Source organism: Neopsephotus bourkii, unplaced genomic scaffold (assembly GCF_033783945.1).
Source record: "Neopsephotus bourkii isolate Nb327-2 ecotype Australia unplaced genomic scaffold, CSIRO-AGI_Nbou_v1 NB_1293, whole genome shotgun sequence".
Lineage (NCBI taxonomy): Eukaryota > Metazoa > Chordata > Aves > Psittaciformes > Psittacidae > Neopsephotus > Neopsephotus bourkii.
In genome coordinates, this window is record NW_026901777.1 from 750,557 (window position 1) to 894,735 (window position 144,179).

Below are 144,179 nucleotides of genomic sequence, written 5' to 3' on the forward strand. Positions count from 1 at the left end.
ACAGGAACCTTAGCCCAAGCCCCACACTTGATAAACACTAACACAGCAAATACCGGCTCTAAGTCAGTTACAACATTCTGAAGCTGTGAGATCAAGAGGAACAACTCTGAGAGCCAATAAATCAGCATTGTGACAAGTGACTGCTAATCCGGTCAGATCTGTTGTTATCTCAACCCCTTGTGCCCCACGTTGGGCGCCAAAAAGAACTGTCGTGGTTTAACCCCAACCAGACAGCTTGTTAATCAACTCCCCCCCTTCTTGCCCTCCCCTTACTCCTGGAGGGACAGAGAGAAGAATCTGAAAGAATGCAACTCCCACGGGTTGAGATAAGAACAGTTTAGTAACTAAGGTATAACACAAATCACTACTCCTACCAATAATAATAATGATAAAGGAAATAACAAGGGAAGAGAATACAACACCCCATCACCAGCCGACCGATAACTCGTCCCCCCCAGCCTGACCAGGCACCGACCAATACCTCCTCCAACCCTGCAGTCCACTATAGCCCTTCCGGCTCACTCCCAGTTCCCTCCTGGGCATGACGTGCTGTGGTATGGAATACCTCTTTGGTCAGTTTGGGTCAGGTGTCCTGTCTCTGCTTCCTCCCAGCTTCCCTCCTCCCTGGCAGAGCATGAGGCTCACAAAGTCCTTGGACAAACCAAAACATCATTGTTTTTCAGCTCTGTTCCCAGGCCAAAAGTCAAAACACTGCACTGCACCAGCTACCAAGAAGGAGAAAAATGACTGCTGCTGCTAAACCCAGGACAACTTATCTCCAGACTGGGATATAAATCTCCAGAATTTATTGACCTCCTTTAAAGACAAGTAAAGCTATACTTACATTAATTTATCCTATATATTGAAAGCTCTAAACAAACTGAGTTAAAAATTCCGGTTCAGTTTTCATCTTTGTAGAATGAGGTCACCAAAAGCAAGTACACAAAACTGTAAAAATCTGACAAGGGGAGGAACAGTTCAGACAATGCATTTGTTCTGAAATGCTTCAAATAATTTTATTAAACAATCATGTTTTACATATAATCAGGCCTAACCCCTGAAGTGTAAAAATGTTTCTGAGGTATTAAGACTGGAGCAAAACAGGCACAGTGCTGGTCATAAGGGATACCACAGCACAGTGGACTTTGTGAACAACAGGCATTTGCAGGATCAGAGAAAATTGAAAACAAGTCTGCATTTATCTTTAGCCTGGAGAGACAAAATTCCTGATTGATAACCAGTAGCATCACATCAATGAAATTACAGACATGGTTAACACAGAATGATAAATGTCAATGAGGTGTTCCTAGGCACATATGTACCGTATGTGAAAAACGAAATTGAACTGCTGTATGTGTAGCCAAAATCCCAGTCATCTAGACAGTCCATCTTAATATATGTTGTGTTTACAGCAGCCTCTAAGACCAGCATTTTTGTCTATTCTACATAGAACTGCCTGCCCTGTTCTCCTGTTTGAGGGCACCTGGTCATTCACACTCCAGTTAAGTGTGCTTTTGATTAGATAAACTAGAGTCAATAGTACAGTACTGCTTATGACTTATCCCTCTAGTTGCCCTCTCCCCCTCACCCATGCAGTGAAGAAGTCTAATTCATGCAGGAAATCTGCTAAAGAAATAAGCACTGATTTACACCTCTACATGTAGAAATCAAAGCCTTATCCAAAAACTGCAAAGCTTATGGGGCAAAAGTGGCCCTTACAGATTAGGATATTAATGAGACTTTTTCATTTCACAACAACTGCCAAGTTGTGCTCCAAAAATAGTTACGTATGAGGAAAGTACAGGCATTACTTGCTTGTATTAACTTGCCTACTCAAGGAGTTGCGGAGGGGAAGGAATACTTCCCCTTGAAGCAGTTCCTCAAGTTAGAATTTGACTGAAGGCTGTAGATGTGGCAGTTCTGTGCAGAAGTAACTTACTCCTAAGCATCATTTAAAGTCCTCACTGATTCTCGCTCAATGATTTTGCTGGGAAAAGATTTTTTCACCTCAAGAACTGTAGCATTGTTCCCTGGGACCAACTGCAGTTTGTCTCAAACTATGTGACTTAAAGATACTCAACCAAATTATGTCCTTCATATGATATCATCACAATTCAGTGGAAGATACATCTAAGAAAACATTTCTAACTGAACAATAAGCAAAAATCACTTATTCTAAGTCTCTCTTGAGATATTTTTAGCCAAGATAAAATAAAACAAAGTCCTCTGGAGACATAGGTGTTTTCAGATCTGTGAAAAATACCATGACAAAATAAAAGTTATCCTTTTAGTAGGTCTGTGTGGACTTACGAATGTTTCTGAATGTGTCAGCTTTATTGCAAGCATGGCATGCTTGGAAAGGTTCTCACCTTGAGTATTTTCAGCTTTGAGACGTCACTTGGAAGCTGGTGACACAAGCTTTATTGTCAGCACACCCATGGGAATGATGTTAGACAGTCTGATCACAAACACAATTGAGATTCTCAATAATTTTCTAGGATTGTTACCAATGTCACTGCTGCTTACCTACACAACATCATCTAGCAAAACAAAAATACAGAATAGCTGGAATAGAATCTGGATACAGCTGGAGTATTGCCTTAATATTTTTTTGAATGTAATCATATTTCATGGACAAGAAAGGCAGCCCCAAAGAAAAAGTGCAAGTAAATCATCAGTTTCAGTTGAAAACTGGGTTTCGGATGCCAGTCAAGACTGAACGGTTGGGCCACATTCTCTGCAGAAGGGTTACGGAGCATACAAAAAAGAAAACGCTTGTGATTCCTAGAATGGCAATGCCTGAAATCAGTGCAGTGGTGATAGAGTTCAGCTGGAAAGGAAGTCCATCTGGATGAGCTGCAAGGAGAACAGAAAGGCACAGGTAAGTTCTGGTTACAATCTCTCAGCAGTGCCAAACACTCCTGTCTCTCCATCACCACACCCTATATACAGAATAATTACAATGAAGGGAATAAAACTGTACTTCAGAATGAGGAAATGTTGAAAATAGTTATTAGTTCTTTCAATATCCATGATATTGAGGCATAACGAGAGTAAGGATACTTCTAAGACATAATCCTTGGTATGCTATTGACTGACCTTGATCTGTGCTATTTAAGACGAGACTACTGGTGTCCAAGAACTATCAAGGCAGAAGTATAAGGATTTGTGGCCTAATCGAGTTAATGAAAGGGTTTCTTCCCTGATTATCAGTATTCACATCTCAATTCAAAGTTTATATAAACCTTAAGCAATCATATGTAGCAGCAAATAGCTGAGATACTTCAAGCTGATCTGTATACCTTCACAGAAGGCTTCTAAACACATTTATCAATTCTCAGAAGAGGTAACATATTTACTATTCAGCATAGCTCAACAGGCTATGAACCAATCCCTGGATGCTGGAACACACTCATTCAGCCTGTACCATCCTTTCCAGCAGGAGGGGAAAAACACACCCACATTTGAGTGGTAGGTGCTACCCGAAGCACCAATGTGCATTTGCCTAAAAGAGCAATTACCAGTACTGGACAGTGAGAAGAAACAACAACACAGCTTCTCCATGGGAAACCAGACTGCTTCTACCAGAAACATCCACTTGTCCTCAACGTCATCAAGGATGATGGTAAGGAAAGGTAGCAGCCATTAACATAGCAAGGTGTGCGCAGCAAATGAAGAGTTTGGGTTTTATTATTTTAATGATATCCATGGGTAGGAACACATCATGTAGCAACTCATTATAGGGAGAATTTTGTTTCTATGCCAGGAAAGAGAGGTAGCTGCTTTTATGCAGTCTAACTTGAGAAAAGGAGAATAAATAGTATTGCAGTTCACAGGACAGGATAGGTTGGTTGTACCAGTCCTGTTATGAACAAGTGAAAGATGGAATGGTCCAATGGACCACTTGATTACCTTGACTATCTTTTCTTGTCATCACCTACTCCTTGTTACAAGCAGAGAACAGCAAGAGGCTGAAACAAGTCCTCAAAGTGCCCAAAGGAAAAGCAACCTAAAACTTAAAAGACCTGATCTCCCCTACAGCCTATTTCCTTCATTGCCCTAGCAAACCACAAGTTGCAAACAAGCTTCTCCATAGGCTCTTTGTGTGGTTAAATGCTAGGAAAACAGGAGCTGAAACAGAGCTTTTCTTACTTTGAACTCTAAACTGAGCTGGACTGAACCAGTTTGCTGCTCTACTCCTGCATGACATGAGCAGATTTTACTGTTTAAGTATGATATTCCACCTGGCAGTTGCAATGTACCCTCACCCTGATATGTCCTAGCAGGAGATTTTCAATTCAATTCCATCATAAGAATTACAAATTTCTATGTTGGTGGGGCTAGGTACACAAATCAAACTGAGCATTCTAGATTCACCAATTGATTTCTTTACAGCATGTCATTATTGACTCATTAAACTGAAGAAAAAAAATACAGAAAGAAAATCATTCCAGCTAAGTACACAGAGCTCAATCAAAATGTTTTCTCTCCTCAGTTCTGTTTCACTCATAAACCCTCTTAAAACATTCCAGCTAAGTACATAGAGCTCAGTCAAAATGGTTCATTTCCTCAGTTCTTTTTCACACATAAACCCTCTTTTATGTTTCTTGAAGTTTGGTTAACTTACCAAGCTGTGAACTGTTGGTTGTTGTCTCATCTACAGAAAACAAAAACGGGATGCATTATATTTTACAAATACCTCTGCCTACTGCTCCCTTCCTTACAACACAAAAGCCAATAGTCCTAGCTATACTTGCAACATTGACTAGTGGCTTTTAGCATCTCTGGTAGAGTAAGGGCAACTCCACCAGATACATGATATTGCTTTGTTTGTAATGTGAGCACACACATGTGAAGTTACTTAATAGTCTGTTGAGGGAAAAAAACCCAAATTAGCAGCCACCAAAGAAAATTCACCTGGCTAAGCTGAGGTGCCTCTGCAGATGCTGATATGCATGGCACCATCCCCAGACAGATGGAACACCAGGCTATGAGGGAAGTGAAAAGTCCATGCAACTGCAGACTTAACACTGGCACACATACCATAGTGAGTGAGGTGCAGTAGCCTTGACGGGCTCTATACAAATGTATCTGTACTAAAGTTGGACCAGAGCTGGCCTTGAAAATAATATAAGCATCTCCATGCAGCACTGCACCAGAGTAAGCCAGCACTCCTCATTCAAAATCAGATCATCCTGTTCAAGATGTCTCATGATCTTTCCTCTTTTCTTTTCTTGACTATAGTATTCATGAACCTCACATTGTCTTCAAAATGGGAAGGGAAAATGTGGAGAAATATTAATTACCTCTTTCTGCTCCAGAAGGAAAAGTGAAGTACAAGTCAGATTAAGGGACTTCCACAGTGCCACTCAGGAAATTTGTGATAGAGTTCAGAACCAAATCCCATTTTTTAAAGATTTCTTCCCATCAAACCATCTTCCTGACACCAGTAGTGGGATGCTCCAAGAGCATAATACGGAGATGCAGAAATATGTTTAACCTAAAAAGCTTTAGCCACATACCTCAAGTAGATGACACCTAAAAAAATTATTATTTTCCTTTTCCAGCCTTATTCATGTTTTCATTTTAAAAAACCTCAACAGTTGTAATTAAATAATTTACCCTTTCTTTGGGTAATTAAAGAGCCACAGACAGATTTTTGCTTGAAGTTATGCAGAATTTTAAAGTGATTGATAAATACCCTTTTTTTTTTTTCCAATTGTAAAAATAGAATTCACAGCCTTTGAACCATAAGATATATTACCTAATAAGGCTGCTCATATAACACGCTTTATCTGGTTTCCATTCCTCACCCAAGGCAACATTTCTCTAGCATACATGTTTGAGCAAATCTCTCATTCATTTCCCATAAGTAGTCATGCACGCAACTCTGAAGTTAGTCCTTTTCACTTTTTCCTTCACTAGTCAGATGGCAGCAACTCAATTGGAGCTACATATAATGCAGAAAACCCCTCACTTTTTTCATTGCAGAAATGTTGCTTATAGCAAAGGGTATTTGTTCTAAAAATGGTCTTTTGCTAAGATGGTTCCCTGTTCTGAAAGGTCAGTTGTTCTCTTTGTATATGTGGGCAAATCACTTTGCGTGTAAAGAAGGATTTTATTTCTCAGGTGTTCAAATTGTTTCCATGTAATTATCTCACATGAAATTCAGTCCTTCTCTCAGCTTCCTCAATCTAAGACTGCTGAAATCAGTTGCTTAACTGCAAATACTTACAAATATCTGTAAACATAATTTTTTTAAATTTTTCAAATACTTGATTATTTTCTCAACAGCAACCTCAAATCCTTTTCAGAGACTGCAGGTTGCATTTAAAGCTGCCTTTTTAAACCAAACAATGCTTTGGCAATAAAAATGGAAGTAATGGGATTTAAAAGAGTAGATTTTGGCTGACTCTGTTTAGAATTTACAATGTGTTTGTCCTGTTTCTGCCTTATACCTAAAGGCGAAGCAAAGCGTGTATTAATTTTCTGCAACACTTAGGTAAAAACCCAGACGTGAAGCTGGAAGAAACAGTGAATAGAAAGTGACAGTGACTACTCATTAGCTGTCCAAATTAAATTGCAACACCAAACACAGTACCTTAAATTCCATTATTGGCAGTGAAATCTGACCAGAAAAAAAAAAAAAAAGAGTCATCAACCCACTGAGTTTGGGCTTTTATAATGGCCTTATGCACATAATGATATCCCACAGTGATTTGACTGGACACATGTGAGAGACAAACAGAAATATTGGCTCAAATTTTCTACCAAAGACTGCAACAATAAGGGAAAAAAATAGCGCAGCAATCTCATGGAGAATCCACCCTTTCCTTAAGTCACTGAAAATTTATATTAAACTTTAAAATATTTCTCCAGGTTTCTCGAATTTCTGCAGTCTATAGGAAAAGTTTGTTCATTCCTACCACTCCTTGTAATGATGGGGCCAGCAGAGATTACAGCATTGCCAGAGGTGCTCTGAGGGCTCCAAGTTGTCCTCCCACCAGTGTCTCTTCTTTCTCTGTTACTGCAAATCTGAGCGGTTAATCAAAACAATCATAATTTCAGAGTGGAGTGGAATTATTGCCTTTCTGTGCTTCATGCTTTAATGCAAACTCTTTTCTAAGCAATACTACAACTCTGGTTTTATTTCTTAGCATGCAGTATATAATTTTGCAATAAAAATACCTACAATATTCCCTGGAAGTGTATCTTATAAATGCCTCGCTTAATGTTGATTTTTTCCTTTCTTTATTTACAGAGCTACACTGCTGTTGTGTACAAGATCCATCCTATAGTATATTAAATTGTCAATAGGTAATTCCTCAAAGCTTTGTTTACAGACAGTTTTTCCCAAGAAACATGTTTTTCTTGACTAGGGATAGACAACATGCTACAATCCTTATCCCAGAAAGCTTCTTGAGTTAAAGTTTACACATTTTCCATAGAGTTCTATATAGCAATGACATATTAAAACAATCCCCAGTATTCTCTCATCTGGAATCCACCTTTAACATCTCTAACTTATCTACCATTGTCTTAGGTATTCAAGTATGCTTCAACCAAGAGTATTTCTTTAATTTCAACTTCATGTGAAGGAACTTGGACAAACTCAGCATATCAATTCGATAGAAACGATTATTTTAAAGTGTAACATAAAAGTATAAACATTGTACAAAACGTCAGAAGTATAGTGAACTGATAGCATTTTAAAATTCTAAATGGGAAGTCATTTGGTAGGAAATGATACTGCATTCTGAAGACACCACAGAATATTCTGTGTTTATATGTTTATTTAGATGTTTCAGTTTCCAAAATATATTTATTGTTCCTAACACTCCTAAACTGAAATAATTTTTAACTGTCTCAACTCCATGAACTTCAACAAACAGCAGTTTCCAAACTATAAGGAGTGTGGTGATTAACTATAGGGAATGTATTCCTCACACACACACAGCCCCCAACAGAAACTTTCAAATTTTCCTTGACAGTATAATGGCACTTTACTTCTCTGTAAGTTTTCAGTAAGTTCCATTCTAAGACATTTCTGTTCATCCACTGCAATTGTGGATATTTTTTTTCTTAGATGCTGTACTAAGAATATCAGCTCTGAAGCTGTTTTTAACTTTTACAAATGAATTAAGGACCAAAAGGCAAACAGGTAATTTCTCATGTGTTCAACAACCTGCATTTTGCAGTTCTAGCAGTATTCTATGTCTGGATGACAATATTCATTGCTCTGTTCATCAATTTTATGTTTCTTCAGACACAAAAAGACATTCTTCAGATTACCAGTCACCTTAATTCTATGCCATGGAAACTTCCATAGCATTTGTATGCAGAATAACTCCAGTGTGCCTAGCTTAATTAACAACAGCTTCCCTTCACTGAAACTTACTGGCACAAGAAAGGGACAGTCATCTGCTCTGCACAGCTTTGTCACGCAGTGAAGGAAGACCGTAGACATCTTCTGGTTCTTGTGCTTCACAAAGCGAAACACCTCAAAGGAAAACCGGCCCATTTGGCTCTTGCCATTTTCAATTATAGTTGTCTGTGGGTCCTTGTCACAGCTAGTTTTTGTAGAGAAGATTGAAAATAGGATAAGCAGCTGTATTAGCATTCTGAAGCTCTAAACTGAGAATAAGGTCACTTAGTAAGTTCAATGTTTCAGCTCCTTGGAAGAGAGCACAGCAACATAATGTGAAACATGGGAAGCCACAATCTGCCTGTTAGGCTGCAGAGTCCTGTGCTGAAATACATTTCTACAAAAAACAATATGTTTTGTTTTGCAACACCACAGCTATAACCAAGGTACTATTTAATTCAAGTGCCCAGAGAAACCTGAGACCTGAAGCAAAAAGTAATCAGATATGCTAACCAGTATAGACAGGCAACTCAAAAACATCTACAATATCCCTCTAGCAACTGTCACAGCTAAGATTTAGTTTGAGATATGCCAAGACGTTTTTCAAAGTTCCAATTCAAATAAATGTTACTGCTAGGAGTAGAAGCAGAAGCATTTATTTGTCTTTAATCAATTGCTTAACTGCCTTTCCTGTTTGTGATGTTTTATATCACTGTCATTCACCACAATGGTACCTTTAGTAAAATAAACGCTAGTTTAGCTATTCCGTTTGTGTGTTTACGGTATCTCTAGTAGAGCCATTTTGGATGTATGCTTCTCTACCTTCATAATTCTTATGACTTTGCTCTAGCTTCTGTATTTATGTTCACCAACCATGCATGTCCTGACATGTTATCTGTAAGCATAGCCTTTGGTCCTTCCTGCTATTATTGCTTAGACTTTCCAGGTAGTTTGGAGCACTGCTATTGGAAAGATTTATAACTGTATTTTAAAGAAAAGACCCACGAAATACTGAACGTGCACAGGACCTACCTGAAAAAAAGATCATATCGGAGATCATCGCTAGGATTACCAGATGGTGTGGTGTAACAATAGTCCATCAAAACATTCCACCTGCACAGGAAGCAAAGTGATAAACAAGGTGAACTGGCAACATTAAGAGTAGGGTTAGAGAGCAAATGAGGTAAAATTAAGAGCAGTAAGGCAAGCATACAAACTGATAATGCAGGCTGTTACACTTAAGCTGAGCCACTGTACTTAACAGATCACATAGAAGTGATCCTGCGTTCCCAATATATTACCTGTTTCTTCTCACTACTTAAAAAGTTAAACAGCACAGTATAGCGGCAGAATTGCATAAATCAAATAATTTGGTTTCATGCAAATCAGCTGCCACACCAACACAAATTGAGTACTTCCCCTCAGAAGTCATGGTCATATAGGATTAGAAATCAAAACCATCCCACTTTTAAAAACCCTAGAATTTCTCACTTGATCAAGTCCCTTTCTTAAATAAGAGCAATATACAATTTAAATTACTATTCAGGAGAACTTTTATCATGAGAACAGCAGCAAGACATGCATTCAATTTGCAATCAAGGACCTGATACCCCAGAGCTGAGGGCAGTGATTACCAAAAAACAACCAATATTTTGACATATTAAAGTCTGTGAGGAAAGATAGCTGCTTCTAAATCAGAAAAAATTTGCAACACCAAGAGCTAAATAGCAAGCAAGACAAGAAATAACACCCTTCGTGGTACCTGCCATCAAGGTTGGTTGCTCTTACAGCTGCATATATTTTGGTTTTCAAAGGTAAACCTGTACTTGGAATAAGGAGCTGATGGCTGTAGGTTGAATCCTGAAAAACAAACATTGCCTCAGTGTACCAGAAGTTCTACTGTAACAACCCACCTGCAGCCACAGACTGAACTTCCATCTAATTTTTCTGACTGAAAAATGTGTGACAGTCATTTACTTTGTCCTCCTTAAAGGGAAGAAGTAAAAAGCAGTGCCAGAGCATTTGGCTATCAGTTTGTAAAGAATGGAAATACTTAACTGGCCTTATCTTATGCAGCTATTTTGAGCAACACTTAACTGGCCTTATCCTATGCAACTGATTTAGGGAAACTGCTTATGATTTTATGAAGTGGTTGGATTCTTGATTAAAGAAAATGTATCAATCGTTAACATCTCTAAGCCTCGTAGCACCTACAGGCAAATATATCAGCTACTGTAGTTTTCTAAGAGAGGAGTTTGACTAGGTTGTAACAGTGCCCCAGGAGATAGCTTTTATATATCTTAAGCTGTAGTCTGGAGAAACAGACACATTCTATTGTGCAAAGTGTAATTTTGATGGAAGTTGGCTTGTTGAAAACTACAAGTAAACATTTTCATTTAAATTCCAGTATTTAAAAAAGCTGTTTCAAGAAAGCTGTATATAACATAAAAGTTGGGAGTGCCCCATATACTGCTACATAGATATGGCAGTTTTATTGGTTTCTTGTTCAAAGGCTGAGCCATTCATGTCAGCAGAGCAACAAAGCTACAAAGCAGATGTGAGTGACAGATGTTAATTCAGCATATCAAAATGCATATACTGGTAACATCACCTACGTAAAATTGGTTACTAACCCAGAAAGCACAGGGGCTCAGCATTTTGAGACCTAGTCAAGGTCAAAACAATACATAGAAGTTTTGTTATAAGCAGGATTTTGACCAGGTTCAGTGTGGTAGGCAAGATCAAGACCAGCAGCTGACAGCAACAAGGATTAAGCACAAAATCACCTATGTTTTCCAAAGAGAACAATGATAAAATTCAGAGCATGCCCGATATTAAATCTCTGCAGCTTCAGGGCCCTTGGGAAGTGTACATGCACACACAGACCAGCTCTGTGACATACTCAAGCAAGTCCTTGACAAACCATTTAAGTAAGTTCAGGTAAGTTTCCTTTCTTTAAAATTAATTTTACATTTCTCTAATAGGCAGCTCTGTCACATTTTGCAACTGGTTAAAAAGTTCTTTTTTTTCTCAAAGAGTAGGTTTTATTCAGTTAGACAGATATTTACAGGAAAGCCTAAAAGCACACAACCACTTGGGATCTGTGAAAGCCCAATAAATATTTTGCTATTAAACTCTTGAGTCTATCATGTCTCTTCTTGTCTTTCCTAACAACAACATGCTAACAACATAAATGTAAACATCACCTTGTGAGGGAATATGGAAGTGAGCTGAAAGATGAAGAATCTATGTTAGGAAATAACATTACAACTAAAGTTTAAAAGTATGGCTGCTTTCAGTCAAGAGCCAAATCTGTACACAACCCCTCACCAATGCCAAGGGTGAACACAAGAGCCTAGAGGTCCCTCCCAGGTCCAGAGCTGCCTAACAGGGACCAAGTGAGGCTGCAGAATAAGAGCTCACAAGACCATGGCTGTCCCAAGAAACACTCCCAACCAGACAGGCTGTAAGCAATGTGTGACTGTCTGTGAGTACACCGAGCCCTAGGATGTGAACCAGAAAGGGACATCCATCACTTGAATCTGACACCCTAAACAGTATTATTCATGCTAGTGCTACTCACTAGACTATTATGATGGAAACCAGAAGGATAAGACAGCACTGCTCATGATCAACTTGTAAACTCACTGGCTTAGGGGGATGAAAGCCCTTCTTGGCATGTGGCATTTGAGGAAAAAATGTGCTCAATATGAGCATCAATAGCACCTACATCTCAGTATTTGCAGAATTAGGCCCTGAAATGCAGCAAATATCAGGGGGTCAATGCTTACCCTGAAAAATTTAGCTACCCTTACCCTGCCTTATCTTTTTGGTCACAGGTTTATTTAAAAATGAGAGAACTATAATCTTCACTTTAATGGATTATATGTTATTTGTAGCTCTGTTCTGTCAAACAACATTTTTTAAGCATGCCTTTGGAAAACATCCTGTTAGAATATTTATAGCTCATTATGTTCAAAGCATAAAACACTGACTTTTAAAACAGTTGCATAGCTTATAACTCAGCATCATGATGGCACGAATAATAATGCAAAAAACCCACATTCATAATTTACAAAATGATGTCTGAAAGATTGAAAAATTGATATTTAAATCAGGTATATAAATGGATGAATAAAAATTTTAATCAACATAAAAATATCATTTTGGGGATGTTAAGTACAGGTACAAGTATTTTTCATCTTTTACTGTCACCATCCACATTTATGTAGTAAAAGCTTTTACAATAATGCATATCAAAGTTAAATTACCTAAAACATATGGGAGTAGTATTAGAAAATGTTAAAATTATTAACCCTTAAAATCTTGAAAGTCCATGCAATGAGGTCACAAGTGCAGTGGGCTTTTCTCAACAAATTCCACAGCCTTCAGTTCAACTACAGGTGACCAAAATATTCTGATGAAGCATGAACATAAAAATACCCTAGCAAGAGTGCTATAGGTTATTACTAAGGAAACAGGTCTGGAATATTTTTACAGAATTTTACAGCTCACTCTCTGTGTCAGTACAATATACACATACACAAACAAACATATATAGTAACACAATAAATGCAAATAAATACACTTTGGAGTATGATCATTATTACTACAACTGATTAGTCATGTGGCACTACAACCTGAAAGCCAGAGCTCTAAATTGGGGAACTGTATAAATACAGCACAAAGAGACTCTCTCTGTCCTCAAAGACCTGCCATATAAATACAGGACAACAGGTACATGCAAACAAAAAGGACAAGGGAACTCAGAGATGAAAGGTGCCTGGATGAAAGTCCTGGTTCATGGGAGCAGTGGGAAGGGAATAGCAAATAATAAGGAGGAGTCTATACTTTGTTCTGCTAATCTACCTTGTACCCACATAGTGCGCAGCGATGGTTTTAATTCAGGTCATGTTACTGTGTTTTTACTCACATTGTAAAGCAACAAATTCAAAGTGCTGATAAATGTACCATTATTCTCTCTTACAGAAATAGCAGCTGATGACCTACAAAAGAAGCAGAAACCAAAAAATAACTTAAAGATATCTTTGTGTGTGTTTACGTACTTCATTGGGTTTTATCATTAAAAAAAGCCAATGAGTCATATCGCAAGAAGTTAATTTATATATTTGAGTTATAAACTTCAGAAATAGGAATTTACAGTTGGAGCATTGACAGAACCTTAACTATGAACAAAATAATGGATACTGTTGAAAACACAAATCAGAAAAATAATTAGTAGAAAGGCAAAGTGACAAAAGGGTCATGATATACAAGGTATGGTCATGGAAATATTTTATTTTGAACTCTATATTCAAATGCTTTCAAACTTTCATCAAGAATTTTAATTATTCTGCTGCCTCCATTTTGTCATCAGACAACCTGAGTTTTAAAGGAAGCTCTACATTATTTAAGGCTCTATTCAGGAAGGCATCTCCTCATAAAATGTTATCTCATACAGTGATGTAATAGCATTTTCTTTTCCTTTGCATCACCTCTTCTTTCAGTGCTTTTTCCTTCCTCTTTACTCTTGCACAGCTAAAAATTACTATGTTGACAATACTGCTATGGTATGCATATGCATAGGTGTACGTGCATGTGTGTGCATACACATGGGCTTACACAAACATGGGAATGAAACATATAGAAATAAAAAGCACACTTACGAAGCAAGCTGGGTATTGTTAACCAAGTACTCCAGTGGATAGCTACAGCTAAATTTGTACAGCAGCCCAGGCAAATAGCTGATAATCGTTGGTGGGTCTGGTGTATCAATATAGCCTGAAACATTACCTATCTGTACCACTGAGGTATTTCCATAAGCATTGATACCTCGAACTGAGGATACCTATTGAGGGAGATAAAAAATTCCTATTATCAGAGAGTTAACTATGGAACAAAAATTACCTAAGGACACTGATGCTTTGGCCCATAATTCAGCCAGAGATACCTTCAGAAAATCTTTCAAAAATTAATTGAGCTCAATATGTTCCCTGTGTTTTTTCACTTACCCAAAATAATGCATATACACTTCATAAGAAATATCCCTGTTCTTAAAACAGACTTGAGCAATGCTAAAAAAAAAAATCTCACTGACTTACTGAGAAAAAAGCTAAGCAAACATTTTGAGTACAGTTAAAATATGTTTGCTTAAAATGAATTTCCATATGCAATAAAGCCAATACACAAGAAATTTCGTTCATAGAAACAATACTCTGTCACTCTTGAGCTTTGTTTTTGATGTATCAAAACCAGTGTACTTTGTAAGCAAATACAAGCCAAACAGCTGAACTTCAAGTCTGGTTTTGTTTACTTTCTACACCTCTAAATTTAAATTATAAACTATGTGCAAAGAAACACTGTCAGAAATGCCAGAGCTGAAAAGTAATACAATCTTAATGCCAACACAACCTTAATTCTTTCCCTGAATGCCTGCTATCCTGTACTGCTCAGGCTCACAGACTGAGCTGAGCCAGAAATAACATGCAATCCTCTCAGTAGGGCCCTGTCTCAGTAGGCACGTACACAATAATGCAGAATAACAGGGCACTGGACATCCACTGTAGCATTCCTTTTGCATAACAGTATTAGCAAAAGAGATGCTTTCAATAGTTTTAGCATTTGCAGACATTTCATTATGGAGGAATCATCCTGAGAAACACATGTATTTCAACATCTTGCATAAAGTAGCACAGGAGCTATTTTGATTTCTTTGGCTACAAAAGAAATGACTACAAGACAGATGCAGTCTTACACTTTGCCAGTTGTATACCTAGTTATTTGCTAAATGGCAGGAAAGTGATGAAAATCAAATTTCCTAGGAGTTGTTCGTTCACTAAAAAACATAGGCTAGAGCATTAAGGTAGTACAGCCAACTACAGCTTCCTTACCTTCCCACCTCCCAAATTTAAAAAGTTGCATCTGACGTATTACAGACAGACCTGGGGTTTACTCGAGTTCTGCCTCAACTGTTGTATATCCTTCTACAAAAAATAAGTTTCATTACTGTGAAACACAGACAAGAAGGGCATAGGATTGTATCACTCCACTGTGGGGAACACGGTAGGAAATGCTCCTAGCTCCTTTAGCCTCTTTCTTTGTGGCATAGTATGCATAAGCTTAGAGGATGAAAGGAGTTTCTGGTTACATTTTTAGCAGCTACTACTTTGTGTCTTGTGCACCCTGGTTGTGGGGCTTCATGGAAAAATCCGATTAGAATCATAAAAACATAGAATAGTTAGGGTTGGATAGGACCTTAAGTTAATCTAGTTCCAACCCCCCTACCTTGGGCAGACACATCTCGCACTAAACCATGTCACCCAAGAACTCCATCCAACCTGCCCTTGAATGCTGCCAGGGATGGAGCATTCAGAACTTCCTTGGGCAGCCTGTTCTCGTGCCTCACAGTGAAGAACTTATTCTTTATATCTAACCTTATATCTAACCTCAACTTCCCCTGTTTAAATTTGAACCCATTATCCCTTAACCTATCGCTACAGTCTCAAACGGAGAGTCCCTCCCCAGCATTCTTGTAGGCACCCTTCAGACACTGGAAGGCTGCTATGGGGTCTCTACACAGATTGTCTTCTCCAGGATGAACAGCCCCAGCTTACTCAGCCTGTCAAATTTTTTTGCTGTGCTCCCCTTGGCATGCTTTTGGCAGCATCAATATCCCTGCAGCATCAATATCCTTGCAGCTGTAGGCTTTGTGGCTCCCTAAACCATAAACACATCCCTAATCAGACCGCTAATTTGTATGGCATCTTCAAGCTGAGGCTTACATCCTCCAGCCGAGTAGGTGTCCCAGATGAAAAAGGTGTTGATGGAACAATGCTGGTGCAAGTGCCATGCTCCCCTTGGCATGCTTTTTTCAGCCCTAGTATCCTGAGAGCTGTAGGGTTTGTGGCTCTCCGAACACTAACCCTAACCCCAGTTTGCCTGGCATCATGGATCTGAGGCTGACATCCTCCAGTTGAGTGGGTGTCCCAGGTGAGAGCGGTGTTGAAGAAGCAATGCTGGTGCAGTGCCATGCTCCACTTGGCATGCATTTGGCAACCCAATTTATTTGGACTCCGAATACTGGAACCAGTGTTTGGTTCTGTTTGTTTGGGGGTTGTGGTGTTTTGTTTGTTTCAATTTTTCCTTCCCTTAAAACATCAGGCTTTTGCAGTTAGACTCAAATAGGAAGTTCAGGGAATTTACGGTGTGATCAACTCTATGGGAAGAGCAAGATGTTTTTTCCTGTCAAATTCTTCATGGAGTCATGGAGATGCTTGTTTTTTAGGGAAAATGGTAAAAGATAATCTTGAACCTGGTGAACAGTTCTTGTTGAAATATTAAAATCTGAGGCAAATAGGTCACAGAGCATATTGGACATTTCAGCCCAGTTTTGCAAAAGTTATTAGCAACAAAAGAGGGGGTTTGTTATAAAAACTGACAGATATCATCAAATACAAGTATGAATTCCAGATACAATATAAGCCTTAAAAATAATACATTTTTACATTTGCTTTTCTAAATTATTCATAGAGAGTTTAATACAAGTCATCACTGCTTGTACAGTGTGATATACACAACTGGTACAACTCTTCTCCCTCCGTTTAGAAGGTTTGAGACCTCATGGGTCCTACTCTCCCTGTTCCAAGTGAGATAGCTTTACTGAATAAATTGAAACTACAGTGGTACAAAATAGACTTCCAAGTCAGCTCCTGGTTCCAATTCTGGTTCCAGAAACTCACCCACAGCTAAAGATCAGTCATTAGCTGCACAAAGATGAACTAAGATGGCTAAACCAGCATCCACCATATTTGAGAAATTGCGGCAGTCCAGTGAAATTTCCACTGAATGGAAAAGGGGAAATATAGTCCCCATGTTTAAAAAGGGTAAAAAAAGTAAGACCAGGGGAACTACAGGCTGCTTATTCTCACTTCTGTGCCCTGCAAGATAATGAAGCAGGTCCTCCTAGAAACTATGCTAAGGCACAGAGAACATGAGGAGGTGATTGGTGACAGCCAGCATGGCTTCACAAAGGGCAAATCATGCCTGACTAATCTGGTGGCCTTCTACAGCAGGGTTAAGGATTTGGAGAAGGAAGAGCAACTGGCATCATCTACATGGACTTCTACAAAGCATTTGACAATGCCTTGCACAGCTTCCTTGTCTCTAAACTGACGAGGCATGGATTTGACAGATGGACCACTCAATGGATAAGGAATTGGCTGGATAGTTGCCTTCAGGTATACTTTCTAATCAGGAGACAAACATGCGTCCCAACACATTTTCTTTTTACTAATGATTACAAATTACCAAATTTTTTCTAGATTTTTTTTTTATGTATGCAATATTTTACTAACTGGGTAAGACAAAGTAAACATCATGTTTAAGAGACAGAATGCTGTTAAGGCTATTCACTTGATTCTATTCATAAACAGCCATGCTACAATTTCACTTTGACTTTGTCTTACCACTAGAGAGTTTCCACAGGATTCTAAAGTACTCAGATTGATGATGAAAATGACCACTGCTGGAAAGGTGTTGTTATTGATGAAACCCCTGCAGTGGGCATCACCATGTTTCCCATTCAGCGCCAGATCTGTCTCAGAATAGCCAGAGAAAAGAACTGTGCAAAAATTTATCTTCATAGTAATTGTCTGTACTCCACAGAAAACATTGATATCTCGTTCAGCTGTGATAAAAATACAGGAAAAGGCATTGTAACATGATGTATTTCAAGTAATCACCATATAATTATTGTAGCAGTTAGTTTACTGGTGTAACTTCTGATCAAATAAATTTTTAGACCCCAGTTAAGGCAAAATATTGGAATATAAAGGTCAGAATAGCATTATTGTAAAAAACAGATATGACTCTACAACTTCAGTAAAGAAAACACAAGAATTAATATAGTAAAATAGTCTACCACACGAAACAGAATTTCAAATTTCCCTGGCAAATCATTTAGTAGCATATTCGTAAGCCAGAGCACTGCAGTGTAGTGGGAAACAGCAAGTGAATAAATATTTGGAGTTCAGTTAAATTCTGGAACAGAAATTCCCAGTGATATTGAGAAACTGAGGAGGCTAAGCTCTGCATTCTAACCCACCTGGCGTGGAAATCAGATGCATTTGTCTGAGGCTGTCTGGAGGCCATTTTGTATGATATCACTGTCTCAGGGTGTGCAGACTTTGAGGTATAATCAACACTGTATCAGAGGAATTTATGATGACATCTTTAAAGCTGGGGGCTTTTTTAAGAACCATCAAGTTTAGCTTTACTGAAAAAGCAGTTGACTTTTGAAAGACAATGATCAATACTACAACACATCTTGTAATCTTTCATTCTGTACATTATGACAATACAAAAGACCTAGAAAATAGCCATTGTTACAATTGATCAATATTTTAACAGCAAAATACCCTCTTGGATGAACCTGACCTTTTTTTTTTAAAAAACATTCTTGTGTACTTGAATGGAAAAGCATGAGTTTAGGATACAGGCACAAAAAATAGTTCATTTTGCTTTAGAGCTATAACAGTTTTTCTATAAGCTCTTCTCTGCCTGTAGATGACTGGGAGAGGCTATTTCTTTTTTTTCCCCTAGTGCTTTACAAGAAGTCATACTGCATCGTGTTAAACACAAACATTACTCCTTTATATAACAATTCATTTATTACATCTGTTTAAAGATTAAGTGCTATTAAAAATTGCAGAACAACTTCAGTCAATACTATACCATAAAGCCTGTGGAAATGAGTTGTTTCACTGCACTGTCACAACACAGAGGAAACAAAATCTTAATTATAATCAGCTAGCTCTTCCCTCACGGTACAAGAGAATAAGCAGTTTAATTTAGACAGCTTTAATGGTGGCTTTAAAGCCAAAATGATCAAGCGCAGGAAACAACAGACTGAACTCAGTCCTGAGCTAATGTGGTGATAAATGTTACTCACTGGGTGTAAATGAGGGTAGAAAAGGTAACGGAGGCAAGGTGATGGAGGCTGAAGTGATTTGGCATGAAAATCTACTTGTTTGTACGTATACATAATTACACCAATATAACATATATAGGTAAAGTAGAAGCACTCCTTGGTTTTCACTACATGGGGATTGTTATGATCCATTTAATAGGTATCCTAAGACAGAGGGTACAGTACAAAAAGGCAAATGGCAAAGTGTGCTGCTACACTTACTTGAACCAATGAAAACAGTCAGATTGTAATAAATTGCAGGATGCAATTATAAATAGCTCTGTTAATTTTATAACTCACTTCAACCCTTTTAAAAAGCTGGATATTACTTTACCTGAAAAGGTACCATTACTGTTTGTAAAATTCTTGTTTGACATGAAAGGGAACAAGACCATACACAGTACAAAAACAAAATTTGTGCTATACAGGAGGATAAACAGCCTTTTCAGACAGAACCTTTTCTGTCCACTACTTTGTAAGGAAGTATTGTTGTCAAATTAGTCCATTCTGGAATTACCACAACAGTATTTGTTCAGAAATTAATTTGAAACCAGGTTCAAACAGATCCAGTGTCTCTTTCAATATTGAATATCTATCTTATTTCTCATCAAATTAGAAAGGTAAATATTACCCCTATATATCACAGAATGGTTTGGCTCAGAAGGGACCTTAAAGATATCTAGTTTCAAACCCCTGAGATGGACAGTGACACCCTCCCTAGAGCAGGTTGCTCAAAGCCCCGTCCATCCTGGCCTCGAACACTGCTGGGGATGGGGCAGCCACAACTCTGGGCAACCTGTGCCAGCACCTCACCACTCTTACAGTGAAGAATTTTTTCCTAATATCTATATCTACCCTCTTTTGGTTTGAAGCCATTCCCCTTGCCCTGTCAGTACACACCCTTGTAAAAAGCACCTCTCCAGATTTCTTGTAGGTCCCCTTTAAGTACTGCAAAGGCTGTTATCAGGTCTCCCCAGAGCCTTCTCCAGGCTGAACATCCCTCTGATCATCTTCATGGCCCTCTTCTGTACGTATGGATAAGTTTACATAAAAAACTAATTGCATTCATGCACTAAAAGCTTCTGGTTTTCAGAGTAAGGCAGGAGCAATGGCTTTGGAATGTTAGATCACCCAGGTGATGGAACTTTAAATGTAACAACCTCTTTTTTATAGAGTTTGCATGCAGGCAAACCACTTTTTACTCAAATGACACAAGATAACTATAGTCAACAGTACCCACAGGGGTGTCTCATTCAAAACAGAGTAAAGTTCAAGAGTTGCAGATACTACTGTAACAGAACTGACCTTGAATCAATGACATGAGAACACAAGCTAAATGCTGAAAGCTGCACTGCCTACTTCTGCTCTGGTACTCTTCTACATATTGCCAAGACTCACCCCAGAGTAGGCAGTGAAAAACCTGCACACAGCAAAAATATCCCACAAACACTCTTGTCAGCAAGTCATTCCACCAGAAGAGGTGTGCAAAGACACTTACAGTTCAAACTGCGTGAGCCTCATCTTTGATCAAATTGCTGCTTTGATACTGAATTAAAATGCAGTGTACATGAAAAAGCTGCAGTATTTTCTTAGCTTCTACTAGGTTCTCAGCCTGTACTTACAGCAAGAGCTCCCTGCACCAAAACTGTGCTTCCCATCTGAATTCAGCCAGGCTGCTATGGTTCTCTCCTCCAAAAGCCTTTTTAAAAAGCTATGCTTTACTGCAATGAAGAACTAAAGCATTTTTCTCCAAGTAATTCCCTGAAGGATGACAATATCTAACCTTATTAAATAGTCTCTAGAACATATCTAGCTTTTGATATAAAAAACCCACAGAATTTTCAATCTACCCAACACAGGTTTTTTTCTTCATCCCTGCTGATTATATCATACGGACATTCTCAAAACAAACCTGCAAACTGCAGGAACAGAAGTCCTGCTTGCGAATTTATCTTCCTATTTATGAAGCATCACCCCCAAGCAAGAAGTGACCTCAACAATGAATGATAAACACACAAACAAATGAAAAACAGATGAGCTCCAAGGTTCCTTTAGGAAGGCTTAGTTTCTCATCATTGCTAAAGACAACTTCTGTTCTCCACAAAAAAAGCGCAGAAAACTTAAAAATCCAATGGCTTCCCTGGTATCTCCATACCACAGACCTTAGTAAGAAAGCCGTTCTCATGCCATGCTTGAAATTTCAGCTGACAACAATGAAAAATCTTAGTGTGAAAAAAATACAGACCAAGAAGAAAGTTTACCCATAACCAGGCTCTGTGAGCAGTAGCTTAGCATGGAGAGACACTTGGTTTGAAATGTTCTCATGTTTTACTTCTGCCACTATTTCCCTTATATTTGAATTCTGAAGACAGTGAATGTAGCACCCACAAAGCCACAAATTTGAGGCTGAGTCAAGCACTGGGGAAGCAAACATAACAAAAATGAGTCCCTTCTCCCTGAAGAGGGCCTCTCACCTGTGTTTTGGAGTTCTTCAACCCAGGAAACAGAGCTGCAGCAGCTTCACTCAGCTCCAGAGCCCTAGCCCATTACATGGCATTCCCTTTTGCATACTGAGAATAATGCCTGTCAAATTTTGTGACAAAAGGTTTTCATTTTTTTTACCTCTATTTATCTCAAATGCAGAATTACTTTTCTTTCCTAGCTCTCAAAATCAGCCCTAAGACTTGATTAAATTCCAAGCATTGAATCTTCACTGCCTGAGGTCACAAGCAAGAAAGAGCAGGACTCTACTCTCAGCAACTATGGGCAGTGTGGGGTGATTAGCATGCACTTGTAACCTGATTTTCTCCCAGGTCCCTGAGATTTGGCAGACATGGAATCTGATATGACCTTTTTTTTTTTTTTTTTTGGGGGGGGGGGCAGAACTGCAGGAAACCCCTAAACACCCACAGAAAGAGCTGTATTCAATTCATTGGTATCACATTGCAACTATAAAACTATGACACAGGGCTGGTACAAAAAAATGACCAGAGAAAAACTGAAAAAGAACAGAAAGAGGAATCTAAATTTCCTTCCAGTTGTTACAATCCTCTTAAGAACAGAAAAACAATTACATGAAAAGCTACAAAAGCTAGATCTGAGAAGAGTGGGCACTATTCATACAAACATTTGAAGCAAGCCTGTCTAACTCTTAAGAAGGGGAATATATAAGCAGTTTGTGAAATACTCAGTTAAACAGAGATTTTGTCAAGGTTGGGGACAATGTGTTTGATCTTTTTTGCATGTCTTATTTCTCTGCTCTTCATATTCACGTTATGTGATAAGGATCAAATCCACTGCCAACAAAGTACCTAACGCTATGGTGGCAACACAGGATGCAATAAACAGACTGTAGGCTTTCTGCTGAATTAAGTTTAATAAGAAAGCTGCCCCTTCCTAGAAAAAATGAAACAAAACAAAACAATAAAAAGTGAAAACTATTCTTATCCAGAAAGCAACTACATTGAATGGTATTACAGGGTAATCCTATACTGAGAGTTCATCACTATACTGCTCAGTTCAATTGCTATCTCAGAATACAAGATGTGAGCAAGCCAGTATTCACAGCCATTATTATTATTGCTCTGCCTAAGAAACAACTGAGGCAGGAAGGATAAGCAATGTAACAGCGAGTAAAAATTCTCTTTAGCTGAGTGAACCCTGAGACATGTTACTAAAACTGACAGTTATTTTCTATTTCTCACTGTATTAACAGGTCTGGACACCTAGTGTCCCCAAAACATCACTCCTATTTTCTCAGAGGCATGAGTGTACATCATACATAGATATATGCCATTTAATATTGAAATGCAGCACTAAATTCTGCCATCAACTTCATTTTGCTCAAAAATAGATATTTCTTTATTTCAATAAAAGGACATTAAAATATTCTCTTACCCAGATAAAACATGAAAGAAATCCCAACTAGATGTTTCTGACTAAAATCTATAGAAAATATTTACAATAACATGATTTTCTGGTGAATTTCTTGGACATGAAAGAGAGTGGCAAAAGCAGGTAAAACTCCACTGATATCAGGGGAGTTGTTCTGATTACTACTAGTCTGAATTTGAACCATTGTGCAAGTAAGAAGTAAAGCAAAACACAATATTATAGGAGTTTCGTTGTGACCAAGATAGTTAATCCTCACTTAATGTGGAGTCCTACCCCCAGGCTTCAGACAGATTTAAAGCTCTGCATTTAAAAACAAGCACTGCTTTGAACCAAGGCAATAAATAAGCCATTAGTAAAAAAGGGCTAATAAACACTTACCAGGAAACCTGCTATGGAGGTTAGCATCACAGTTGTATCCATTGAATTGAGCAGCCACTGAAAGCACTTTAATCGTCAGCAGGAGCACTAACCATATCTGTTCCATTGCAAAACCTAGCAAAACATTAGGTGGTTACCACATACATCTGTTCATTGCATTAAAGATGCTTACTACAAGCATTTAATCACCTGAGAGGTGATGGCCTCCAGCAAAGGGACTGAGGATAAAGCTCAAAAGCTTATGGGAAAGAGGCTATGGGCAGCAGGGCCCATTTCTCTACTTCTGAGTAATGTACAATTTCTATTCAGTTGTACATCTTCTAATCATAACTTGTGGCAATAAAAGCACTTAATGATGATATAAAAGGAAAAAAAAAATCTGTAAAAGATACCAATAGATTAGGATAGCTTAAACTCCAACAGCTTTTTTTTTTATTATTTTTTTTTTTTTATCATTTCAGTGTAAAAATTCTTTGAGAAAGGCAGCTTGGAACATTAGATTTGTTGTAGCCAAGTCCTTGAAAACCATACAGATAAACGGCTTGCTGACAAATTCTCAGGCTCAAGGTCCTAGAATAAAAATCAGTTCATAAATACTTGCCAAAAATATGTTCTTTTAAGCATGCATGCAATTGCAGTGAACTTATGTACAGAGTCTGCATGTACTTGAATTGTATCTGGCAAATGAGCCATGACATCAGAACACTACTTGCTAGCGTCTTGAGTAAGTATTCCTCCTGGAAGGAAAACTCCAAGGTGTAATACTTGTGGTACTTAGTGCAATCAAAAAACAAAATGTAATTCATGCTTTTGTGAAAAACATCCCTAAATATTGAGATTTTTGTCCATGAATCGAAGTGTCTATTAATTATTATTAAAGACTTTGGAATCTTACGAAATATTTTTGCTAATGTAGACCTCAAATGCAGCAATGCATTTGCCTAGACAGAAACTGAGCAATTCTAAGATTTGGGAGTCTTGCTTTCTCTAAGACTACAGACACAGATAATGATCACCACCTTTCTCCAAATGGGCAAAAACCAGTCATAAACTCCATAAATGCAGCACAGCTAACACAGCCATATCTCACATTGCAGAGAAGAGCTGACAGCAGCACACTCTTAACTGTACCTTTCGTAGCTACACAGCAGTCTGAACTCATCTGCTCAAATTAATAGAAAGGCCTACACTAGTTTTCAAAACAGGCTCAGAGTTCACAAACCTGGAATTTAAAGGCTTGTGTCGAAAGACTGACCCATAGAAGACACTCCCAAGTGCTTCTTGTCAGCAAACAAGCCAACTACAGAAAAAAAGTCAAAGGCATGTACAATGTCTGGCCATTTACTCCTGCATAATTCTGCTTGGAAGTACACAGAATAAAAATAAGAAAATTGGCAATGCCAGCTTCCTGTTAAACCTGCATGTTTTCTAAGTCAGGTATAATTTCCAATACCATATTCAAAAGATGTTTTGCAACCAAGTTCTGCACAACTTCCTCAAATTGTGATCTATGGCAACAATGCAACCTCCTTTCAGCTTCAGGTGGACACAAAACTCTAAATGAAAGCACTCTCTGACCCTCTAATCCTTTTCCATTAGACTCTTGTGGCATTTGATAGCACTTACAGCTAATGCTGGTGAAGAATTGAGGAGACAAAAGAAAATAAATTTTCTAAGTAGGTTGCTATGAAACTTCTATATTTTCATGATCTCCCCACCTTCTCAAGTAAGGTGGTGTTTTGTTTACTATGAAAATTCATACTTTATTTTGAAATAAACATTTTTTCATTTGGAAAACTGGCATTTCTCCAGTGTACTGGATCCTTATCTCTGCTTGTACAACAGTTATATTGATAAAGTGGCTGTTATTGTTCTGTTGTATATGAGCTGGCTCCTGATGGCCATCACAATGGTATAAATAAAGAGGAATTTACCAAGATCTAACCTGACTTCAATTTTCTAACTGCCACAGTAATATTTGCTATCAAACAAACACTGTTTGAAAAAATATTAATGAAAGATGACACTGAGAAAGCTGTAGCCATTATTTTAAATGAAAAACAGAACTTAAATTCTAAAATTTTAATTATTAAACAACTTCTGCTTCTGTGTTTCAGAGAAAGAAGAGATGACTATGAAGATACAAAGCTGAATTAAAACATTAAGTATGTATAAGATTAGTTCTCTAGCTGTATTCTGAACAAGACCGATTTTAACACAACCAGTAATGCCGTACTTGCTTCCTGTCTGTTGACACATGGGTCAACATGACCAGGTGAGCAGAATACTGCTGATTTCAGTTAAATAAGTTAGGAACATGCGTTATTTTTCATTTCTCAAGAGAATTACAGGGCTAGAAAGCACTATGAGAGGCCAGTCTCACCTATCTGCCCACCCCAGCAGGAATCAAGGCAGGCATTCCTGTTTTTCCAGCCTGTTCTTAAAGGCCTCTGGCAATCTATTTCTCAATGGAAATTTCTAAAACTTCAGTTCCCCAAACATAAAAGGCATCTTAACCAAAAGGTTTATACTGTATTGATATTGCTGAAAATTTCAACTGAGCAGCATAAAAGTCTTATCAAACTAGTGACAGAAACATCATAATCTTATTGTCTGTATATGAATATGAAATTAAAATTCCATATTAAAAAAAAAGGAAGATAATATACAAATGTCAGGAATAGGGTGATTTATAATCCATGAGTCAAAATCGTATGGAAGAATTACCTATGTATTCAGCACTGAATGGCCCCTGCACATCTTACTGTTCTGTGCAGTGTATTATTGAAGAGTACAAAGGCTCGAGTTGCATCACAGTCTTTAAACTTAATCGTTACAATTTTACAAAGCCATGACCCCTGTTTTCACAAACTTCACTATGTCAGAGAACCCCCACAAAATTTCAAAGATGCTTATGATTTAAACAAAAGCCATTTTTCAGTCTATTTAGGAATTTATTTTCTTGAAGAAGCAGTGGTTTGGCCTATCTAGATTCCTTGTTCCTTCCTCTCTCACCACCCATTAATTTCTCTTCTTTACCCACCCTCTTTAAAAAGATCTTAAAAAATTTTCCATTGTAAAAAGCATTCACTGATTCCATTATACATTTTTATTGAAATTCATTTGTGAGACAGTTTTAAGTATTATATCAAATATTCATCCTGTTATCATGATTATAGGATGTTTTGTGAGAACATCCTGTAATCCTCTGCTGCTTCTTATTTTTCATTCACAGGGTGTGGCAGTTAAAAAAAAAACAACAAAACACCCCCCCAAAAAAACATTTAATAGTAAAAAATGAAAACTTCTGAAAGAAAATTATATATGCAAGAAGCACGTAACAAAGCTAGTGAAAAATGTGTTTTCATACATGTAATTTACATGTCTAAAATAGTTTCTTGTGTTGTTGATTTACATTTGTCTTACTGCCACACGTGCTTTGGTACCTGCACTCAAGTTGTGAATAGTTGTGAAGTACACTAAATGTACTGCTGTCAGGTCTTCTAGAACCTCTTGTTTCTAGATGCATATTAGATCATTTGCTATCACTTAAAAGTAACTTGGTGAACAAAACCAGAAGACTACCTCTCTCTACCTCAAGTTCTGCTGTGGAACTTTTTTTTAACTTGTACATGCGAAATATTCAGATAACATTTTCGCTATTGCCTTCTGCTTCATCACCTTGGCTCTTCTGAAACAGATAAAATAGGACTTGGAACTTTACAGTATCTGTCTTGAAGACAAGCTTACCAAATGGTGATAATTGGTTGTTTTCAAAAGGATAGTTACAGAAAAAAGGGCACCCGAGATAAGAAGAATTTGAAGACACTTTTCAATTATAATGTTTCCCTCTGGTTGTGGATTATCTTCGGAACTGAGACTTTGAAACATAGCTTTCCTCTTCTTACACATTTCAGATTTCAGACTCTATAGTGGTATCCCATTTCTGACACCAAGCAAAACCTGCAAAGCTGAAAAAAATACATGCAGACAAGCATACGCATGTATATACATGACATATATACATGACACAGAGACACACATATGTATCTTGAAGGTTAGCCATTTCCTAAGCAGAGGACTAAAGCTGATGACAGAAGAAAGCTATGAACAGACTGCATGTTCCCAAAATTACAGCATTTGAGGGTACACAAAACAGACATATACATGTTGCATTATTACATTTGTTGTAAGGAAATAATAAAACTAAGAACAGAGATCAGTTCACCCTAGAAAAACAGCTGGTTATTTTATTTTCTCCCCACCAAAAATAGTTTTGTTTCTATATGTAAGCTAACACATTTCTCTGACAGCTATTCAGAATGCAAAGATTTGCAGTTGCAGACTATCCAAGACAGACACATACACATAGTTAGGCATAAAAATCGTTTTCAGCGTCAACTATTTGGTCCTAGAATGACTGGTGTTTATTCACTAGTCATATATTTCTCTCCAATTACTGAGATTTAAAAACAAGAGTCCTGAACTAGCTCCATATTACATCAGCTTTTAAATTAAATGTTGGGTCAAAGCTTGGAGCCCCTCCTTAATCAAACAGGAGCTTTACACAGTGAAGACTGAATCATAGCTAAAGTCTCAAAATGCAGAGATGTTCTGTGAATCAAGCAGGTGCCTACACTGTCCAAAGAAAATGAGAGACTGGGGAACAAACTGTTGCCCAGTTTTGTAAAAACAATACACAATGGTTTTGCTTTGGTTCAATTTCCACAACAGGAAGCCACGCCAAAATCACTAGTATCACTAATGAAATACAAAGACTAAATTTTCACCAACACGGGACACAGCAACTGAAATTCAAGACCATAAATTATTATGCATTATTTATATGGAAACAATCTATAGCTTGCTTATGAATTTAAATAGAATACCCATTCTTAACCCTGCTGAACACCAAAATGCTTGAAAACCTAGATCTGGTTCCCAAAGATACTGCTCAGTCTTTTTTTGTGAATCTTACTACTGGTAGTGAGAATTAAATATGTATGTTGGGTAATTAATAGAAGCCTTACAGGCATGCTGTTCTCTTCATCCTACAAAATCAGTGAAAAGTGTGCTTCAAGAGACATGCACTAGTATAGGTCCATCTGGCACTTCATCTCGTAGCCTTGGATAGGCAAAGCCTCCAGCTGAGACTGTTTTTTTGCCTGCTCAGAGACTAGGGAAATTTAACTGGTGTACCATACTGACAAAAAACCAAAACAAAATAAAACCCCAACCCTCCCCCCCCCAAAAAACCCAAACAAACAAAAAACCCCACAACCCCCAAAAAAAACTCCAAAAACATTCATAATAATCTTTTAAACATTATACTTGTGTATGCGTGTCTGCATCATTACAACAAATCCTTGTCTGCACTGGGATTAAAAGAAATCTGGTCTGAAAAGAAATTAAGTTAACTACATATTTACAAGGTAAGAAGAGAAACAGTGATCATATGAAGAATATGACTATATTAAGTATTTCTAAGAGATTTACATAAAGTAGCATAATACCTTCTCTTTTAAGGAGAAAAACTGTTAACTGTTAGCAAAATACAGTTATTAAAGCATAAAAATACTGAACAACTAGCTGTTGAACAAGCCAGAGATCTTGACTTACTAGATCTATTTAAACTTACTCACTTAAGACTGTTGAAGTTATGGAGTAAACCGTGAGTAAACTGTTTAGCTATTCTTCCGTGCTAAATATCAGTTATTCTAACTTTGCCTGTATCCTCTACTGAAACACTAATATTCTTCAGATACACACCTTCCACCCACCCTGGTCCATAGTAATTTTACTTTAGTTATGCTTTGTAATGGAACAGTTAGACTTTACTTTAAATATTGCCAGAACACTTGCTTTGCTGTCCAATGAAGATGACTTCAGTAGGATATTTAGATCTTTCTTCCTGCATTTCACAGGAAATATTACTGAAACTTTTCCAGACATCCATTTTAACCTAGGAAATGATAGCATTTTCCAAATCTTGCCCATCTTATCATACAACGAATGTACCTACATATGTATTTGACAGATTTAAAAAAATGTAGAGGTTTTGCTCGAAATTCTGTTTCTGACTCGATGGTTACCAGATACCTCAATAAAATGTGAAAGCACAAATAAGTTTAATATTCTTGATATAAAAACGCACAAAAATCACATCTTCTCAGCCTCACAGGAAAGACAGATTTCTACTGTGTTTTTCTAACCTGCATGAGCTAACCACTGTTTCCCACAGGACATTCATACTCATATGAAGTGGAGAATATTGTCAGTGAGAGCAGATTTGAAAGGAAAGCATGTTTGAAGGAAGTGCTTTATGGTCAAAACTTTGGACTATAATTAAAGAATTTTGGAAAAAGTCTCCTCTCCTTCACACTCTTCAGACTACATCAGAAAAACTTTGACATCAAGAGACCTCATTAAAAATAAAGGAAAATTCAGTATAAGATTTTGAGGTTATTGCAGTGATCTGAAAAGATAATTCTAGCCCAAATTTGGAGGTTCTTGACAGAAAAAGACCTCCTTTTAACCATTAGAATCCACATAATTTGACTTTTTTCACTTAGCTCTGCATTTCTTTAATCTTGTGTGTTAGAAGTTAGAATCTTTACTGCAACTTAACTGGATTCAAGATGAAATGCTAAGAATATAAACCTACTGAAAACATAGATTTTCCTATTAAAGCCACTGCATATCTGACATCATAAAAACTAAAACATAAATTATATTGGATTTTCCACTTTTCACTTAAAAGAATATCTGTAGTAAAGAGTTTAAACAGCCCAATTACAAAGAAAGGATCATCAGGTAACCACCAGCCACGCTGCACCCACCTACAAACTGGCTAATTCATATAGAAGTATCTGTAATGAACACTACTAGACTGTTTTTAAGACATTGGCTAATTAATCTAATACTGAGACAAAATGGGCCAATTTTTTTCTATTACAATTGTATTACATTGTGTTCCTTTTTCACTTTCAGTGGAGACAGCGCAATTTCAAAATCACTGAGAGACTAACACAAGTCCATATTCATCTTGGATTGAAACCCAAAAGCAATAGTTACTTCAAGTCCCTTGGATGGGAAATGTACAGAGAATGTCCCTAATTCCGCAAACAAAGAGGCTGTTCCTAGGCTGAAACACATTCTCCAGACATGCACATTCAGTCTACAGATTTTCTTATCAGACCACTGATCATTATGGGGGTTCTATAGGCGAGCAAATATGCAGAGACTATCAAATCATTTGATACAGGCCACTGAAGAGTCATGGTATGCTAATGGCCTTCAGTTGCCTCTAACCATGGTCTGGCTTCAAACACACTAGTGATGAGATGCTCTTAATCCTATATGCCTGCCCCCTAGAGCCCAGCAGTCACATGGGCAGATAAAGATTTAAATGAGTATCACTCTAATTAATTACTTTTTTTATGCTTTTGAAGAGAGCAATATAAATATGAATCTTCAGTAAATAATGCTTGATGTCACCAGCAAGTAGGTTATACTGTAGCCATCTGTTCACAGCTTGAAAGTTACCAGTAAAATAAGACTTTCCTGACCAAAACCAGCAATAGTTTATGACCTCATGATTACTTCAATTTCCTTACTTTTAAGAACAGAAATCAAGCAGCAAAGTTGTAGAATCCTGCTGCAGTACAGTACAACCTTATCTAATCCTTAAAAGTTAAACAAATATGCAGTCAATAATGCTGCTAATACCTTGGTCTAAGAAAGTATGTAATATCACAGATTTCATAGATGCTGTGAAATCAGAGAGCTGTTACCAGTTTTTTTTAAAGAAAAATCTATTTTAAAAAAGAAAGAAAAATTACTTCAATTGTGAAATAGAAAGATTCACTTGTGAATATTTCTTTTGCCATGTGTCAAGTTCCTCTAATAGCCATTTTAGACTTAAAGGAAGTTTTGAGGTCCTTTTCAATTGAGGGGTACTGCCAAGACCTAGCTGAAAGAAAACAAGACATCACACATTGGTAAAAACATTCTTTGATCAAGATCTTGCAAAAAGGGCTAACACTCCTAACTTCTGCTTCTCTTAGACCATGACAGAGTTTTCCCCTGCAGTACACAGAGCAGGTGTATTAACTATGTCAATTTGGACTGTGTAAGTTCATCAGTTTAACTGAAGACTTGATTTCAAATCCCCATTATTTTCATTCAAGAATATAGTCATTATTACTACTTTAAAAATAAACAAAGGTGGTGCAATTACTATGTCCTTTGTGACACCTTTGTGACAGGAGACAATGTAATTTCCAATCAGCAAGCCCATGTAATTCAATTGTAGTGGAGCCAGATAAGAAGTCTCACCAAAATTTTCCTCCATCAATGCAGTGACTGTGGGAATAGGCTGACTGACACCACAAGTTGGATAACATTGCCTCCTTCAAGCAACTGATTGTTTCCATTCTGAAAGCAACATGGGTGGACTTGACATACATTGATAGCCTCAGCACTGCAAGGGGTTTGTAACCTTCTTCCTCTCATGTTAATAGTGTGAATCTGGCCTGTGTACCTGTAGGTATAAGCTAGGTTCCACACACACACACACACACAAAAAAATACCTACAACCAAAACCACAACTCTTCACAGCTGGATGCCAATTTTCTAATGAATGATTTTATTAGCCATTCCTTGCATTCATCTTCCCTGACAAGCTATTCCTAGTAAGAATTCCAAGAGACATTAAATTTTAAAAGGTCACAAATAATTTGGTATTTACCAATATTTTAGTAAGTTCTATTGGCTGACATGGTGGGCACTTACCCAAATCCCCTGTAGCTGTTGAGTCAGCTGTACTCCATCTATCTTGTGCTGCTGCATGTGATTAAATGTTTGAATCCTCCACACTGCAGAACTTTTTTAGAAAATACTCTGAGCCTGTGGATGGGGGAAAAAGGCACATTCATTATGAAAATTCTTTTTAAAATAGGTCTGGATTTTAGATGGGAAAATTTGACAGGTCTCAGAATACTTTACAAGCCTGTTCATGATTAGGCTGAAACCTGAGCAGTCTTTATGATGGATTTTTTCAATCCTCCGCCTCTTTTGCTTGCAGCCTTTTGATCTGCTTCTCTCTACTTGTATGATGATCTCCAGAGGGCCATGTGGGGCAAACAATCAACCTAGAGAAATTATTCTGTCATCAGCTTGTTGAAAGAAAACCTTGTCTGGTTGAAGAGAGGGGTAGGAGGAAGGAGAGAGATGGAAGTACTGAGATAGGATCAGTAACTAAGCTGCAAGGTTATCAATGGCCCATTGTTCATTGTAAGAAGTGTCATCTTTTTTTTTCCCCCCAGTTCTGGGATAAATTCATAGTACTGAACAAAACAAAAGCAAAAAGAGTGACATTTCACACTGGGATGAAAATGCGATATAGGGGTGTCATCATGAATACAGGTGTCAACAGAATTATAATTATCAACAGGACATCAATGCTCACAAAGTGAAGTGCACACAAAAGCAAAGATCAAGCTGCTAGAAACCAAACCTGCCTCATAATATCTACTCCGCTGTCTCTGGGATTTGGAGGAGGCTAGGGGAGAGGTGTTTAACTCCCTTTTGTTGCATGAGTTCTTAATTCTTCCTCCTTTCTTCTTTTGCCCCCTCCCTTCAGGGGAGGGTTTTCTATTGCAACCATTCGTGTCTGGAAGTTTTTGTTACACCTTTGGTGAGGAAAACAGTAGTTTTGGCTCCATGAAGATAGCTTTGAGGTGGCTGGATCTGCTGGGGCTCAGGGCTGGCTTTTGAACAGAAAAGCCCTGCCTCTGCCATGTCATTGCTTCAGCCAGCTCCTCTTAAACAACAAAGTGCTGCAGAGCGCATCACGCACATTCATGGTAATTGTGGCAACCACAGAACAGCAGCTATGCCAGAACCAGCAGTGACATTATGTACTGGAACCCACTCCTCATGTTCCCATCATGTCAGGGCACTGACAGAAGAAAGCAAATTTAACACTGAAGCATCCTACAAAGGCACAGTCCTTGATGAAGGAGCTCCTAGAGGAACTCTGGCAGGCTCATGGGTCTGTATATCCCTTGCCTGCTCTTGGTTTCTCTGGAGGCAGTGAGTTGCTCCCTTCCCATTTCCTGAGCTACCCCTACCTGTCACCTCCATATGTGGGAAGTCAACTGCCTCATTGCCCAGTGGCAGTGCATGCAGCTCCAGCAGAGCTGAGCAAGATCCATTTCACCTTCCTCCCAGTGATGAAAGGAGGTGACCACTGCACACACAACTTCTACACTAGTAAATGGCAGGCCCCACCTGGCCACTCCAGACCCAGCGACGAGAACCCAGTGACCCCTTACTCAGGCAGGCAGAGTTTTTGCCATTCCCAGCAGGAGTTTTGCTCTAGGAAAGATCAGTCTATAAGAGTTATACTTTGAAGTCATCAACCCCCAAAAGGCCCTTTACATCTGCAGATTTCTAGTCTTTTATATGATTTTAATGCTGCTTTGGCTGGGTAAAGACTTGAAACCTAAATCCAACTTATGAATAATGTAATAAGTCTTGGATAGGGCAGCCTTGAACTAATATAAAGATAAACCAAGAGATATGCAGCAATGACACATTCCAGTCTTTTACTTCATATTAAGTGTTCAGACAGTTTTGATACCTCATCATAAAAATCGACAATGAAATATCTCAATGTAATATCAGTTTCACAAACAAGAGTGTTTAAAGCACGGTCTGCCCTTGAGTAGGTTTTCAAAATGGGAATATTGATTTATTTTTGTAAGACACTTATAATATCAAAAGTCACCACTTGCCTCTAGGTCTTCAGATGAGATTATTAAAGCCATCAAATCATCCTAAAACAGTGTGTGTAATTTCTGTTTCCACTGACAGCAAGTACAGCTTCTGCACATCTGTTTCTTCCTTCCATAAGTATATACACACAATGAAACCCTGATCCAGCATCACAGCTGTCATCTTTCTCTTGCTTCAGACTATACTTTACAGTAACTAAAGGGGCAAAGCACCAGGCTGCAGGACAGATAATTATACCCTGAAACTCACAGAAGCAGCTGGCCATCTGTCCTGGGTTCATCAGTAGCAGTCATTTTTCTTCTTGTTAGTAGATACTTCAGTGCTGTGTTTTCAACTTTGAGAACAGTGCTGATAACACCAATGTTTTTAGTACTTGCTAAGTAATGTTTACTCTGATCAAGGACTTCCTCAGTCTCAGACACCTGACCCAAACTAGCCAAAGGTATATTCCATGCCACAGTGCTTCATGCCCAGTGTATAAACTGTGGATAGTTACCCGGACGGCCCAGATTGCGGCTCAGGTCAGTCTGGGTATCAGTCAGCTGGTGGTGAGCAACTGTATTCTCTCCCCTTGTTATTTCCCTTACCATTATTATTGGTGGTAGCAGTAGTGGTTTTGTGTTATACCTTAGTTACTGGACTTTTCTTATCTCAACCCATGGGAATTATGTTCTTTTGATTCTCCTCCCCACCCTTCTGGGAGTGGGGGTGGGTGGGAAGAAGGGAGAGAGTGAGAGAGCAGGTGGGTGGTTATGAGTTACTAGCTGGGCTTAAACCACGACACCATCTCAGCAGCTATGCACAGAGGAGTCGTGGCTGTGCACCTCTGGGAGACTCAGCTCTCTCCACAAGCAATAAGAGCAGCTTGGCTGAGGTCAATGCATGTCCACCTGCTCATGTGTGAGCAGAAGCAGGTTAGAAGCTGACTGGCCAGTATAGTGCACAGTGGCTGCATCATAGCTATAAGTAGCCATCAAGACAGCTTCATCCCAGCAGGTCACATCAGGTACCCCTATGGAAATTATTGCTGACATACCTCTCTCACTATACACTTCTCCGAGAAAGAGTGATTAACTAGATGTTCCCAACCTCAAACAGCTTTCACAACCTTTGACAGCTTTCACAAGCACAGCAGTTACCCCTTCAATATACCAAAAATCTATAGATAAGGGGGAAAATAGCCTCAATGTCATATCAGTGTTTCTTACAGAAAACAATCAAACAACATATCTTGGTATTTAGTAAAAACAGGCACTTCACTGCTATCACACCATACTTACAAGTGATCTGAAAGATATGCCACATGCACTCGAAAAATCCAAAGTTCCATTTCAAGTTCTGTATAAATAAAAGAGAATTCAGTAATTCCACTGCTGTATAATGTACTATTTATCTACTCTTCACATTTAAAATAAAACCGTGAATTCATTAACATGGAAAAACAAAACAAACCCAAGTATTTCACCATTAATCCCTGAAGTAACATGTTCCCAACTATTTAATTTTCTAATCTTACACAGCTTGTGCATAAAAAAAATATTTTTAGTCTGTATAATGTTCAAGTTTTTCAAATTTCAGTATGATTTCAAACAGTTATTTTTCCCAGAATAAACGTAAGACCACAGTGTTCTGAATAGATGTCAAGGAGATTTCCAAATGTCTCTTAATCACAGTGAGATTAATCTTGCTCATTTCCAAATTCAAACCTGTCTCCATCCCACAAATCCCTCTGCCTGTCTCACTATTTTGTGTATTATTTGAGATCAGACAAGCCAATTCTTCTAAACAGTAATTTTAGAGACATTTAGACACAGTCTAATTACAACTTTTTGCAATTAGCGTCTCAGGAGCTTTCTGTTTTCATACAGAAAGACAGACAAAAACTATAAATAAAACAATTTCTCCTCTCCTCCAGGATTTGGAAAGCCCCCCACTCATCCACAATTTCCTGCTATCTAAATACCTGTAAGGAGACATAGTGGCTGTAGGAGGATAAAAAACTCAATAGAAGGGAAGAAATTCCAAACAAAAGGGCAAAGTCAAAGATTATTAACCAGTTCGCACACAACCCAAATTCTGCTAATTTTCCCACAACATAACTTCAGAGTTTGACAGACGTCTCTTAATAATAAAAATAATAAAAACAGATAAACAAGTTTATAATTTTTTATTAACTATAAAAAAAATTTCCTTCTGTTTTTATCACTATTATACTCTTATATAGAGAGGTCTGGAGCTATCTTAGACTTGATTTTACCAAATTTAAGCCGATATCAGAACTTCACGATTAATGTGAAATTCCACAAAGCTCAGCTAGATTGCTAGGGTTTTTTAAGCACAGGTTATTTCAAAACAAGACATTGTTCAACTTTATAAGTTATATAAAATTTCCATGCTTGGTTCAAAAGTGAAATGCTTTCCTCTCTTATATAGGGACTTTGCCTTTTTGGGAATGAGTTCTGAAGATTCAGCATGATTCCTGGAGAGTCCATGAAATGTATTCTGCAGCCTAAACAGCCTTTTAAGAAAACAATTCAACCAAAGTGCATTTCCATTGTTTAGGAAAAGAAGGAGTCTTACATGTGATTAGAGAAGTAGTTTAATCTTGCCATATATCTTATCTAGAATATACCTTAAATATTTCAAGAAGTTCAAGAAAAAAGGATGCCTAAAAACATTTCTGCAAGACAAAACACACCCCAGCAAGCCTTTCCCACAAAATAACATGACAGGAGTCAGTTTATATTTGGGACCTATTTAGGCATATATAGGCTTATATATCGGAGGGATCACAGGAATTTTCTCTTTAGACATTATCATCATCCATATACAGCTTTCATGTCCCCTATTCGCTGCTGCTTTTCCAATCCAACCTACACTAGTTCTTTCTTACTAGTTCTTTCAATGCGACATTGGAAGCCTCCAAACCCTCCCCACCACTTCTCCAGTTGCTTTTTGTTTCTCATACCTGTATTTATCTGCATTTAAAAAAAGCCACACTTACTTTTTAGCTGTTTCTTAGTATTAAGCCTGTATGAAGCCCACATTAAGCTCCTTAGTATAAGCAATTCATGCCCGTATTCAGGTTTCTTTTCTGAAAGATTCAGAACCATCTACTATATATTGGCAATTTATACCAGTCTTCCTTTACCTCAATGTGTGCTGCACCCACAAGGAAAAAAAAAAAATCAATACCACATGAAAAATTCCTCCCTTGTTATAATCAAATATAATCACACAAACTCACAGTTTTAAAATGGTCATAGCTATTTACATTATTGGCATCTAGAAAGAGTGCCCACCATTTTAAAATAACTGAACAGTATTCAACCTCAGAACCAACTAGATCACTTTCCACCTTGCCAGGGCAATTGTAATTTAAATCTCTGTAATGCAAACTGTTAGCAGAACAGGGAGCTCAAGTGGTAAAAATTATCATGAAATTGTGCTTGCAATGAAACATCACACAACTTAAATCCAGTTTATGCAGTTTTACCAAAGGCAAAACCATGACCTGAAGAGATTGTAAATAACCCTGGTATCAGTTTCATCTGGGTACAGACTAAAGAATTGCGATATGTAAATCCCTGTAAGTCATAGTAGCACACAATGACATACATGGAAGGACTAACAATTTTCAGTATTAGCAGAGATAAACTTCAATGAGAAATGGCTGCGGTAACAAAATTGTGAACTGGACTAAAATCCACACACTATTACTTCAGCTTCTCTGTCGTTATGAAAACCTGCCTGCTCTGTGGCAACAAATATATTCTCCTAGTACTTTAGAACAGCACTAAAACCAGCTCATTTCTTGTTTTAAAAGTGCTTCTTGTTTCACAACTTGTCTGATTTTTAGTTTTAGGGGTTTAAGCTCCTACAGGCTCCTACTGAATCTGTATCTGATATCATGAATTTCACCTGGGGGTGTTTTGAAAGAGTTTTCCTGTTGACCATAACACACCTGAAAACCTGCTGTGAAAATAAATTGGGAATTAAATTTCCTCTTGGATTATACACAGAATTTTTATTTACCCCCAAATCTAAAAAAAAGGAAAAAAGTTACCACTTGTCATCTTCAGTCATAGAAAATTACACTGTCCAAAAACCAGATGCAAAGTTTGTTTTTAAGACCCCCATTTCAAAAACATACAATTCAGTAGCAGTAGATGAATCCTTAACCTTATATGCTCCTATGTATAATCAAACACTCCTTTATGAGCTCATTCCCACCTCCTAGCCAAACCCACAGTCCCTATTCCTTTAACAACTAGATTATACTTAGTCTTTCAGTACTTCAAGCATTTCTCTTCTGCTGAGGCCTGCAGATTTTCAGGTGAGAAAGAGGATTTGGTTTTGAACTGAAAGGAACATTAGCCTTGTCCTCTTGCTTTACAGCACAGTCTTTCCTTGTCTCCCCCAGCGTTTAGCTTCAACTAAATGCAGATGTCACCAGCCTTTCTTTAGCAAAGAGAAATAAGTGTCCCATTAAGTACTTACAGGAGTGGACAGATTCTCCCATTCAGCTGTTTCTCTACACACTTGCTGGTGATGAACATCAAATCTTATATTTCTGAGAAAGGGCCATCACAGAGAGGTTATTTTCCTCTAAGTGGTTTACTTATTTCAGCTGTTCTCAAATTTAGTATTAAGTTGCTGAAAGATTACCTCATTCATATGATTGGGAGCCTGTTAGCCTCCAGAGTGTAGGGGAAAGCAGTAATTATTTGTTTGAAAAATACAGGTAGTTTACCTTGCATTGCAAAGAAATATGCCTGAATTTGCCATTATTCCAGGGATGAATCCTGAAGTCTTTATTTCCTTTTCAGAGACACAGGCCCTGCTCACAATGTTGAAAAATTATATGCAGATAGTCCCAGCTGCTGCTCACATTCAGTGAGAGCCCAAAGTGAACTGAAGCAATGGGGCTGCCTGAGCAAGGCTACTATGGACCATGTGTGAGTGCCCACAGCCCAGGGCTTCTCAAAGGATGAAACCACATAAGGTAGGATGAGAGTTTAATGTACTTTAATACACCAGTGAATTTCACCAACGCAACTGGGCTTCCCCCAACTTTGGTGTAAGAGGGTTTTTCAGTTTTTCAACTTGATTTACATTGTGCTTCTTCTTTTGGAGGCTTTTTATTTGTGGGGTTGAGGGAGGAAGCTCATAACTACTTTTACTGAACAAAAAAGCAAGTGAAGAGCTAGTGCAATAAATGCAGAGCTTCCTATGTTTATTCAGGCCGCAAACAGATTTCCAAGACCACTTTCCATGAGCAATTTTTTCATGTAAATACAGCAACAGCTTTGGTTACTAGGAAAATTTAAATTTCCAAACAAGAAGACCATTAGATGTCAGGAAAGCTTTGGTTACTAGGAAAATTTAAATTTCCAAACAAGAAGACCATTAGATGTCAGGAAAGTCTAATCAAGAAGGAAGAAAGTGGAAGAGCAGGAAGATTTTTCCACAGAACAACCTGACCCATTCCTCCTAGGTTGTACGTGCTATCAGAATACAGAACCAGCAGAATAATTCCTAAGTGTAAAAAAATCACTGCATAACCTCAGTGAACTGGACTTAAGATGCTTCTTCATTATTTTGCAGAGGAATGTTCAGCAGAATCAATATGCCATCAAGGTAAAAGTATAGTATAAATCGTCCTGAAAGTTGGTAAGAATTTTCTTTACTATCAGTGAGGGAATTAAACACAGCAGGAGGCATATTAAAATTGTGCTTTTATGAGCTTCATCAGCAGGCTGTAAAATTATTTTCACAAAGGAATAATGAGCTCCCAAATCCTAATTTGCCAATGGCACATCAATTTTCACTGGTCTTCAGATCATTTATGAGCATTCAGCACAAGAACAACTTTCTGTCCCAGGGTCCTCTGACAGGGGCATGTACCAGAACAGGCAGGCACCAACTATGCAGAGAAGAGTTACCAGTTTAACAGCTGCATGAGCTAAAAAGGTGCTGAATTTGGATTCACTCAAGTGGGATACTTCATGGTCATTACCAAAGCTGAGAACAAAACTGTTTCCATGCTCTTGATTCTTCCATCCACCCTATTCTTCAATCCCCCTTTTCTTGTCCCATTGCAAATTCTATCACAACTGAGTTACTGCATTCTTATTTAAAGTTTCCTGAAGTATTTCCCTGTTTCTACTTGATGCTTAATTTTGTTTCTCTTCCATTCATCATAGTTCATCATGAATTGTTTGCAACACCAAAAGGAGCATTGGACCCTTATACATGTAATCAAAACCATTCCTATCATTACCAGTACAGTAAAAAAACAACTGTCTCAACCAGGAGAGACTGGGTACCTGTGATGTTAATTTTTCCCAGATTTCCTCAAGTTTCCAGGAGGTGTTGGCCTGCACCATGAAATATTTTAACTTGTTTCCACATCTAATCTATTCCAATTTGTCTTAAATGGGATAGGGAGGCCAATTAAAGGAATGCCCAGTCTCTCTCCTGATTTAGGTAGCTGAGTACAGATCCAGCAATCACTCTTGTTTAAGACACTGGTAACATTTTGTATCAATCTCAGATACAGATTTTGATTCCATGCTTCTACACCTATTATTATACAAGTCCAAATTATGATCGATGTAGTCTCATATGTGTGGGTCCTGAAGACTCAATGCACCATACTTTTTCTCAGTTCTGGTGTTTATCTGGTTCTGGCGCCTTCTTGATTCTTGAGCAATGTATCCAAGCAGACTGTTCCTTTTATCTTCATTGCTGTAAAGGTAGTCAGTAATACCTGCTATGGTCTGCTCCACTTCTCTTCTAGGGGATCACCTGCAAAATTCTTAATAAAAACCCAATCTCCTGGTTTAAAAGGATGGATAGGATAATCTAAACCTCTGGCCCTGGTCCCTAACACTCTGCCATTTATTTCTTCTAACTCTTTTCCCAAGTTTACCAAGAACTATTGAAGGTATCCCTCTACTTCCTGAAGGCCTTATCCTTTAAATTGAGATTGATATGGTCTTCCATATAGAAACTCAAATGGGCTAATTCCTTCCTTTGACTGAGGTTTTGTTCTGATTCTCAATAAGGTCAATGGTAATGCTTGATACCAATATAACTTAGTCTCTTGACAAATCTTCCCAAGCTGTTGTTTAATTAAGTGATTCATTTTTTCCTCTTGCCCACTGGCCTGAGGCCTATATAATACGTGTAATTGCCAATCCATTTCAAATTTCTTTCTGATTTCTTGTAATAATTTTGCACTGAAATGTGTGAAATGTGTTGCTGGTACTCCAAAATGAGGTATTTTTTCATTTAATAGCACCTTAATCATTTGGTTTGAATTATTTGCCCTGCAAAGGAATGCTTCTGGCCACCCTGAAAAAGTATCTGTCAATACCAACAAATATCGATAACCTCATTTTCTAGGTAATTCAGAAAAATCTATTCGTCACTGTTGTCCCGGATAATTCCCTTTTCCAGTTGTCCCTACCTGGTTCCTGTTTTCAGTCATAGGGTTATTTTTCAGACATAGTTGACATTGTTTTGTCCCTAATTGCACTATGGTATAGAAATTTCTTCCTATGATTTGCTTGTTTAAATGTTTATACAATTACTTCCCCAATGAGTTTTGTTATGTTCTTCTTGTATGAACTTCCACAATTGATTATAGGGGATCACTACTTTCCCATCAGATATTTTTATCCAATCATTTTCATTTTCCTGTCCTTCTAAGTCTTCAATTAGTTTCATATCTTCTTTAGAGTACCTAGGTTTATTTTGCTCAATCACCAGTTTACCGTCAGAAATTAAGGACATCACCTCAACTTTCTGTTTCTGCCGCCCATTTAGCCTCACGATCAGCCAAATTATTTCCAATTATTTACCTTTCTAGCGTATGATAGCCACTTCATTAGGTAATTGTGCAGGTCCTAACAATTGTAGAACTTCCACTGCATGTTTAATTTGTCTTCCCTGGGTATTTAAAAGTCCTCATTCTTTCCAAATTGCTCCATGTACATGAACTACACCAAAGGCATATTTGGAATCAGTCTGTGTGTTTATCTGTTTGTTCTTTGCCAACTCCAAGGCTCTAGTCAGGGCTATTATTTCTGTGTTTTGTGCTGAGGTGTTAGAGGGTAATAGTTTAGCTTCTATTACTTTTGAAGTTGTAGTTATGATGTATCCTGCTTGTTGTTTACTGTCGTTAACAAAGCTGCTGCCATTGGTGAACCAGGAATCTGCACCCTCCAGAGGTTCCTCCTTCAGGTCTGGTCAGCTTGAGTATGCTGTCTCTATAGCGGCCAAGCAATCAAGAACCAATGGTTCAGTGAGAGTTTCCTGAGGGAAAGATGCTGGATTCATAACATTAGTGACCACAATTTCCACATCATCCAGTTCTACCAGGATGGCCTGATATTTCAAGAAACGCAATGACAATAGCCAATGAGTACCTTTTTGTTCTAGGACTGTTGATACTGTGTGTGACACTAACACGGTGATCTTTTGTCCCAGTGTAAATTTTCAGGCCTCTTGGGTGTTTAAGATAACTACTGCCACTGTTCTCAGGCATCCAGGCCAGCCTTAACTTGGCTCATCCCGCTGTTTTGAAAAATAGGCCACTGTTCTTTCATGAGGTCCCAAATATTGAGCCAAAACCCCCAAGGCTATTCCCTGTTTCTCATAGGAATATAGCCAAAAGTGTTTGGTTATGTCCAGGTTACGTCCAAGAGCTGGAGCTCTCCTGAGTTCTGTCTTTAAAACACCTCTTCAGCTTGATCTGTCCATTTTTAGAAAGGTTGGATTTTCTTTTAGCAGCTTGTGTAAGGGTCTTACCAGAACACCATAATCATGGATCCAGAGTCAACACCACCCTGTTATTCCCAGAAATGTCTGGAGATCTTTAACTGTGGATGGTCGTGGTGTTTGACAGATTGCTTCCTCCTGAGCTGCTCCAAGTTCTCTTGTCTTCCTGTTACTTTCTATTCTAAATAAGATACTCAAGTTTGAATTAGTTGAGCCTTCGATTTAGATACCCAGTATCCGTTTAGTCCTAGAAATTTTAACAATTCTACAGTCCATTGAATACATTTTTTCTCAGTTTCAGCAGCAATTAACAGGTCATCAACATATTGTAGTAAAGTGCCTCTGGGTGGGTGCTTCACAGGATTCTAATTCTCCTGCCAATTGATTTCCAGAAATGGTCGGACTGTTCTTAAATCCCTGACGTAACATCGTCTAAGTGAGCTGTGTCCTCCTTTCTGTTTCAGGGTTTTCCCATTCGAAAGCCAATAAATTTTGATTTTCTTTGGCCAGGGGCAGACAGAAAAATGCATCCTTTAAGTCCAGAGCGATAAACCACTTCTGATTATTATTCAATTTAGTCAATAAGGTACATGGATTAACTACTACTGGATGAATATCCTCCACAATTTTGTTGATTGCTCTGAGATCTTGAACCAATCTGTAACTTTTTCCATTGGATTTCTTAACTGGCAAGATAGGAGTATTATATTCCAATTCGCATTCAATTAATAATCCATATTTTCAAAATTTACCAATGATTTCTTTGATTCTCTTTTGATCCTCCAGTTTTAAGGGATATTGTTTTATTCCAATTGGACAGGCCCCGCCTCATATTTCTACTTCAACAGGCAAAGCATTTTCTCACCTTACCTGGAACTTCAGATGCCTATACTCCCAGATATACCTGATAAAGTATTTCTACTATTTCAGGGATGTCCTCCTGTTTGCTCTTCTATTGAATTAAAGATAAACTCAAAACTGCAATTAATTGATCATTTTTGACTCTTAGTTCCATTTTGCCTTACTTAAATGCTGCTTCTCTCCCTAATAAAGATTTTGGAGAATTTGGCATATATAAAAATTTATGCATTCCTATTTGTTTTCCCAATTTATACTTTACAGGTTTCAGAAAGAATGCTTTTTATCTTGGTGGCCAGTAGCTCCCACATCTGTAACAAATACGTTTTCTCTCTGATTAAACACTGAATAAGTTACTCCTGTATCCCCTAAAAATTCCACTTCATTTTCTCTAGTCCCTAGCTTTAATTTAACCAGTGGATCTGCTAGGGTAGATTCCCCAGGTCCCTGTCAGTCTAGATCTAATTCAGTTACCAGAGTTACTTTGTGGACATTCCTTTTAGGGCAGTCTCACTTCCAACATCCAGATTCCTTACAGTATGCACACTGATCCCATCCCACAGGAGAATTCACTCTTTCACCTCTGCCTGACCTTCCTCCTCTACCTCTGCCTTGTTCTCTCACATCAGTCCCCTCCACCAGTTTCCACTTCTCCCAAAGCAGCCATCGTAGCTGTGGCTATAACACGACCCAGCTTTTTCTTCTCTACCTGTTCCCAGTTCCTATATGCTCTCCATAACTTGACTTTCTCAGGTCCTTCTGCTCTGTTGCCACTGACAGCAACCTCTTCCTCCTTATCAATAACACATGGGGCAGATGTTGAGGGTGCTCCTCTCAAAGGTACCTGTGATGCATAATCCTCCAACCTATCTTCCTGATTGATTACTCTGTTTTTTTTTTATTTTAAACATCATTACCCCAGTATCATACGCTGAACAACATCTCTCCAGCTTAGCTTTCTGTTTTTTTCCTGTCCTTTTCCAAAGCAAAAATTAGGAATCTGGCAGAGTTATATTAATTTTGCATTCCACCTGCCACTCCGTGTGGTTTCTTAAAGTGAAAAACATATCTGTATATATCACTTCATCCCGTTTTCCTTGTACACATTATACACACGCACACACTCACACAGGATCCCAAGAATTCCACTCACTTGCTCACAGTTTTGAAAACAAAGACAAAAACATACACCAAGTACACAAATACTAATTAGCAGCATGATAAGAATAAAAATGTCTCACCGTTAATTACTCAAGCACAGCATCAAATGCCGGTTTTCAGAAATTGGGTCAGATACCAGAAAAATACAAATGCATTCCCGCATCTGATGTCTCCTATGCCTTATGAAACAATTCAGAATGTATACCTGTATACCAAACGGACATTAGCAGCTGAGTATATGCTTTTACCTACGAAATTTTTCTGTCCTGATTTATGGAAGACTTTCTTATTCCTGCGTACATCTTACAGAATATTAACCATGTTCCTGCATTAGACGTCTCCTCGTCTCCTACGCTAATTGGCATTCCTGCATAGGACATCTCCTATGCCTTACAGAATGCTATAAAATAAAATAGTCAAAAGATTACCTTTACAATGATGGTGATGGCCCTTGTCTGCTCCTGCAGTGATCCGAGTGAGTCAAGGTGTCCCTCTGGGGAAATTTGTCCCAGCAGCCCCAGGGAGCCCTGTTCTCAGCGGGTCCTGCAGCTGAGCAGAGAGTGTCCCATCTGGGGTGCCAAATTGTTTCAGAGAAATCTCTGGGAACTTGCCAACAAAGTTTAAGTTGACAAGCAGGTATTCTTCATTGTGGTGCCAGGAGACATGGGAGATAGTTCCTCCTAGGGTGTCTCATCCAGTCATCAACCAGACTGTGATTATATTGTCCTTAAACATATTCATTAGATTACATACATTACATCATACTTTTAGAGAATCCCTCCCACATGCACACTAAAATGTGGTAGTGGGCTTTGGGACCCCTGGTGGTTATTTCTTCATCACTTCGTTTTAGGATTGTTGTCATACCAGTAACCACCATGGGGTTCTGGCAAAGCTTATCTTAGCAATATCCTTTTCTCTATAGTTACTAACAAAGTCTAACATCCTTGAAGTTACTTATTTACAACCCTATTCTTCAATCAACCCCGTTCTTCAATCCGCTCTGTTCTTCAATCCACCCTATTCTTCACCCTGTTAAACAAATTTTTTCTTGCCCACTTGGGCATCTTCAGAGATAGCAAAGGGCTAGATGTAATAGTTGATCACAAAATGGGTTGTGCTGCCACCACTGTGACTGACCCCACAGTCATTGTCCTCATCAGCTGTCACCCCAAGCAGTTATTGGGGTATTTATACAGTACACAGGAGAGCAGACTGAAAGTCCCACCTCCAGCTTAAGGGAGAACATCTTCCCTTGGGGACTGCTCCGTCAGGTCAAGGAATGAAACTTACTCCCAGGTTCATGACAAGGCTTTCTGTCCCCACTAACTCATACTGAGCAGTTTATACAAGGACTCTAATAATTATGGCAAATGAGAGAATAATCCAGTTTAGCATATGCTCTAGTTCAGTGTCTAAAACATTATCCTGAGAAAAAGGACAAAGTTAAAACCCTCAGACTACAGGTAGAGTAGCCAGATCACAGGGCTAACAGAGGAGCTATGGCAGAGGCAGGTTCCTGTCAGGATATCCAAAATGTTATACATTACACAGTACATCTGTGCCAATCACAAATATTTAAAAAATATTTTCATTTTAGTTTATATTTGATTTCTTTTATGACAGCATACAAGAGCCATATATGTATATACATTCTTGTCACAGTGAACCAGGCTTAGTTTCCCCTCCCACCCATCACCAACAATCTACAAACACCCTTTGCTGCAAGGACTGATGGATTTTTTTCAGGACAAAGGCTGGAATCTGAGGAACAGTCCTGTCATGGAACACCTCTGTGCATGATGTTCTTTTCATTCCTCTATATATCAGAATTTGCACTGATATGTACAAAATTCAATGTCAACCTCTTCAAACTTGTTTCACCCTCCAGTACTTTAATCTTATTTGGTTGCACCCTGCTCTTGCCAGGGAATTAGACTGAATAATAATAGTCTGATGTTCTGTACTCTCACTTTTTTACTGTGCAGTAGGCATAATTTTCTCTTGTTAGGAGCTATCCTCATCCCAGGCCCTGGTTGTGGTCCAAGTGAGCTATTGTGTTTGATAACTTTAATTTAAAACTGTTCGGCTTCTTTAGGAGCTATTTATCTTCTGCTAGGGAATAATCAACAAAAAGGTATAGGTTGGGCAGCTGACCAGGTTGAGGTGTTGTATTTCTTGTTTTAGTTTAGTGTTGCACTCATAGGTTTATTATCACTAAACTTTTCCTGTATCATAGAATCACAGAATAGTTAGGGTTGGAAAGGACCTTAAGATCATCTAGTTCCAACCCCCCTAATCTCACACTAAACCATGTCACCTGTCCAACCTGGCCTTGAACACCACCAGGGATGAAGCATTCACAAATTCCCTGGGCATGTTAAGTTTCTCATCAACCAAAACCCCCAAGTCCTTCTCCACAGGGCTGCTCTGAATCTCTTCTCTGCTCAACCTGTAGCTGTGCCTGGATTGCTGTGACCCAGGTGTAGGACCTTGCACTTGACATGGTTAAACTTCATAAGGTTGGCATCTGCCCACCTCACAAGTGTGTCAAGGTCTCTCTGGATGGCATTACTTCCCTCCAGTGTATCAACAGAACCGTGCTCCATAGCAGGAAATTACTGATATTTCTATCACAATCAGAAAAATTTGTATGTTCCCTCTGAAGTTGCAATTCAGCCTCAGAACAGCATAAATCTTATTTCTATCTTCAAATCAATATTGAAACAAATCAATATTGAATGCCTGACCCTCTGTATGATACAGACCAGAAAGCCTCTCCAACTCTTTTGATACCAGGCTTTAACTCCCGCTTGAGCAGTTGTTGGTTTTGGAGTTTCTGTTTTGGGTTTTTGAGGGGTTTGGGTTTGTGGTTTTTTTCTGGGTTGGGATTTTTTGTTTTGTTTTTTGTTTGTTTTTCTTTGGGGTTTTGTTTTTGTGGGGTTTTCTGTTTGTTTTAAGACTCAGATCTGATCTTGATTTGGAAGCAATAAATGCTGTTTCTAACCCTTATCAGTCAGCTGTGAGCATGCTTGTCAGTGGCACAGGACTGAATATTGCCAACTAGTAGTAAAGTAAAATAGAATAAAATAAAAATAGAAATGCAGGTAGAAGTGCACCCTGTGGTTGGAAGACATAGTATATTTAAAAGAGAGGTTGAAAGAGGGAAGAAAAATATTTTCTTGTGACACCTAGGTTATTTTCAAACAGTAATCTTAATACTGGTGGGAAAATGTATCAGTAATCAGAATTCTGAGTCAAAGGCCAGAAGTGGCTTTGATCTATGCATTTCTATAGCACTTGGGAATTTATTCACATTATATATGATCTCTGCATTTCCTTTAGCATTTGGGAATTTATTCACATTATATATATATACCATGTTTACAGAAACAAGTGTCCCTACGTTCATACAGTCTTTCACAATATGCTTTGAGAACTACAGTGTCCTAAAATTACTACCCCAGTCAGTACAATGTTGATACAAATGCTCCAATGATCAGTGTAGAATGTGTAATTAGATGGACACTGACAAACATGCAATGCTTAGTCATGTTAGTTAGTTAGGAGTGTGAGGCACAGAATGCTTAGTCATGCCTTATTAGTGTTGTAAGTACATCTCCAGTGCAAGAACCAAAGCAGCAGAAAACCTGAGCATAAGAGAAGATACCAAAGTGGTAGAACATAGCACATTTAATCATAGGAACACCCTCTCTATTCCTAAAGGACTGATTACAACACTGGCCAAAAAATAAAAATAAAAATTGACATCAACTAAGAGGGAAATGGAAACCTATGATGTAAAGCAGGGGGCAATATTTTTTTCAAGACAAAAGTTAATACAACAAAGCTTGGTAATAAGAGAAAAGGAGGGATCTCTTCCTACAGTTTCCATACCTGCCTAAAATGTGAAATTAACTCAGAAACATTATAGAAGCATTCAATGTACAGCTTTACTTAGATTTACTGTGCAAACTACAGCATCAGATTTTCAACAGTTGAAGAACAGATTACAAAATCGACTGGTCTTTACAGTAATAAAATGGGAATCAAATAACTGCTGGAACTAGCTGCACGCACTTATTCAAAGTTTTTCTCAGACATCAACTATAAACACTTTAGCATCATGGAAGAGGTAAGAGTTCAGACACAAAAAGAAAGGAAATAAATACAAAAGGAAAACAAGTTTATGGTACTTGAAAATCAAAGACAATGAAATCTGTTTTAAAACATCCTCCAACTATGTACATCATTTTGGAACACCTAGACATCTGAGGCTTAGACAACCTAAATATATTATAAATAAATGAATTAGGATACACTTTCTTCTATTTAGGAATAAGATTTGAAAAATGAACAAGAAAAATCTTTTTGTACTTGTACCACTTTAAACTCCATTAACTTCTAAGAAAAATTGTGATCAGACAGACTACATAAAACATACTAATTTACAAAACAAAGTCATTCCAAGCTTCAAAATTAACTTCTAAGAAAAATGGTGGTCAGACAGACTACATAAAACATACTAATTTACAAAACAAAGTCCTTCCAAGCTTCAAAATTAATGCTGTCAACCCATAAGCAGCTGTAGAAACATGCCTAATTCACAACGCTACACTATATGTCCATTTATAAAGCTAGATTTAAAATATTTCCATGTGTTATAAATACATAAGTTTGCACTGGTAGCCTCACAAGAGAAAGCAGATACTTAAGTCCAGTTTCCTAAAACAGTCTTCAAAACACCATTAGAGTTGCACACATACAATACCACAGGTGCCATGAACATCAATTCCAGACAGAATTCTAACATCTGCATTAACTAGAAAGGTACTATTATTTCAAGTTTAAATTCCTTGGACAAGAATCACTTTTCAAGCAGCTGAGATATTTTGAAAGCCAAAGCTGGCATATGCAGGTTCCTTATACAATATACTTTATTGAATAAAGACTCACCAAACTGCACTCAATAGAGTGTGCATTTCTTAACTTACAATAATATACCTGCAAGCAGCTAATTATGTAAGTTGGTTAACTGCATATAACTGCACAATGTAAATATACATCAAATAAAAATTCAAACCAATTTCACAGTACATGGCAGCCACTGCTTACACAGGCTTGCTATTTCATAAGGGTATTGCTTTCTGTTATTTCAAGAAAACATAAAATATATCCAGAGAAGCAACAGCCTGCCAGCATCAGCTGACATAGGACTAAGTAACAGGGAAAATATCATTCAAGTAGAGCAATAAGCACAGAAATGTACACCCAAGTATTAAACTTCTGCTGAGAAACAAAACAGAGTGAGGTTCAGTAGTCTGATATTCCTGAGTTCCACATCGCCAGGCTGGACAGTCACTCCTCATCTCTGCCTCTCCACACTTATTTCACAGTCCTAAAGCTTTTATAATGTAGTTGTCTGTTGGTGCTGTGAAAACAAGCATGTGTGCACTCAGCTGCACTAAGCACAAGATTCATATCCCAGATGAGAGACAACTGAAAATTCCATTCCCGCTTTGTAATTACAGCACACATAAAATGGAACAAAACATGAAGCAACTGGCCACCCCAAGCAGAAAGATTACAATTCTATATCATCAAAATGTATTCAAGGAAACAAAGCACTAAATGGACTGAAGTACATTTCCATACGTCAATATGCTTAAAATGCACCCTCCACAGGAGGCTTCATCATACTTCTCTAACAGACCTTTTATTACAATTGGTTATTGTTATTACAGTGCCTTTCTCCCAACCTATGGAAACAGCACAGGCACTGAGGTTGACGAGACAGCCCCATCCAAGGGAGCTAACTACTGTGCTCACCCGTCCCAGACTCAGGCCCTGAATAATCAGGGCTGAGATTCACACCAGTGTCTAGTTTCCCATTAACTAACCCTACCCTATATACAGGTCTTCAATCCATAGAGGCTCCCTGCAAAAGCTCTGTCAAGAAATAAGCTGGCAAGAGGGGCCCCTGTGCAAGATCTTACACATAACACAAAGGGTAACTAGTGATCAGTGTTGCATCTCCAAGCAATATTGCACTATTGTAGTAGGGAAGCTGCAGACAACTCCCCCACACCATGTTTCCACTCTGCTGCTGGTTTTTAAGGCATTTGGCTAGGATGTGTTGGTCAAGCTTCAGCCTGAAGCATGGTCCTCAGGTTCACTGATTTCAGCAAACATTTGGGGAAAAAAACAAACCAACAAACCAACCACAAATACATAAATATCTGCCTTCATGCCTATGAAGAGGGGCTTACACAATCAACATTTCAAAACAAAACTGGAAAAATCAAATTAAAGCATGTCTGTCATACACTTACTCCCTATTAAAAGTATTGCTTCATAAAACCCAGTTACAAGGTATAACGTCTCATAAAATTTAATAATCAGCCACTTAGAATTTGAAATAAAGCACATCCTTGTCCATTCCATTCCCTGAACCAGTACTGATGATTGTACACTATTCCTTCTCTAGCCTAGATTAGAATGTCTCCCATGATTAACCTCCATGTGTTCAGGCAGTCCCAATCTCTCTGCCCAAGAAAAATACATTAATCATTGATTACATTCTGCCTAAAGACAATATCAGTATTCCCTGGCAAGCTAAATATTGCTGCTCCTCATTTGGCTACTGAGAGGAGTGCTTTGGAATCTCCAGATACTTCATTTGCTCCAAATTATTTCTGCTGGGTAAAGAGCTGAAAAAAGCAAGAGCAAGTTAAATAAGAGCTAAGATCAGTCCCTGAGTACCTCTGCATGCCTCTGCTAAAAATCACTGAGAGAGGTACTACTTAAGATTCAGCAGACCTAAGGTTTAACTAATGTCAGAACAGGATGAGTGTTACTGGACCAGGGAGGTATAAGGGAAGTAAGTCTCAAGACCAAATAGTTTCTTTCACACAAAAGCAAGCTTATTTAAAAATCCAAACTCAGAACCTTTTAAAAATAATAAAATAGAATAATGTTTGAGATTGGTTTTGCAGTTCTTTATTCAGAAATAAGAAACCAAAGCAAAGCAAAGCAAAAAAACACACTACAACCTGTAGAAGCCTGGAAACACCTCCCCTGCCCAGCTTCCAAAATCAGGGTATTAGTCCAATGTACAGAAGGTGCAACATTACCAACTACAAAAATGGAAAAAGGTGAGAGAGAAATAAATGCTGGCAATCATTTCTTTCTTTGCACTAGGATCTAGGCTTCGTGTGCCATGCATGGCTATAATTCCTATGAAAAAAAAATCAAGTATAATAGAGTAGAATTCCCTTCACAAATAAGTGCTACTCAAGCCTACCTATATGACTTTAAAGGGGCGTGGCAAGTTCTCACGGACTTGCTTTCAATGGCTCCTATTTAATTACTTAGAGAGCTCCATACATCCCAGAGATTAAGCAGGCAACAGTGCATCAGGACATAAGTGCTCTACTGGGAATCAGAATGAACCCCACATATTTCCATTTTATCCATGTCATTTTATAGCAAGAAAGTCATGACTAGAAACTTGCAAATAGATGGTATTCAGCATAAATGCCACTAGAACACCGATTTTAGTAACTCCAGCAAACTAGCACATAATTTAGGAAAAGTATCATCTTAACTCTGAAATGCTCTGACAAAAGACAGCACTAGCTGAGCAGCAGGAGATTGAGTTACCTCTGTATTTCTAAACATTTGTTTTTTATATAATTGAGGACACCAATGCCACCTTGTTAGTTATGTCATTTATTTTACAAAGCAAAAGAGAAGAATAAGAACAGTTTTACAGATAATTCAGATTTGAATTATCACACAACTCTTGTAGTGCTTTTGGACTAATACAGTGAAATATTTAGACAGCAAAGTATTATCTCCTTATGACCAGTGAGAGTAACTGCTGTTAGTCAAATTGATAACTGTCATGTAACCTACAAAACCACATAGAGTGGTCACACCACAACAATGCTGCAATCCAACTTCCTGAACAGCTCTAAGAACACTTGAAATTACAGGACTTTTGTACTAAGGAAATGGGAAGACAAATGTAGGGCTTTTCTTGTTAGCTTCACCCACTCATATGACTTTCAGTCACTACAACATACATGCATCAGGCCCCTACACTCCAATCTTTACATCTACATTAGCTTCAACCTACAGGAGGTCTGTTGATCTTCTCTGATCTATCTACTTCTGATCTATCTTTGTCAGTGTTATGCCAAACAATAAAACAAACCACAAACCCCCAAAACCAAAACACTGGACAGCCAGCATGGCTTCACTAAAGGGAAATCACAGAATCACACAATCACAGAATCCCAAGGGTTGGAAGGGACCTCAAAAGATCCTCTAGTCCAACCCCCCTGCAACAGCAGGGTAACCTAGAGTACATCACACAGGAACTTGTCCAGGCGGGCCTTGAATATCTCCAACGTAGGAGACTCCTGACCAATTTGGTCGCCTTCTATGGTGGGGCTACAGAACTGACAGGGGTAGAGCAGTTGATGTCATCTACCTGGACTTGTGCAAAGCGTTTGACACTATCCCACATGACATCCTTGTCTCTAAACTGGAGAGACATCAATTTGATAGATGGACCACTGAGTGAGTAAAGAACTGGATGGATGGCCGCATGCAAAGAATATACGATTAAATATACCATTACATTGACTATATGGAAAGTAGCTTTGGATTCTGACCACTCCTAGGAATCAGGGCAGTTTGCTTTAAGAACTTTAAGCAAACCATGATTGGAATGAAAATGATGATGAGGCATCTAAATGCTGTATCTATGTGGGAAAAAACTGTATTAGGCTAGCTATAGCAATATTGCAGCAATGCAGTACTGCCATGACAATTCTGTAGGGAGACAAGACTTGAAGCTATAATTTTCTAAAAAGCCTAAAAATTTTCCAGTCTTTCCATGTTTCAGTGGGGGCTGATGTCCTTGCACTGTTAAACTTGCACAGGATGTTACAGATTATAGTGTTCCAGTAACTGGGCAGCAGGAGCAGAATATTGCCACAAGCAGGAACTCTGGCAGAGTATCCTGGCCTAGTTTGCAAATCCTGAGCCACAAATACACATTCACTTAGCTTGACATACGTAAGTATAACCTATTCCAAGCCTCAGGCTTCACATGGATATTGCCCAATGTAACGAATATGCCTTTCTCCCAGTCACAATCAGGTCTGACAGGAGATCCATTTAGGGAAAACCTTAAAACCAAGGCAATCCTTAACTAGTCTGAAATTCACAGTTACAATTAACTGATACATTCAGAGTAGTATGAATGCAATGGCTGTATCATTTCAGGCCTAAATCTGAGGGTCCTGAATTAAGTCAGGATTGCCTTATTCATTACCTTTGACTCATTTCCAGTCTCCATCACCCTCACAGCAGGAAGAAAAAGAAAATAAGTGTTTCCTGATGTTCAGAGGTAACCTCCTGTGTTTCAGTGTGTGCCCATTGCTTCTTCTCCTGTCACTGGGCACCACTGAAATGAGATGGGTCTGTCTTCTTTGCCCCACCCCTTCAGATTCTTATATATGAGATCCCCCAGCCCCAGGTGTCTTTGTATGTTTTTCAGCCCAGGCTTCAAACACCATGCCTCCTTTCAGAAAGGAGATGTCCAGCATACTATCAAGGAAGAATAACTGTTTCCAAGTGGAAGGCAGGCCATCTTACAAGGGGCACAAGACACAAAAAAAGCTACTAATTTTATTTTGTCCCTTGAGCCCATGCAGAAGTTAACTAGCTACTCATAGCCTAAAGCTACCACCCCTGAAGCAGCAAGAGAAAATATGGGTATAGAATAGATATTCAAGTTTTTTTCTAAGTATAGTAAGCAGTCTCTTTAACTTACTTGGTTCAAAAAACACATGCCTGGTATGCTGGATTTCCAAAGAAACCAAATAGCAAGACACATCCTGATCACTGCATTTATTCCAAACAAATTCTCTTTGTTCCCTCAGCCAGTGGCTAATTGCCAATTTGGTTTATGGACAAAACCTGACACAGAAGACAGAACCCAGCTATTAAGTATACAGGATTACAAAAGAATGCAGGTAGTATTAAGCTTAAGGCAAAACTGCTCAGCTAGCAAGCACCAATGTGCTAAGCACAACCCCACCTTCTCTATCTCCTGATCTGAACCTAACTTTTTTTGCAGTAGATTATGTCCCTCAAGGGCAAATGCATTCAAACATTTAAGGGCTCTTACAAAAAGCCAATACTGATCTCTGTGCTTGAATATCATCCCAAGTGGATCCTCACTGGTAACATGATAACAAAATCAGTTTCAGTCAAAAGAGTCTTTTTCCTCCTCTGTTCTTTTCCTTTTGTGCACTGATATAAAGATCAGAGTCGTCTGCATGAATAAGATTTAGACTTCTGATGAAAACAATAAGAGATACTAAACACTTTCTGGCCCTCCCAAAATTTATATTCAACTTCTTCCTTTGTTAAAGCTGTAATCACACTCCCATCAGTATTCAAGGAATTTATGCAAACAAAGTCTCTTCTGTCAAAAATCATAACAATTTAATGCAATCACAGACTGGCTGGTTGTGTAGATTACTGGCAAAGAAGATGCAATTTAGTATTCTGATGAATGTCAGCTCTCCAATACAGATCTTAGCAGTCTCGCCTCACCCATTCTAGCATAAGATACAGTATCTATATACAACCAAAAAAAAAAAAAAAAAGGGAAAACAACAGAATGGAGGTGACTTGAAGCTTCAGGCATAAGGCAATTTAAAAACAAAGCTAAAACTCAGTCTGTTGCTTAATTGAAAATACAGTATTAGCTGAACATCTCATAAATTTTCTCTCCATGGAATGTCACCCACTTACGTAAGGATGGACTTAGATGAACTGCCATCTTTACCTCTGAGAAAGTCCTAACTACTGTTTGTACATGTTACACATCCACCTTATCCACCCCACAAACAAAGGATTGAAATAAATCCATTACACAGCTCCCAGACACAGGACTTGGCTTTTTAGATCTAGCTGCAAAAATCAACACTTACAGCTGTAGCAGCTCTTTGGCTGACTTATGAGCAATATCTCAGCTCCTCCATCACTCAGGGCAATACGCTGCCTCCTTTGGGCAAGTTGTGCAGTTTGTTTCAGTGGGTAAAATCCAATCACTTTAAGTAAAATGAGCAAGGTTTAATGATGACCTATCCCCCTCATATTGTTGACTATTTTATAGACAAATCTAGATGTCTTAGAGAAATTCTACCTGCAGTTGCACAGGGGACTATGATGTCTGTGCTCATTGCCACTCTCATGAATGAAGAATAGTTCTATCTTGCTGGATTAAAACCTTTTCCCAGAATCAGTTTGCTGTAAGAAAAGAGAGATTTGATTAAACCTGTGATGAAACACATGTAATAGAGAGGAACACATGCAGCGCTCCATCACTCCCACCCACTTTTCTCCCTAGGAAACCAATGGCACTTCACAAGAAAACCATTACATCATCAGGGCAGTCTCTAACTGGCTATATTCTGCATAATTTCTGACCCACAATATATGGGTTACATAAAAAGTATGCTTTAGTTGAGGCAGCATATTACCAAGCACCTGGGAGACATGCAATAACTTCTGCAACTCCCTTGAGTAAATGAAATATGAGCTAAGATCTGACTGAGTAATATACAGCTTATGTATATATATATATGTAAAATCTCTTTAAGCCTAATATGTAGAATAATTGCTTTGGCCACATGGATCTCTTTTGAATTTACTTCCCGATATGTCTATGCCACCAAATTAAACTAGCAGAACTGCCTGAAACAAAGAATTTAAGTTGCTTATCTGCTAAAAACAAGTGTTACACTTAAACACAGTTTTTGGTGCCAAGATGACTGTACAGAAGGATTTAAAATTCATGCACATCCAACCACACAACAACAAAAAAAAAATAGAAAATGACTTACCCAAAGCAATTTAAACAGCACATAAATGCTAACAGAACTGGGTTTATGTTGCAATCTATTAAAACAAAATGTTTACTAAATATCCACTACAAGAAATCAAGAGCTGCTCATGGATTTTCCACAAGCAGAAAAACAAGATCCTGTTTGCAGGGGCTTGTTTTGACTGTGCCTCATTTACTCAGCTCTAGTAACACAATAGTTGGTTGCAAATAAAGACATTGAGGTATATACAGCAGAACTGTAGTATAAAGGGCTCATTCTGCCAAGGGAATTTGGGCCAAATACTTACCTTTAGATTTGAAGGATACTTCCTTATGAGATCAGAAGTAAATCAGGTTTTATTCTTTATTTCTGTCAGTTCCTTATCTCCTTTCCCCATACATGTAATATGCATAATCCAAATATGTCATTCTGCAAAAATGAGCCTCATTATATGTAAAAAGAGCCACATTAGAGAAATCCACAGAGGTGGATAGAAAAGGTGACACATCTTTTTTTTCAGGTTGGCATACAGCTCTTTAGAGCAATGATCACATTGGAGTTCTGCATCCACAAGCTACATATTATTGTCTCCTTACTGGTCACTCCATGCACTGATATAGTCCCCCAAATCAGCTAATAAAACACATCATGTAATGGTGGCAAACAGCATCTGTTTGAAGCTCTGCTTGTCTCTGTCAAGAGGTATTATTAGGCCTAGCAATACAGAAATACCTACTTTTAAAAGAAATAAAATTATAAAAATTATAATAGCTAATTTTGCCCTATTTAAGTGGTATGGTTATAAAGCATGGAATCAAATCCTGCAAACCTGTATTCTTTTTGCAAGCAGTAGGAGAAGGTGAGAGCTCTGTCTTGCAAGTGCCCTCATCACACTGCCTGTTTACACAGCCCTCATAGGACCCTGACAGCCCAATATACATCTACTTGATCTCAGTTCAACTGCAGAAGTTTTACCTGCTTTTAATATTAAGTCTTAATTAGAGAGACAAAAGAAGTTTCTTTAGATCTTTAAGTTGGCTTCAGTGGTGAAAAAAATGTTAAAAATAGGTGACGAACTCTTTAAAGCAGCTTCTCTGATCTCCCTCACTCCACCAGCACTCCGTTCAAGTTTTTAACTAAACTGCTCCCCTATTAACCTCCCTCCATACTGAGAATTAGCTATTTATTCTCAGCCTTTGTCCCCTCTCTCAAAGGGCTCCTCCTCTCATTCTTTACCCAAGAATCCTCAGCACTCTTTCATAAATCTGTATGACAAAATCCTTTTGAAAGTCAAAACAAATTATTGCCACCGGTTGAAACATATACAAGCTCCTGTTTTGTCCATTTACATACAGTACACTTTGAAAGTGCACTTGATGCTGACTTACGACTTGATGCTGACAATGCTGCTTAGTGCAGTCTTATGACTTAACAGTGGTATTAGAAGTGTATCTAAGTGAGCTCTGTTGCCTCCAATCTTATCTCTAGTAAAGAGCAAGCTCTTTGCTCTTATGGTGGCCCAGCACAGGACCAATATGTAGCTAGATATGTCCAATCTTTAGTTTTATACATCCCAGCAGTTTATCTTTTTATTGTGAATTAGCTCCCGTTCCTCTGACCCAGAATCTGTCAAAGAGGTACAAAAAGGAAAACACCTGATTTGAAAGCCACTTAGTATTATACTTCCTCAAAGTTATGTGGAAATGTAGGAATCAAAAACATTTACCAAAACTTATAAGAAGTAACACCAGCAAATTCTGCACAAACCTGACAAAATGACAGAGTGCAATGCAATCTTCATTAAAACTGACAACCTCCACCTTTGTCACAAAGAAAACTGTGAACTGCCTGAAGTGCAATCCCTTCCACACATGCCTATGAAGAATAAAACAAGCTAGAAGCATGAGATGTGGCTGTTCAGTAAACCAGGACTGAACTTTACTGGATATGAAACAAATATAAGAGTTAACTAATTCAGTGTCTAAGGACAAAAACCTCATCCCGAACTCTTGCACATCACATAATGTCACATTTGGCTGCCTCCTATCAAACAACAGCAAAATACCATGACTTCTCTCAGGGCAGTATTAAAGGAGAGTGTCAGAGCTTCATCAGAAAACTAGCAAATGTCTTCTTCTTTTGCTCAAAATCAACCTGCCAAAGTAGCACAGTGGTAAGAGGCTGAATAGAAAAATCGGTACAGGTGAAGGAAGAAACATACTCTTGTCTGATAAAAGCTTATGTCATATTTCCTTTAATCAGTGTGATTTTCTAACTGAAAGATATAATACATTTAATAGAGCTAAGGTTTTTGCCATTTTTATACTCCATCAGAAAACATTTCTCTGATCATCAAAATGCAACCATGGGACAATGATTGCATTGGATAACTGACAAAAAAGCTTACTTGAGGGCAGGGGGGAAAAAACCCACAAACAAAACCTCACAAATTTAGGCAAAACCATGGAAAACTTCTTAAAGACTCAGTGTTTGGCCTGACTCTCAGCATTACATCACATCTGGAAGAGGAAACTCCATCAAACCTTAACATACTTAGACCTCAGAGTCTCCTGTTCAGTTTGGACTAGGTGAGAAGTGGCAGGTTTGAGTCACCAGGACTCCTTTCTACCAAATATAAATCTTCTCCAGATACCTACCACCCAGGCACTGACCAAGCACAGACTGCTGGATTTTATGAGACAGTAGGCCACAGAAGTAGAACTGCTCAATCAGATCTGAGGGTAATCAGACTTCCTACAGCATGATACAGTAAAGCAGTGCATTCAGGCTTGGTAATCAAATAAAACTGTCATTCAAAACTATTACACTTCTGTGCATAGTTACCCATTATCTGTAACAAAGCCTGAACATATGAAATTGCTTCATATTTAAAGAACTGTGCTGCTGTTTATTATATAGCAATATGAAGGAACACAGTAATTTTCTAATAATACTGAACTCTGAACATTACTAGATTAAGGACAGAACATTACACTTGAAGCTTTTCTCTCAGCTTTGTGTTACCACAGAACATTGTTATATACTTCTCCCTGACACCTCCTGCCACAGATTTGAAGAACCAAGGCAAATCATTCCTATCACCTCACTAACAATGGGAGAAGCACAGAGAAGGAAATACGTTAATTTTGGTAACAAACCAAAAAAGTACATTGGTGTCACCTTCCATCTGCAAAGAAGGTGCAACCAAAGGCCAGTTGGTTCCCACCACACATCTATAAGATGGGACAAGCAGTAGCGTCTTGTAACAGAAGGGAATTTACAAAAAAAGAAACAGACGAAAATTGACACACATATAATAGCAGTACCTGGGTAATGGCTAGGAAGGAAAACATGTTCCAGACAAGACCCCAGAATTCTCTTTTAAAGTGTTTTAAAGACAATGCATAAGCATGGGGGTAGGTGGCACAACAGTCTATGCTTTTAGTTCTCCTCTTCCAGTCTTGTATGAGCAGAAGCCCCAGAGGTAAGAGCTTAGTTATCTGCATTTGCCCATGGGGTACTCTTCTCACTTGTCAGTCTGTCACAACAACTGTGCTGCTTGCAAAAGTTGCACGGAAGCACACAGAGCTTGGACAGTAGTGCAGAAACACTGCAGAAGCAGCTTTGCGGATGGTGTTATTTCCTTTACCTCCTACAGTCACACCAAAAAAGCAACAAGTCATGACATCAACTCTCTGGTCCCCTCAACACACTGCAGCAAACAGGAACAAAGTAGAAGAGGGGTGAAAACTCCAATCAGATCCACTTTCAACCAGATCCATGGGAAGTCAGCAATGTGATCTCAAGACCTGATAAACTCTACTCCTCTCTGGGAACTGTCCATAGCTTTAAACTGTCCATAGCTTTATGATGATGAAACAGCTCAGTAACAGTCCAGTGACTAAGGTATAACACAAGACCACTACTGCTACAACCAATAATAACGATAAGGGAAATAACAATACAACTGCTCACCAGCTGACGATCGATAACCAGCCCTACCCGAGCAGTGATCTAGCCCTTCTGAGTAACTCCCCCCAGTTTACACACAGGGAATGACATGCTGTGGTATGGAATACCTCTTTGGCTAGTTTGGGACAGGTGTCCTGTTTCTGCTTCCTCCCGGCTTCCCCTCCTCCCTGGCAGAGCATGAGACTCAAAAAGTCCTTGGTCAGAGTAAACATTACTTAGCAACAACTAAAAGCATCGGTGTTATCAGTGTTGCTCCCATGCTGAAAGTAAAAAAACACAGCACTGCACCAGCTACTAAGAAGGAGAAAAATAACTGCTACTGCTGAACCCAGGACAAAGGGGCAAGAGCAGCTGCCAAAGCTTACAATGCCTAGAACCACAGCACCGCCATATTAAACTAGTTTTATATTAAGCTAATTTCATTCCTGTACCATGATAAAACTGAAATAATACTAAATAAGGTCCAAACTTGAAGGTAATTTGACTTTTCAAAGCATTTTTTTCTAGGATCTTATGCCTACGCAAGGTCTGTTTGAAGATGAACTGAGAAGATTATTACAAGTGAAAGAGATTATTTCCTTTTTCATCACCCACAGGTACTTAAAAAAAATATTTTATACAATGACCTCAATATTGTGTTGTATGCATGCATATTTCTTAGTACCAGTGCCTGTAACATATTGATACCCACAGCACTGAAGTGTTACATTCCTATTTTAAGAGTTGAATTAAAAATTCCTATGCAAATAGCAACCACAGAGCATGTGGGTATGTAGACTAATGGGTAGATAAGCAGATGTTACGAACAGTAAGAAGTGGAGTATGTCTAACACATGAATTTTAAAGTTACAGATTATCCTAAGGGAAAACAAGAGTCAGTCCAATTATTTTTTGTAAGTGGCCTGATGATTTCAAATCTATTTTTTAACTTGTGGTTCATACACAAACCAAACCTGTTCTTTCCCAATGTATCTGTTGTTTACAAATTATTCACCAAGTAATTTATACAAAGGAAATTTATCCTAAAGGTCTGTCTGCAAGATTGTTTGCTTTTATTGTTCCCTACCTATTAACCAGTATGTTTGAGCAGGTTCCCAAGTCACATGACATTACTTCTATTCCCTAAGTGAATGACTGAAACATTAAGCTGCTATATCCATACAAGACAAAACACAAATCATGAATTGGGAACAGCCAATTTTGTTCCCCAGTGAAAAGCGAACTTTGCCTAGCTGACACTATTCCCGCAGAAAGCACATCAAGGAATGTGACCAAACTCAGTAACCACAGCAGCAGGGCTAGCAGTGTGCTTCATCAAAAGGCAAATCCCATTTGAGACATACACACCAGGAACAATGCTTCATGAGGCTCTGAAAATTACTTTTCTTTATTTCTGAAGTTCAGCAGCACCTTCCAGACCACCAACCTCTCTATGGCAATAGCAAAACTACATGCTTTGCATACATTCATTAAGCAATTATTTAGCATCACCATGACCCCACATTCTTTTGTGCTATATTACTGCTGTACTGTGCAAATAGTGAATCAGAAAAGCCTATCCAAACTAAGTGCATCACATTCTCCAATAGCTCACTGCAGGTTTTAAAAGGCATTGCATTCAGCACTATGCAATATTCATAGCATAAGCTAGCTAAGATTTCCACCCAACCTAAAATAGAGGGTACTCAGAGCAGAACCAGATTAGAGGCTTCTGGAGGGACATGTAGGGAGCAAGGTGGCAAAAGAACATGTACTGTTCAAAACCAGGATTCAATTAAAATTCAAGTAATTGCTCAGAAAGACCATTGCACAAACAAGTTTACAACATACATTTAAGGCAAGATCTTTCCTTGCTGTGAGCAGTGTGGCACTTGAGCCTGGAAAGAAGTAAGCACTTAGTTATTCTGATGTGAGAAACAACAGCAACTCTGACAGTCTGCTGCATTAAAACAACATTTAGCACTTGGCAGGGTTATGCCTACCAGGTGGAAAAAACACTACTGGCACAGTGCCATTTCCTTGTCAGTGGATCTCACAGTCTTCCTTTTATTTTAGCTGAAATCCAGATATCATCACAAGATGAAGGCTACTTTGGCAATATTTTTATAAAAGTAATCAACTTTTATGACTTAAATGCTACACACCATACCCAGCAAAATAGCCATATTACATTTTTGGTACCTTTTTTCTCTTTTGCTTTATGTGCATATATAATACTAATTTTTACACTGGAATTATGTAATAATGCCTATATTGACTTCCTTTTCAGTTCACAGAGATTAACAGTACCTTGAGGGTTATACGGCCTCTGGCTTTGCTCTCACCAGTATTTGCCTCCCAGGTCAATGAATCTTGATGACAGATACAACAGAAGTCAATACCTCTTCATTAGTCAGAATAAGGATTACTGAGAAGTGTTATGACCACAAGGTTGTGCTTGCCAACACTACCATAGCTAAGGAGTCTGTCAAGGTTTCAGTCATGTCTGCCTTTTCTAGTAAAATTTGTCCCAAGGAACAAGAAAACCAGCATTTGAAGACTTCATAATCAAGTCTGTTCTTATAAAATGGGCTCTGACAAGCCAAGTTTTAAAATTTAAAACAAATGCAAGTACTCAGAAGTATATATGTGCAAGCACATAAACCCAGATTTCATATCAGATTATTTTAGTTGGGGAAGGAAAGTGTTGTGGCTTTTTAATAGTTACTGCAACTTTAAAGAATTAATTCAAGTCTACTTGTATTTAATGTCAAGATCTGGTCCCAGAGTAGGCAGTACCTTTAGTCATCTGTTCCTATTTATTTTTATTAGTTGTTCACAAGTTTCCAATTAGAAAGTGCAGACTAGCAAGGTTAATATCTTTACAGTCCTAAGAACGCCAGAATCTACAAAATACGGAAAAAATGCATCCATACATACAAATCCCATGGTAGGAAAATAAAATTGTAAGAGTACGTTATAGAGGGAAAGCATCAGAGAATGATTATAGCCTTAAAGGTGTGATGGGTGTGCAACTTTGACCAAATCTGTGTTGAGCAAGCAGACATTATCAGTTACACAGATCTGGGCTTACCACTCCCGTTAGCAGTATCTGACCTCATGATACAGGAAAAGCTCACTGACAAATTTATAGTTGTTCATATTTTATTCCATTACTGATACTAGCGTCTCAAAGCCATAGACAATAGCCAAACTTACATTGTATGTCTTACTTCCATGCATTGGTTGAACGCAAATTCATAGAATCAACTAGGTTGAAAAAGACCTTTAAAATTATCAAGCTCAACTGTTACCCCAGAACTGCAAGTCCACCACTAAATCATGACACTAAAGGCCTCATCTACATGTCTTTTAAATCTCCAGGGATGGTGACTTAACCACTTCCTTGGGCAGCCTGTTTCAAAGCCTGACGACCCTTTCGGTGAAGAAATTTTTCCTAATATCTAGTCTAGCCCTCCCCTGGTACAGCTTGATGTTGTTACCTCTTGTCTTATCATTTGCTACTTGGGAGAGCAGACCAGCCACTTCTTCATTCCATCCTCCTTTCAGGTAGATGTAGAGAACAATAAGGTACCCCCTGAGCCTTCTCTTCTCCAGGCTAAACAACTCTACTTCCCTCACCCATTCCTCATCAGATTTGTGCTCCAGACCTTTCACCAGCTTTGTTGTCTGTCTCTGTACCTGCTCTAGCACCTTAGTTTCTGTCTTATAGTGAGGGGCCTAGAACTGAACACAGTATCTGAGGTGCAGCCTCACCAGTGCCAAGTACAGGGGGACGATCACTTCTCTGGCCCTGCTGGCCGGAGTACTGCTGAGTTCTGTGTAAGTGCCATGCAACAATAAACTGCCAGGGGAGAGAATGCTGAAAAGACCCCAGTTCACCAGAACTTCTGTCAGTATTTGCCATGCTTGAATAAATTTATCTGGAGACTATTATGCCTAATACCTTAAGAAATATTAAAGGCAAAAAATATTGTCAGTACACAAACAAGGGAGGTAAGAGGACACTTAAAGAAATCCTTCACTAGGCAGAGCATCATTAGTTTCCCAAGACAGTGAAGGGGCACCAGGTCATACATTCACTAACATACTACTTAAAAATACCTTCCAACCTTGCTGTTTCAGTGTTAATGCTCCCCAGTAACCTCTTTCCCACTGGTAATACTATAAAAGGCAAGCCCCAAGGGACAAGTTTCTAAAATACTCTAATCTTGCTTTCCAAGCACTTACAACAATTGCAGCAGCAATTTTAAAATATAAGTAGTAAATTCACTGGACTCAACCTCCTCTTTATTTGCAGGGAACTTTGTCTGTGCTGCAATTATCGCAAACTGTATCACCACAGAGAAATATCTGTAGTTCCTAACTCTCATTTTCTCATAAGTCATAAACACACACTTCTGTAAACAGGACAATACATGGAAACTCCAGGCAAGCTATTAAAAGTGTCCCAGCTTCACTCGTTTTATACTGTGGCTTCATTTCAGCTCTGTCTTCAGAGGACAATATCCACACAAGATGTCCGGTAACACCAAATCATCATCATGGCTTGACTTCGCGAACGAAGATTTAGGAAGGGCTTTGCCCATACTTACTACAGGTGCGCTGATGGCTAAAAAGGCCGATGTAGGATAGGCAAATCCGGCTACAAAAAGCACAGCAGAAGGTCTCCTTGGGTGGTACGGGTGGGGCGCGATTCTTTCTGCGTTGTCTTTTCTCCTTGAGGATAGTTCTTCGTAAACTCTCAAGGGAGTCAACAGCATTATGTATGATGTGCCTCCAAGTCTCCCAATTGGAGGCCAAGGCGGACCGCTGATGATAGTCGATTTGGCCAAGGCTAAGGTATTGTTTCAGGGAGTCCTTATATCTCTTCTTTGGGGCACCTCTCTTGCGGCTACCGGTGGCAAGTTCTCCGTAAAACACGATCTTGGGGAGGCGGTGATCCTTCATCCTAGAGACGTGCCCTGCCCAGCGCAGCTGCAATTTCAGCAATATGGCCTCAATACTGGTGACCCCTGCTTGTTCGAGGACAGTGACATTAGACACATAGTCAGTCCAATGGATGTTTAGAATTGTACAGAGGCAGCGCTGATGAAAGTGTTCGAGGAGTCGCAGGTGATGACGGTAGATGACCCATGATTTAGACCCATATAAAAGAGTAGACAATACAATGGCTCTATAAACACTGATCTTTGTACTTTTCTTCAGGTGTTTGTTACACCAGACTATTCTATGGAGTTTTCCGAAGGCTCTATATGCCTTTGCTATTCTGTTGTCTATCTCTTTGTCAATCTTGGCATCTGAGGAAATGATGCTTCCCAGATAGCTGAACTGCTGAACTGCCTTAAGCTCTGACTCACCGATGGTAATATGGAGATGGCAATAATCTTCTTGCGGTGCAGGTTGGTAGAGGACTACTGTCTTCTTCAAGCTGACTTCCAGCCCAAAAACCTCAGCCGCCTCCGCAAAGCAAGATGTTAAACACTGCAGAGCTGCTTCTGTATGAGCAACAAGGGCAGCATCATCAGCAAAAAGCAGTTCACGGACAAGATGATTTAGGGTCTTAGTATGGGCATTCAGTCGCCTTAGATTGAATAGGCTGCCATCGGTATGATATCGAATATAAATGCCGTTTTGTTCATCGAGGTCTGCCATAGCCCTTTGGAGCATCATGCTGAAGAAAATTGTAAATAAAGTCGGTGCGAGAACGCAATCTTGTTTCACGCCATTGGTTATTGGAAAAGGCTCGGAAAGTGCATCACCATATCTGACTTGGCCTTGCTGGTCCTCATGTAACAGAATGATCATTTTGAGGAACGTGGGGGGACAACCTAATCATTCCAAGATCAGCAACAGGCCTTTTCTGCTCACAGTGTCAAAAGCTATGGTGAGGTCAACGAAAGTTACATATAGCTCCATGTTCTGTTCTCTACACTTATCTTGCAGTTGTCTGAGAACAAATACCATGTCTGTGGTACTTCTATTAGCTCTTTAGCCACACTGACTTTCAGGTAGAAGTTCTTCTGTTCAATAGTATTCTTGCAAGAATTTTACCAGCAATGGAGAGCAGAGTTATACCACGGTAGCTTGAGCAGTCTGACTTGACACCTTTTTTCTTAGACAGAGTGACGATGATTGCATCACGAAAGTCTGATAGTAATTTATCTTGTTCCCAACAGTGCACAACTAACTCATGGAATTTAGCATGAAGTGCTTGGCTTCCATGCTTCCATATTTCAGGTGGAACTCCGTCAACCCCAGCTGCCTTGCCAGTTTTCACCTGCTGTATGGCCTTAAGACTCTCTCCCATGGTAGGGGCTAAATCCAATTCATTTTTCACCGGATGTTGCAGAATGTGCTGGATTCCTTCACCTTGAACTACACTATTAGCACTAAAGAGGGTTTGAAAATGTTCAGACCAACGATTCAAGATGGAGATTTTATCTGTAAGAAACGTTTGGCCATCTGCACTAAGTAAGGGGCTTTGAACCTGAAATGTGGGTCCGTACACTGCCTTCAGAACCTCATAGAATCCTCTGGGGTCACCCAAATCTGTGCATAGTTGAATCTTTTCTGCTAGGTTGAGCTACCACTTGTTCTGGATGTCTCTAAATTTCTGTTGGAGTTTGCTACATGCAAGACGAGAGGCTGCTTTTCTTACATGGCAGAGTGGCTGAGCGAGGTGTGCTTGATAAGCAAGTCTCTTTTTTGTCAGAAATTCCTGGACCACCTGGTTGCTATTGTCAAACCAGTCTTTGTTTTTCTTGGAGAAGAACCCAATAGATTCTACGGAGGACTGCAGGATGCTGTTTTTAATATGTTGCCAAAGCGCTTCAGGAGAAGAATCTGTAAGTTGGTCTTCAAGCCTCATTTGAAGGTTAGCCTGAAAGCTGTCCCTCACTGCAGCTATTTGGAGATCATTAACATTGAGCCTCCTCCTCGGAATGCCACCCCTCTTAGGTTTGAGCTTGAGGTGGAAATTGAGTTTGCAACGCACAAGGCGGTGATCTGTTTGACATTCTGCACTAGGCATCACTCAGGTCTGGCAGACATCACGAATATTTCTCTGGCGCACTAAAACATAATCAATAAGGTGCCAATGTTTAGATCAAGGATGAATCCAGGTTGTCTTCCAGCTGTCTTTCTGCTGGAAGATAGTGTTGGTGATGGTAAGCTGTTGCTCTGCACAGAACTCTAGTAAGAGGTGGCCGTTATCATTGCAGCTGCCAACACCGTGCTTGCCTAGTACTTCTTTCCAGTCTTCAAAGTTCTTTCCTACTCGGGTGTTGAAATCACCAAGGATTATGATCTTATCTTCTATACGAACCTTTTGAGTGAGGTGACGCAAGTTGGAGTAGAATTTTTCTTTTTCTGCAGGGTCGGCTTGCAGAGTTGGATCATATATGCTGAAAAGAACAACATGTTGCTTATTGTGTAGTGGAAGACGTAAGGAGATAATACGATCGGAATGACCTATCGGCAAATTTTCAAGTTTAGAGATGATGGAGTTTTTAATCATGAAGCTGACTCCAGAAAGATGACTTTCAGTTTTGGGTTTGCCTTCCCAGTAGAGTGTATAGCCAGCACCATGTTCTTTGAGGCTACCTTCCTCATGAAGACGAACTTCACTGAGAGCAGCGATATCGATGTTAAGTCGTGACAATTCATGGACAATTAGCACAGAACGGTGCTCAGGACCCCCGCTGTTCACTGTATCAAGCATAGTTCTGATGTTCCAACATGCAAGTGTCAATCTGGACACACCTTTGGAGGCAGGTGTATGCCTTTGTCTCTTTGTCTTTAATTGACCACAATAGAAGATGCCCGTTGGCCGCGGCTAGCCAACCAGGTGGAGGGGGAGATGAGCTTTGGTTAGGCCACCTTCTCTAGGCCTCTCTCCATATGGAGCAAGCAGTGTTGTCCTTGAAAAAGGCTGCTTGGTCATTCAGGATACTGCCGAACAAGACTGTCATCTTCTGGGTCAGTCTCGAGCGACCAGTGTCCTGAACCACCTGCATGCAGGGTTGGGTCTGCGACTTCCAGTGAACCTTATCACCTGCCGTTTCATCCCTCGCCTGTCGCTACAGGACTTTGCAAGTGTGGGTAAACCCTTCGGGCCTGCGCAGTGGATTTATTTTAGGTGAGGCATAGCGTGCACAGAACTGGCCTCACCCTTTACACCTGAGGTTTATCTGCCAGGGCCTAGCGAGCTTGGACGGTGACAGCAAAGTCCTCAGGTCGTAGGTTTGATTAGAGTATCCTTCTCTTAGATGGATGGCCTTAGAGGGCTGTATGAGCTCCATCTCCCTGGGTTTAAAATTGGAGTTGTCCTTCTCCTAGGATGGTTGCCTGAGGTCTAATGAGTCCATCCTGCCCATGAACACACTTTGTCAAAATACAAGGCAGCTAATCATAATTAGTTATTTTCCACCAAAGATTAAATATGGAAGTCATCAGAAGAGCATAAATGCACCATTAATTCATAAAGAATCCAGCTTGTGCAGAATACCTCCACAAAGCATCAGTGGGAGTCAGTATTAAAAGCCTCAAACCAGAGGGAATTGGTGTACATTCTAAGAAGCCTGCTCTTTTTGAAGCACCACTCTACGTCTCTGAAGCCTTCTCATTCTCAGGGGGATTAAGAGGTTACCCTCACAAGCATAGCACTACAAAAATGGCAACTGCTCACATTCAAAGGCTTGTCTTGCTCTACCCTGACAAGACACCTCTTCAGGGCTTCTCACAAGCTTCAGGTCCCTGAGTATATGCCCACTACTTGACAGCTTCTGCTCCTGACTTTTGAAGAAGGATGGTAATTCAGTTCCTGTCTGCACAACTGCCACCCAGTAATACTGAAGAGTTCTTCCCTTCTGAGCAGCTAAATAACAATGACAGTTCAGGGAAGAAATTTAGCAGCATGGCACTACCTTGGCAGACTTGGAACTGAAAAAGATTCAGAGAAGATTCCCACCATGAGGCCTTGAAGGAATGCAGATGAGAAGCAGTCTATTGACACATCTAGGAAATGTGCCCTGGAACACTGACTTTTGCCCACCCCTTCCATACCTCTGCAGGTTTGTGGTTCTCCATACCGATTACCTTCAACTTACTGCAAGTTACCACAGTGGCAAAATGCAGTCCTTTTTTTGTTTTGGTTGTTGTGAGGGAAATTTTGGTTGTTGTTGGGGGATTTTTTAGCTCTCAATTGCAGGAAAAGTTCAGCTACTTCAAATACAATTGAAATGAGCTTTTCACCATAAAACTGTAGATATAAACAAAGACAGAAGTTTGAGTTCCTCACTCCTTCAAGGGTTCATGACCCCCTGTTGGAGCCTAAAATATCTCTTCCTCTCTTCAAGCTACAGAGTGATGCCTCAGTACTTCAGGAAATGGATGTCCTGTTTCTAAAAATGACCAAAGAAACCTCACAGAATGGCCAGATTCCAGCAGTATTCCTGAGGTCTTCAGCAGCAGAAGACCACACTTTAACAATAAATACCTTTCTGCACTTCTGGGACTGTTAAAGAAAAGGGAAATAGCCAACATGGCTCTTCAATTCACTGATCTTGTTACCAGAAATCTTGTTACCAGAAGAGTCACTGATGCTATAATTATGGGGACCAAAAGAGTATCAAGTTGATCAAGAGCCAAGGTCTCAAAGTCATATACACACAGTGACTATAAAGGCTGAAGTCTGTCCATAGAAGTCACCAAGGAACAAAGACATTCCTCACTTCTATCCAGAGAGCATAACTAAACCACTTGTCATCAGATCCTCTATTTCACCTTCTTCACCGCCGCTATCTGGCCTTACACTTTTTCATTACCGTCTCTGTTATAATGCTACTTACTACATTACATTGTTGTTGATCCAGCAGCTAACAGTGATATATTAGGCACAATTTCAGTGATGCCTACAAATTATTTTACCCAAAGCACACAACGTAGTTTCTTCTAAGTCCTGATGTCTACCCCGAAGCCCCTTGCTTAAACCTCAACAGGTCCCTACACAAGGCCTCAGTGTGCAAATAATACCACTTCTGCACAGTACTCAACAGCTCCTGTTGAAGCAGTTAAAGTCATATAGGTTTTTTTTAATTTAAACAGAAAAATACCTGTAAGAAGGATTACGTCTGCTTAGAATTTTAAAACCATTAGGCTGGCAGTAGTACTGTAGTGGAGCATTAAGAAGGGATAAACTTGTGTGAATGGCGTTCCACACCAACAGTGAGAAATAAAACTATTGCTCAAACCAGAATTGTTTACCCTAACATTTTGGACTATTTACCCTTGAGTTTATCATAGTATCCTGGGTTCAGCAGTAGCAGTCATTTTTCTCCTCCTTAGTAGCTGGTGCAGTGCTGTGTTTTGACTTTCAGCCTGAACAGAGCTAATAACAATGATGTTTTGGTTTGGCCAAGGACTTTGTGAGCCTCATGCTCTACCAGGGAGAAGGGAAGCTGGGAGGAAGCAGAGACAGGACACCTGACCCAAACTGACCAAAGAGGTATTCCATACCATAGCACGTCATGCCCAGGATGTAACGGAGAGTTACCTGGAAAGGTGAAACTGCGGGGTTGGAAGAGGTATCGGTCGGTGCTTGATCGGGCTGGGGGGGCGAGTTATCCGTCAGCTGATGCTGAGATGTTGTATTCTCTTCCCTTGTTATTTCCTTTATCCTTACTATTATTGGTGGTCGCAGTAGTGGTTTGTGTTATACCTTAGTTACTAAACTGTTCTTATCTCAACCTGTGGGAGTTGCATTCTTTTTGATTCTCCTCTCCGTCCCCCCAGGAGTAGGGGGAGGGCAAGAAGGGGGGGTGAGTGAAAAGCTGTCTGGCTGGGTTTAAACCATGACACATAGACAGGTCTCAAGTTGGAGACAACTGCAAACTGCCAGAGGCTGAAACAACTAAGTCCTGAGCTTCTCATAAATGATTATCTCATTCCTTAAACAATAAAGCTGCATGAATTTTCCATGTTTCCTCAAGCTCTTTACTTTATTCCAACAATAACAGCTCCATTTCAAACCATGTTATGCTGAATTCCCTTTTTATTACCCATACAAAATGGTTGCTTGAAGATTAGATAGGCAAAGTGTAGGAAAGAAGAAATGGAAAAAAGTAAGACATAAATTACTATACATGGAGATACTAAATAAATTTTGAAGAGTGTATATTAGAACAAAACACAAAGAATAAGTGTTCTAAACTAAACTGAATCCCTTGCATCTATTTTAGGTGTCTGTAGATTGTTCCCATACAGTTAGCAGGACACTAAGTATGTATTTAAACCTTTTAATCAAGTGAGAGAATTTATCACAGTCATTGATCTAAGGCTGTGCTTAAAAATGAGTGGCTCTGTGCACCAACTATCATAAAGCTTGTTCTAAACAGACAAATCATAACTTCGTTCTAAACAGCAAAACACTAAAGAGCAAAACTGATGGTGCCTGACTCACAGTGCTTTGCATTTGACCCCCCTTCTTCACCTCTTCTCTCTAATAATCCTGATATACAAATGTGTACTTACTCAAGGCTAGTGCTTAATTTATCTATGGAAATTCAAATCATCCCATGGTAAAATAAAGTTTCCAAAAAGGACAGGTTTGTCAGCCCTTAATCATATTATTATTCATATTAAGTATATTTCAAAATGCATTAATAGTAAAATGCTTCCTTTCATTTCCAGGGAATAAGAGGCAAGAGACTGTTCACAGATAAATTAGCAGTTTGCGACTAGACTGCAGACAAATGAGAAGGCCCTGCAGGATCCCACTGAGGCACATGCAATACATCCCAAATACTCTTCCTAAGAGAAAACAACCTAAGCAAGCAAAAAACCCCCATAAATCTTGAGGATTTGCTCCCAGCCCCAAGAAGGTGACAGTACTTGGAAGTGCTCATACAAGAAAAGATCAGTCTTCTCTTAATGTTGGATAATAGAGTTAACCATATCACATGGCATTTGAGATTGTCACATGCTAAGCTACTCAAGGGCTCAGCATTAAGAATTTGGAGCAGAGACAGTGGGTAAACCAGGGCAGGTTTACTCTGTCAACAATCAAATTTTCAAATCCCCCTACAGGATGCTCTAAAGCAAAGAGGAAAGAAAGCATTCAGAATCTAAAGGCATGAAAAGGTACTCAAGTACCTAGAGTGACAGTGATGCAATAAGCTCAAGTCTGGACAGTTAGAAAAATGGGACTAGCTCTCAAAGAACTTTGGAAGTTCAAGAAAAGAAAAAAAAATAATAGGGCTGGAAGGGACGACCTGTTGATCATTCAGTGCACCCCTTTCCAAGATCTGCAAAGTGAGCAGTAGTTGCAAACATCCTGACAGAAATGAGCAAAGCCTCCTCTTATTAAAAGAGTCCTGTCAATGCAGTGCCCATACTCCCAGCCTTGGGAAACTTCCTCCAGCACTTCACTCTCCTCTGGCATGAGAATGTTCTCCTACACTTGACCTACACACCTTATCCAACTGCTTCTTGCCCAACCACTACCAAGACAGCAGGTTAGTACCTTCCTCTTCTCTGAGCCCTCTCAAGAGCCAGTCTTCGCCCCACTCCAGTCTTCCCTAACCTACAGGTCTCGCTCAATCCGTCTGCTCTAATAGCACAGAGCAAGCAGCAGCACCGTTGCCCCTGGCTGGGGACAGCTGGGCAAAGCCAACACATGCCTAGGCACTGTTCTGCTCCCCGCCGCCCTCCATCAAGCGCTCAGCCCACACTAAATGCCACCCGGACTGGGGGGAAGTAGGAACAGCAAAGGAGCAGCTTCTCCAGGTGCTTCTTTTCGAAGCCACTCAGATCCAGCCTAACCCCGCTGCCCCGCCGCCGGTGGGCGGTGCCTCTTTCCTTGTTGGGCACCTCCCCCTCTGCCGGGCTTCCTGCCAGCTGCTGCGCCGTGAGTTTTGGCCTCGGTTGGCGATCGCCCCGCTTCAACCTTTCACACAGGCCAGAGAGGCAGGCCGCTAAACGCCCTTCGGAAACCCGCTATATGGGCCTTCTGACATCCATCGACTCGCCGCAAGATCTGATTTTCTCAATGGCTTATTCTCAATGGGCTTGTGGGGTAGGAAGGGCAGCAAACCCCCTGAGTCCTAGAGCAAAGAAAGACTGACAGAAGCAGTCTCAAGCAAGGTATCTGAGGAAATCCAGCAAACACCAGCAGGCAGCTGTGTGGGAAAGTCTGGCAAGCATGGATGGATTGCACTAGCACGAAGGTGTACTTGCAAATAGAAGGAAAAGTCCCACAGGATTCAAAAATGAGGAAAGATGGAGATGTGCTCAAATAAACAAATTGAGGCAGCCCACAGAAACAGTCAAACAGGAGGATCATAGGTTCCTGGTGTCACCCTTGATAAGTGTTTAGTTTATTCTTGAAGACCTCCAATTGCAGAGTGCACAATTGCTCAAAGAGCACAGAGTTCCTCTTCCCATCCTTTCCATCTTAATCATTTCAGAGTTCTAACATCTTGCTAAATCTCTGCTGCAGCAATTCATGTCCATCAGGTCTCATCTTGCACACCACAGAAACAGAGAAACAGATCATTTCATGATTCCACTTTCACAGCTTAGGATGACCCAGTGCTTGGGACCATCCCTGTATGTGAAACACAGCCAAGCATCCTCTACAGAAGCATTTTAAGGATCAGACCAGCTTCCAAGAGAAGTGCCCAACTGCCAGCTAATGTACAGTGCTAAGCAGGACCTACCTTCTGTCTTTTCTGATGACCTGTTTCCTTAAGTACAAAGTTTTGTAATCTTTTATCAGAAGCAAGTTTCAAATACAGATATTTCTTGTGCCAAGTGCTGTCTTTACTGAAGACAGTCATTCTCTCAAATTCATAAGTATTTTAAGCAAAACCAATAAAGACCAGCCATGCAAAACTTCAGACAACTTCTTGTAATATCCAGTCTCTACTCAAGTCAAACCTAGATTTTTCATATTGTAGCTGAAGTTTTGGATTGTGATCCCCTCCTTTTACTCCTATAACCCAGCACTGTGTTGGCCTTAAGTAACAAACCAACTTGAGTCAGGAAATTGATAATACAATGGCATTTCTGAGACTTGCCATTTTTCATTTGGTTAAAAGTACTTGGCTGTTTTGACTTGACAGTACTGCAAATATTAGGAAACAGGTGAAGCTTTTTTTTATTTAAAGCAAATAAATGGAGGGGAAAAACACATAATTTCCCCTCCTCCACCTCCCCCCAAGCTGACTATCTGGTGCTCTAGAGATCAAAAATGGAGTTGGTAAGAATAAAACAAAGCATTCATCCTGCTGACACTTATGTTAAAAACAAACTCAATTCTGAGATTATTTTCAAGCCAGCAAGTACTACAGCCATGACAGAGGTATTTGGCTACATGCAGGTTCATTGATCTGTGTATTACTGCTTAATATGCCTAACAAACCACATTGTATACAACACTCGCTTTTGTTTAATTTTTACAGCAGTTGTAAGAAACCACTAGCAGAAATATGACTGCAGAGATAAAATTGGTTTACTGGCATGGTTTCTGAAAAGAGTGCAAGTACACTGTTTAATTATACATCTTCCAGAGGTTATGTACTACCATCTGCATCTGTATTAAAAATACATAATAAAAATGCTGCTGAAGAGGAGTTGTTTAACATGGGCAATAGCCTTCTCCCATCTTTTGATGGATATCAGAACACAAGATCCATTGCTATGGGGGCTTTTATTAACAGTAAAGTATACTAACAAATAAAATCAGCAGTTGTTATATATTAAATGGTCTCTTCAGCCTGCTATAATGATTACATTCACCCTCAGTAATAGTAACAGACACCCAAGAGCTAGATCCTGGCACATAAGCTAACCATGCAAAGCAGGCTAGTTAGCTTTACCATCTAGCTGGGAAAAGCTATTATTTTCCAAGACTAAACCTGAGTACTATCTGGAAGCAATGAAAATTCAGAGCTGATGCCTGCATCCCACCTTATAACACATGTGGAATGGTGGTGATCAGGACAAGGTACACCAAGAGCCCTACACCTCTTGCAATCCATTCTTTAGCCCCAGCAGAAACTCAACAGTCAATGGACCACTCATGACATTATTTCGACTCCTTTCCTATCTGACTACTTCTGAGCTCATGTCTCAAAAAAAGAAAGTGGTAACTGTGGGGTTAAAGCTCCCCTGGGAGTAGGTTTCCTCCAACATGTATCAGTAAGCCAACAGGCTCCACAGAAAGCATGCCTCAGGGTGAGAGCAAGAGCATTCATTGCAGCCTTGGGTAAGAACCCCCTTATGGGAAGCGTCATCCTAAACTGACTTCCTGCACCAATATTTACACAGGAGGGCAATAGCAACACAGGACATCACCTTATAATACATTATTAGTATGAATTCTGTGTATGAGGCTTTCTTCCTTTTTACAATTCACTTCCTTCCAAAGTGTTATTTTTTGCCATGCCTGAATGCAGAGCATTGAACTCCAACATGGAACCTTGACACACGGTTTGAATATCTAAATTGCTGCCTCCCGCCTTTCAACCTTGCAAAAGGATTCAGTGGAAAACACCCGAAGTTTTCCAGCCAAGGCTGAGCTGGGTATACTGCTGCGCCGGTGGACCAGGCTCTGCCTTCGGTGCTGTTCTGCTGCCATCTGCAGGGCCTGGCTCAGCTGCAGCTCTCTATTTCACTCATTCCTCCTCGGGAACCCCAGCAGAGCCAGCCCAGGGTAAAGGTTAGCTTGGACCTGTGGCATGTGCCGGAATAGGCTGACCGCGTGCTTCTGACCCACCTTGGCAACAGAGATGTTTCTGACCCGACACACACAAGGGAGTTTGTTTTTAAAAAAACACTATCACACAAAAAAAATCTGGGTCTTTGCCAAGTGTTTGGATTTACATTGCACTGAGTGGAACACAGACTTTATCCCCCAGCTACAGTGAAAGCAAGTTGTGGGGCAAAGAGCAATTATCAGCTTGGACTGCACAGAACCAACCTGCGGGACTCACTGCCTCTGAAAATTAAAGAAGACTATGTTACCTAGGAAAGGTTGGATAATTTTATTTACAGTAATAATGTTTTCAGCTCCACAAGCTACAATAAAGGCTAGAATAAGATAATAAATTTCATGCTCCACTGCACAGGCAGATCACCCTTGCAGACAAGGAAGTGTTTCTCACACACAGCTCTCCACAGTTTATAGAGATGTACAACATTTTTAAGTGTTCTGTTTGCTTCTTTGCCTTTCCCTGAAACATCATCAAATATAGAAATCAGAATACCAGGTGAGAACAAAAGTGATCTGAGCTAATAGAGGAAAAAGCAGATGTAAGTATTTTTTCAGTTAAAGGACTTCAAAAGCTACTAGTTTCTTGCTATAAAATAAGATGGATATTGAGGCATTAGCCTGTGAAGAACAACAGATCTGCTAGAAAACACTGCTCAGAAAAGGACCTACTTTCATCTTGTACCCTATTTCCCTATCCTTTCTCTTGCACTATCCTTTTCCTAGCCCCAGACTGATAGGTAGTATCGCACACATACATCAGTAAAGCCGACTCCATTCTGCCTCTCCTGAGTATCCATCCATACACAAGATGAAGTGACAGCACAGCCTTTTCACCAGGAAAAGCAGCTCCATTAAGAAACCCAGGCAGGGAGGCAGTTTTCCCCATTTACCAGTTACTATCACTTTTCAGTCTGCCATTTGACTATGTCTTTGTTCCGAGCTCTTTCCACATAGGAAGACTACCTGCTTTTTTCCAGGCAGCATCCTAAGCTTTCAAGGAATCAGCTGGGGACTATTTTTGTGGCTAAAATACAGTTTAGTAGTTTCACCCAAGACACCTTTTGCCAGCCATTTCAGGGGTGTCCTTGACATCACCATTTCCCGGACTCATTGCAAAAAAAAAAAAAAAAACTTTCTGCAGATGCAAACATTAGAATAGTTTCTGCTGTCCTGTGCAGGCAAAACCAAAAAAAAAATTTTTTCTTCAGTACAACTTTAAAGAGCAGAGATTAGAGTGATTCTGTCTCAGGAGAAAGCAGCTGTTGAAGTCTTTGCTGTGCACTTCAACAGCAAGAAAGAACAAAAGAACAACAGGTATGCTTTTTCATCTTCTCTACCACCTCAGAGCATTTTACATCACCATTTTTCATGCAAAGACAGAAAGCATCCACGACCATGTTAGACAAGGACAGAAAAAAAAAAGATTAAAGAAAAAATAAATAAATAAAAAGAACATTTGTTGTAAGAGAGAAAAAAGTCAACTGACCTGGGAAAAAAAGCCTTCAGAGATATATATGTAAGAGGCAATTTTTAGAAGCAGCAAGTGTTACACAGTGTACATTACACACTTCCAAAAATCCAGATGTACCTGAACTAATCTTTGCAACACTCTTGCAGGCATATGGTGGTGTGCACAACCACAAAGGAGAAACAACTGCAAGCAGAAATTGAGGCACTTAATTCCTACTTAAGGTTGTTGTCAAGGCAGAGACAGAAAAGGAGTTAAACTCTGCTTTATTTCCAAGGTTTCTCTCTTCCAGGGTAAGAAAGGCTCTCCCTAGCTGCTGGGGTACTGAAATGACACAGGGCTCTGACTGGAGAAAAGGAGAACATGAGTCGCAGCAGGTCTTATTCCCAACAACCTCAGACTTTACTGGGCCAGCTGCAGGCATGACTCAGATGTTCACGCAGTAGCTGCTTAGCTGCACTATATTAGTATATAATCAGTGACAGTTTCAGCTTTCTTCAGTATGCCAGGCTGTCATTTGTGGTGTTCAGCACCACAAACAGTTGAGTCATTGCTGAAGCCGGGCCAGACACCTCAAACGGAAATAACTTCTGAGTCGGGGCACAATGGGTGGCCATGGAAGTCACGCTCTGCACCCAGTGCAATTTTACAGTTTACTCATATTTGAGTCAGCACCACAGAATCAGAATTACAGAATTATGAAAGGCTATTAAAAAGAAGGTTCTGCACTTAGTGAGCACTAGTAATAACTTCAATGACATCAAGGTATGTAAGAACCTCAGAGTTGCAGGCAAGCAGAGATGGGAACTCATCTGTGAAAGGATGCTACAGAAAATGAGAAGCAATATCCCACACACCTCCCCTCCAGAAAAAGCAAGACAAAAATGCCACTTGCTCCACCTTATCTGCTACATGCTTATACTCCTTAGGATTAAATTGAAAGGTAGCAGATAAATGGATAGGCTGATCATTAGCACCATTACTGCTACTCACTTAAGTTTGTACTTCGGTAAATGAATTCTCTTCAGGGTACACAGGCTCTCTTGGGCTAGGGTTCACTTTCATACCTTAAATGCTCAGGAGGAGCAGCTTTGTTTTCACCATTCTCTTGTGGAGGGCAGTAGTTCCTGCTACAAACCCGGTGAGGTTGGCTGCAGGTTTTGAAACTACACCCTCTGACACCCAACCTGGGCACCTACTGCTAAGAAGCTAGCTCAGATTATAGGGGAACATCTTACGTATACAGGGGGCCAAAGACCCTACAACAGAGCTTTGCAAAATTAGGGAAGTAAACAATAAGCTAAAGCTACTGTGATCTAATATTTATGCTGCCCTTATTTGGAAGATAAGATTAGTCATATAATTAGATTTATTAGAGCTATTAGTTTTCTGAAAGCTTCTACTGGATATTTAATGGAAGTACCAATGCTTTGACAGTGAGATCCAGTTGTGGCACTATTTTTAAAAGTTTGCAGATGCCTTATGGTGGCAGTCCTTTGAGTGCAATACAGATGTCCACAGTGCTGTTCGATCTCACCTGAGCATGTACTTGATAGCAAGCAGCCTAGTTACCCAGTTCTCTGGTGAGCATTTTCTTTTCTTTCAGATTTTCAGGTCTTAATTAACAAGGAGCATCAACGATCTCAGCACATGGCCCAGCAAGTCCTGATTCTCAGTATGCGATATTAATAGGCCACTAGAGGCCACACTGAGCTCACTTTGTACCTTTGCACCAGCTGAGAGACCTGAAACCCTTCCCAACAGAGGCAGGAGTTACTGACTAGTATAAAGTACAAAGCAGAGGCAATTCTTAGAAGATATCACTGACACTCACCTGGGTCAGGTGGCTGAGAGTTCAGATAAGCAAAGAGGAAAACCTTTTCATGCCCTCACCACAGGTCCTAACATATTCTGTAATCGTGATGTCACTCTAATTCCCCCAGCTCAGCAAACCCTACAGGTATCCTGTATCCTCCCAGCCACCCACTGCACACAGCAAAGATTCTGGGAGATCCCTAATCTGAATTCTGCAGATAATATTCTCTTTCCAGAAAGGAGTCCTCCTCTAGTAAAGCAGAAGGAAACAAGTCCTAAATGCTTGCTTCAGATTTCAAAAGGTTCTCAATCGGACCAAGATTATTGCTCAGCATCTGCCCTTGCTTTTTTGGGTGTAGGCTTAAGTCCAGTATATTGCTTAGGTATTCGGAGGGATGTCAGCACTGGACTATAGTCAATCCCATACAACCTGCTATGAAGTTAATAAAGGAGGAATGAGTCTTGATAGGTGCAGAGAAACTAATTTTACTGATCCTGTAGCCCCACCACACTAGCCATAGCCGGGGACTTTATCAGCCAATGCTAAGGTAGTGAGAACAAGACCAAAGACAGCAGTGTCAGGGCAGAGCTGGGGCTCTGCAGGATTGGACCTGTAGAAGAAGAGAGCACAACTGCTAACCCAAAAGGCCAGTGGGCATGGGGGTGGGGAAAACCCTGAGGGCCGAACTGCTGGTTAGTTATGGAAGTACCTTTTGGTAGCATGAAGATGCACAGCTTGAACAAAGTCACAGCAATGTGGCTTAGGCAATGTGGAACAGGAATACATCACCATGTGTTTGTCCTGTCCTTTTACTCCTCCCCAGTCATCCACTCTCCACCACTTCTGTAAGACTAGCTGGATCTTTTGTCCAAATCTAGATGTCCTCACATTGCTGTTTAAAACAGGACTCAGAGGAAAACCACAAAGTGGACAAGGTACATGCTGGTGCATCTTCCAGGGACATACAGTTCTCTGTGCTTGGCCCAGACAGCAAAGAGAAGCCATATGGAGGACCACCAGTCTAGGCCTCCTATGCGATATATAAAGTTCATTAGATCTCCTGCATCCTTTTCATAGCCACAGAAGGCTAGAATAGACCTGATTTAGATAGAAGAATGCAAGAAACCCCACAGTTACCAACTACATGACAGGTGCTGAGAGAAAAAGCACCTATAATCCTCATAAGGAATGGGAGGTACTGAAGTGAATGGAAGACAATGTACAGAAATGACATTTATCACTGGCCATTTCGTCACACAACAAGGAATGACACTAATTAAGAAGGTCCTATATAATCTAATTCGAAACTTTTAGACAGTAGATAACTGAACTTAGGGTTGGCAACATCTTGCATTGCGTAGTTGCATTTTGGTCACACCATCTAATATAAACTGTTGAACATACATTGTAAAGTTAATTAAGAACCAAGTACAGAGTTTGTTGTTATTTTCTGTAACATTCCAATTAAAGACTATCTTGGGCAATTTAAAACCACTGTGCGCAGAATTCCATGTTTTGGTTTGATTAATAGTAAAATTTGTTTTCACAGAATATCTTCAGCAGTCAGCCCTTACATTAATTTAAAAAAAAATACCCAAGAGTATTCCACAATATTAAATTAAAATCTTGTTTTTATTACCAGGATAAGATACACTATATTGAAGCTATTACTATAGATTATGGGTATTTTCTTATTAAAAATTTTGGAAGGGTTGAATTGATTATACATTACAGGGAACTTAACTACCCCAAGGAAAATTTAGATGCAAAATTTTCAGATTTCTTTTGGGGAGGCAGAAAGAGTTCTATGTCTCATGTCCTCATTTAATACAATTGCCTACTCCATCTCATAAGTTTAAAAAGCCCATTACAACCTTGACATGACTTATGATTAATATTTTTAGCCAAAGGAACATACGGCAACAAACTCAAATTCAGTTTCAAAAACACCGCACTGCCACAAAGCAATTGTCTTGGGAACACTGCCCAAAGTCATGGTGACTTTTTCAAAACAGTACCTGCCATGAGCAGAGCCTCTCATCTGCCATGGCAAGAACACAAAAGTTAAAATGTTATCTGGTAGGAATGAGATAGAAACACTACTAGCAGCTGGGGAGAGAACAGGAAGGATGTCTTAAGCAGACAATCTTGTGTGCCTCTACCAGCAAACCAGGTTTGTTTCATTTTATATTAAACTCTCCTTCCAGTTACTTTCCAACAGTACACCCTAAGTCAGTCCATAGCCAGGGTCTGCAAGACACCTGTTACCCTTCGTGGTATTACCTGTTTTCACTTATTCTCAAGCCTTACCACTAAGTAATAGTTCCCATGCCCTATCCCTCAGGTAGGTACATATTTTACATTTTACAGAGCAGCCCTGCAAGCTTTTCCTTCAGCCTGCAGTCCTACAGACCAAACCCACCTGGTGAAGCCAGAACTGTGCCTGTAGCAAGGCAGCAAGAAGGATGATGAGACAGCAGCTGGCCCAAGTCACAACATCTGCTTTCTTTTCTGGTCTGGACACACACAATGAACAGGCACAGTGACTCTGCCGGTCTTTTACCTCCCATGTGAACCAAAACCTAGATCCTGTCTAATTGGTTGCTTAAGATCATGCAGTTCCCTCTATGCTCTTTTACTTCTCATATTCAAGAGCTGACATAATATCTTAGTGTACCATGTCTTCTTTCCAGACAATACCATAGTGCCCTCTGAGTCAAGCATGAACCTTAGGATCTTACTGATCCTCATGTGTCGGATTGGGGCTGTTATATTCTCATCACACTTAACTATACACTACATTCTTCCCTGTCTATCCTAGAACTGATTGGTACAACCCAGGGAAGTAGGGTTATTCAGCCTGGATTCAACAGCTGTAAAGGTATTTTTAAAAAGCCTTTGGATCTTGAAGTTCTAACACACCAATTACTGTAGCAATGCAGTCATGACAGTCTACATTTCTTTGGGTTATTTGCTTTTTTTTTCAGCAGGAGCAACTTCACATTTCTACCATTACCAGAGTACTGGCCTCTTTAAAAGCTTAGGAAAGAGTGGTTTAGTTAGTAGCAGAATTTTGCATCATTCTCAGGTCAGTCAGTACTCCCATTTCTCAACTTCAAAATAAGGTTGAAACTTCCCTATACGAGTTCTGTCACCAAAGATACTTCAAGTCACGCACTCTCAAGCTCTTAATCTTTAATAAGCTAGGTAAGAAACCAAGAGCTATATTATCTAAGAGGGCCTACTCTTCTTCCTCCCAATGGAAAAAAAAAAAATATATATATATATATATTTAGCATGTTTTATTCTTTGCCTCAAAATAGATTTAGGTCTGAGCTTGACTACAATAAACACTTCAGTATCTTCAATTTCAGCACATACATAGTGCTTCCTATTTTCAGCATCTCTTATACTGCATTTGATATCCTAGTCCTTCCTGCAAGGCATAAGATTCATAGACAATATACTGGAAAGTATAAAGTATGCCTTTCTAGCATGTCTAGTGATAACTAGTTGTTACTTGTTGTAACTGACTCCACCAAAAAAAATAGTGAAAGGGAGAAATAAGAATTTAGAGAAAATTTAACCAGTTCATTATTTTTCTTTCACATCCAAAGTTTTGTCCTGTGGAAGCAAGGTATGTAGACCTTGTTTGCCTTATAAAGATGCACTTGCATTTGCCAGTGGTGGTTCTCTATGGCTCTAGTAAAGACACATAGATATCAAGAATATTATCTGCCATTATAAAACTATCATTAATGACAGGTCTCATCCTTCACCCACGCAGCTATACAAGAGCCTCTAAAACATTAAAGGAAGAATCTCTCATTCTTCCATCCAGGAGAAACAAGGCAGCAGGAGCTACAATTAGAGAAAGAGTAACCTACCAGAGAGCTCACCTCTTCCTGTCTCCATATTTAAGCAGAAGAACCTGTTCTCCTCAGTCACATTATCTACTTCCTAATTTTCTTTTTCCAGCCATTTATTCCCATTCAAAACACTCCAGAAAATAGACATTTAAATAGCTTTTATCAAGTCCTGCTCTAACAGTGAGCTGTAGGCAATGCTGAGTTCAATGTGTATTCAGCCCAACGACTTTGCACAAATCAGGCAGTCTTCTGTTTAAAATTATACTGGAAGAACACATAAGACAGCACATTTGCTTCCTTTTAATCAACACGTCTCTAAGAACAGTGCTGAAAAAACAGCCTTTATGGACAGGTGGTCTAGCAAACTTCACATAGAGTAAGTATGTGCATTTATTGCTCATTATATGTAATCATATATAACCAAAGAAATGAGAGTATTTTCATTTTTGGACAGAAGATGAAGGAAAATCTACCACAGAAAGACAAAAGGCCTGCATTCATATATCTGCAGCACTAACTTCAGTCAGTCTGATTTTGCTAGATCTACTGCAAAAATAAAATGCTTTCCTATCTGAGTGATAATGGAGAAGGAATTTATTTAGTGATCTGCTCTGGATTTTCACCTAGGTGCAAAAACATTTAACTATATTTTCCACTATGCAATGCAGGTGCCCACAGCTTGTCGAATTTTGTACCTTATCCCCCACTAAAGCTTTTACATGATCTGAGATACACATTTTAACTAAGAGTGACCAATCTGAACAAAACACAGAGTCGGAGGGAAGTTTACCTGTCACCTAAATACGTAATAAAATGTTCATAAAGATTGTAAAATCAGAGCCATAGTTCTTATTATTTACTCACATATGCCTGCATTTATACAGCAAGTACTGCATACCTTCGAATGAGGCATGTGTTTCCTATTACTTGACTTCCCACTTGCTGAGATGAAGGATCAGAGATCAGCAACTTATTCAGCTTTACAAGGTTTGAAGAAGGCATAACAAGTTTTATCATTAATTTTACGTTTTATACTTTCACACCTTTTGCACCTGCATGAGATCATTTAAAACTAGACAGTCTTTGCAGAAAGGCATGTGCCTGTGCATATACACAAGTGTTTGTATGTACAGAAATGTATACAAGTACACAAAGCTCCTCTGTATGTTTCTACAAGTGTGCAATTGTATACATGCTCTGCCTTAATATTTAAGAACACTGTATCATCTTCTTCACAATCTAAAACATGTTTAGGAGAAATACTATCTTTTTTTACTGTTTCATGTTTCTTGCCAAGTTTTCCATTTTATCTGGATACACAGGGCTTCAAAGCGGAACCTCCCCAAACAGATTCTGGTTTTGGCAGGTTATTTCAGATGCAGGTTAATAAGTTATTAGTATAATTGATTAAAGCTACACTACCTAGGCTTTATTTACTTCAGCTTCAGGGGCATTTCTGCAAAATTCTCTAAAACTGGTCTGTGTAAGAGGATCCCACTTCAGCTAGCACTAGATACTATCTCAATCCAGGTTCCCATTCTTCCAGAATACCAGTAATATTGCTGCTAATATATCCTCATTTTCTATAGCCTAGTTTATTAAACTAGTCAGTTAAAATCAGAGGTATGCACTGTTTTCTTCTACATAGCCCAGTGGTCACTGAGCCTCCTTCAAGATCTTTAACAGGATGCTGCTCCTTTGCAGAATATCCATGAAAAACATCTCTACAGCTCACCTTCCTCTTTGTTCTCACTCCTTTTCCCTGTGAGGATACCTCCAGGCCACTGCAAGATGTCTCTTTGTCCAGCTATTTCCAAAATGAGCTTAACCTCTCCTCTTTCTTGCAGACTACACTCTTCCTCCCTAGGAATAACTGCTGCCATAGTTTCTTTCCCCTACCTGCAAACCCTGTCCTCTAACATTGCACTCCCTCCTTACAAGCATGTCCCCACAGTAGGAAATTATTCCCACCACAGCCTGCCACACAGGTGGCAATTTTCTCCTTTCATTTAGATTCAAAAGGAAAACACAGCTATCTTCTTCTCTTATTCTTCTTACATTCTTATTATTATCATATTCTTCTATGTTATAAGAAACAGTTTGATCATTTGAAAAATAAGAGCAGTGGCCAGAAAATAAAAGAACCTAAATGACAATTAAGACTCTTCATGTCTTCTACAAAATGGAGAGAGTATCCCAGGACATCCAGGCAAGTTGTTTAGTCTGAAAAGAAGGCTCAGGGGAAACCGTATCACTTTCTACAACTACCTGAAAGGAGGTTGTAACAAGGTGAGTGTGGCCTCTTCTCCCAAGTGACAGGATGAGAGGAAATGGCCTCAAATTGTGCCAGAGGAGGTTTAGGCTGGATATTAGGAAAGATTTCTTCATAAAACAGCTGAGGTTAGTGATGTATGTGAAAGTTTTTTGGGATACAGATCAGTAAAATGCTGAGAAAGAAGAAAATTTTTCAGAAATATTGTAGTACAAGGCAAGCTAAATAAAGCAGCCACATGATGCCAGCATTGTCTGAGAAATGGGAGAAGACTCCAGTCTCAATCAAAGTATGTGAATTAGTTTCTGTTTCATTCTGATTAGGCTGCTTGGGTGTTTTTTTCCTTTAGTATGCACACATCCACCTTCCCACTTCTCATTTAACTGCAACCCTTTATCCAGCTTTCTTACAGCCTTCTTAGTCCACCAATGAAGAGCATGAGGCTCCCCCTTTTCATTCTTCGAGTACAGAGTCTTAGCAAGACTATGCTTAGCCATATCTTAGCTCCCACCCACTCCAGAGCTTGTTTCTCCTTTCTGCTTTACATAATAGGCATGAGCTCAAACCTTCAGCTTTTACATAGAAGAAAATCCCAAAGAAGGATGCATTGCCACCTCATTGCTTGAGTTTGCCTTTAGCACAAGTCTGATTGAGTGTTCAGTATGTTATCGCAGTCTATTAAAATTTTGATCTGGACTGCAGGAAAGAATACGTTTGTTTGTTCCTCACAATTATAGTTCCTCTCCACCCCTATTTCTCACATCAAAGCTATTTTTGCAAGAACATCCAAATGTATTCTTTTTCCCTTCCATAAGAGCTTACCTTTGTCTGAGATGTACACACATTTCCATAGCTTTCCCTTTAGTGTCAGAAACATTTATTTAGGTTGGAGAAAAACTTTAAGATAATTAAGTCCAAGTATAAACCTAGCACTGCCATGTCCACCACTTAACCACATCACTAAACACCACATCTACACACCTTTTAAATCTCCAGGGTTGGTGACTCAACCACTTCCTTAGGAAGCCTGTTCCAACGCCTGATCACCCTTTCAGTTAAGAAATTTTTCCTAATATCAATTCTAACCCTCCCCTGGAGCAGCTTGAGGCCATTTACTCTTGTCCTATTGCTTATTCCTTGGGAGAAGGGACCAGCCACCTCCTCACTCCATCCTCCTTTCACGTAGTTGTAAGAGAGCAAAAATGTCCTCCCTGAGCCTTCTCCAGATTAAACAACCCCAGTTCCTTCAGCCATTCCTCACAAGACTTGTGCTCCAGGCCCTTCACCAGCTTTGTTGCCCTTGTCTGGACTGACTGCAGCACCCCAGTATGTCTCTTGTAGTGAGGGGCCCAGAACTGAACACAATAATACCCAGGTTTCTCATACCAAGTATCAGCCATCTTGCACAAGGAGAAATATTTCTCTGAAAATTTTCAGCAGAGATTAACTGGAGTCATTACTCAGTTGGAACTGCTATACAATCCTGATATTTATCTCTCCTTGTACCATGTAAAACATTTTCCATTGCTCACAGCAATGATGATCTCAAGCCTCACAAGCCTGGCACAACAGAAGTTAATCCCTGTGACCTCAGCTTCTGAGGAATTGTGTTAAAGTACATTTCAAATATGCAAATCCCATCACAGCAACAGGAGGGCAAGCATACAGCTATGTATTTTGTCAGTACATGCCCTAGTGCCTTAATAAAATGGACAGTTTCAAAGAGGAAGGTGCAAGATAGAGCTGGTCAGCAGTAGTCTCCAACACCCCCCATCTGTTAGCTCATCATGCAAGTGCAAAAGACTCCTGGCTTGGTGGAAGAGACAGATCCTGTCTCCTGTCCTGAGGTGTTTCTCATTCAGTGAGCCACAAATAATGGTCATGTTTAACACTGATGGCCATAATACCACAACCCACATTTGCTACACTTTGAAAATGCAAACGCAACATTATTTTCCACTTCAATTAAAACCCTCTATTCTTTCTACACAGTGGGATAATTCCATGTTAGTACAACATGGTCTGTATGAATTTAGATAGGACCTTTACATATGGTCAGAGCTCTTTGAGAAGAATCCACTCCACAAGTTGAGTATACAAGATGTAAGAGCTGGGGTAAGTGACATGAAGCAGGAGAGGGCCAAGACTGAGTACTGCTTATCACTAGGGCCCTTCCCCTAGCCATCCCACTGACATTGGCGGGGTATAGCAGCACAGCTGCTCCTACCTCTGTCAGCAAGACTGGTAAGACAAGTGACTCCCATGTCCTGACCACCACCCCACAGTCACCAGCTCACAGCAGGGGCTGAAACAACTCTTGGAGGCCCTGGGTGCCAAAGTGCCAAACCACCTGTTGATTTCAGCTTCACCCAGGGTTTTGGGAAGCCTCCTCATTTCTCTCCAGCCCCACCATCTCCTAAAAACAAGCCAGCATGCCTAATTTGCACAGTGCTGAAACAGGCAAGTGTGCTTTAATATAGATGAGCTGCATCTGCCCTGGAGGCAGATTCCACATCTCCTGGAGAGTCCCAGTATACAATTATGTCAGAGAACCTGGCACCAAAGCCAAAGGACTTACATGTTCCTTTGCTACTGCTCATCATTCCTTCATACCAGAGTAACCCATCAGCTGTTCAAACATTTTTTCTAAGTTAAACACTCAGTAACACTCAAGTAACACTCAACTTGAAACACAAGTAACACTCAACACTAAACACAAGTAACATTCAACTTGAAAATGCTAAACACCTGCTCCGGAAGATGAGAGGTGTCAGAAGTGGAAATCATGTGAAATCATGGCATTGCCAAGAGATGATGGAAGACCATCACTTTGTTCACAATAAAAGAATCCATCACAACCTTATTCACTTCACTACAAATAAAGCATCTCTATTTGATTTACCCAGACATTCTTGGTTTAAGATTTAGAGTGTTTGAAGAAACTTCATCTTTTAAGAATACTTTTTAAATGCTGTCAGAAGGAGGATGGGTGTCCAAGCAAGCTAGGTGATCCTGTTACACATAAGAAAACTGAAAAGGAACATAACTGAAGTGTCTGAAGAGTATTACAATCACTTGGAGCCCACTGACTAGCACTCAGTATTATAAAGGAAGCTGCCAGATGAGTAGATAAAGAAAGAGGTTTTGTATCAGAAGTTGCATCAATGTGTAGATTGTAACACAAATGTGTCAGCATCTGTCTTTTATTCAGGCAGGGAAGAAGAGAGCAGCCAGTCTATCTTAATGTGAATGTCTTTGAAAATTTGTATGCTTTTGTCAGGTTAAAAAAGCAAATTTGATTAAAAGTCAAAATACAGAAAAAGTCATAATACTCCCATGCTTTCAGGAACTGAAATTCAGCTTCACCTTACAATTGTTGGTTATTCCGAAAAAAAAACAGAAATGCAAAGTAATGCAAGAAATTTCCAGGTAATTTTTTTTGTTCATATTTACTAACTTCAGTTGTTGAAGCAAATGTAGATCTCTGCACCTCTTTAATTCACCAATCTACTCCTTGAAAAAGATGACAAATGCAGGATTTCCAGTCTTTACTGGATGCTGGATAAAACTCCACAAGCTGAAGAAACTTTGATATTCAGTAGTAAGGAGTTAACTCTTACTTCGAGATTGACAATAACAAAAGTTTCAGTTTACAGCTGACATTTTTTTCATCTATGCAACTTAGCTATTTCAAATATTCATATCTTGTCTACACAATGACTTCCCACAGCAATGAAATGGAGAACACATGAAATGCAACTGAAGTGTTTTTCTACCAATTATTATGGTCCAGATAGCTACATATCATGCTTAAGGTTATGACAAGTATCCATCATGTATTACACAAGCATTTATCACAAGTGTATTTTTTCCAGACAGCTGTGTGTCAGCTGTCTATTTTGTTCACAAAGCATGACTACATTGCCACTGGCATAGATTTAAGTTTCTCTTACCATATCATTGTGTCGTGGTTTAAGTCCAGCAGGTAACTCAGAACCATGTAGCCGTTCGCTCACTCTTCCCACTTCTTCCTCCCCCCCCTCCCAGAGGGATGGGGAGGAGAATCAAAAGGAAGTAGTTCCCACGAGTTAAGAACAGTCCAGTAACTAAGGCATAACACAAAACTACTACAGCTACAACCAATAATAATGATGATGGCTTGACTTCGCGAACAAAGATTTGGGAAGGGCTTTACCCACGCTTACTTGCAAGTGTGAGTAAACCCTTCAGGCCTGTGCAGTGGACTTTTTAGGTGAGGCACAGCATGCACGGAACTGGCCCCACCCTTTACACCTGAGGTTTATCTGCCAGGGCCTAGCGAGCTTTGACGGTGACAGCAAAGTCCTCAGGTCATAGGTTTGGTTAGAGTATCCTCTTAAATGGATGGCCTTATAAGGCTAAACAAGCTCCATCTGCCCAGGTTTGAAGTTAGAGTTGTCCTTCTCCTAGGATGGTTGCCAGAAGGCTAGTGAGCCCATCCTGCCCATGGACATGCTTTGTCTGACCCTTCAGTTGAGACCTGTCTGGCATGGGAGACCGTACTGGAGGCATATGCCACCACCAGCATAGCTTTCAACCTCACAAGGACATGCAAGCTCTTTCTCCACGACAAGGGGGTGTCCATGAAAGAGAGCCAATAGTAATAATGATAAGGGAAATAACAAGAGAATAGAATACAGCAGCTCACCACCCACCGACCAATACCCAGCCCAACCTGAGCAGTGATCTAGCCTGTTGGAGCAACTGCCCCCAGTTTATATCCTGGGCATAACGTGCTGTGGTATGGAGTACCCCTTTAGATAGTTTGGGTCCGATGTCCTGTCTCTGCTTACTGCCAGCTTCCCCTCCCCCTCTGGCAGAGCATGAAACTGAGAATGTCCTTGATCAGAGTATTCATTACTTAGCAACAGCTAAAAATATCAGTGTTCCCATGCTGAAAGTCAAAAACACAGCACTGCACCAGCTACTAAGAAGGAGAAAAATGACTGCTACTGCTGAATCTAGGACACATGGTATTGCTTCAGTTTCCTGGTAAAGATGCCTGATAAAATGTGATCTGCTAAAGCAGCTTTGCTGTCTCTAGAAACTACTTTGCTTTCCTAAGTGACTTGTTTGGATCCCTTCAGAAGTTCATGTCATCTTTTATTTAGGTTAAAGGGTGCCAGGAGCTGGGACTGTGTTTTTTTTGTACATCACTTAGCACAGTGAGGTCCCAGATCAATAGTGCAGAGCAGTAGTAAGGCCTAATAACAAATGCACTTTACCCTGCTCAAAGCTCATCTGCAACGCACTGTGCACCATGTGCAAAACAACAGTGGAGCTTGTTGCACAGCCAGTGGCAGCCCTGTATGAGAGCCAGGAGCTGAGCCTCCTGTCACAGCCAGCCCAGCTCTAAGGGTTAGAGAAATCACGAAGGCGAGGGAGAAGTGAAGTGGGCAACACTGCATTGTTCATAGAAGTTATAGAATCATAGAATCCTAGAATAGTTAGGGTTGGAAAGGACCTTAGGATCATCAAGTTCCAACCCCCCTGCCATGGGCAGGGACACCTCACTCTAAACCATATCACTCAAGGCCTTGTCCAACCTGTCCTTGAACACTGCCAGGGATGGAGCATTCACAACCTCCTTGGGCAACCTATTCCAGTGCCTTACCACCCTAACAGGAAAGAATTTCCTCCTTATATCCAATCTAAACTTCCCCTGTTTCAGTTTTAACCCATTACCCATTGTCCTATCACTACAGTCCCTAATGAAGAGTCCATCCCTAGCATCTCTATATGCCCTCTTCGCTTGACTCATGGGGAGTTCCCTGTGAATGCACAGAAGACAGTAAACTTGCATGACCATAAGACTATAAAAATCTTTAATGACATGGCAGATTCCTAGATTACTGTCAGGAAGTCAGGTTATTGTGGACAACCCCTTGAAAGAATGTTGGGGAGTAGTAACACACTTGCCTCACTGCCTAGAGCTACTTGGTCTCTAGAACTAAAATCAGGTAATGTTCTCATCTTGGTTGAGCAAGCACACAGATAGGTCTTTTTAGGTCCCTCAGCAGCTTCACCCAACACTGGAGCACTTGCATATTATGCGTTAACACAGGGAATGGGTGTTAGGCATGAATGTGTTTACATTGTTACAACAATTAGAGGCAGTATTGATTATTCCTGCCGGAACCAATTTTTGACAATCAGCAAATCAAATCAACTTCACTTGAAAAACAGCTTCAGCTTGACTTGAAAAACCTGAAGCATGACCCAGTTATTTCAGGCTCACATAGGATTCATTTCTATCATTGACAAAATGTACCTCCATCATTTTTGTAGCTGTGCTGACTACTGTGACCATGTAGCCAGAGCTGCTATCCCAAGAACCCCAAAAAGGAGCATAATACCCTACCACAGCATCATATACACACACCACTTTCTTATACACCCTCCTACTCACTAGCCAGGCAGCAGGTAAGCTGTCCAGCCTCAGAGACTGAGACAGCTAGGAAGAACTTTGTTCGTAAGTCAGTGGCAGTGGAGTAGCCCAGATGATGTAACAAGGATGACACATCAAACTGTAACCATTTTATATGGGCACAAAGCATTTCTCATTTCTAGAAACAGCCCTGTCAGTACTTGGTTAAGAGAAGCACAAAGAGACCCCTGAGCCAAGACACCCCCAGTCATCCACATGGCTCATGCCTGGCTTCAATGTGAAAGAAATCCAGCCTCACACATGTGGACCCTCACCCCAGCAGTGCCTTTCTGATGCAATAGCAGTGCCTCCAGGGCCAGTACCAACTCACTCAAAGCCAGCCAAGACATCTCAACACACATGGCTCCATCATGCCTGTAATTAGGCAAGCCTTGTCCTGCATTAGATGTATGACAGTAATTCATAAACTGTGACCCCTCTGAATGTATTTAACTGTCAGGTGGCCCTCTAAACCACCATTAGTGAAGCTTTTTTTTAAAGGTTAATTGGTACCTATTGGAACAGCAAATTCCCAAGAGTTTGCTACTCCCACTAAGGAACCAGGAGGCAAGCAGGTATGCAGTACTCTACTGGACATAACCTGGTATTGTGAGCCTGCAGCCCAGAAAGCTAGCTATATGTTGGGCTGCATCAAAAGGAGCGTGACGAGCAGATCAAGGGAGGTGATTCTTTACTCTGCACTGGTCAGACACCACCTGGACTGCTGTGCTCAGTTCTGGAGCCTCCAACACAAGAGGGATGTAGACCTGTTGAAGTGATTTCAGAAAAGGGCCACACAGATGATGAGAGGGCTAGAGCACCTCTCCTGTGAAGACAGGCTGAAAGAGTTGGGCTTGTTTAGCCTGGAGAAGAGAAGGCTCTGGGGAGACCTTAGAGTGGCTTCCAGAACTTAAAGGGGGCCTATGAGAAAGCTGAAGAGAGACTTTTGACAAGGGCATGTAGTGACAGGACAAGGGGTAATGGCTTTAAGCTGAAACGGGAAATCTGGATTAGATACTAAGAAAAAATTTCTTCCCTGTGAGAATGGTGAGACACTGTTACAGGTTACCCAGAGATACTGTGGATGCCCCATCCCTGGCAGTGCTCAAGGCCAGGCTGGATGAGGCTTGGAGCAAGCTGGTCTAGTGGAGGCATTCCTGCCCATGGCAAGGGCGTTGGAACTAGATGATCTTTAAGGTCCCTTCCAACCCAAGCCGTTTTATAATTGTATGACATACACAGAAAGACCTCTTCCTTTGTGCAGCTGGCGAGTTTGTTCCTGGAGTTTTCTCCAAATCAGTGCACAGCAAAGGAGGAAGCAAAAGTGCCAAGCTGGTCAGGAAGAAGTGGAAAAAAAAAAAATATATGTTGGTCACTCACCAATTTTATTCTTTTTTTTTTTCAATCATAGTGGGAAAGCATGATGTGTGCATCGGCCATACCAGCCACACATGTGTAATGAGCCAGACAAAACTATTCTGAAGTCATTCTAGACCTACTCCTTTCACATCCATAAAAAAGCACTTTCCCTATCCCAATATATACACTAGCTTCCATGCATGAAATTAGTAAACCATCAAATATCTTTGAGTTTACTTAGTAAGGACAGAAGAAGTCTTGAACTGAACAGAATTTCCCAGTAGGGCAGCCATGTTGTCTTTTGTAACAGTTGACATCTTTTTAGCCCAGGACCAACTCACCACAAATAACAGTCTAGAAATTTGCTCTACCAGTAAGTGGAGCTCTTCCTACATAACTAAAGGCAAAGCAAGCTCTAGATGCTGCTTGAACCAAGAGTATAACTCTCCTCTTCTGCAAGGAGTGTTTGTTTTACCTCTTCCCTTTCTATTATTTGTTCTGAGAAATATCCGTATCTTCATGACAGAAGATTTTTAGCTTTCTTAGGCTAAAATAGATTAAGCAAAAACCAGTTCTCAGTACCTGTAGTCCATTCTTGCTGGTTTTGTTGGCATGAGTTGGTTGACATCAGTCTGCAAAAGCAATGATTTGTGATACTGCGAGCGAGTCGTACATAGCAGCTCTCTTTGTTATCTGTAGAGGACTGAATTCTGGCAAGCTTGCACACTCTTCCAAGACCAGGGAGGAATGGGCCATGTGCCTATGCATGCAGCCCTCACAAAGGCTAAACAGATGTTTAAAACTGTGATATCATTTCAGACACATTCCCCATAAGGTGAAGTGTTGCTTCGCTGTATTATTACAGTTAAGCAAAGCAAACCTCTTTTACTAGTGTCAGTGGCATGACTAGCTAACACACCAAAAAAAACACACCCAGATGAAACCTTCTTCACTATTGACAGCAGTTTATGTCTGCCCCAGCAGAGAGAGGAGCTCTGACAGCATCCCTGAGCACCTCAGTATCTGTCCCTTCTTTCTCTCAGCCCCACTCCAGACTTTGCGCAAACATCACACCCCAGAAAAGCATGGATCAAGAGCACTTCACAAACAATCACCCACTCTTCATATCAGCCCCATGAAAACAATCACATTTTGCAGCCCAAAAGCTGAGAGCACAAGTTCCCTGAAGACATGTGACATATGTGAAAACGCACACAGACACACTGAATGTTAAATCCTCTGAAAGAAACCCAGTCAGGGAAAACAATCACTGCAACTCTACCACAAATAAAAGTGCTACACTAAAGGGTGACAGAACAGTGTTAATTACAGTTTTAAAAATATGTTGTTGAGGAAACAGGACAATTAGGCTACAGTTCCCATAGCTACACTACAGAACAACCTATAGAACAATGGTATTATACCTGTATGGCATCTTAGCTCAAAGGAGAGCTAAATAACATAAATAGATCAGTCTGTTTAATGAGAAATGGGAGCAGGAGAGCATGCCTCCAGTCAACGAATCAAGATAACTTTAAGCGTTGCTCAAGGACAGAAGCTAAACACTCCTTACCTTCTGAAGAGCTGATAAAACTTACGGTTTTATTGCCTGATTGCAAAAGCCAGACAATCTGACACAGGTCAGGAAGACCTCCTATGGTTCTGGATAGCCTACACTTCCCTCACATCACCCCTCAGCCCCTCCGCTATGTTTCATATCTCAAATCACCAGTTTGTTAGCACAATTCCAGAGTAACAGCTCATTTTTAGTAAGACAGCAAAAACACACTTGAAGTAAAGCCATGCTTCCTCTGAGAAAGAGGGCATACTTGGTAGAAGACTTTAAAATATAACTAAACATAAGTATGTCCATCAAGCTGTTCCTTTGAACAGTCACCTTCAGAGTATTAGGCCGTGACCAGCTTCTCTGACATTGTGACAAGGAGGAGACATGGATAAATTCATGAACTCAGTGTGCAGGAAACACCTCTTCGAGAAATTAAGTACCAGGTTTGCCTCCTTGGTCAGTTAAAGAGATATGTAACTTGTTTAGTGAAGCTAATTTAGAGTTACATACCATTTTAAGCTTTTACTGGAAATCAGAGAAAGTTCCTGATCCTGTCAATATTGGGAAATGATGTATTTCAGCCTGTTCAGGTTACTTTAAAACTCCAACCAATACAGAGAGTTTGCTTGGGAATTACAAGGAGAAGCAAAAAAAAAAAAACAAAGGCAGGGTGGGAACTGTACCCCTTATATGACATGACAGGAGTTAGGTAGCAGTTACTGGGGATCACCAGCATCCCACCCCAGGACCAGGCAGCCCTGACAGCTCACCTTGTAGAGTCTCTTTCTCCCTCCTGCACCCTGAGCACACCAACCTACTCAGCCTCTTACATGTGCTTCATCAGACTCCTGTAGCTCCAAGCCGCTTATTATTTAGATAATTAAATATTATTATATTTAATTAATAAGTTTCCTCAGAACACACACACACAGGTTTTCTCCTGCAACCCTGTACAGGTCAATAGATTACTTGCCTGGACTGCTTTGACTTTCAAAACTTGCCGCCTTATGGGCTGTTCCTGGCAGGGCAAGAGTATGCAGCAGTTACAGGAATCTATGTCAGCAAAACTTAACCCATCACAAAACTTAACCACTCACACCCTTGCCTGCCCTCCAACACCACAGAAAGAAAACAGACTACCAAAAGGAAAACAAAAAAATGAAAAAGATAAAGAAACAAGAGGCAGCAAGGAAGAAAGCTTTCTGACCCTGAAGGTCCATTCATGGGGAATGTGACAAAAGTAAACACACTGGGAAAAGATTTTTAGAGTAATTGACAATTAGGGAGATGTGAAGGATCAGAGCATAACACTTGGATTAGAGGCACTGTTTGTCACTAAGGAATGTCAACATAGGATTTTGAATTTGTGTTTGGGGTTAAATCTTCCTTTTTGCCCAGCTATCCAACCTTAACCAAATCAAAGCTAGTACAGAGATGTCAAAATTGTAATTCAGAAATACTGGTTTCGAAGTTTGGGGCTCAGACGCTTATTTCCTGCATGACCTTGGGCAAGTCACTTAGTCTGTGAAGCACTTCATTTTCTAATCCATAAAGCAAAGACAATGCCTTACAGGCAAGTTATAAGGTTATAAGAGTGATCAGGGAAATAGGGAAAGGCACCTCCTGGAGGATCCTGATCCGTTGGGGTTCTGTCTAAGATCAAGCACCCCACGACTAAAATGTCCACTGTCTAGTTAGTACAGATTTCTAGTGATGTTTCAGCCTCTAACAGTGAAATTGCATTTATTATTGAAAAATGATTAAATCAAAATGAGATTTTGATGTGGGTTCCTCAGTGCTCAAAAAAAATCTACAGCTGCCAGGGAGAGAAAAGATCTTGTCCAGCTCTTTGGTCTTCAGCTTCTCAACTCCATGCTCACTTTCCATACCTCTCTCTTCCTCTCCATTCCCCATCCTACTAGAAGGAATAAAAACATCTAGGATGTCCTGATCATAAAGGATGGTTAAACATAGAAGTCTGAAGGCTATTAGGGAAGCAGATGCTCTCCAAGTGCTTTTGAGGTTTAATTGCCTGTTTGAACAATGCATAGCATTGTTCCAAAAAAAAACACAGAGAAGTGGCCATGGTTGCAAGTCTCCTGGGTGTCTCTTGTTAGGACCCCCATCATGCCCAGAAGTCCCTGGGCCCTCCAGAATTATTCACAGTTGGCTCAGCACAACTGAACAGCACTGCAGCCCTCACTCAAACTTGGAGCAGTCACAGAGGTCACCACTTTCCAAGGAAAGACAAGAAGCAACCATAAGGATGCAGCTGAGTGCTGACCCAACTGTAGGGCTGTCTTTAAGCCCCCAGCACCTGCTTCCAGCACGGGAATCACACTGCAGCAGCGCTGGCTCCTCTCTAGCACAGAAGAGGCTTGTATTATGTTTTATTAAAACAACTGAGAAGTCTTTCTTTAAACAAGCTGCTTCACTAAAGACTTGCTCCAGTCAGTAACAGGCTCTACTGATTTGTAGCTGCTGAGTTCTCAGGTGCTGGGTTGTTTGGTTTTTTTTTTTTTGGCTGTACATACTGTATGATTACTCAGTGGGCGTGTTTATAACCAGCAAGGATGTTTTACTGAAAGAGTTGATACATGAAGTCATAAATTGGGAAGAATCCAGTAAGTAATTGTTAATTAGTAACTTTGCTCAGTTGCAGGTTCTTGAACATCACTCCCTTGAGCTGGAACCCTAAAAATAATCCTGTTTCCTTTCTCTATTTTTGTTAGCTTCAGAAAGCATCCCAGCTTGAGCTGTTTATTTTTTAAGAGTGAAAAGATAGTGAGTTAGAAGACTCCAGCCCTGCAATTTACAACACAATATTCTGTGCTGATGTAGCATCCCATTTGGGAACAAAACCTGCTGCAAGTTACAGGATCATGACTAATTTAACATCATTGCTTCAACGATGGTGTTGACTGAGGCAAGAAAACATTACAGACAAGTTACAGAAGACAAATACTTAAGTTTAAAGGGAAGCCCAAAAATATTCCCAAGCAGGAATACACCTTTCAGATTTTGAAATGCCAGGCTTCTCTTGACTTTAAATTAATGATCAGCCAGTTAGGGCAGGAAGAAAACCCACAGTAGCATTATATGCTACTATTTTGAAAGCTTAGTAACCAATCAGGTTAACACTGGAATAATTTATGAGATAGCACCAGAAAGATGAGCAGAGCATGTGGATTGCACTTTTTTAAAGAAAGTGATGAGCGGATAGACTCCACAGCTCGTTAAAAGTTGTAAAGTACGTTTGCTTTTATTCAGCGCTGAGACCCACGGGGATAATTCCTCAAAGTCATGTGTGCCTCAGTGTTGTTTCCCTCTACATTTATAAGGTTGCACCATAAGCCTATACATATTCATGTCCTATCCCCGCTTCCTATTACAATCAGCTAGAAAGCCCTTTGTGCCTGCGCAGTGCCCCCTCTGATCATGGGCAGGGGTCTCAAGACGAAGTAAATGTGTCTTCCTCTTCTTGAACTTTTCACCTTTTAGTCCTCATGTATGGCCTTAGGGTTTGGTCCCAGCCATAAACCATCTGCTTCTCCCCCTCAACAGTAGATTCAGGTGTCTTGTTTTTCCCTATCAATAGCTGCTTATCAGTAGAATCAGGCATCTGCTTTTCCTTGTCAATAGTTAGTGCCTTTGTTCTGCTTAGTAGGTATGATAGGTACAGACAATACCTTTGTTTAAGCAAGTGAATTCCTCTAACCCCCTTGTACAACCCCCCTGTACAATGGTTAACCCCCCTGCATCAGCCCGACTGTTGGGAGCGTGGCACAGGGGAAGCTTTCCTTCCAGTGCTGGCATGGTGCACCAGCATGCTCACATTAAAGCATACTGTCCCCACTGCTAGACAATGCATACATGCCTATCCAGACCCTTCTGCCAGTGTGCTGTTACTACCAAGAGGAGCTTTAACAGGGAGAGCTGCGGTTAGTAACATTCCTCTTCCCCTCTTCCACAACGTTATCCCACTCTAGAAGGTCACTGCCTGAGGCAGCCAGGGCTCTGCATTGCTAGCTGTCATCCCAGTTTCAGAAAGCAAGAAGCTTCCTCCCCCTGCCCTCCTCTTCAGATCTTGGAGGTAAAATAAGCCAAGTAAATGGCAGTGATTAGAAGTAGCATACCATAGGCAAGCACAGTGTAACCCTTCAAAGACACAGGAACACCTCAGCAATTTAGACAGGATGCTAAACACAAGGATGATTTCTCCAGAAACACACAACACAAGCAAAAATAATAGTTCTGCTACTTGCTGTTGTGTTTATATCTTGGTTTGGGTTTTAGGCTGAGATTATATTAATAGGATAATGTAGGAAGCCTCAGTCAAAAAAACAGCAGCTGGAAATTTTATATTGGAGAAGGTAGGAAGAGCACCTAGGAGAGAGGAAGAAACAGACACCTTTGTAAGCACAGGTACCAAAAATTGTTCTTTCAAGCTATGGCAAGTCTTGCATATCAGGATTACACGTGTTTGATGACAGGGTAACAGAAAGACAAATCAATCCTCTTCTGCTCACATGAGAGGCACAGAACTTCCTCATAACAGTAACCAAGCATCACTCAAACAGATTTATCTTACACAGACATTCAGTGCCTAAGCCTGAAATAAATACTTGCAGCTATCTGGACCTAACGAGTCTGCAAATCAAAGGGATTGAGGGGGGTCACTCCCATTCATGCTCCTGTCTGTAAGTTAACAGGCTGAAGTTAACAGCTCAATTTACAGTCTTGAATAAAGCTACAAAAGTGCTTTGTCTTCCATAGTCTCCTTCCAAGTGTTAACCGTATTAAGAGTACCACCCCTTTTTTTTTAGTAACAAAAGACCCCAGCTCCAAAGACCTCTTAAAGCAGGACTTTCTGCCAAAAAGAAGTAACACCATATACAGTGACAGCAGCTATCTCTGTTCACAGCTACTACCACTTCAATGTGCGTAAAAGCGAACAGTGGAAATCGCACACATTAATTAGTAAATATTCCTTTAGTAGCCAAGCTGATATAAACATATTTACTTCTGCACAAATGGCTTATAAAAAAAAAAAAAAAAAAACAAATGAGCATTAAAGAAACTGCAGTTAATTTGACACAAATCATTTAAAAAAAAAAAGAGAAAAATTAAACAAAACCTCACTGAATTACTACACACACCAGCAAGCATAGCATCAGCACAAGAAAAGGCATTTGCTTTCTGGAGAACACTTGCAGAAATGAGGCATAACCATAACTTTTGGTTCTACTGCTTTTACCACCATCTGCTCTCAGAGCCAAGGAGAGCATCACCATACAAGTAATACTGTTGGCTACAGCTATAGAGGCTATCTCCCATCACAGCCTTCTGCCTACATTCTATCTATCAAGACAAAAAAGCAAAAGTAAAACAAGCTCTTTCCAAGCCTTTTATACCACTAAAGAGACACATCAGGGCCCACTTAAATCTTCTTCACAGTTGATTCTTCCTTCTGCAGCCATTCACGCCAATACCCACAGCCTTTTCCAACTTAATGGTACTACTCTCTCCCACTCTGAATGAAGTCCAGCTGATCCATTTGGCATTGTTCACCCCACTTCATTTAAAGAAATAGCAAAGTTTACCAACGCCTTACTAGCACATGGGAGTAGTAATGGAATAATGGGGAAATGCTCAGCCCTCCAGAAAAATCTCATGCCATTAAAGATGGTGCCGTTTTGTCTCAGCTGGAGGTTGGTCAGCCTCCAAAATCCTGGTTTGCTAGAATCAACAAAACCAAGTCCATTGACTCAATTGGACAAAGAATCCAGCTACAAGGGAGTATAACTATAAACTAGCCTGATTCTTAATACACGCTGCTAAAATCCAGACAGTACTAATGCAGAGGGTTGACAAATGTACGGGGGGGTGTACAGGGGGGTTAGAGGAATCCACTTGCTTAAACAAAGGTATTGTGTGTATCTATCATGCCTACTAAGCAGAACAAAGGCACTAACTATTGCTAAGGAAAAGCAGACACTTGGTTCTGTTGACAAGGAAAAGCAGATGTCTGATTCTACTGATTAGCAACTATTGATAAGGAAAAGCAGAGCCTGAATCTACTATTATGTGGGAGAAGCAGATGGTTTATGGCTGGGACCAAACCCTAAAGCCATATGTGAGGACTAGAAGGTGAAAAGTTCAAGAAGAGAAAGACTCATTTACTTCATCTTGAAGACCCCTACCCACAGGAGGAAGACTCATTTACTTCATTTTGAGACCACTTCCTGTTATAAAAATTCCGTCTTGACCATGATCTGATTTAATTAATTTTTTATTACAATTGATTAATATCGAGAGGCAATAAGAAAGCAGAGCTGGGTGCACCGGGGAGTCTCCACTCCACCCAAGACGCACACCGAGATTTCTGGGGTACAGTCTCTTATACTCCTCGGTCTTGGGTTTCAACCAATCCTGTCATCTCCTTCGCCCAAATATCGACGTGGTTCCTTTTCATTGTTCTCCTCCTGTTGCTGGGGTCTTATCTTTGGGTGAAGAAACTTCTTAAAAAGTTATTGAATTCCTTGGCAATACATTAACAGGGGATGTCTTTCACAAGCTTAACCACCATCTTAGCCCCCCTAAATTCCATTTCTTATATAGTTACTTATTCAATACACAAGTTTCACCTCATCCTGTAACAGAAGGTATCTCTTGATTACCTAACCCCCTCAAGGCATTAAAGCAGTTAAACAAAGTACCCCTGTAATTAGCAAAGCGTTTGAGACATTCAAGTAGTTAAACAAAGTAGCCCTTAAAGTTACAAAGCATTTGATTAGGAAGGATTATTCCTTTGTTTCTTCTTCTCTTTCATCATTGTATTGACAGGAACATCTATCATAATCTGATCATTCTTATACATTCTACACATGATACAATGATTTCAAGGATTTTTTATTCCATTCAAAGTATAATGATGACAAGGGCTCCTAAGTTGCTGACACGAATCATTCCTGTATACCTCACACTGCCCTTCACCAGAGGGGGCACTGCGCAGGCGCAAAGGGCCTTCTAGCTGATTGTAATAGGAAGTGGGGATAGGACATGAATATGTATAGGCGTATGATGCAACCTTATAAATGTAGAGGGAAACAACACTGAGGCATGCATGACTTTGAGGAATTATCCCCGTGCATCTCAGCGCTGAATAAAAAGCATACCTACTTTACAACTTTAACAAGTTGTGGAGTCAATCCAGGCATCACTATGACAAAGCAGGTTTTCATGTTGTCCTTAAAAATAATGAACACAGCTTTCAGGTACTGTGTGTCATATCAGATGTAGAAAACAAAGGTACTCATGACTCATGCCCACTAACTGGAAAGCGTTAAGGGTCAGCCACACCTGAAAATTGGGCTGCAGAATAAGACACATGAAAATTACCCACAGGTTCTGGTACATCTCTGGCAAGTATCAGAGGACTGATGATTTCTACTATTTTTTTTTTAACACTGCCAAATATCACATAATTCAGACAATCTGAACTCTCATTAAGATAAAATTAAGTTCCCAGAGCACAGAAGTGCTTCAAATCAGGTGTCTTTTAAGAATCAAAATCAAAATGAAATGAAACCTGAGTGTGTAAAACATGTGTGCTCAAATCAGTCTCAAAGTTTTAGAAGCTCGACTGCTAGTGTGTGTGTGTATGTTTTGCAGATTGGTGTTAGTGGGTTATGATAGTAGGATACACACTTATCACTGATAAAGCCCAAAGCTAAACACAGACATGAAGGAGAAAGGGTCTATAACCCTGCCAAAGACCTATAATCATTACAGATACGGAGATACGGAGTTTATTTTTCTAACCCATAAGAACTGCTCAATTGGATGAAAATGGCCCCAGAAGCATAACACTGAGAGGCCACTACTGCTTGGACCTGCTAGGTGTGGGTAGAGGAATACTAGAAAACAACCAATCCCACAGTATACTGGTTGTTTAGAAGCTGTAAGTCAGCCAACATGAAAACTGACAGTCAGTACATGCACAGTAGCACAAGCCCAAGCACAGGACAACTAAATCCACTCATTAGTCTTATGATGTTACTAAGTGCTCATGCTTTCCCTGATACTAAAAAGTTCTGATAGAACACGCTATTCTGTGCAAGGATTTTCCAGTATTCCTTGTCACATAAGGTCCATTCACTTTTCTAAAACCTCAGCCACTCAACAGGAGCAGGTTGTCTGCCCTTTCCTGTACTGCTGCTTTCCTCTTACAGCGTGAATTACTGGTGGTGTGAAAGTCAAAGGCTCTCTGGCCGCTGCAAGACAGCTGCACAATGTGCCCTGCATGTCATGTGGGAAGGTTCTCCACCGCACTCTCCTGTCCCCATATCAGCCCCTCACCATGAAGATGCTGGCAGAACTCCCCTTGCACAGCTTGACCAATGAAACCCTGAAGCCAGGGAGAAGTTCTGGGAATAGGGGAGTGGACACACACAGCAGTGGTTGATAGGAAGCCAAGGATGCTCTGATTTTGCTTCTAGTGTGAGCTACTTCAGCCCAAGCACTAACATAGTCATTAGAATCATGTAAGTGGAAACTCCCTCTTGGCTCATCTTGTCCATTCTGCTGGAAGTCAAATCTGAGAGGGAGAGCACTGTCCATCTAACATTTGTTGTATGGCTGTCAGATAGTTATTTACATACAATATTTATTTATTTAAAAATAAACTTTCCAGAAGAATCAATCAACCAAAACACAATGCCAAACTGGCACTGTTAGTATTTCTTCTAATCATTTGTCCAGTTTTCTGTGAAAATCCAGATGAAAGGAAGTTTTTCCCCTGCAACTTCTCTCTCCAGGCTGCCTGCAGCTGCCTCAGATTTCCTTCAAGTATTGCATTATTCTTTGTTGCAAACTCATTTGCTTCATAATGTTCCTAATTTACAAATGAACCATGACTTCAGTAGACACCTTTCTAAATTAAAATTTCATTGTTTAGGGTCCTGGGGGTTACCTGCCTTTGTACGTAATATTCTAGGCTCCCAGACACCTCTGGACGCTGTCTTTCATGTCAAGGCACAGAGCTGCTGCCATCAGTAGCTTTCCATTATCTGAACCTGTGGAAATGGAGTAAGACAGACAAGACAGAAAAATAGTCAATGCAACACTTAAACCCATTATGTTTAGGATAGTAACCTGCCTTTAACAAAAAAAAAAAAAAAAAAAAAAAAGTTGGGGATACAGAACTCAAACAGTCATATTTCTTCCTGGGACATCTCAGCTGTGAGAGAGCATCAGAAATAGGATCAGTGAGCCTACAGATCTGTCTGAGCTGCTCTGTGCAGGCAGTGGGCACCTCTGGGATTTTACAACATCCAGAGGCTCTAGCAGAGCAGCAGTAACTCTTCCCCCCTGCTGTACTACCAGACGTCAGGAAACTCACGGCAGATGGACAGACTTATCAAATTTTGGGGAGTCAACAGCAATATGCCCTTTCTTGCTCCACAAGGGGACTGTAGATGAGAAGTATTTCAGAATGCCAGTTCGGATCCACCACCCAGTTCACTCAGAGCAAAGGCAGATATCACTCCTTGAAATGACTGCAGCAGAGACACACTGTGGGAGTAACACACCTATATGTGATAAGACTACTGGGCCCTGTTACCACTGTCTTATTATTAAAACTGTAGCACCATCCTCATATCCCATACGGTGGTATGATAGTGTCCCAGAGGAGACCTGAGGGAGAGACAAGGTGTGCAGTGGTAGCAGAAAGTGGGGGAAGAACACACAGCCTTCGTAAGATCGAAATAGGATTTAGTGCACAGCTTGCCCTGCTTTTCCTGGGATTTAAGCATATGCCACTGTGCCATTGAGCACAGCACACAGAGCTGAGCTCCACAGGACATGCTCAGCTACAGCACTGGCTGGCATGATCTCGCAGTGAGGCAGCAGCATAGGAACCCAGCACAGAGGGAAATCTCCCTTACTCAGGCTAGCAGGGATGCGGCAGCACAGCGCCTATCTCCTGCCTGGCAGGGCTGGCAGGGCAGTGCATCAGGAGTGGGCAAATTCATCCCTCCCAGCTGTCGTTGGAGGATGCAGTAAAAAAACCACACCACATCCCTGTTTATTTTGGACTGCAGTGACTGAGGTTCAGAATTTGTTTTCGTTTCATTCCCTCCGTAACGCTGAGAAGTCCCAGCACAGGGACAAGCCATGCCAAAATGGAAGGGTGCTTTCCAAGCTTTTAAATCTGTCTCCTCATAAATAATGACCTATTTGGTGAGGCAATAGTGCCAAGAATTTTCCTTGGCCAAGACAGACAGGAAGCAGTGTCCAGTGTCTGTGGCTGGCTGTGGACACCCGCACCTCCTGCCTGCAGACACCAGCACCTCCTGCCTGCTGAGCCCATCTCCCCCTGTGTCTGGCCTGATGCAGGGAAGTGGCAGTCCCTGTGCAACCGAGGACCAATGCCAGGTGCAGCCCATGGCCCTCTGTGCCACCAGTGCCTTCTCCATCCAGAAGAACTGCAGGTCAGCACTGCCATGTGAGTGAGAGCTGGAGTTTGGATGAGAATCCTCAGGGATGTCCAAGACCATCCCCAGTCAGAGCTTGCTCTCTCAGGGAAAGCACCAGCTGTGAGGGAAATCCAGTGTTGAGCAACAGGTTTAACTACCCATCCTCACAAATCCTACACTGATAATCCCAGGCTGAGAGAGTTGTGGGACAAGTTTTCTCCCTCTTTCTTAGTAATAAAAGGCACAGTGCCCAGGAAGAGGGATTGTGCTGGTAACCTAGGGCTGATGGAAAAAATAGATGCTATCATCTTTCCCTGTGAGAAACTGGGTTCAAAATATTTCCGGTTTTTACACTTCTCTCCAGAAACAAATGAAGAAACCATGTGAGTGTTCTCACATGAAAACTCTCCTCCTGAACACACACAGATTTTGAGAAAACTTGGGATTTTATGACTCATACACTTTTTCCACCCCCATCCCCTCACCCCAAAATGAACAAACATCACTTGCAGTTGGTATGTGAGACAGTGTGTTTCTCTCACAAATCACAGATCACTCTGAGAGGCTGGGACATGCACAGTTAGGGGTATCATCCTTGCTGGAGTGGCTGTAACTTCACAGTTTTGGTAAATTCAAACAATATTCTAAGTCAAACACTGTATTCACAATTCCAGTGTTTACATTCACAATAAGTTTTTTGACATTTTAATAAGTGCTAAATCAGTGACAGAAGATAGTTACAGAGACCAACATATTAACAGCTTGTTTCTATATATCTGTGTCATGTTACCAGAATGACTTCAATGTGATCTGGATCACATTTGTAAAGGAGTATAAATGGATGGGAATATATTACTTTCCATTGCTGGCAGCAATAAGCAACACTACAAACTTAAAATGCTAAGTTGTGGTAAAGGTGGCAAATTAACAGAAAGCAATGAAAAGTCTTCTTGGTCCAATACCCTCAATCCTTTTAATTTATGAAGATATCTACACTTGAAATGAGACCTGATTTGGGGGGTTTGGGTTTTTTGTTTGGGTTGTTTTTTCTTGAGATCAACCATTCACCCAGACAAATTTGAGCCTCTGTTTTTTTCATGATAGGGCTGTTTGAACTGTGGTCCTTACTGCAGGTGGACAATGGACAACATGGACAATTTATCTTCAACATGGAAGGCTCACCTAAGCTTTGTGAAAGCAAAAATAAAAGTAAATCATCTTGTACACTGTTGGCAGAAGTGCTTTCATCTAAAGCCAAATGAAACTCAGGTTACGGTTTAATTGTAGCTATTGCCCTCTTTCCCCTCTTCCTGTTTTATGGTCTTTCTGCTCAAATGCAGACAGTGTGCATTATCCTGGGTTTGTACTGGATTTGCCAAATATTATGGTCATGCTCACCTTCTTATGTCTATTGTATGTGTCATCAGTAATAACCACATTGTAGGCTGTTTTTATGACCTTGCATGAGAAAATTTCGTACATTATTCAATTTTTCTTATACTGGTCTTCTTTAGGAATGTCTTGCTGCATAATCATTACTCAGAAATACAAAGGAATAAAAATCCCTGTAAAAAATACTTACAGTCTTTAGGCTCCTAAATTATTATTTTTTTTTTTTTTTGTTAATGGCATAGAGACAATTCACATTGTGACCAAATCATTCTATGGTCCTATGATTCCATGATTCTATGATGTGATTACCTAAATTGCCCAGTATTGCTTCTGTTTCCTGATTGGATACCACTCATGTGAATGGGAGTTGCTCATAAACAGGCTGTGAATGCTCCATCTCTTGTGGTGCTCAAGGCCAGGCTGGACAGAGCTTTGGATGACATGGTTTAGTCTGAGGTTCCCTGCCCATGGAAGGGGGGTTGGAACTTGATGATCTTAAGGTCCTTTCCAACCCTAACTATTCTATGATTCTATGAGCTCTATGCAAGGCACCATCACCACTGGTACAGGACAGTTTACCAAATATGCACAAACAAGGAAATACCTTTACAAGTGGGCAAGGCAGATGATCCTTGTATATGAGGATGTCGCTGATATCTTCTACACACCACCATAACCACTTCTACATATAAGCGTTAACTGCCTGCCTGCAGGAAGCCACTTTATTTTATTAAAGACAGAAGCCTTGACCAGCATGTGGTTTCTGCACATGGAGGCACAGCAGGAGGTACTTGCACACCCACAGCTTTTAAAAATTCTTTGCAAAGGAGCCAAACTGCACAAAATCCTGAAGTGACAAGGAGAAACAGATGTGCATGGTGAGTATACACTTACCACAGGTCAGACGAGAGGAGTTTAAGAAAGAACACAAACCAGCAAGGGGCACTGGGACCAGGATGCCAGTGTTGCCTGTGTACAAGACAGCCAAGCAGGTCCAAGGCTTGAGTTTGTAAGATGCTCATGTGAACAGGACCATGCTAGAGAGGTGTTCTGTTGCACATGGTGCTGGCATATGGCTGTGCTTGCAAAAGGAGAGATGTGCAGACAGGCTGCCCAGTCTCCACCCCACGGTCTCCACAAAGCCCAGCAGGTGTTAGCTCCCTTCTTTGCTGTCAGCCCTCCAAGACCTGTCCCTGGCACCAGGCAACATGGCTCTGCAACTGCCCTGCTCCCTTATCCCACCTTGCCCCTGATGCTGATCACCACGGCCTGTAGAAGATGGAAGTAGTCATCCTCTTCTGGCTTGGAGTGGTTAAACAGCTGTGAAGAGAGAAGACACAGGTCTTCCTTCCTTCCCTCTTCCCCATAGAACTAGGTCACACCACATCAGCAGCTAAAGGAGAGGCAAAAATGGGACCACAAGCACTGTCTGGGACCCAGCAATGCTGTCTGGATTCTGCCTGAGACGTTCTGATTATTTAATTTCAGATACTTCGGTAGCTGGTTGGTTTTTTTTTTGTTGTTTTTTTTTTTTTTTTGCTTTGTTTTTCACTTTAGCTTATGCATATAACATTCTAACATTATTCATGGTCACACCCCAGGTGAGCTCTCATCATTTGTACCTGAGTGCAATTCTTTTTTTGTTGGTTGAAACCATAAATGCTATCCACCCAAGGAGAAACTACAGTTTTTCAAGAGTGTAAAACAAGCAAGCAAACCAACCAAAATTATCCTGTCCATTTTAACAGCACCCTTGAGCCCTGAACTAGAGCAGGAGGTCCCATTTAGGAGTCAGTAGGGTATCTGGGCTCTGCTGCGATCCTTAGCATCTATGCTCAACAGGGATTCTATAGATAACCTGCCTGTCCTAAGTCCAAACACATAATGGTGTTTCCAGAGCCACAGCAGGGGCACAGATCTGGGAGCTGATCTGTGTTTTCAGAGGTACCGAAACCTGCAGAGCCAATGACACAGATCTCTGAGGGCCCATGTGAGTACTTGTCCACAGGTCTCCCATCCTGTCAGGGTGCCAGAATGCAGCAGAAGAAATGTGAAACTGTTGTCTGGAAAATACCCACTGCCCCAGACTGCTAAAGCCCCAGTTCAGACATTTAAGTCATCATCAGCTGTTAAGGGAAAGATCTGCTGCTCCAGTAAGAATATGCAAGTGGAAAGACCTGGGGGGAAATGCCTGAAGTTATATATGGCTCTCAGAAAGAAGGGCTTCCACATTGCAGCAGGGCTGCTGATTGCACCACATGGTAAATAGCAGCCCCCTCACAGAGGCCAGCAGTAATGTTGGCCCAAAATGTGGCGAGTTTTGAGGGGAAGGTTCATGCAAAGCAATGTGGGAGCACTTGCAGAAGGGCCATGCCAATCAGATGGGGCATGTGTGAGTTTGGAAAGGCTGGGTCTAACCCCCCCAACAGCACAGTAACTGGAAGAATGGTGCTTCGAGGAGCCTGTGGCCCATTGTCAGCTGGGTTTTCCCTAACAAAGCACATTCTATCCTCACCCCCTTTCCCACAGCTGACAAGTTTACCACTGAACATGCCTCCCAACAGAGCAGAGCTCTCCCTTTTCTCTCTGAAATGCACCAGAGGAGTGTAAAAGTGGCTTGTCAGATCCTATGAGATCCTTCAAACACACCTTTGATCCAGCCTCTTCCTATCTCTTACATAAGTGTATGTCATGCAGTGAGGTTTGTGGTGCAGGCCAGCTGTCAGGTCTAACAGAAGGAGTAGGAGATGCTCCAGCTGCAGCTGAGCCAGGAGGAGAGCATGCTGACGTAACAGCCCACGGCATCAGCTCCCAACCCATTGCTACCAACATGGCCCAGACGAACTTCTGTTGCACGTGGGTTTGTTTTTAAAGCAGATCTTTGTGACCAAACTACGTTGCAGAGCCTATTTACCTGGCATGTAACATAACAGAGGCAAGAAGCTGGGCTGATTACATCCTTCAATCCAAAAAGTGTGTAGTGCAATGGTTCAATGGGAAGAAAGATAAGAAGCCATGGATAAAACACAGCAAAACAAGTGTAATTTTTACCCTCATGATCCAATTTGTGTTTGCAATAAACATAGAAAACCCTTGGCAAGGAAGTACATGCAGTTATAAATAGAAACTTGTTTCACCTGCTAACAGTGGGAAGAGTTTTGCAAGTTTTACGAGCGTAACTAGCTGAAATGAAGGCTCCCAGGGGGTCACAACTTGATCAGATAGCTCCCACCAGAATAGTGCCACAGCCTCTTTTGAGAGCAGCAGAGGGTGATTGCTGGCCCGTTTGTCTCCCTCTGGGTCACTGGGGATGCTAGCACATGCAGCCAGCACTGTCTGGCGTGCAGGCTACCTGGTATAAGTACAGGGCTTACCATGTCATGAGGCCACATTAACTCCTATTTCCTGCAGCAGCCGCTTTGTCAAACTTCAGGAACAGCCTATGAGCAGGACACACTTGCAATCAGGTCTCACGTACCCACCCTCCTTTTTGGCATACCAAAAACATTCTGGGTGGGAGCAGCCTTTCTGCTTTCATGCTCTCTTGAACCAGAGGGACAGGATCTAGTAAGGCATGGGCAGTGACAATACTTTGCTATACAATACTTTACTGAGTTTTCCAGAGCTCACGATGCATCTCATTGCTCTCCACATGCAGCTCTGCTGGTTAAACCACAGGAGGATTCACTAAGGTAGTTTCTAAATGCCTTCTCTTTTTTTGCTTCCTGCTTCAAGACCTCAAGAAGTGTTAGTTCACACACCCAGATTATTACACAACAGCTGTGTTATTTCAAAAGCAATCAAAACAGTGAAATCAATCTGATGCAATTATAGGTGGAAGTTGGAAGATTAAATAATATTGTAACAAATAGCAGTGAGAGGTCTGTGTCAAAATGAAGTCTCCACTGTGTTATCATAACCTTCACTGAAATGTTCTCTTTGCAACTGAACTTCCAGATTGTAGTATAAAACTCCAGTATGGTCATAAAGCAACTTCATTGTGATAAGTATTCTGTTCTGCAAATGCTAATGGTGGACCACTGACTGCCTTAGCCTAGCTAACTATGAGAGAGACCAGACAGACTGAGATAATAAAAAGCATATAGTTTCAGTAAAGATCTCTCTGGAGGAAAGAGATGTTTTTCCTCAACCTGAATCCTAATTCAAAGACATTTTTTAAGGCAAGCAACTTCCTGAAGCAAGAGGTTCACCCCAGGCAGAAGGACCTGGACACAGGTCTGAATGGGCTGGGCAGCTGAGGGACACCAGGCAAAACCATTCCTCTGGACAGCAGCATTCACCTCAGTTGGCATTCAGGATTTGTTTCTCCCAGCTGTGTAACTCTCCAGAAGCTCCATTTTAAGCCTGGTTCCCCTACTTTCTGCCACTGTGTTGCAGAAGAGTTTAACAAGAGCCCAGACCTCCCTCAGCCACATGGAATTTTGGTGGGAAATACTCTAAGCAGGAGGCCTGGGAACAGGATAGCACTGCCACTGGTGCCCAGGTTGCTGAAGGGCAGCAGGTTGCTGAAGGCTGGTGCGGAAGACCACATCTCCATGACAGGTGAAAGGTCACACAGTTTGCGAACTGCTGATGTGTGGCTTGGCCATGCTGTCCCAAAGAGCATGCAACAGCTGCTTCTTGGAGTCACAGGTGGTTTTCTGTTGACGCGGGAGTCACAGACAACGCAGGAACGATCAATGTAATCAGCGAATGCCAATTTATTACAAAGCTTTAACTCCTTATATACCATTTCTTACATGCACTTAACAGTGATTTGGCATATGATGATTGGATGCATGTCTTGAAGACCCTTAGCGACTAACACACAATTGGTTAAGCACGGGTGTGAGAACTTGACCTCAAAAGCTTGCCAACAGTCCACAGTTCTCATGAACTCAGTGAATTACAGCTTCTTGCTTGCTTAAGCTTCCTCGGGCCTCTCACAGCCTTGCTGTATCTTTCAGGATTATTCAGTTTTTGCACCAACTATGCGTTCTCCTGTGAGAACACTGTCTCCACATCTCCCCCTTTTTGTTTTATGTATCTTTTGAATGACCCTACTTGAGCAGGGGATTTGGGCTAGATCCTATTTTCAACATATGCCAACTACAGGCTACTGGGCCTGCCCCTTTATTCTGCTGTATGGCTCTCTGGTAACAGGGGAGGCCATCCTTCACATCAAGTTCTGGCATGGCATGTGTCCCCACCGCTCCACGCCTGCTGGGTTGCAGCCAGCAGTGGAGCTAAAGGCTCTTCTTGGTGGCAGGCACAGAGGCCAACCCAGTCTTGCCCTTGATTGTGGTAGCAGGCATTTGGTCAGCCTCAGTCCTTGCATCTTGTTGTCAATGCAGTTTCACCTGCTTCATCCAATAACAAGCTGTTATTATGGCAAGGCACATACACAGATTTACATTAGCAGAGTAACTATTACAGGGTGCAGCAGCATGTTGAAGATGCTGATGCCAGCAAGGGACTAGCCAAAGAAATTTCTTACCAGTGGAATTCTCTCACCCTCTTTATTTGTTCCATTACCTGCTTTATAACACTACCATTGTATTAGAATATTTTTATCTTTTGCTTTAGCATTTTCTAGCAGCTACTACAAATTTGCATACGCTAACGTCTCTTTTACAAGTGACAAATCCATATAATACAAGGTGTAGTTTCTTAGCAGCAACTGGCTAGTAAATACAGGTGGTTTCATACACAAAATCAAAGCCTCTAACAATAGCTACTTTACAAACACACATATTCAAGCTGTTACTTTTCAGTTGCCCCCAAATGATGTTTAGCAATCATTTGTTTTTCTCTTCCTCTATCTCATTCTGCTTGGGGTATTCACGGTCAGCTCCTGTAGCTGAAGCATCAGGTTCCTCCATTCGTCTGTCGAGGTTATGGCAAGGCTTGACAAACTTTGCAGGCAGTTGTCATGGACCTGTAGGGAGGAGGACACAAATACACCCCCTCCTCCAGGTTATCAGTTCTTGGGAAGTAGACAGGTTAAAAGAGGAGTTCGCCGCATCATTGGCCTTTTTTTTTTTTTTCCCCGAGGTTGCTGCTTTACACAGCTACAAACACCGGCCTGCTCCCTGCTTGGCAGCAGCTACAGCTGCCTGCAACCATAAATACCTGCCGGCAACTGCACTTTTGCCTTAACCCTTTCTTGCCTGAAATGTTAAACTGCTACCCATTAAAAACTTTTATATCAACCCAACAAGAAAGAAAAAAAATACACAGAACACTGTCTGCCCTCAACACACACACACACACATATATGGGATCCCACAAGCACACTCCACACAACTACAATATTTGAAGCACAAAATCCCAACAATCATTACTTCCACTACACAATCCCACATACAGAACGTGGCACAAGGACCCTGTGGAGACTAACAAGAAACCATCTCCGAGAAGCATCAGTGCAGTGCGAGGTGGTAGGCTTAACCCTGGCGGGCGTCCCTGCAAAGGCTCTGCCTCCCTCACATCGCATGAGGCTTGAGCTTTTATACTGACCAAAATGCAAACTCATTCTGACACAGGTGGCCAGCCTATGTTGGAAGAAGTAGCCAGCAATATTTATAAAGGTCTCCAAAGGTCGATAGAAACCTGGGCATACTTATTTTTACCAACTTCTAGTACATGAGTATCACAGAGAGAATGTATTAAATGAGTTGTATATGGGGTCATAAGTCCTCAGTCCTTCACAGTCTGCCCGATACTCCTGATAAGAGCATACGAGAGACCTTCCCACTGCGGGTCCTGATGCAGAACATACACCACCAGGAAAGCACACAATACATCTGCATCCCCCACTGGTCTCACTTCTCCCTTTACAGCTGTGCATTTAACATGAGGATCTGGGGGATATAAATCAGGCTCCTTTTCCAGATGAATAGACTCCAGGTCAAAAGGACCATCCAGGTCAGCATCAGAATTATCAGGCATCAGAACCTTAGGAGCAGTGCACAGGCTCCTTCTCGGGGTCAATAGGGCCTGAGTCAAAAGGATCGTCTTCATCTCTGTCCTCAGTCTTCGCAGCTGCAGTGGCAACCGGCGAAGGTTGGGAGGGGGGGTGGAGGGTGGTGGTGTTTTTGGTGGGTTTTTTTTTGTTTGTTTGTTTTGTTTTTTTTTACTTTAATGTAAAAAAGGTTGCTCCCTTCACTTTAAGAAGGACTGAAAACATCCATAAAACGGATGTCCTAAGCTCAAATTTCAATTCATTCAGTCACTGACAAGGGGGGTGTCCTGGGGCAGTGCTGACTCTTTCCAGTGTTTCACCCATCGAGGTGGCACCCACCGCAGACCAGAATCTGTAATTACACACATATTACCTTGACCAGTTAGTTTTAGTTCCTCAGGACCTTTCCAAATGCCAGTTTCCAAATCCTTGTACTGGACCAGAATACCCAGAGTTTTAGTCATATAACCTGAACCTAATGCCTGACCATGTTTTATAGCAAGGGGGGAGGGGGTGTCATTAAAGTCTCCTGTCAGTCGCAAAAAATTCATAACATATACAGCTTTCTGTATCCTTGCTATTGGTGTAAGTCCTTCTTCCCTTATTTTTTGTTTTTCCAAAAACTGTTTCAAAGTTTGATGTGTTCATTCAATAATAGCTTGTCCTGTAGGAGAATGAGGAATACCAGTGATATGAGAAATACCCCAAGTATTCAAAAATCTAGAAAGTGTAGCTAGATGCATTGTCTGGTTTTAGCTGTAAAGGTACTGCCATAGCTGCAAAACAACCACGCAGATGTATGATTACATGGCGCACAGTCTCACCAGCCAGGGGAGTGGTCCAGACAAAGTGAGAAAAAGTGTCAATAGTAACATGGACATATTTCAATTTCCTGAAAAAGGGGTACATGAATCACATCCATTTGCCAAAGCTGAAGAGGCTGGAGGCCTCGAGGATTGACTCCAAGGCCTATACCTACTGCTTAGCCTTGACAATTGGGACAAGATTGCACAATGCCTCAGGCGTCTGTTAGGGACAGTCCAAACTGTCGAACTAACATCTTTGCTGATTGATGCAAGAAGGCATGGGATGCTCAAGCTTGTTGAAAGATATCTACAGAGGGTCCTGCCCATGCTGGGGCAACTAATTTATCCACTTTGTTATTGCCTTCACTAAGGCTTCGTGGAAGGCCTGAATGACTGCGAATATGCATAATAAAATATGTACATTTACAATTATTCACAAGATGTAATAAAGTTTTTAACAAGATCCACAACCTGTGATTAGTGACTTCTTGTAAAATTCCCCTTTCTATGCATTGAACAATGCTTACAACATATAAAGAATCACAGACAATACTAAGAGGGGTGTCAGGCCATCGTTGAAATACTGCAATAACAGCACTTAGCTGTAGTGTTTGTAGCAAATTGGAAAAATGACCAAATATCTTCTGCTCTTTCCAACCATCGTCTGTTTGTCAAACATCTGGCTGTGTGATTGATTTTGCTTGCATCTGTAAAGACAGTTAATCCTACAACAGGTTTACTAGGATAAAAGGTAACATCTTCAAACTGATTATTCTTTAGCATTGTAAACATATTATGAGGTGGAAAATGTATATTAAGAGGACCAACAAAATCTATCAGACCAAACTGAACAGCAGAGCTAGATTGTTGTGCCCAGTCTAACCATACCCTGGTAAGTGGCAAACAAATTTGCGATGGATCACAGCCCATAATTTCCTGACAACGTGAACAACCTCGTATAATTAAAAGAGCAAATACTTCTAATCGAGTAGTTACAGTAGTTACAGTTTTACATAGGAAAATCCATTCTAAAATGCATAAAGAATCAGTCTTTTGAAGATCCCACTGTACTAGTAGACTAAATGGATAATACTCAATAACCTGTAAATCTGGATTCCATTCAGCAGCATAAGAGATGGTGATTTTTGTCATGATGTGATCTAAGGCCTCATTCTGAGTTTTCAATAGAACTTTGTTTTTTTTGGGGTTTTGTTTTTTTTCTTTTTTTTTTTTGGTTTTTTTTTTTGTTTGTTTGTTTGTTGTTTTTTTTTTTACTCACCCTTTAGAAGGGTCATGAGATCAGTCAGATCATCATTTGTGATTCCACACAAAGGGCAGATCTATTGAATATCACCCATCAATTGCTGGACTAATTTTCTTTACAGTACACTGTTTCTTTTTAAAATGTCCCGTCCGTCCACAATTATAACATCTCATACCTTTAGCACCCCCACGATCGCCCTAACCTGATTGTAAAAGGGGTTTAACAGCAGCAGAAAAGGCAGTAGCCATGTGTCCAGCCTTTTCCTCTGCTGTGCTCACTTTAAATCATATCTGAAGGTGGGGAGTAAGCAACAATTGAGCTATCATACAGATATCATATGGTGCTAAGATATATGCAGAAAAAATATGTGCGATAATTGCCTGAGTATACGATGATTTTAACCCGCAGGATGTTACCGGTTGACGCGCCTCCTTTACTGCCTTTAAATCCAATGCCTCCCACTCCTTTCCCCCCTGTGGAGTGTTAAACACCGGGAATGCCGAGGGACCCATAGCCGAAAATTCCCCCATAACAATTGCATCTTTGCATCTTGTGACCATCCCACACCAACCTTTAGCAGGGTTATTACCGTAATCCCCTACCCCATGCCCAACACCCCCCTCCCACTCCCCTTTCTTTACTACTGGATTGTAGGAGTGTGGGGCAGAGGGTTCGGAGGTTTCTTTTGTCTCCAATACTTTAATTTCTTCAGCAGCTGTCGCAGTTGACCATCCCTGAGGCTGGTTCGCATCTGCCGACGAGCTGAACTGTCTAAACCCTCTGAGTTTGAGTTGGGATCAGGAAGGGAAGGGTACAAGTCCGGTTCTGCCGGAGACTCTGGGTCTGGTTCCAATTCTGATTTGGGGTCTTCTTCCTCTAGGTCAAAGGTGACTGCGTTTGCACTTTCTACTTGTACTTTCGGACGCGAGCACCATTTCACTTTATCTTCCCCCTTATACCGAGGAGGCTTCTGCGGTGCTGTGCCAGGCACAACGTGGGGGGCAAATACCATAGAGGTAGCACTCTTCTGTACCTCTGACTGACTTTGTGAAGGAGCAGTGGCCAGGAAAACAGATGCCTGTTCTGATTTCATTTCCTTTAAAGTTTCAATTATCAATCTCCATAACGAATACTTCAGGGCTTCCTTTGTCCCTTTACTAATCTCATCCCACAATGCCTGACCTATACGTTCCCATTCAGAAACTTCAAAGGTGGCTTGCTCTGTGGGGATAAAGCTACTATCCCAGGCCCACTTTAACAGCCTCTCTGAGGCGGCACTATCATGTTTCAGTCCTCTCTTAGAGAGAATTATGTGGAGGAGCTCCATCACTGCCTGTTCCTCTTTGGAAGGCGAGTGCCCCATCTCCTCCCCGGCCACTCACCTGATCAGGGCGAGATCCCACAGTTACTCCACTGTTTGCAGACGTCTGACTTCCACAGCGCCGGGGCAGCGCTGACTTTTGACCAGCTCTCCGCCCCCTCTTCTTTTGATCGGACCTTCAAACTTGATGCCACAAGTTACCGATCTGAGGGTCCCTGTTCGGGTGCCATTTGTCGACGCGGGAGTCACGGAATACGCAGGAACGATCAATGTGATCAGCAAATGCCAATTTATTACAAAGCTTTAACTCCTTATATACCATTTCTTACATGCACTTAACAGTGATTTGGCATATGATGATTGGATGCATGTGTTGAAGACCCTTAGAGACTAACACACAATTGGTTAAGCACGGGTGTGAGAACTTGACCTCAAAAGCTTGCCAACAGGCCACAGTTCTCATTAACTCAGTGAATTACAGCTTCTTCTTATCTTGCTTGCTTAAGCTTCCTCGGGCCTCTCACGGCCTTGCTGTATCTTTCAAGATTATTCAGTTTTTGCACCAACTGTGCGTTCTCCTGTGAGAACACTGTCTCCACAGTTTTCTATCTCACTTCCACACAAAAATCAGCTGAAGGAATGGATTTGATCCTAACTTCTAATTCTTGGGGCTGAATGTGGCTCTTTTGCTAACAACAGCAGCTGTAACCAGTGGTGGCTGTGGCTATAAATCAAGGATGAGCTTTTGATTTAACTTATCAGTTGAGCTTCACCTCACCCACCCTTCCCCAGGCTAAGCCCCTCCATGAGTCAGTTCAAATGCATTCTCACTGTGGATGAAGCTTTCGTCAACAAAGCCAAGAGAGTAATTTCTTTGAGGAAATGACTGGCTTCTCAACAGCTTAAGGATGGAGTTCATTCACAGATAAGGATTGTTTATAAAGGCAGGTTATGCCTTCCTACCTCAACAGGCTGTATTACATTATTTGTGTTACACAAAACAAAACAAGCATACTAAAATAACAAAATGTTTTATCATAGAAGGCAACACCTTTACACTGGGCAGAAACACTATCCCCACTTTTGCCCATACAAGTCCATATGTGGTGTCACTCAGGAGATTATCCCACATTCGCTGACTTGCCTCCAAACAGAAATGAGTGATGTGACAGTCTGTGCCTCTAATTCACAAGTTCACATATAACCTAATGGTTGACGGAGGCCACTTTCTGCAGCTTACCACTATTCTAGAAGAGATTGGAAACTAAAACAAAGAAGCAACGAAAGAACCTCAGGAGGCTTCTAGATTGCTTTAATTATAATTCTATCTCAGTGCGGCAGTTGAGGTATAAATAATCTTGTTTCCACTCCAATTACTTTCAACCTCACTGAAGCCAGATCACAGGCTTGCATCCCTCAGGTAACTCATAAAGGAAGTTATCGCACAGAGATGTTTCTAAAAATAGTTTTCATTTCGTTTCAAGTGATAACACGGTCATGCGGGTGTTGTATAACTTATACTATATTCTTAGTAGCTTACTTTTTGGAAGTGAAGTGTAAACATTTCCAGCATACGTACTTAGAAGAAACATGCTTGCAAAGCAAGATTACTTCCTATGAGAAAACCCCCCAACACTTTCCTCTTTAAATAGGCAAACAAAATACATTTCCCTTTCCTGTACCACAGTAAAGGCTTTCACATGCATGTCACGTACACACAAATAAACATTCGCCTGTGTAAAATCCACCACAGTCTAAAAGGAAAAGTGCCGTAGAAAGACCCTGTAGTAATTTAGTAATTAGGCATCACATCATGATGTAAATGAGTATATCTCAAGAAAGCTGCAGGCCTTGTTGTCTTGTTTTGCAGCACTAACCACATGCAGACACACACACATAGCAAACTGCTCAGTTCTACTTCCATAAAGGTTAGTGGTAAAGCCTTCCCTGCTGTCCATCAAAGTCAGGGACTGATGAGGTGAGAGCTGATGAAAGTTTGAATAGCCAGGGAAACTGATTACTTCAAGAACTTAATTCCTCCAATATTAAACAAATGCATGTTTCCTTGGGAACTCAGCAGAGCAGCTATTCTGAGAAAGAACTTTCTGCTCCCTGCCATACCCTGTCCTGAGGACAAAAGAATTATCCTGGCGTGTAACTGTCCATCTCAATTCCTAGGATAGACAACAAAAAGGGGGCACTCTTCGTCTCATCCCAAAAGTAAATGTGTATAATAGAACAGATGGGGTCATTCCCCCAAAATACATCTTTCTCTCTACCTGTAGTTGAAAAAGTATACCATAAGGACCTTCCATCCTACACAGACCTTAAAAGTGGACCACACCCTACCCCATGGTCTGAGGGCAGGAAGGAAGTGTTGCTCATTCAGCTGGTAGGAAATTTCCCATTCAGCTTTAAAGCCAGAGACTAAACCCAACAACACAAGCAGGGTGCACCATTTCTCCACCACTGAGCTGAGCAGGACCAATTTTTTATTTCGCCATACATTCTTCCACTATCTATCCATAGCCAACGCCCTGGGTACTGTCATGGGGAAAGGAAAGGTTTTCCTCCCTGGCTCCTACATTTGTGCTACAGAGGCACAGGAGCGTGCATTTAATAAAGGGCAACATGAACATCTAGTCTCCTTTCCAACCCCTTTGAACATGCTAGTTCATCTTTATCTGAGGGCACATCTTGATTCTTACTAAGAATTTTCCTCCTGTGCTGCACAATCACTTCAAGAATTTATTACGTTCCATTTTGAAAAGCTTTTAGGTCCTTGCCTTCATTAAATTGCTTGAGAGACTGATACAAAAATTAAATCCTTCAAGCCTTGTGACCCATTTCTAGCCAACTGGGTTTGTGCTGGTAGTATCATTTAACTTAAATACTTCTCTCTCAGAGATTTTTGCCCTCTCTCTGTTCCCAAATATGTATTTATAAAGAGCCATCATTAATATCTTCAGTTCCAGAAGCCAGCTTCTTTTCATGGTTTTTCCAAAGGAAGGCATGATGTTCTCAAGCAAGTAACACCTCTTCCCATTCATTAATTCTTATGGAGCATGATCAACTATGATTAACCAAAGCTATATAAAATACTTCATTGAAGAATGCCTGTAGATACGAACCAACACTTCCCTGTCTTGATTTAGAAAAAACCCTCACCTGGTAATTAAGTTCATCATTACCTTTTTTCCCCAGCTCAGTGGCATAGTGGTGGTTGAACAGTTGAATCTCACTGTTCAATAAACCTAAGCCTCTTTCTTCCTTCAGCTCATCCCTTCACAATAGCAGCAGCTGTGAAAGGAAAGCCAGTCCTAGAGCAGTGTCAGTGCTGAGCACTAATTGCAAAGCAGGGACAAAAACCGACTTAAAGGCCCGAAAAGTTGGACACAAGGTATTGCCTGCATCAGCTGCTGTGAGGTCCTGGGCTCCAGAATCATGCCTCCCATCACCAGCCCCACACTCCTTTCACTCCCTACTTCCCAGTCCTGTTTTCCCCTCTCAAAAAAAACATGGCCACAGCTGAATCAATCTTCTTATCCCTTCTTTCCAGGTGAATGTGGGGGTTGGGATGTATCAAAACTGTCAGAGACCATGGGAAGGAAGAACCACAGCAGGCAGTTAAGAGTGACCCATCCCTGACTGGTACTTGGAAGACGTTGGAACTGGCAAGGAACAAGGACGTCGGAACTGGGAAGATGTCAATAAGAAAATCGGATAGACCTTTCACCTGATGTAACCGCAAGGCAAACACAGATGTGCTTGGGTAATTGCTTGGAAGCATATAAATATCGTGTAATCTTTGCAATAAACGATCCAGCTTGCACTCTACCTCTGGGTCCATGCCTTCATCCTCACAGGTGAATGCCACAGAGATGGGGGAACCAGCAGCAAGCTCTCCAGACAGGCACTGCACGTCAGGAGACATGACATGTTCCCATGAGCTTCCCCAGGAAAAGGGATGTAGTTAGCATGTGTTAGGATAAATTAAATAAACACACATTTAAAATAGAGCCTCGCTCCCACCTTGTTTCCTTGCAAGCCACTGTGATTCAGCCTAAAGCACCTTGTTTGTTTTTGAAAGAGAAGCTAGGAAAGCACAGGGCATGGCTCAGCTTTTCCAGTATGTCTGCTCCTCCCTGTGATGCTGGAGGTGTTGCAGCACCCACCACCACAGCAGTGCACGTCCTGCCCTCAGCCCCATGCAGAAATGCTGCCGGGGTGCCCGAGATAAGCATACAGTTGGAAGGTCCAAAACCATTTGCTCTCTTGGGACTTTTATTACCCTGAGAACAAAAAGTGCTTTTGCTTTATGGCCTGAATTCTCATCAGGAGAAAGGAAAAAAATTGTCTGAGAGGCTTTTCCAAATGCTTTCCCCAAAACCGCATGATTTTATTCCTCTCCATGGAAAGCATTTGTGAATTTTACACCGAGGAACATGTTCATCAGTTCCTCTCAATACAACTAATGCATGCAATGTGAATGGAAGTTGCTGAGTTTTTCTAAAGGGGAACAGAAGTGTGAAAACCAAAAATACTTAATTCCATTTATAACTGCAGGAATTTTACAACGTCATTCTTTTTTCTAAGTAATAGACAAATAATTTTTTTTGCTGTGCTCCAGCAACATCCATTTGAGCTTTCATATGAGGAAAATAAAATAGGTGTGAACTATGCAAAGCTAAAACACCCAAATCAACCATTATACAAGCTTAATGGTGCATACGTGTGATCTCATGCAAAAGTATATAATTTTTGTCATTATTCTCTATTAAAAGGTAACAAGGCGGGGGAAAAGAAACACAATGAGATTATTCATAAAATTGAGTATCTCATAGGAGGTTAGATTAGCCCGCAACAAAGACATCAGAAATATGAATTAATGGTATTATTGTTCCACTGAAGAAAGACCCCCATATGTGATCCTCAGCTAGATCAGTACTGCTTTGTGTACATCAAAGGAATCATATCTGATAGGCAGATATAATTCCTCATACCTTTCTAGTTTACAAAAAAACAAATTCATTTAGAACAAGCTACTAACCTTATTCCAGCCTGCTCAATTCCACCCAATGCTAGTCCTAACTCCATTAATGAAGGCAGGGAGAGCTGGATAAGGTGGTCTTTGTTACACAGCCCAAGAGCCTGGACAACTGCCTTCCAGAAGAGGCAAGTGAGATTCACAATCAGATCAGGTGTTGTGAAGTCACTTACAACTCTCAATACATAAAATTTACAAGTCATATCCACCACTGGTGAGGCACAGCTGATAAAAGCACTTCATGTACTGCTGGTGCTTTGGTAGCTGAAACACAATGTTGAGCAGGCCTCCCAAGCAGCAGCTACAGCAGAGAAAAGCTTGTTACCATCAGGTTGTGTGCAGCCTTGCTCATTCAGCAAAGGCTTTCAACAAGAGCTTGGATTTAAAGTATGTTAATTGTTCCCCTCGACAACATGCTCAAGAGCATGAACCTGGCCCACAGAAAAAGATATTTTTTCTATCACAAAGTATTATTTTTCTCTACTTGAACCTTCTGTCTCCTAAGATCAAGAAATGAAAATAACCCTTTGGTTATTTTTCTGGAAACAAGGAAATGAACATGTAAAGATCTATTTCGTTCCTGAAAGCATTATGCTGAACTATATCCCTGCCTCCAGTGGCAAACTTCACATGATGCTGCAGAGTCTGTGGTGTAGATAACCACTGGCTGAGGACTGTCACTTTACTGGTACAGTTAAACTACAGATCATGTAGGAGCTGCTTGTGGTGGTAAAGGCGTCATTACATGAGCCCTAGGCACACATGCTGAGTGACCAAGCCACATGAAATACACTTTTGCTTCTTTTGCTAAATTAAAACCATGACTCCCAAGCCACTTATGTCCTTAAATAAAAAATGCTTTAAAAATGCTAATGGAGTTCAGCTCACAGCTGTTGTACAAAGCAGGGCACTAGAAACTTTTTAAAATAGATTACTGAAAAGAATGAAAGGAAATATTTTGCTGCCTGTAGTTCATTTGTAGGACAGTCCTGGTCCCCAGGAATGTGTTAATCGTTCAGTTTCTTCCACCACAGGGGTGTCAAAACAACTTTTAGCCCCACAGTTGTTTGCAAACAGTTTTGTTCAAGTGTTTATAATTAATTAACATTGTTTTGTCATGCCAGCATCATTTCTGCTTGTGTAATCTCTGACTGAAGTGTTCTGAATGGAAAAATTTGAATAATAATCAATAAGCAGCACACTGTCTATGAAAATAAATGCTTGCAATCATGCACAGATCAGGCATTCATCTGAATGAAAGACAGCTTGCTGAACACACAGGCAAGCAAAACCCAACCTGCCTGAAGCAACGATCTCTCCCTGTAAGCCAAGCCCCTTCCACACCCCTGTCACTTCCCAGCAGCACCACTGGCATCACAGCAGCACAGCTGTGGATGAGGACTCTGTGGCTCACTCCCCACTGACTTTCCAGCACTGTCTTATCATCTCTCCAACAGCAGGTGCTTTGCTATCAAAATATGTTCAGGGATACAGATCACCACCTCTTATTTATGTGAAGTGATGTGGTCAAACAAGCATATTGAGGGGTGGGGCAGCATAGAAGCTTTAAAGGCTTGTCTGCCTTACAGCTTATGGGTGCTTTGTGGAGCAGTGGCGTGAAATTAGGTTTTGCCCAAGCTCAGTATCTGTATCCAGTTGGTCACTACAGGCTCTATCCCCCTCCATTCACCTAGGATGTGGGTGGCCATGATTGTAGGATGCTGGAACAAGGACCTTCTGCAGCACGGAGGCAAGCCAGCCCTTGCTCGTGAGACTGCCATGTCTTTTCTTTGTGAAACCCCTGCTTACCAAAGGTGGTCTCGTGAACACCCTGCCATCTCTGAGAAATTCCTGGTGAGAAGCTTACAAGTTCAGACTGTGATGATATGGACAGAACTGGGTGCTTTTCTATATGGAGATGGCCTGCACAGTGAGGGAAAATCCCCAATAACAAAAATAAGCCAATCAAAACAAAACAAAAACCCAGAAAACATTCCTATTGCATTTAGCTCATTTTTCATTTAGTTTTTTAATGAAATTAGGTTTATGCAATTATGAGCTGCCTCTGGGCCTCTTCACACATCTGTTCCCATCCATCCTCCCACTGGCACATCACCAAACATAGCCAATTTTCACCAACACCAAGCTTTCAAAGACAGCAGTTCCCTAGGATTTTGTTAGGAGACCAGGCAGCAACAGGAAGGAAAGCGATGTCCCGCAGGAGCACCTGGTCAAGGGAAGTGGCATGCAGCCATCCCCGGCCAGGCAGCAGATTTCCAGGATGCTTCTTTCCAGTGCAGGAGCCACATCAGCCAGCACCCGCTCTGTCCTGGGCCTTAGCAGAGCAAAACAGAAGATTCAGAGCTGTAGGAAACCAGGTTTCACCCACTCTGGAAGTCATTATGGAGAAGCATGTCATGACTCAGTTGCAAGCTGTAGGAGCTGGTCAATGACAGGAACTGCTGAAAGCACACACTAGCTGGGTTTCCACTCCAACAAAGACTAGATTTGCTTCATGGGCCTGGGGATTGGTTTCCTACCAATGCTGATCAAATGGTCTGACGAGAGGGATGCCACGGTGCTTTTGTGAATGAAACTACCCAGCTGTATCTACATCATGTGGTGCCTGAGAAGAAAAGGCACAGGGATGGGGAGAAGGAGAAGTACGAGAAGTACCTACTGAGAAGCAGCATATCAAAAGCTGGCAAGTGCCTAGTGATTATTAAATAGCCCCATCCAGTCTGCTACTCTTCAGGCCCATCAGATGTAGAGAGTCAGCCCAGGAAATGGCAGGCCAGCGTGAGCACTTCTGCAAATGCAGTTCTGTGCAAAGGAAAATTATTTTGGAAAAGGTTTTGGAGGAGTTTCAGTGACTGCCATACACAGTACAAAGCTGGATTAAGCTGTTTGCAAAAGTTCCCTAATTACTGGTTAAGACCCCCTAGGATGCTTGGAGTAGAAGGTGGCACTGTTTCCCAGAAAAGCAGGAAAAGATTAGTTCTGCAGGAGCTCTTTTGTTGCAAGGGCTTTGAGGGCTACAATACAGGTGATGGCTGGGCTTCTGCCTCCATGCCAGGGAGCAGAGGTACCTAACAGGGAGGGCAAAAGGTATAACCAAGACAAGGGAAGGACCTGAATATCCTCCTGATCCCATTGAATGTATGGGCAGGATTTGAAGCCGTAGGTGGTCCTTCTATCTTGCAGGGTAGGTCTGCTTTCAGAACAGTTTCTTCAAAGAATATTAATTTGGAACAAGCCACTACTTCCACCTGGATGCTGAGCGGTATGTGAGTGCCATACATCATAGTGGGGATACAGCTGAGTGTCGGATCCTACCTCAGAGTGTAACACTATCCCACATCAAGCCCTGCAGCACTATGATCAGTCTTACAACAAGAACCATATGATTTGTCTCCCCTCCTCTACATCCGTTCCCTAGAAAAATGACAGCTGGTTACTTGAAACAGAGATGCTTGCATAAGTCAGGCAAAAGAAATTGCATCCAGTGTCCAACCTTAAAGAAAAACCCAAACAAAAACCAACAGCCACTTTCCTAAATAAATTAATGTCTATGGTAAGTCCACGCCATTCTTCAAACCTGTGCCAATATTTGCATTGCAATAAAAGACTGGATTCTGTGGTAACACAGGATAGGCTCTTGTCAGAGGCCTGGGTGTCTACCATACAAAGCTAAGGGAGCTCCCTTCCTTTGCAAACAGCTTGCTAGTGAAAACAAGTACTCAGGGGAGAGGTGGGTGGGAAGGGAGAAATGAGGCTAATAGGTGTCTCAATTAAGCAGGTTTTGTCAACAAGATGTGAAGCTGAATGTTCTTCTCTGTTTCATCTGATGCATGCTTTCCACTGCTGTCTGAAGTTTTTCATTTTCCATTTTTAAAGGCTATAGATTTCCATCTCTTATGCTATGCTCTTATGATTGTTTCTGTGGTTTATTACTTTTTCTAGCCCCTTCTGATTTGCTCAGATAAAAATACAGATAGGCCAGCTATAATAAGCTCTCACAGGATATGCAAAATCTTCTCAAGAAGTAAATATCTCCAGCCTTTTATTGCATCCACAAACAATAAAATCACCAGTTCCAGCCAAATGTTAATAAAAGGCTTCACAAAAAAAGCAAACCACTCCAAATGGACTGGTGTTGCACTGTTTACCATCTTTTTGCAGCCAAACGTACTGAGGGAGCTGGCTGAAAAGTTCACCAAGTCACTTTCTGTCATTTATCAGCAGTCCTAGCTAACTGGATGGTAGGAAATGTGACACCCACCTACAAGAAGGGCTGGAAGGAGGATCTGGTGGACTAATGGCCTGTCACTCTGATCTCAGTGACTGTGAAGGCTACAAAGGAGATCACCTTGAATGCCATCATGCAGCTTGTACAGGACAAGCAAGTGATAACAACTGGTCCTGCTTGACTAACCTGATCTTCTATGGCAAGGTGACCCACTTAGTGTAGGAGGGAAAGGCTGTAGATGTTCTCTACCTAGACTTTAGTAAAGCCTTTGACACCATTTCCCCCAGCATCCTCCTGGAGAAACTGGCTGCTCATGGCATGGACCACTGTACTCTTCAGTGGATAACAAACTGACTGGCTGGACCCAAAAAGTGGTGGCGAATGGAGTTAAATCCAGTCGGGGGTTGGGCAAAAGTGGTGCTCCCCAGGGCTCAGTACTGGGGCTAGCAGTGGCCAAGAAGGTCATCAGCATCCTGTCGTGTATCAGAAATAGTGTGGCCAGCAAGGGCAGTGAATACTCTGCACTGGTGATTCTGCACGTTGAATCCTATGTTCAGTTCTGGGCCCCTCACTACACGAGAGACATTGAGATGTGGAACAGGTCCAGAGAAGGGGAACAAAGCTGATGAAGGTTCTGGAGAACAAGTCTGATGAGGAACAGCTGAAGGAACTGGGATTGTTTAGTCTGGAGAAGAGAAGGCCCAGGGGGGACTGTATTGCTCTCTACAAGTACCTGACAGGAGGTTGTAGTGAGGTAGGTGTTGGTCTCTTCTTCCAAGAAATAAGTGATAGGACAAGGAAATGTCCTCAAGTGCACCAGGGGAGGTTTAGACTGGATATTAGAAAAAAAATCTTCACCAAAAGAATAGCTAATCACTGGAACAAGCTGCCCAGGAAAGTGTTTGAGTCACCATCCCTGGGCGTGTTTAAAAGATATGTAGATGTGGTGCTTAGGGACATGGTTTAGAGGTGGACCTGGCAGTGCCAGGTTTACAGCTGAATTCAATGACCTTAAAGGTCTTTGGCAACCTAAATGATTCTATGTTTCATGCCAATGCAAAATGCTCAGATGTTTTTTTACATTCACAGCACTTTAAATAACTTTTTTAGTTTTTTCTAAAAAATTATGCAGAAAAGCACCTCTGATTTGGATGATAAGTCAGAAAACATTACTTTGATATAAGAATCTTAACCTCATAAGGCTCAGACACCAAAAGGAAAGTTTGAGACTCACTCAAAACTGGCAAGCACCACATTTTCCAACTGTAAAACCATAGCACAATCAAGCTGAGGATCCTGTAGGAAACACAGTAAGATTTGCTTAAAGAAAAAAATAAATCCATTTATTTGTTTTGGTCATAACTGTTCAGAGGTTTCAATGCTTCACTGAGCTTCCAGTAGTTGATGCAATTCTGATGAACCGGCTGATATTTATAAAAGGAGAAGCAGTCAAGGTTAATGACCTTCTCTAGAGGAAGTTTTAAACAATAAAATAAATCATTATCATCCAATAAATTCTTCATATGTTTTCTCACAGACAAATAATTCTTTAAGCAAAACATTTTCAGCATACAAGCTAAACATAGAAATAGGAGTGAGACTGGCAAGTATTTTTAAGGAAGCTTGCTCTTTCTTACATCTGCCAGAAATTAAAACAAGAACAACACTACCTGTCCTGTCTATCAGTGAGGAGTCTGTAAATCTTTTAAAGAGAAAGGTGAGCCGCAATCATTGCTCAGGTCTGTTCAAAGTGAAGCTAAGAAATTGCTGAAGAGACATGGATCAATAGTTTTGTTCTGTGTAAACATATGGAACACTGTTGCTTGGGTTTTTAAAACGCCTGTCTATTAAAAAATACTTCAGTGTTAGCATGAAGACAGCCTGAAGAAAGGGCTTGTGGATTAACTGCTTGGCCCTTGGGAAAACAAATTCAGAGAGTGATGTGGAGAGACTGAGAAAAAGAAATCTCAGTAAGAACCATTAACTGGGAATACCTGGGTTCAGTTTTCAGCTTGGTTTTCCCTGACCCCTGAGAAGTTACTTAGTCCTTTTGTCCATTACCAGCTCCAGGATCTCTAAAGCAGCAAGTCCCAGCAGTAACCCAGCATGGAGAAATTATGGTTGTGGAAGTCAGGTAACTCTCAGAAATAAAGCCTCTAGTGCAGAAGTTGGTGGAGGAGGACTGAAAGAGAACATGAAAACATGTTAGTTACTGAGCACTAGCAAGCCCATCGTAAAATCTTAGAGGAGATAAGGTGGCTGTGTTTTTTACCACAAGATAACTAACAAGGACAACTTGCTCCACTCCACCCATGACTGATCTCACCACCTTCTTTGCTTCACTGTACACATGGTATTTGCAGTGAGTAAACCGTATGTAAACTACAGACAGCACATCCCTAATAGGTTGTCCGGATGTGCTTGCCCTTTAAATCAATTATATTAATCTTTTAATTAACATTAAAAGTCTTAACTGATGGTTTTGAAAGCTTCATCTCAAAAGGCTTCATTTTTCTAGGTGTGGATTTTCTCACTTCTCCCATAGACAGAGACAAACCTTTGAAACCTCAGAGCCAGCCTTTGAAATGGCAGACCTTCACTTCCACACACATGCTTTCTTAACAAAGTGAAACCCAGGGGCTGAGCACAGTCATTCACAGCCACAGCTCCACAGTGGGTTTTCCATGCTTTTAAGTCAGTAACATCTCAAGAGGAGCATGGTGTCAGAAGTGCAAGATCTATTTCCCTCCCCAACCTGCATCTCAGACAGCTCCCCAGCACTGTGCTCAGCAGCTCAGGCTGGGATGCAACACAAGCTTATCCCCTCAGAAAGATGCAAACAGATTTTCACCCCTGTATGGAGCCTGTCAGCACAACTGAGGAGGAAAGCTTTTCTGAGGATACTGCTTTCTGCACAGAATACTTTTTGCAGTTGAGTTTGGGTCTATTTCATCCAAATTGCCTACTAAGATGAGAGCCTAAAGCTTGCCTTGAGCACACACTGCTCCATCTTCTGTCAATGGCCCTGCCTGTACATGTGTCAAGAAGTACTTCCTCCTCTCTTCCTCCTGTTCCCATCCCCACCACCATGTGGCAATGCCCATGGGCTCCCAGAAAGGTTGGCAGAAAGGGACGAGGAGAGGAATGGCACTAACCCACAAGTACCTTGGTGCGACCACTTCCTGTCAGCAACAAGTCCCAGGGCTGTTGGGGTTGGAGGAGGTGACCTGGCCTCACAGGGGATTCAGGAGTGGGTCAGTGGGCTCTGCTGGGCCACCTGTGGTCACTGCATCCACTGCAAGCTGAAAAAAACAGAAGTGACACTGGAAGTGCTCAGCCAGAGCAGTGACAGGGCTTCCCCATCATGACCAACACTGTCCGGATCCGGTGCTGCTGTCAGCCATGCCAAGGCAGAGGACACACCACAGCTCTCCTGGAAATGACAGTGACCCACTGTGACAAGAAACCCTGCATCACCCCTTGGCCAGCACACCCTAGCAGGGGAAAACTTTGGTTTTCTCATTGCTCAGGTCACACTGAGATAGAGAAGTGCAATATTTCGTGGCTTCCCAGCTGGGAGAGGATAAGCCCTCTGTGATTTACCAGTATCCCTATTTAATATACCTTGTATACCTAAATTGGAAACTCCCTTGCTTTAGCTCCTTGCTGTGGAAAAGTAGCTTCCACTTCTCGATTTAAAAGAGAAATAGAGCATTTTATTAAGCACGGTTGTGGGAACGTAGTTTCAGTCTTCAGTAGATTCTTCTGAATATTTTTTTGTTTCAGTTCATGTAAGTTCACACCCTTTGGGTTTCACATAAAGCCTCAGGGTCTGAGCAACTCAAAAATCTCAAAATCAAAATGTCAAGTTGAAACAAAACTATAAAAGGTATTTGGATTTGCATGAAAACGGGCCCAGATTTGCTTCAGGAGTACCTGAAGCATGGTAAAGCTTTTGAAGAGGTTAATCTGAGTTTTGTGGTTTTAGCGCAGAATGAAACCTGCGCAAGAGAACAGATGAGCTCCTTTCAGGAAGCCAAGGCAGAGGAGAATGGTTAAGAAGCTATGAGAACAAGAACCACAGGGAGAGGGAAAAAAAAGAATAAATTAGATCTCCAAAACCAGTTTTTGCAGTGCTGAACACCATGTATTAGGAACTGAGAAAACACAGGTCACATTTGGGCACTACAAGATAGCAGCTCCTTCTGAGGATCAGGCCCTGAATGGGAATACAGCCATCTGGAGGAAAGTCCAGCCATAAGAGTGCCATATAGCCTTCTGCCCATATATTGAACATCCTTATCACTGCTCCCTGCAATGCATACCCTGAGAAGTACAAAACCTCCCAAACTCCCATTGTCATGGAGATCTCATCACCTTGTAAGTAATTCTCTTCCCACAGTAATCTGGCCACACATGAGGTAGGGAAACAAATTAAAAGAACAATCTGCAGGTTTTATGCTCTCTGGTTAACATCTATAAGCCTGTCCGAACATAAAATATTTTAAATTCTGTATTTGACCTATTTTTTAAGAGTTATTTTAATTTCATATGCTCTATATTTGTTCTTACTGCATTTTTTCATGACATAAAAATAAACACCTCAGAGTGACAAATCAGTTTAGTAGCTCACATAAAAAGCTGAAAATACTAGAATAATGTAATTGAGAAATTAACTATTCTTTACAGTAAGAGTCTATACATCTTATTGAATTACACTCTTCATAACATCATTTACATTGACAGGATGCAGAAGAGGAGACTTCCTGAGTAGGCATGTATTGATTATTTGAGATTTAGCCTCCTGGCTGAGCAACTGTCTTAAATAATACCACATCATGACTGACCTAATGTGGGTACAAAATGCTACGCGCAACGTAAGCAAAGCATGTGAAACGCAGAAGTATCTTGCTTTGAGAGAATCTTGCCTACTAATCATGCAAAAAAATTAATTTTTCGTCTCTTCTTTATGCCTCTTTAAAAAAAAAACAGAGGGAAATACAAATTTGACTGAAATACTGAGGGTTTTTCCCTTATCAACAGGATATTTAGTTTCACATCTGCTCAACTGTTCCATCTTGCCAAAGATAATCAAATGGTTTCCCATAACTTCAGCATTCACTTGAATTCACATGAACTTGGCGTGATACTTGAATGGTACATTATCCTCCCAGGAATATGCACTGGGGAACTGTGCCATTCTTCACTACATTCTCAAGCGACATCGCTGCAGATCAGCTCACAGCATTTCCAGCATCCCTACATTTTATACCCACGGTTTGCAGAATAGGATAAATCAGTATTTTAGCATCCAAATTTCATCTTGCAACAGCATTTCACAATCTCACAGGTTTCTTTTCAATGCAGCATGTCAAGCTGATTTAGCTTATTAAGCCATTTACTCTCCACGACTTTTCAGCAGCATCTTTGCAATTTAAATTGCTTCCCATTGGTTTGCCCTGTCCTCGTAGAACAGACTGGCCCTTGCCTCATCTTCTGCTTCAGAGTCTATCACAAGTGCTATTGTGTGCTGCAGCCATGTCCTGGCTGCAATCCTTCATCAGAGAGGATGATTGGTTCCCTGCAGCCTCAAAAACTTTCTGCATCCTGTTAGCTAAGATCAGGTTTTGCATTCAAAGGATGCTTACACCATTTCTACTGAAATCAAGGGCAGTTAAGCGGTTAAGTAGGCTTACAGGCTGAGCCAAACAGTCTCTGTGCCTCATCTATTAGTTAGGAAGACAAATACTCCGTCCTACACTGGTGAATTGCAAAGTAACTACAAGATCTGTCTGGGAAATTGTTGTGAGGCTAACTTGCCACCTGACAGCTCAGCCTCAATTTTGACAATATCCTGGGCCAGGGTGAAAAAGGCTGAGGGGCAAAAGTTCCCATACCCCAGTCATAGCTAACCAAACAGCTGAGGGATTGATGCAGAGGGTTGCCCAATGTACAAGGGGGTTAGAGGAATTTGCTTTGCTAAACAAAGGTATTGTCTGTACCTATCGTGCCTACTAAGCAGAACAAAGGCACTAACTATTGATAAGGAAAAGCAGACACCTGGTTCTATTGACAAGGAAAAGCAGATGCCTGATTCTACTGATAAGCAGCTATTGACAGGTAAAAGCAGACGCCTTAATCTACTGTTAAGGGGGAGAAGCAGATGGTTTATGGCTGGGACCGAACCCTAAGGCCATACGTGAAGACTAAAAGGTGAAGAGTTCAAGAAGACTAAAAGGTGAAGAGTTCAAGAAGAGGAAGACTCATTTACTTCATCTTGAGACCCCTGCCCATGCCCAGAGGGGGCATTGCGCAGGCGCAAAGGACCTTCTAGCTCATCGTAATACGAAGCGGGGATAGGACATGAATATGTATAGGCGTATGGTGCAACCTTATAAATGTAGAGGGAAACAACACTGAGGCACGCATGACTTTGAGGAATTGTCCCGTATGTCTCAGCGCTGAATAAAAAGCATACCTACTTTACAACTTTAACGAGTTGTGGAGTCAATCCGTGCATCAGTTTGGTAAGCCAGGCAGGAGACCACTGTTCAGCTGCAGGTTCGGCTGCAGGATCGGCTGAGGGGCGGACATCCTAGGCGCCCCAGGCTACTTGCCTGGAGGAGCTCCGCTTCTCCTCCCCTCACTGCAGGGACAGACCTGTGCCGGCTGCGGAGAAACGGTATGCTTGAAATTTAGGTAATTTAGGGGCCTGTAAGGAGTACGCGTGGCCCAGGGCTTCTGGTAAGTTGCGCAGAGATGTCTGGTGCACAGCCTTGTTCCCCTTGATAGGTAGGGCTTGCAAGCAGGGGACTCGCCGAGCAGCCGCTAGCAATCCTGAGGGTGGATTGGGTGAGTCTGGGTTTTCGCTGCATCCCAAGTTTTGGGAGCCAGTAAGGATCTGCTGATGACCGTAGTGGAAGCAGGTGAAGGGTAGGTGAATCCACCAGGTCTCTGCTGCATCTCAAATTCTGGGAACAGGGCGGACCTGCTACCATAAGAAGGAGGAGAAGGGTAAGCGGAACCATAGTGTGAGTGTGTAGGATCCCATGTGTAAGTGTGTGTTTCTGTGTGAATGAGACATAGCATAGCTAGGAAGCGAGTGTGGAGTCCTGATCCGCGGTTCCGTGTTCTCCACGAGGAGAGCAGCCGGAGACGGACTAAGCATCTTTGTTTTGTGTTGCATCTAAGTGCTTTGTGTGTGTATATGTCTGTCGTTAAAAGATTAAGCGGTGGGGGTGGAGTAGACAGAAGTAAACTGTGGCTAATAGGGGATTAAGAAGAGTTCCCTCTCTGTGGCCCAGTGGCTGTATAAGAGAAGTATAACCTCTAATATCTGTAGTCCTACTCTTGAGACCTGGACTTTACACTCAGTACCAGAGGCTTGTAGCTTCATATATGGGTGTGTAACAACTTTTGAACAGTGGAACCTGCTGTGGATACTAGGACAGTGTAAATTTTGATGGAACCGAAACTATGATCTAACAACAGGGGAGTTGATCTGCAGAACCCAGAGATATTATTTTACTGAACCCCCTGAGAATATCATAAAACTTGAGTGTAGGTGCTCTCATATTTTTTAAGTGCATTTGCAGAGCACTGGGAAAGAGAAGCTATAGAGATTTGTAAAAGATTGTTTGAAATGGGAGCCGGTCAAAACAAGGGAATTCTGAAGAAAAGCCCATTGGGTTACATTTTGGCCCATTGGAAAGAACTGGGAGGGTCTTCTGGGGGCTCGGTAAACAAGAAAACATTGATAAAATATTGTAACCAATGGTGGCCTTTATATACTTTGGAAGATCAGGAGAAATGGCCTAAAAATGGAACTCTGAATTATAATACATTGTTACAATGAATGTTGGTTTTGAGGTGGCCAGTAAAATGGGATGAAGTACTATATACAGATATGATTTTCACTTTAAGAAACCACCCAGAGTGTCAGACAGAATGTGAAATTAATAGAGCTCTGCCAGATCGCTAATTTTGGCTTTAGAAAAGGACAGAGAAAAAACAGAAAGCTGAGCTGGAGAGATGTTGTTCAGCCTGTGATACTGGGGAAATGATATTTAGAAGTTAAAAAACAGTAATCAGGAAAATAAATAGGAAAATTATATATCACAGGTACCTCTGAGAAGAGCACCCTCTGTGTGATGAGTGAATTCCTGTTTGTTAATCAAATCTTGTTTGCTTAACAATTAATTGTTTGTTTAAGTTACTTGACTTGCTTAAAGGTTACTGGAAAATTTCGACGTGTTGAAATTTGGCTTATAGACTGCAAGCATCTGTTAAAGTAAACTAGGAAAAGAAGATAAAGAGCCTTCCTCCCCACACCCACCGGACCCACTGGGAGGCCGAATGAGACCCCGAAGGAGATAAGGAGCTTTCTCCCCACACCCACCGGGAGGCAGAATGAGACCCCTTATCAACGGGCCACACAGATGCAGAGTACAACAAGAGTAGCACATACACTGGATAAAAAAGACTATAAAATCAGTGACTTTGGGGAAATGGGGCGTGTGCCGTTGGAGGAGCAGAGACTCCCCGGCCGCCCAGCGCTGTTTTGCTTGCTATCGCTTGTTCAATAAATCGATTTGATTCATTGACCTGGCTCTAGTCAATTTATTTGAGCCACTATTTATAACTCTGTATCTGTCCTATCAGATATTGATAAGGAGGAGGAGATCGCTGTCACTGGCAACAAGCAGCACATTCACATTAAACCAGAAGTGCTGTTGCAGAGGCAGGCATCTGCAGCCCCTGCAGAGCAGGGTGGGCAACTGGAAGAAAAAAAAAAAAGGGAAAACCAAGGGGGAAAGGAGGGGAGCTTGCGCAGCTCCTGTGTTTGAGCACGGGATGAGTGCTGGGGCAGGCAAACAAGTGGGAACAGACATGTTGACAGATGGGACTGAGGGGTTAATGTGGACAGGAGTGCTTTGAAATTGATGGAGGAGGAATGTCGGGCAAAAGTGGGGGAAGTGGGTTCTTCTCGTATGGGACCGGATCGGTGAGTGTGTGCTGTGGAGAGTTTTGAACGTTGGAAGTGAGACTGCCCTGGGGGCAGGAATGCCATGGGGTGGCTCCGGTGGCTGAATTGGAACTAGACTGACAAGGGACCAGGGAAATCTACCCTAGCAGATCCACTGGTTAAATTAAAACAATGGACTAGAGGAAATGAAGTGGAATTTTAGTGGATACAGGAGCAACTTATTTGACGTTAAATCAGAGGGAAAAGAATTTATTACAGATGTGGGAGCTACTGGCCATCAAGGAAAAGAAAACAAACAAACAAACAAAAAACAGGAAAAAAAAAGGGGGGGGTGGTGCAAAACGAGGCATTCTTTCTGAAACCCTTAAAGTACAAATTGGGATAACAAATAGGAATGCATAATATTTTTATGCATGCTAAATTCTCCGAAATCTTCATTAGAGCAAGAAGCAACATTTAAAGAAGGCAAAATGGAATTAAGAGTTAAAAATCAATTAATTGCAGTTTTGAGTTTAATTCAACAGAAAGAGCAAACAGGAGGACCTCCCTGAAATAGAAGAAATACTTAATCCAGGTATATCTGGGAGTATGGGCATCTGAAGTTCCAGGTTAGGCAAAAAATGCTTTGCCTGTTAAAGTAGAAATAAAAAGGGAGGCCTGCCCAATTAGAATAAAACAATATCCCCTAAAATTGCAGGAAAGGGAATTAGAAAAAAAATAATCATTAATATTAATTGAATGTGAATTGGAATATAATACTCCTATCTTGCCAGTAAAGAAATAAAGTTGCAGATTGGTTCAAGATCTCAGGAATCCACAAATTTATGGAGAATATTCATCCAGTAACAGGACTAAATTGAATCAGAAATGATTTGCCATCTTGGATTTAAGGACTCTTTTCTTTTGCTTACCATTGGCCGAAGAAAAGCAGAATTTATTTGCTTTTGAATTGGAAAATCCTGATAGAGTAAGGAAAACCCAATTAACTTGGACAGTATCACCTAAAGGGTTTTAAAACAGTCCAACAATTTTTCAAACTAGAATCATAGAAACCACCTACTCAGATAGGGACTCTGTTACAATATGTGGATGATGAAATAACAGGAGGACAGAGAACTTGGAACTGCTAGACTGAAAGCTGTTTAGCTACCTGTCCTGGGTTCAGCAGTAGCAGTCATTTTTCTCCTTCTTGGTAGCTGGTGCAGTGCTGTGTTTTGACTTTCAGCTGGGAACAGAGATGAAAAAACAATGAAGTTTTGGTTTGGCCAAGGACTTTGTGGGCCTCATGCTCTGCCAGGGAGGAGGGGGAGCCGGGAGGAAGCAGAAACAGGACACCTGACCCAAACTGACCAAAGAGGTATTCCATACCACAGCATTTCATGCCCAGGATGTAACTGGGAGAGCAACCCAGAAGGGGGCTAGAGAGTGGACTGCAGGGTTGGAGGAGGTATCGGTCGGTGCTTGGTCGGGCTGGGGGGAGCAAGTTATTGGTTGCCTGGTGATGGGGTGTTGTATTCTTTTCCCTTGTTATTTCCTTTATCATTACTATTATTGGTGGTAGCAGTAGTGATTTGTGTTATACCTTAGTTACTAAACTGTTCTTATCTCAACCTGTGGGAGTTGCATTCTTTTTGATTCTCCTCTCCATCCCTCCGAGAGTAGGGGGAGGGCAAGAACGGGGGGGAGTGAGTTAACAAGCTGTTTGGTTGGGTTAAACCACGACACTACCTGAGGAAGTAGCTATTATGTATTGTTGAGGGCATCAACAAGGTGAATCTGATCAGGAAATTGGAAATAATTTGGCCAATTTTGAAGCCTAAAGAGCAGCTGAACAATCTAAACTCATTCCCTTAATCACTGATGGCAAATAACAATTGAGAAATCTAAACCTAGATATTCAAAGGAGGATAGAAAATCGATTGGAGATCTCAAAGGAGAGGAAAACAAAGAAGATTAGGTTCAGATACATGATGGACGCATTACAATCCCCTATAACCAACTCTGGAAGCTCGTTCAGGAAGAACATAATAAAACTTCTTGAGGTAGCAACTCTTTGTATAAATACTTAGATGAACAAATTGAAGGAAGGAATCTATATAACATAGTTCAATTAGTGACAATGTCAGCTCTGTCTCAAGAATAACACTAACATTGACAGTAGAAATCAAATTGGTACAACTGGGGAGGAAGTTATCTGGGACAGCACTGACAAATTTTTCTGAACTACCGAGACCAATATTTGTTGGTGTTAATGAATACTTTTTCAGGGTGGCCAGAAGCATTCCCTTGTAGAATAAATAATGCAAGACAAGTAATTGGAACATTGTTAAGCAGTGCAATACCTTGTTTTGGAGTACAAGAGGCAATTTCTTCCAACTGAGGCTCACCCTTTAGTGCAAAATAGTCACAAGAAATTAGCAAAAATTAGAAATTGATTAGCAGCTACATGTTCCTTCCGTACAGGCCTCAGGCCAGTGGGCAAGTAGAAAAGATGATCAAACAACAGATTAGTAAAATATGGCAAGAACTAAACCTCGGTTGAAAGAAGAGGCTATCCCATGTAAAATTTTATATGGAAGACAGTATCAGATCCAATTTAAAGGAGAAAGTCTTCTGGAAGTGGGAGAAGGTTATCTCCTAGAGATTCTGATCAATCTGGGAAAGCAATTAGAAGAAATAAGAGAATACTGAGGACCAGAGCGAGAGGTTTGGATTATCTGACTCATCCTTTTAGATCCAGAGACTGGGTTTATGTTAAGAATTTTTCAGGAGATCCTCTACGGGAGAAGTGGAGCAGGCTGTACCAGATCATATTGATCACCTTTACAGCTGTGAAGATAAAGGAACAACCTGCTTGATACATTATTCAAGAATAAAGAAAGCTCCAGAACCAGAGAAGACATAGCGGATTGAACCTTCAGGACCGTCACATATGAAATTATATCAGTCCTAATTTGGATTTATGTGATAACTGACACACCATCTTGGGACTAATACTTATACCTGAAATTAATGCAGAATGTTACTAAAGTTGTTAACTGTAGTGACTGTTGGGTATGTGCACAGTTGCCTGAATCAGGAGAAGATCAGGGCCTTTCATTAATTGGCATTCCAATTTCCAACACTATCTCAAGATTTGTAACAGTTAATCCTAATCCAAGTATTATACTTGTATACAAAGATGTATTACACCAGGAACCAGAATAGGAGACTATGTTTGTTTTTAAACAAACTATTCAAATTGTAATCACATTATTAATATAGAAGGTATTGTGGTTCAGTGGTGGTCTGTTCCTGAAGGGAAAGGATGCTATTGGTTAAGTGAGGGTTTAACCCTGTTGGTGAACAGAATACTGCATTTCTTAGTTTTGTGAGATGGCTAATTCCATCTTTGGGAGTAAGTGAATTAGAGAAGGCAATCATAAATATCTCAGCAACCATGGAGGAAATAGAAAGTAAAACCATTGATATAATCCAAGTGGAACACGAATCAATGAAAATTGTTGTTCCTGAAACAAACCTGGAAACAAACTGAAATATTTCATAAAATGGCCAAGGATGATACCTCCTGGGGGTTTGAAGAAATGTAGAAAAAGTTACCTTCATGGTTACCTGATCTCTCCTGGTTAAGGCAACTGGTTGCAGGAATATTAATATTAATTGTTTTAATATCGATTACTTGTGGTATAACAAAATTTTCTTCCTGGAATTGTAAATGATCTATGATAAATTATGAAGATTAAAAAAGGAATGACATCTAAATATCAAGTAGAAACAGGAAACTATTTCAAAAAGACTGGATGGTAATGGCAGTATATAAAATGTTGCAAAAGAATTTTCAAAAGGACAGAAAAAGGGGTATAGACATTTGTTGGTACTAACAGACACCTTCTCAGGTTAGCCAGAAGCCTTTCTAACTAGAAGCGCACAAACCCGGGAGGTAACAAAGATATTGTTACAGGATGGTTGTGAGGATTTCGAAGGTATGTGCTGCATGAACTTATCTATCAATTCATGCTAAGCTGCGAAAATCACAGGAAAATATGCAAGAGCTTAGAATTGTTGGAAACGGACTGGATGAATGGCTAAATAACCTAGGAGTTACTGTATAGCTCAGGAAAATACTTAAAAAGGCCTTCTAATCTTAGCTATAGGACTACTCATTTTAATGATTGTACCTTGCATAATACAATGTATATCGAAAATGCTTCATAAACCGATAGAAGGAACATGAATAGGTCTGTCATAAATAATAAAGAATTTACTCACTTTATAGAAAAAGGGAGGATTGATGCAGGGGGTTGACCGTTGTACAGGGGGGTTGTACAAGGGGGTTAGAGGAATTCACTTGCTTAAACAAAGGTATTGTCTGTACCTATCATGCCTACTAAGCAGAACAAAGGCACTAACTATTGATAAGGAAAAGCAGACACCTGGTTCTATTGACAAGGAAAAGCAGATGCCTGATTCTACTGATAAGCAGCTATTGATAAGGAAAAACAGAGCCTGAATCTACTGTTAAGGGGAAGAAGCAGATGGTTTATGGCTGGGACCAAACCCTAAGGCCATACATGAGGACTAAAAGGTGAAAAGTTCAAGAAGAGGAAGACACATTTACTTCGTCTTGAAGACCCCTACCCACAGGAGAAAGACTCATTTACTTCATCTTGAGACCCCTGCCCATGATCAGAGGGGGCACTGTGCAGGTGCAAAGGACCTTCTAGCTCATTGTAATAGGAAGCGGGATATGACATGAATATGTATAGGCGTATGGTGCAACCTTATAAATGTAGAGGGAAACAACACTGAGGTACACATGACTTTGAGAAATTATCCCCATGCGACTCAGCACTCAATAAAAGTGTGAGGTATACAGGAATGATTCGTGTCAGAAACTTAGGAGTCTTTGTCATCATTGCACTTTGGGAAGAATCGAAAATCATGTGTAGAATGTATATGAATGATCGGATTAAGATGGAAGTTCCTGTCAATACTATGATGAAAGAAAAGAAGGAACAAAGGAATAATCCTTCCTAATCAAAGTCTTTGTTACTTTAAGGGGTACTTTGTTTAACTACTTGAACGTGTCAAATGTTTTGCTAATTACAGAGGGTGTTTTGTTTAACTGCTTGAATGCCTTAAGGGGGTTAGGTAATCAAGGGCTACATTCTGTTACGGGATGAGGTCAAACTTGTGTATTCAATATGTAACTATATAAGAAATGGAATTGAGGGGGCTAAGATGGTGGTTAAGCTTGTGACAGACATTCCCTGTTAATGTATTGCCAAGGAATTCGATGACTTTTTAAGAAGTTTCATCACCCAAAGATAAGATCCCAGCAACAGGAGGAGAACAATGAAAAAGAACCACGTCAATATTCGGGTGAAGGAGATGACAGGATTGGTTGAAACCCAAGATCGAGGAGTATAAGAGACTGTACCCCAGAAATCTCGGTGTGCTTCTTGGGTGGAGCAGAGACTCCCCGGTGCACTCAGCAGCCCTGGGCACAGAGTGCAAAGCATGCAGGAGGCAGGTGCAGGCAGCTCTCTAGCCCTTGCTGCTGGCATCCCAAACAGCTCAGTTCTTTGTTTTTATGGTCACTTGTTTTGTGTTGGTTTTTTCTTTTTTGTTTTGTTTTTTTTTTCTTCAAAACCATGTTTAAAAATAAAAAAGAAAAAATTAGAAGAAGAAAGAAAAAGCAGAGAAGGAATCCTTGCATATACATCCAACAGCAGCATCTAAAAGTCACAGCAAAAAAAAGGGAAAAATGGGAAATAGAAAGTGATGCAGAGAAAGCAAAGAGACAGTAGACTAAAGGCATGGGCCTGAGGGTAGCTGATCCTCATCCTATGGCTGCATGCATGAAACAGTCTTGCTGGCTTGCTTGCTGGTTGTAAGTACAGGGAACGCTGCAGACCGCCCACTGAACATTTGTATCTGCCACTGCACCTTGTCCATGGCCTAAGGCAAAAGCAAAAAACAAGCAAAAGCAAAACAGAAAGTCAGTGAGAGATTACAAGTCAATGCTATGCAAAAACAGAAGCACAGCTGGAATCATTTTGAGAAGATTTGGGGTTTGTCCTATACAGCTTTGCCCCTGTGGTTTCTCTTGGTGTTAATGCAGTGAAGGAAAGCATATAGCTGAATGTCCCTTTAAAAAATAAACATACATATCTAAGCAGAAAATGATGGGTATGCAAGGGAGCCTGATCTCACCTAGTTGCATGGGAAGGAACTTCCCTAGAGGTCTCACCACACTGGTTCCCAGGAAAGCCACATGTCATTGCAGGACCTGGAGCAGATGCTTGGGGGCACTGAAGTCCATCAGGCTTCAACCCAGCTATCTGAAACCAACCAGGTCCCAGTTTGGGAAGAGCACAAAACCAGCACAAATATACAGTGTTGACTCCCCTGAGTTATTTCCCGCTCTTGTAGTTCACAACTCAGTGACTTTAAGCCAGAATGAGTTTCTGTGCATTTAAAAGGTCCACCAGATTTTTTGTGGTTTCTTGCTCCACAGCAGAACTGAGCATTATGCAAAGACGCACCTTTTTCTGTTAATACCAAATATGCCACTGGCAGAGCCTGGATCTTCCCAGGCATTGCATGGTGCAGGAATGGCTCCTTCTGCCCTTGGAATCGCTGCAGAGAGCTCCAAAGACCAGCAAGGACCAATGGCCAACACTTTGTCTCTCCAGGAGCAAAGCTGGCTGGAGGTCATCAAAGATGACATGCTAGGAGCCCATGAGCCCACTCAGAGCTGGGGTATCATCCCACAGGACCAGGGAGGCTAGGCTCAAGCCTGAGCAGAAGACATGATCCGTGGTACCCAAGGAAATGCAGCTCCTGCAGCAGAGTACCAGAATTTCACAGGAGCGTAGCACTCCAGCAGACACTCTAGCAAACACTTAAAAGTGGATCCCCTTCTTCCCACAGCTCAGCATGGACAGCACCATGCTCTGGAAAACCTGACTCACAACATTACAAGTAATGTCAGCAGCTCAAACCCTGTTATTATCTGTAAGACAACAATGCTAGAGGCCCCAGGCATGGTGTAGCATTGCTCTGTCCAGGCACTGTGCAATCCCACTTGCTACAAGCAGTAGCTTCAGGAGAGCTGACCCGGCTTCTTGGGATGCACTTGAGCAGACACAGAAGTCTGCTCAATTTTCACCAGACACAATCCATTCCTTTTCTCTGGTGATCAACCACATCACTGCAGAGAATATTTAGACTTGAAACCACCAGCACCAGCCTTCAGTGGCTCTGTTGCTGTGGGGAGGCATCCCAAGCACATATCACTCAGCTTGATTTTACCCTGTGCAAACTTAGCCTCACTGGGTTTGCATCATGGGAGAGACAGATGTGGGCAACCAGGATCTTCTGTGGGTCATGTTCACACTCCTAACCCTCCATCAGCCTTTGGAGAAGAAGCTGCTGCTCCCTCCCTGAGTTCATGTTTTGCTTCAGCACATCAGGAGTTTTTCCAGTTACTGTGGGAAGGCAATACGGGATGTCACCCCTTTTGCTCTTCAAGACCTCTTGAAAAAATACAGCTGTGGCTTCTCCCATTTGTGGCACAGGGAATTTAGTAAAACAAAGCTATACCGATGGAGAAACAGCCAGAATTCAGCTGGCATGAGTTTCACCAAGAAAGGGACATGAAAAAAATCTGAAGGCTGCTCAACCTTCTGTCCAACACAAGGAAAGAAGAGGGAGTTGACAGGCAGCTTCACTGAGCAGGAGACAGATACTGCTTAGTGGCCTGCATCACTGGACCCACAGTTTCAGAAGCCCCGTACAGAAGGAAACACTGTCTGCCAGCTGGAAGGGAGGACATTCTGAAATGCAAAAGAAGGGGCAGAGAAGAGAGAGGAGGAGGGTAGGTCTGGCAGATGGCGAACACATTGTGTAGCACATTGAGATCTACATTTACTTCTCTATTTCTTTTGCCTGAACTTCCCTGTGACCTTAGGCAACCTG

At 40.8% G+C, this 144,179-nt stretch overlaps 1 protein-coding gene across 1 annotated transcript; it reads right to left on the bottom strand.

The window, feature by feature from the left end:
* Window positions 1-1,867: 1,867 nt before the first annotated feature.
* On the bottom strand, window positions 1,868-90,376 carry ZPLD1 (zona pellucida like domain containing 1). The gene is made up of 12 exons (XM_061366038.1): window positions 90,248-90,376; window positions 32,398-32,511; window positions 23,604-23,717; window positions 17,830-18,050; window positions 14,032-14,213; window positions 13,299-13,371; window positions 10,128-10,225; window positions 9,398-9,478; window positions 8,399-8,570; window positions 6,927-7,035; window positions 4,628-4,657; window positions 1,868-2,856 (listed from the first exon to the last, which is right to left on the bottom strand). Exons 3-12 carry the CDS (start codon window positions 23,707-23,709, stop codon window positions 2,681-2,683), a joined length of 1,248 nt encoding a protein of 415 aa, XP_061222022.1. The 5' UTR covers window positions 23,710-23,717; window positions 32,398-32,511; window positions 90,248-90,376; the 3' UTR covers window positions 1,868-2,680.
* Window positions 90,377-144,179: the final 53,803 nt, after the last annotated feature.

Excerpts from the sequence above, each read along its gene's own strand:
- ZPLD1 (XM_061366038.1), bottom strand. The coding sequence starts at position 23,709 with ATGGAACAGATATGGTTAGTGCTCCTGCTGACGATTAAAGTGCTTTCA. Across the intron at positions 9,479-10,127 it reads GCAACCAACCTTGATGGCAG|GTGGAATGTTTTGATGGACT; the intron begins GTACCACGAAGG and ends CTTCCTGTGCAG. Across the intron at positions 7,036-8,398 it reads ACTGTCCCTTTCTTGTGCCA|ATTTGCAGTAACAGAGAAAG; the intron begins GTAAGTTTCAGT and ends TTAACCGCTCAG.